We start from the raw sequence: 144,179 nt of genomic DNA on the forward strand, positions 1-144,179 counted from the left end.
GCTTTCCCTATTACTGTATATTCATATAAGAAATTTTACCACTGTTGAGTGGCAGCCTGCAAGGCAACTTTTACAGATACCCCACTTTGGTGGGGAAAACAACCCCCAGTATGAAAATGGATTCACCGAGCTTTGCATCTCTATTGTTCATGTTGGGATGGATGGGGGGGGGGCAGCGCTAATGATCATAAAGAAGTTCTCATTGTATTGGGTGGGGATACACAACTAGACACCTTTTGTGAAAAAGTCCTAGAATGTGGAGAATGAGGTTTACAGAGGAGAGGGACTTAGTAATGCCATCCAGTTCACCTTCCAAAGCAGGTATTTTCTCCATCAGAAGTGAAATAAACGTTTTAAATAGATACAGAGCTTTCCCCCTTTTCTTTTTTTTAAAAAAGCAGGAACGCACAGGAACACAGTTCCGGCTGACTTGGTGTCTAGGGGCGTGGCCTTATATGCAAATGAGTTCCTGTTGGGCTTTTCTACAAAAAAGACGTGTGTGAAACAATGGTGAGGGGGGGGGTGTTGTCCTAATATCCAAATGAGTTCGCTGGGCTTTTTCTACAAAAATAGCCCTGAATAGATACATAACAAATATAAATGTTGTCTGGAGATCCCTTGTAATTCTGGGAGATCTCCAGGCACCACTTGGAGGTTGACAACCCCCCTACAAGAACGGGTCTCTTCATCCCCGCCCCAACTAATCAGGGAGCAAACCCGAGCAGGGGGTCGAAGGGTTCCATCCGGTCTCCCCTCAATCCGCCTTTACATGGTCAGAGAGGTCCGAGATTTTCTTCACGTCCTTTTCCAGCCTCTGTGGGGAAGGCATCACCTTGTAGGTTCGAACCAGGCTTCCCCCACAAACAGCCTCATTCAGGTGGGCAGCAGGTTCCCGGGATCCGGAGCTTTTGGCAAGAATCAGTACATCCGCTCCCTTGAAGGATACAGAACTTCCTTCCAGCTCAGAACGCTGACATCTGTTCTCCCCCCCCCCCTTTTCTTTTTTTTGCATTTCTTGCGCACAACGCGAGGCACGTCTCATCCTCAGACTCATCCTGAATGAACCAGCTCCTTCCTGTTCTGTTGCTGCGCTTTACGGAAGACATGCTAGCGGAACTCAGAACAAAGTTTGAGTCCTGTGGCACCTTTTCAGACCAACAAAGTTTTATTCAAGGGAAATGCTTCCGCGTGCACACATACTTCCTCAAATACCTGAAGTAAGGCTGCAATCCTGTGCGCAGCAACTCTATTCTTCGTTGGCTTCAAGCATTCTTTTATTCTTCCAGGGCTTTTATCTCACCCTCCAAAAAATCCAGTGAAAAACGACAAGTAGTACGAGATCGATTTTTTAAAGGTAAAAATTTACAATAGTATTTACAAATCCGACTGAGCCCTTCCAATCAAACCACTGCTGCAAAAGTAAAGAGGTTCCAAGTAAAACCTTTTTATTATAGCAGACAGCCCGTTCACGGGCTCACACATCACGACCTTCCTTCCGAAACAGTCCGCCCACCCCCACCCGCCGATACAGGAAACTCGCAAACCACGCCCCCAATCAACCCTGACCCCGCCCCTCCGTCCTTCTTACAAAACATTGACACGTGCTCCGGTGTGCTGTGGTCACGTGAGGCGGGAGCGCTATAGCGTCACAGTGCCCCCAGCAGCCAATCGCAAGCCTCAATACGGGGTGGCAACAAGAGCGGCACAGACCGCCCAATCAGTGAAAAGCAAAGGGGTGGGCAAAGAGAAGCTCCTTGTTGCTTTGGTCAATAACAAAACTGGAAACGCCACCGCTGCAGCTGCTGGGCTAGAATAAACATCGGTGAGACTTTGCAAGGAAAAAACAAAAGGGGGAGGCATGGGGGGAGGGGAGAAAGAACCACAAGAAAGGGGGCACAGAAGGACGAGAGAGCTCAAGGGTAGAGGCTTTAGATTAAAAACAAGTCTTCAGAGGAGGAAGGAGCAGCCCTGGGGCAAGCGGGGGAGGGGGTGCAAACATTGCGGGAGGGCATGGTGGGGAATTCTCCTTTTTTTGTCCTTTCACTTTCCATGCAAAGTAACTCTCGTAATAGGCTTCTTTAAAGCAGGGCTTTTGTTGTTGTTGTCAGAGACCCCGAGTTACAGCACAGCCCTCTTTCCCCATCTCCTTGTCTTTATGGTGTGACTGAGTCTCCCAGTGCTAGGAAAGAGCATGCCTGCGTTGCATACCATAATGTTAAAACGCCTCTTCCCCTCGTTGTGTCAACAAGGGTAACTATCGGTGGTTAAAAAATACTTCTGTGCCACAGTATCTCTGCTCCTGGTTCTGCACTGGGTGGTTCGTAAAGTTTGTGCGTCACCCATAGGTGGGGTGGATCTGTACTTGGGAAATCTGTGCACTGTGGTCCTGCGGAGCCACTGATGGGAGCCCCTCCCCCACCTCTGTGCTCTGTTCCACTGTCCATTGGAATGTCCTTGAGGGAAGGGCATGGAACTTTTGCTTAGGAAAATCTATGGTGCCATGTAAACACTGTGGTACTGAGTATCAGAATTTATTTATATTCTGCTTTTCTCCCCACTGGGGGCTCAGCATGGCTTACAAAAAATGTAACTTAGGAAATAAATAAATGTATGTAGTACAGCTCCAACTCTTGAGCAGGTTCAGAATTCACTGGACCAGGCCAATTAGTGCTGCAGGCCTTGGGCTGAGAGTCAAAAGTCCTTTGGCGAGCTGGTTTGGTGTAGTGGTTAAGTGTGTGGACTCTTATATGGGAGAACCATGTTTGATTCCCCACTCCTCCACTTGCAGCTGCTGGAATGGCCTTGGGTTAGCCATAGCTATCGCACAGGTTGTCCTTGAAAGGGCAACTGCTGTGAGAGCCATCTCAGCCCCACCCACCTCACAGGGCGCCTGTTGTGGGGGGGAGAAGATATAAGAGATTGTAAACAGCTCTGAGTTTCTAATTCAGAGAGAAGGGCGGGGTATAAATCTGCAGTCGTCTTCGTTTACAAGAGGTTCACCTCTCCTAAACAAAATATTTAGAGCAGAGGTGCAAGACCAGCTCAGCCTGGATCTTATAAAAGTCTCTCAAAGGTGCTCCTGACCTTCCTTCTTTGACAGAAGAACATATTGAAACAGACCAAGTACTAGTGGGTTCACTTTAATAACATTCATATAAAAGCCAGCTGCAAGCATTTAGGGACAAGTAATGTGGTCCGTCTTAATAAGGCAGAAAAGGGAAGCTCCTGCCCTGTTTGGGGTGGTGGGAGGAGCACTGATATAGGTGGAGGTGGAAAGTGCTGTCAAGTCATGGGCAAATAGCAAGCTGTGTAGGGTTTTCAAGACAAGAGATGAACAGAGGTAGTTTGCAATTGCTTGCCTCTGCATAGCAACCTTGGACATCCTTGCTGGTTTTTCATCTAAGTACTAATCAGGGCCAACCCTGCTTAGCTTGCAAGATCTCATGAGCCTGGGACAGCTTTGGACTATTATATTCAGTTAAAATTCCCAAAGCATTTTGCCAATGGATTTTTCAGGGGAACCTGTAATATGCAAATACATTACTGTGTTCTCAGAAATAACAGTGGTTATTTAGTTGAAGTTATGCAAAAAAAAAAAAGCATTTGGATAAAATCAAATTACAGTTTGTACATCTTAATATTGACTAGGTGCAAAATTATTAAGCACAAGTTTTAAGAGTATATCTTTCCCTTGAAGTATTCTCCCTTTTGGAAGAATGTATCTTAAATTGGATGGGAATGGATTATGTCTATTTTTTTTTTAAATTGCATCCATGGAAGTGCTCTTTCAGTGGCAGAAAGCCCCCCAAGATTAGAACAGTACTCTCCTAATCATAGCAGCCTATTAGTATTTGCAGGCACAGGTGTCATTCCTTTGCAAATGCAAGTAGATGTCCTGGATAAATTAGTAATGCAAAGATGTAAACCCTAAATGGAAAAAAGACAGACAGCAGTCTTCTTGACCCCAAAGAGTTACCCATTGACACTGTGAGGATGCATGTTGCTGTGACAGGAGTGTAGACAGGCAATTTTGTGTAGTGCCTGGTGGAAAAGAGAAGTAGACCTTGTGTGCTCTAACAAAACAAAAGCAGCACTTATATCCAAGTGTAGAAGTCTACAATTTACATTCGAGAACTTTACATGCATTATTTGCAAATACTGTGTAACATTTGTACTAATCAAGGGATATGTGGGGAAAATATCCTTATTTATAGATCACATTTGTATTTGTTATTCTTCCAATGTAGTGATTTAATGAAATAAACTCAGACTGATTCATATTTCTTGCAACATTCTTTTTATTCAAACAGCAAAAGCTTAATCAAGTTATCATCTTCATCTGTGACCCTGTCTTGTATGTGGAAAGAATTATTTTTTATTCATAGCTTGTGTGAAGGTTTTCTTTCCCTGCTGTTATTGCTTGATACTATAGTTTGTGTTCAGATTAAGACATGCTGAGGACCTAAACTGTGTCAAATGTAAGAGGCCCCATAGCATTACTCCCAAACAGTCTAGTAATTTTTTTATATATTTGGAAGCCCCTCATACTCTGAGGCAATGAGCTGCATTTTATTTAATTTGTGCATAATTCTAGCTGTTTGTGGCAGGTCTATAGAATGTGTGGCTTTATGCTCTTGTTTGTTTGATGCAGAAGAGAAAAACGTGTAGAGTCACATGGTATAATCATGCAAATATGTGTATATGACATTACTTGAAAAAATTATCAACGATGCTGTTATTGTTGTGTTCTTAAGTCCAAGTTCTTGCAGTTGCCATCCCTGAAGCTGGATTGCAGTGTTTGGCTACTATAAATTTAGAAAATCTCTTGATTGGAAGCCAAGATTAGGAAATGGAGGAAGAGTTTGCTGTATTTAAAGGCAAAGAGGTAGAAGGAAAATGTCACAGTGATGGGTGTAGCTAGGGTTGACACCTATAGAACATAGCATCCTAGTGGTTGCCACCTATAGAACATAGCGATGTATAGCAACATAGCAGGACTAATTGTTTTCAGATGGATCCTTTCTTGTGCTCTATACTTGAATGTAAATTCCTGTTTAACCCATAAGCAGCTAGTGAAACACTGTTTTTTAAGATGTGGAGGGCTCTGGAGAGGCAGAAAATGTATTTTCTGAATGGCGAATTATGATATTATGCAAAAAAGTAACTAGTCCCGAAAAAATTTATCTTGAGTGTGCACTGATCATATTGGTTCACCCTGGATAGCCCAGGTTAGTTCTATGTTTTCAGGTCTTGGAAGCTAAGTGGGGTTGACCCTGGTCAGAGTTTGGATGGAAAATGACCAAGGAATACCAGAGATGTTAAATAGAGACAGGTGATGGCAAACCGCCTCTGACTGTTTCTTGACTTGAAAACCCCACACGTTTGGCTTTAACTTGACATTTTAAAAAATTCAAGCATGTTAACCATGCCATATTATTTTAGAGCCAATGCAGGGAAAAGATGAAATAGCTACATCAGGCACTAATAGGTAAAAAATAAGGCCCACGTTAATGGTGCAAGTAAAGTCAAAATATATTTTATTAGTGCCCGGACTTGGATAGCCTGATCTTAGAAGCTAAGCAGGATCAACTCTGGCAAGTACTTGGATGACAGACCTCCTTGAAATATCGGGAGGCAGGCTTTATTCAGCCACCCCCCTGAATATCCTCCAGGCCCCCAGTAGGGGTCAGTCACCAGAGGTCGCCTTGACTTCCAGGTGCACACACACGCACACACATAAATACAAAATACCCCCAAAATTTTGTGTGTGTATATAGGTGGAGGTGGAAAGTGCTATCAAGTCATGGGCATATAGCAAGCTGTGTAGGGTTTTCAAGACAAGAGATGAACAGAGGTAGTTTGCAATTGCTTGCCTCTGCATAGCAACCTTGGACATCCTTGCTGGTTTTTCATCTAAGTACTAATCAGGGCCAACCCTGCTTAGCTTGCAAGATCTCATGAGCCTGGGACAGCTTTGGACTATTATATTCAGTTAAAATTCCCAAAGCATTTTGCCAATGGATTTTTCAGGGGAACCTGTAATATGCAAATACATTACTGTGTTCTCAGAAACAACCGTGGTTATTTAGTTGAAGTTATGCAAAAAAAAAAAGCATTTGGATAAAATCAAATTACAGTTTGTACATCTTAATATCGACTAGGTGCAAAATTATTAAGCATGATGGCTAATGCTTATTCTGTCATAGTGGTTAAAAAAGGTAAAGGTAGTCAGTCCCCTGTGCAAGCACTAGTCATTTCCGACTCTGGGGTGACGTTGCATCACAACATTTTCATGGCAGACTTTTTAATGGGGTGGTTTGCCATTGCCTTCCCCAGTCATCTGCACTTCCCCCCCAGCAAGCTGGGTACTCATTTTACCAACCTTGGAAGGATGGAAGGCTGAAAATATGCAATATGAACTATTTCATCAACCCTTTAGATAAAGAAAATATATACTAATTTTTTTTACATTATGTATCTCTACACAGGTGATATTTATCAGTAATAAACTTGATGCTAGAAAAACAAGGAACCTAAGAATGTGTATATCAGAATACATAAGAAATATTAAATTGGAAAAAACAAGTGCCTGATTGGCTGAACAGATTATTCATGGTCCCTCTGACTATAACTTTACATTGTACAAATGAGACACTGCTGTTGAAAAAAAGCTAGTTGAATTGTCACCTTCCAGATTCTGACACCTAAACAGTTAAAGTTGGCTCTAGAGTTACTCTGTTTATGTAAAACAGACAGCTATTGCATCAGCTAAACTCTGGTATATACTAAGGTCCTTTCTTTGGCAGTTGCTACTGATCTCATACTCCTGTTGAAGAAACACTGCAAGACTAACAGGTGTGTAACATTCATCTAGGCAAAAGAAAGATTCTTTTAAAATTGAGCCAAAACCTGTTGGGTGTTGGACAGTTTATCTTGTCTGTCTTATGAACAGCAAGTTTTTCTCTTCCTAATTTTTTCCATGCAATCACTAGGTCAAAATAAGTTCTAGCGGTCATACTTAATAGTTTGGTACCTGGTTGACAATACTGTACAAATTGCAATTTGTTCAACGCATTATTTGTATAGTTTCAATTAAATAACCACTGCTGTTAATGAGAACATTTGTGATGTGTTTGTATATTATATATTACAGATTTCCTTGAAAAAGCATTTTGGTGAAATGTGCAGAGAATTTTAACTGTGTAATTAGAAAAAACCTATATTTTAGTTGTACCACTGGCCTTAGCCTTACTTTTTTATCTCTAGAACTGATGCCACAAATAAGTGCAAATGACATTCCTGTATGGTTTTCCTCGTTTCTTCCTTCTTTGTTGCATTTGAACTGTTTAGAGACATAATGATCCCAAAGATGTATGCTTTCATCATCTAAGCTAATTGCCACTAAAACTTTCCTCTTCCATGGTGAGTCTATTATCCCTCCTCCCGGTCCCTTGCTGCAATGTGGCAGTGTTATGAAGAGCATCCTTCTTGCTTAACAATTAAATTGTACAACTATATTGGTCATGGTTTTGTACAACTGTGTTGGTCATTTGTTGCCTTTCAGAAAGTCATGCCTTTTTTGGGCCAGGACTGGCGGTCTCCAGGGTGGAGGTGGATTAAAACAGAAGATGGTTGGAAGAGATGTGAGCCTTGCAGTTCAGAACTTGAGGATGAGAACAATAAGCTTAATAACATCAGTCATACTGTGTAAGTTTCCTTGGGGAGGAGGAGAAAAGGCAGACGGGCCTTTTCATGGGCTGAATTTGTAATGTGTGGCTGAAACTATTTCTATTTATGTGCTTTGCTTGTATTTACTTGCTTTGTTCAGAGTGTTTAATATTGTACCTTTCCACTGAACAGGGAATATATTTAAAAAAGCAGTCTGTACAAAATTAAAAACAGATGCACATACTCAATTTCCAGGAGCACAGAACAGCATCACCTCTTAAGTATAATCACACAAAACATTTTTTTTGCCATATAAAAATTAAAAGATGTCAAAGTTCATTCCACAAGATCATTCCACAAGTAGTGAGTGAGCCACTACAGGCCTATCATAACTTGGCTGTCTAACCTTAAGGGATACTTGGAGTAGAACCTCTAAGGATTATCTGAGTGAATGGGAAGGTCCAGATAGGAGGAAGAGATCTTTTAGGTACCTTTGAGCTATTTCATTCAGGGCTTAATGAATCTATTGAAACTGTATGGTGAGTTGAAGTAGATGTTGCAGCTTCATCAGGGAGTTGGAGCCAATGCCAAAGCCATTTCCAGTACTGACAACATACTATGCATACTATATAGACACTAAGAACTACAGAAATGCTGTCACTCAGACACAGAAAACAATTAAGCTTTAAAAACTCTAGTTTGAGGAGGAGAGTGTAGTCGTGAATTGCTAAGGTGCCATTACTTTGTGCCAAGAAGCTGAAAATTGAATACATAAGACTGTGGATTTAGATATGAAATGGAAAATGTGGACTTCAATTTCAGGGTTATAGGCACAATAACTTTTTCTGGAATAACAAATTTTTCAGGCTTCAGTACATTATTTAAAATTTTCTGAATAGGTACAAATGTAGAATACTCAGTTTGACTTGGTTAAATTAGTGGCATGTTGTGGCTGAATTACTTAATAACATGCTCTTAGGATTGTAGAATAATATCTGACTAGTTTATACAAGTGATTTTTAAATATTAGTGCAATGATGAAAGTGCTTATTTGGTAGGGAAAAGGACGCCTGTTTTGTGAATGCAGCTGAAAGCTGCTTGTATATTAGACAACCAATAGCGTGGCATTTAGGATTAAGGTAGCAGCCTAATTATCTGATAGAGTGTTGCCATGGGGACTGTTTTAAATATAAGGTGAGCTTTTATACCCGTGTTGTTAAAATCTAGGTTAATGCTGTTAAAAGCTTGAAATTGCAGGTTGGCAGGACTCAATACATGATCTCCACCAAATGGCCATGGAAGATGCAGAAAATTTCAGCCTATAATTAGAAGCTGAAGTGGCAGAGATGACATCTGAATATTCACACAGATAAATTCAGACATTCTTTCCATCTCATAAATCTGGGCTTATAAGTGCTTCTTGCAAGCACAAAAAGTACAGGGATAAAAGTTCCACACAGTTCTGTTGTTGTTGGTGTTTTCTCAGCAATAAAATATGTTTCAGTCATGGCTTCTGTTTGGCCCCTAGGTTGTCCGTGAAGGATCCTAGAATGGTAGCTGAGCCTTCAGTATACTGCTTAGTCTTGGAAGTGTCATACGTGCTTGTAGAATCCTACAGGAACTGAGTTCCTGCTTAGGTAGATGGGTGGCTAAGGTAGATCAAAATGGTTGGGGGAGGAGGTGGTTCAAGAAAGGTAAAAGGAATGTTTCAAAGGAAGAGAGGGAGAATAGTAGGCAGAGTGAGTAGTACCAATTCCTAGGCTTTCTTCCAGTTGCTGCAGTTGGAGCTAGACAATGACTGCCTAGATGTTGCTTTCCTTCTTGCTCAGGTATTATGACTTGTTTACATCGAGCTGTACAGAAAGGCATTATGATTAGTTGGACTGGGCAATGCTAGCTTTTTCTGCCAGGTCTTTCTTGTCAGTTTTGGCCATACTATATGGTGCGCTGTTGCCCTACAGGGTGGCTGGCAGTTTTAACTAAAGCTCCACCCGCATCCCTAGATTGCCGGATGATTTGTTGGGGTGGCTTAGAGGTGCTGCATGGATCTTTTCTGTTTAGGCTTTCTGCAGTATATTTCCAAGATGTTCTTTGGACCCTCTGGCCTAAGTCCTTCACAGCCTCACATGAACAGATGAAGTGCCCTTATACTGTCAGAATATAACAGTATTGGAGTATTTCGCATCTGAGGTGCTTGAACTAGAGATGGGTCTTGGAACATTACAATTACAAGGTGTCTACACTCCCAGCGACCTTTGATTCCTTGGCAGGCCGTAGTTGCTGTGAACTTTGCCTCCTATTAAGCCATGTTAGGAGTATTGTCACTGAAATTTGAAATGCAATAAGATACTGAGATATAAAGGCTTGCTTTGTATTTCTAATGAACAGGAAATTGTTGTTATGTCTTGTTTTGCTTTATATACATCTTTTATGTCTCATGACTTCCTACATAATTTTGTGTCTCTAGCAAACTGTACATTTTAAATAGGAATGTTAGATAGTTTGTTTGAAAGGTAAATTAGACACAATTTAGAAAAGTACAGGAATGTCATTCCATCAGGAAACAGTTGTTCACACCAAAAAAAGGGAAGGGAGAAGCAGCTTCACAACATCCACTGAAGCACAGTAGAAACATTCACAGTATTCTCTGCCTATGGCTGGAGAGACCAGTTAACACCATCACTAGTCCTAAAGCTACACTAGGGAGCCTACCATCTTCCTCTGGCCCCTAGTATGTAAGATATGTAACCTTTCTTTTTTTTAGTCTCTTGCAGGGCTTTTTTTGTAGCAGGAACACCTTTGTATATTAGGCCACACACCCCTGTTGGAGCCAATCCTCCAAGAGCTTACAGGGCTCTTCTTACAGGGCCTACTGTAAGCTCTGGGAGGATTGGCTACATCAGGGGAGTGTGGCCTAATATGCATAAGAGTTCCTGCTACAAAAAAAGCAGTGGTCTTGTACTTTGAACAAACAAGGTTGATGGGAGGTTTAATTTTTCAGACAAAGGCAACCCTTCCTCAGTTTCTGTTCTACTAAATTAAATCTTCTTTCTATTTTGTGTTAATTAGGTCTTCAGGGTGTGCTTTTTGTTTTGATAATCAAGTCCTTTCAGTTCTTGTAATAAGATGAATTTATAGGACTAGAGAACCTACAAGAAGAATAAACTTAGATAAGATGTATACTAAAAACTTGACAATATACCATAAATAAGTAGCTTGTATTAGACCATTAATATTCCCTTAACATTTGTATTTATATAATGCACCTGAGAGCTATTTGCATTCTTTTCAGCTAGATCGTATTGTTTGCCTGTGAGGCAGTCATCAACAAAAAAATGTTCTTTTTTGGTCACTTCTAGCTAGTCTCCAATAATAGCAAAAAAATTTGATGCATTTCTACATTATACTATTTGATATTGTCCCATTTCCTATTGTCATCTGCTTCCTTCTCTTTAACTTACTGTATTTCTATATGTAACCCCAGTTTCTCCCACCAACCTCAGTTGAGGGCAGAATTAATGGGACCTGGGTTTGTTAATGGGTGTGTGTTACAAAAAAGAAGAAAGTAGTGTAGTGGTGCCTCCAGCCCATTGGCTCTACTTCTTAATTGGAAGGATTGCCAATGGGCAAAAAAATAAATAAATAAAACACAAATCTCTCTCACAATTCTTTCCCCTCAGGACACTTCTACAAGCTCCCCCTAAGGGACAAAATACCTCTCCCCCAAACTCCAATAGTGGGCCAAACCACAGGGTTACATATATGTTAAAAATTCTCTTAGCTTGGTATAATCTACAAACTAGTTATTTACAGATTCCTTCTTTCCTTTTCAAAGTCATTCCAAGTGTCTTGATCACAAAAATGATTTTGCAGAAGTGGGGTTTCAGTTCTAAGTGCACTTACTTGCTAATGAGACTTGTGGAACTTTACATGTCTTGGGTCAAGTAACAGCAAGCTAATAACCATGCTCAAGAGCTCAGGGTGGCAGTAGGTGCTGCATTCTCATTTGACCACATCAATCCTGTCTGGTAGCTTCCGGTGGGATGGAGGCTAGACCAAGCGTGCCAGAGTAGAGCTTTGATACAGGATCTCTCCAATCACAGATCCATGTGGTGTTCCTCATCCCACAGCACAGTGGCTATCAATGTAGGACTGAAAGTTGGTCTAAAGGAGAACTGAGGTAGAGATGTTGTAAATCAACTTAAAAGTTACTCAGGCACAATCTGTCTTTTCTGAATCTGTGGGGTCATGCATTTTGATTGCCTCCATATCCTTTTTACTGTTAGGTATGCTGCTCTTGAGATTAGTTGTAATTTAGCAAGAAGCTAAAGACCTAGAACTAAATTTTGAATAGCCATATGGTTTGCTTCCATTTCAACTTCCTGTGTTTCGATCACTGTCATGGTCCATTTGCCTTAAAAAGCCTGTGAAAATCCCATGGCTATAATTCTTTGCCAGTGCCAAAGTTCCAGTGTACTGTTTAGGAGCTGTAGGGTCCTTTCTATGGGCTTTAGGATGAGGCCCATGTCATGGCAGCTCTTCTCCTCTTAGGAGTGGAACAAGAACTCTAGCAGGAGAAACCCTGCCCCCCACAGAAGATACCAGCTGTACATAGTATTTGGGTGTTGGTTGGGTTGCCAACTACAGCTTGGGAAATTTCTGGAAATTTGGGGGGGGGTGGAGCTTGAGTAGGGTGGGATTTGAGGCAGGACCTCAGCAGGGTATAGTGTCAGAAAGTCTACCCTTCAAAGCAGCCATTTTCTCCAGGGGAACGGATGTCGATTGCCCTGAGATTAGTTGTAATTTCAGATATCTCCAGGTCTTACCTGGAGAATGGCAAGTCTAATTATAAAAGATGTCACTATGTTGTGGCTTAAGTACTTGAAAGGCTACTCTGAAAACCAGATTTAGAACAAAAAAATACAATTTCTTCCGGCACCTAAGATTGCCAGCCTTCCCTTTCCCAAACTGTGCCCCTCTCCACCTTCACCTTGCAAAAGTCCAAGAAATTTCCAGCCCAGAGCTGGCAACCTGATGAATCATAACAATTACATGGAATTCAGTCTTGCTTCTAGCTGTTTCTTTCTGCTGTTATTCCCATGGAAGACAGCCAGGTTCTTAATTTGGAGCAAAAGGATTCTTCCATGGTCAGCTCAAGTTAAGAAATTTCAGAACTTGAGCTGCAGGCACTCCATCTGGAGTGAATTCTATCTAGATCAGAACTCTGGCTTTCAGTGATGTCTTTGGAACTTGTTCCAGTATTTGATTTCACTGACTGTATGGGCTTTGCAGATTATGGGTATTAAAGCATTTTATTCCTTATGTCTTTGGTTTAGGGTTCTGTCCAGCCAGTCGCTTCCCAACTGAATACAGCTTTGTGTGTAGAACTATTGAAGTCCTCAAACCTTTGGGTACCATTTTAGACCACTGTAGCTTTAAGAAAAACAAACACACACATTGAGATAAAGTAGTGTTAAATGCCTGATTTCTTGCCCCTTTTTAATATTTGAGGTTTTGTCCATACAAGTGTGTGTGGGTTTCTTCCTCACCATATGCTTCTTATTCTTATTCTTCTTGTCCTAGTGATTTACAACATCTGGGCTATATTTTGGGTGCTTTTAAAACTTGAACTGACAGTGATAAATACTTTCATTTGACAAACTCAGCTGTTTTATTAAAAGTGAATGCTGGTGAGTAGGGAAAATGCCTGTGTACAATTTTCCTGTCAGAAAACGACGATGGGAAGATAAAGTAATTTGACTTTCTTATTGTTCTATGCTTTGTGCTATAGAACTTCAGCAATTTGGCTTATCTCTGTTTGCTGCCTTTTCTTTGCAAAGCAGTTAGTCTATATCAAGTTATCAGTATTTTGGAAAAGTAGATATTTTGTCTTTTTTATTTCTTTTGTTTCCTCTAGGTTTTTTGTTGTTCAAGATGCAAAAGTTTAATTTAGCATCTCTAACAAATCTTATGGTAATTTTTGTTTCAAACTGATTTTTAAAACAAAACTTTTAAAAGAATGTGTGACAGAGGGATATTGAGTAATGAAAAAAGGTATACAAAAATACCAGCATCCATATATAAACAATATTAGTGGTTCATAACTGCTTTCAAATGAGTCTGCACAGTCCAGTGAACATACTCTTTTGTGTAGACCCATGAAACCTTTGACAGCCAATTTTTGGTAACTTGTAAAAAAAATTCCCAACAAATTTTGAGGTGATTTAATGTTTTTAAAGTGATGATCACAGGAAGTATAGTATGCTCAGTTATTGAATACATGACTATGGAGTATGAAATATTTTTACATTCCTCCCCCCCCCACAAGTGTTCTTTGTGTTTAACAAGACTGGATGATAGAAGACACCTTAGACCTTGGTGACTTGATTTGTGAGACAGTCCTGAAGTTTTGCTTATGCCTGTTTGTATCATGTGCTAGTTTTGAAATGTTCATGCCCTCCATGATATAACAATGAAAATACTAAAACAGTAATACAGAAACTGCTAGACCAGCAGTAATGTCAGCAGTACAAAAAACATGCTGCTTAAAAGCTTATCATTACCTGTCATCTGCTTAAGGGAGAACTTTACAAACTATGAAAGATCTTTCTCTGCTGGCAGAAACTGTCCAGGCTGGGAGCAAGGCAAGACTTATAAATAAGCCATGCTTGGGAATATTAATATTTTTTTAAAAAAATATGTCAAGCTTGTAAGTAGCCCCTACTTAGTATGTCTTCTGGCAGCTTGTAGTAAAATGTATGTTGCGAAGTTGTCTTATACACCACCAGTTCCTCTGTTCTGGAACTGACTGTTCTGGCACTAGTGTGCCAAGATTTTAGGCAAGAAACTTTTCCTAAACTGCCAGTTAGCTTCTTTAATGGGAGATTCCAGGGACTAGTCTGAGCCTCAGAACTTCAGAGTGCAAAGCCACATTGCTAGAGTTGCCATTCTGCCTTCCTTTTGTTCTGGAAAATGAGGGAAGTCACAGCTTTGATTGACAGGCATGGAAAGCCAGAAGAATGTTTCGCTTCCCTGTCTTCATGAGCTGCTGCTTCTGAGCTTGCCTTAGTTGTAGGCCTGCATCTGCAATTAGTATTTTTGTCACCTTGTTAGAAGCCACTTGTTACATTTATGAAACAACATCCTGTTCTGCCTCGTGAATTTCCAGACTGTTTCAGAAAACAGTTATTGTAAAATATAAAAGGGCAGTGTCCATTAATCTCCCCTCTCTCTCTGGCAATTTAGAAGGTGCTTGGATCCCTAATTGCAGGCTTGTGGGGGGCACGCATACTTGGAGCTCCATTTCTTTTATTACTGATTTGCATTTCAAATCTGGTAATTGGTTGGCCATCATTTACTTTTTACACAGTCTCGTTTCAAACATTGTCCTTTTTTTTTTTAAAGATCCTGTCTGATGTTTCTGTGCACACTCTTGACCTTGTTATATATTAAATACTTTAAAAATATTATTTGGAATACTTGATAATCTTCAGCATACGGTATACCATAAAATATATTCAGGTTCTGCAAATCTGTGGTTGGCTTACAGTATTGCCTGCTGAGGACAAGGAATCTGTGAAAATACTTGTTAAGTTATGGATTAATCTTGTTATTTGTAATCTGTTTCTTAAATGTTTGTGTGGAGAAACTCAGAGTTAATATTACCAAGTATTGTCTTTAAAAAGTAAATTTTGAATTAATGCATTTAAGTTTTTTATTCTTGTATTGATTTCAGATCCCCCAAAGTAGCATATGGGCAATGTATAGGGGACTGAATTAAAATTGATTTTCCTCCTTCACCACTGTCTCTTATTTTTTCGTTGGTGTGGCCCTCCTTTTCTTGCTACTTCACTGGATAACCTTGGGCTAATCACACATACTCAGCATAACTTTCCTCACAGGAGTTGTTAGGATGAAATGGAGGAGAGGAGAACAGTGTAAGTCCCCACTGGAGTGAAAGGTGGGTTTCAGTGAAGTAAATAAATAAATATGGCAGCTCTATGTAAGGCTGAGGTATGAAGCTTAGTTGTTTCAGGGCAGAACCACATAGGAAAAATGGGCAACGCTGGCAAGCAATATGACCACTTTTATGCTGCTTCACAAGGTTGCGTTATATTTCTATATGATGGAATAAATATGTGTCAGTCCATCAATATATCAAATGCATCCTCTGCATTGATATGACTTTTTATGACTTTTTCTTTCAGCATCTTGAATGACAACGGAGAGATATACAGTGCCGAAGACTGTGAATTTGCAAGCAAGAAAAGGAAAAAGGACCATTTTAGGAATAATGCAAAATCTCAGTGTAAGACTGAATTGTTTTTTTAATTTTAGAAACGTTTCCAATTGGACAGTTTTAAAATATGGGTAAATCTCCACTAACAAAAGACATTTCAATAGAGATTTTGTTGTTCCTCCCTAAATCCTGCTCCTGGGGGGTTGGGGAGTCCCAGGATTAACATGAGAGGTAAACTGGAGATGTAGTGCAGGTTTATTTTTATTTGATTCATTCTGCCTGTTCTCCTAAAATGCTGTAGTATATAAGAAGCGCAAGAGTGGGTTGGACATCTTTTATGAAACTGTAAATGGATGATGACTTGCATGCTGAGGTTTTACACAGAAGCAGTTCAGGCAGGAATGGTAAAAGCAGGTTTTTTCAAAAGAAGGAATTGTCTCTTGCTTCAGAATGATTGATTTTTGAAAATCTCTTGTTATCCTTGTATTCATGTGTAAGGTTATTTTTATATCAGTATCTCATTCTATTAAAGTCCATACTTGGTTTCAGTTGCTGGAGAAATACTTCATTAGAAATAAGTAAAATTTCTGTACAGATGCCCCAGGCACATAGATATAAATTTGGAAGCTTGATTTCTTGAGATAGGTTCATTTCTGCCATAATTCTCTGCACTCACATAATGAGTTTGGAGAATATTCTCCTGGGCATCTTTTGTCCGGCTGTTTTCGGTCAGTATGTAAATCAGTACATCAATAGCCATGCTAGTCCTGCAGAAACAGACCCAGAATCGTTGAGAGGATTATTGGGCCAGCCTGTAGTTTACAGATGATTTAGTTGTACAGAATTTTTCTGTTTAGATAGTGAGTTTTTCTAAAAGAATGAACAACCTCTGGCTGCTTAATTTGATTGAGTTGTGGTTTAGGTGAGGGGTTCTAAATTAGGTTTAGAGCCAACTTATCAGACTCTGCAAAAGTTCTTAGACTGGGACAAAACATATTGGAAGAAACCATTAAAGAACCAGCAACAACAAATCCTTGAGAGATGGAACTTCCAAAGCAAGGATTCTGCATCATGGTTTTTTAATCTCTAGGTAATAGGACAGAATTTAGTCTGGTGTATGTTACCTTATGTGCAGTGCTTGACATTTACCTGTATGTTACAGTGTTGGGCTTTGCATTTTCTTTGCCCGCCTTGCTACCTTTTGTGAAATTGGTTTCTTGATCCATGGTTTAGATAGGTTTACAAAGAAGATTAATGCATGTTACACTGCTGTTGTTTTTCCCCTGGAAATTTCTCAGTTCTGTAACCTGAGAACTAGCTAGAATTGTATCCTGCTGACCACAGTGTAGTTTAAATAATTAGCTGTACCTGTCTTTTGTCTGGAGATATTGTTAATTTTCTAGCCATGTGGAGATGGAGGGGTGAGACTGGAGCATATATTTCAGGCCCCTTTTTGGTTCATCTCTCGTGAATGCTTTTTTTTGGGGGGGGGGCAGCAGGGAGTAGGGAACCTGGTTGATTTCCTACAGTAAGGTTGTGTTGACAAGGTGGGGCAGCATTCCAGAAGATAAATTGAAACTAAGGCTTTCTCTACTTACAGGAAGTTCTGACCATAGAGTTCCTAGTGAACTCTAGAGCTACCCATAAATGACAAAGTATAGTTCTAGAAATCAACAGAAACTCTAGGGTCAGAATTTCCTGTAAGTAGAGAAAGTGTTAGTTTTATTTTTAAATTTTCTCCTTGAGACGATTCCCCTTCCCCCCACTTTGACCCTGGTTTCCACCCACGGAGCAGATGAACATTGGCAGGCAAGGGCCACAATTACCTGGGACTCTCCTGCTATAGAGGGGCGAATGAAACCAATAGATCAGAGGGGTGAAACTCTGTGTAGGATAGCATTGTGGAATTCTGGTGCAGAATCACAGAATCATAGAGTTGGAAGGGACCTCCAGAGTCATCTAGTCCGATCCCCTGCACAATGCAGGAAACTCACAAATACCTCCCCCTAAATTCACAGGATCTTCATTGCTGTCAGATAGCCATCTAGCATCTGTTTAAAAATCTCCAAGGAAGGAGAGCCTACCACCTCCTGAGGAAGCCTGTTCCACTAAGGAACCACTCTTAACGGTCAGGTTATTCTTCCTAATGTTGATCCAGAAACTCTTTTGATTTAATTTCAGTCCATTGGTTCTGGTCCTGCCCTCTGGGGCCACAGAAAACAATTCCACACCATCCTCCATATGACAGCCTTTCATGTACTTGAAGACTGTGATCATATCACCTCTCAGCCGCCTCCTCTCTAGGCTAAACATGCCCAGCTCCTTCAACCTGTCTTCATAGGACTTGGTCTCAAGACCCCTCACCATTTTCGTCGCCCTCCTCCAGACCTGTTCCAGCTTCTCTATCCTTCTTAAAATGTGGTGCCCAAAACTCAACACAATACTCCAGCAGGTCATACCAGAGCAGAGTAAAGTGATACCATCACTTCACATGATTTGGGCACTATACTTCTGTTGATACAGCCAAAAATTGCATTTGCCTTTTTTAGCCACCACATCACACTGTTCACTCATGTTCAGCATATGGCCCACTAAGACCCACTAAGACTCCTTTTCGCTCATGCTAAGACAAGTCTTTCCCATCCTATAACCATGCATTGGATTTTTCCTACCTAAATGCAGAACTTAACGTTTATTCCTGTTAAAATTCATTTTATTGGTTTTAGCCCAGTTTTCCAGCCTGTCAAGATCATCCTGTATCCTCTTACTGTCGTCTACTGTATTTGCAACCCCTTCCAACTTAGTATCACCTGCAAATTTAATAAGCTATTCCTTCATCCAAATCATTTATAAAGATGTTGAACCAAAAGCAGGTCCCTGGACAGATCCTTCAGGCACTTCACTTGTCACTCCTCTCCAAGAGGATGAGGAACCATTCACAAACACTCTTTGGGTGCGATCTGTCAACCAGTTCCACAGATCCACCTAATGGTAACAGGATCCAAACCACATTTTACCAACTTGCCAACAAGGATAGTATGTGGAACTTTATAAAAAGCCTTACTGAAATCAAGATAAACTACGTCTACAGCATTAGGGTTTGTACAACCCTAATGATGTTACCAGCCGTGAAAACCTGAAATCTTTGATATGTCTACAGCATTTCCGTACCTACAGCAAGGTAATAACTTTCTCTTTTGTAGTTCTTTTAAATTACGTAGCATCATAGGTGAGCACCACAAAGAATAAACTCTGCCGTTTTTGTTGCACATGCTGATTAAAGCAGAGGCCTTTGTAAAATTGTACTCACTGGCCCTCAGTAAACTATTTCCTACTTTTCAAGCTGATAGACACCATTTTTAAAAAATTTCTTAGAGCTAATAGATAGCAAAATCTGTTTTTAAAATCTGTAAATATTTAAATGCATTATAACAGATTGAACAGATTTAAAAAAAAAACAATGCTGGCTTTAAAATCAATATATAAGGTATAAATGTTCAAAAATGCATGTGTGGAACCCTTATGTGGTTAAAATCCTGGTACCAGCTTTTCAATAGTAGAGACAGAAAATAGAGACAGAACTGAATCCCATCTCTGCTTCCCCTCCCATATGGCTAAGTGACAGAATTTTAGCTCTCTTTAAAAGGGTTTTTTTTTTTTTGCACATTGGCCCAGGATGGGAAGGGAGATGGGATCTATTTCCAGCATTTGTTTCTATATGTGGTTCCTGTCCAGATGGGGAAACATGTGGAAGCCTGGTTTCAAATGTGTGATGAGGCTAACAGTTTGCCTTTTTAAAAGGCAGTGCAAAACACCCCTTTCCTTCCTTGTTGTATTTTGATTCTCATCAGTCGCACCTCTTCTGTATTATATAAAGCTTTCACAGTACTTTGGACCAAAAAGAGAGGGTATGTTTTCTTGACTTGTTAAAATTGCTGTTGGTATATGGTGATATACTTCTGGATTTTTTTTTAGAACTTTTCTATTTTTCCTCCATAAATAAGGCCATTGTGCAGCCAAAAAAAGTTAAAAACTAACCTCTTATTTTTTAGGCTTTTATCGTGAAAAATGGATCTATGTACATAAAGAGAGTACCAAAGAAGTAAGTGTTCTAGCTAGTGATCTTGGTTTGTGTCATCTTGGTAATTATCTGTTTAAATAATAATTCTATTGGTGAATTATTCTATTGGTGAATAATTCTATTGCTTTTTAACTTGTTCATAAATGATTTAGAGTTCGGAGTGAGCAGTGAAGTGGCCAAGTTTGCGGATGACACTAAATTGTTCAGGGTGGTGAGAACCAGAGAGGATTGTGAGGAACTCCAAAGGGATCTGTTGAGGCTGGGTGAGTGGGCGTCAACGTGGCAGATGCGGTTCAATGTGGCCAAGTGCAAAGTAATGCACATTGGGGCTAAGAATCCCAGCTACAAATACAAGTTGATGGGGTGTGAACTGGCAGAGACTGATCAAGAGAGAGATCTTGGGGTCATGATAGATAACTCACTGAAAGTGTCAAGACAGTGTGCGTTTGCAATAAAAAAGGCCAATGCCATGCTGGGAATTATTAGGAAGGGAATTGAAAACAAATCAGCCAGTATCATAATGCCCCTGTATAAATCGATGGTGCGGTCTCATTTGGAGTACTGTGTGCAGTTCTGGTCGCCGCACCTCAAAAAGGATATTATAGCTTTAGAGAAGGTGCAGAGAAGGGCAACTAGAATGATTAAAGGGCTGGAGCACTTTCCCTATGAAGAAAGGTTGAAACGCTTGGGACTCTTTAGCTTGGAGAAACGTCGACTGCGGGGTGACATGATAGAGGTTTACAAGATAATGCATGGAATGGAGAAAGTAGAGAAAGAAGTACTTTTCTCCCTTTCTCACAATACAAGAACTCGTGGGCATTCGATGAAATTGCTGAGCAGACAGGTTAAGACGGATAAAAGGAAGTACTTCTTCACCCAAAGGGTGATTAACATGTGGAATTCACTGCCACAGGAGGTGGTGGCGGCCACAAGTATAGCCACCTTCAAGAGGGGTTTAGATAAAAATATGGAGCACAGGTCCATCAGTGGCTATTAGCCACAGTGTATGGAGCACAGGTCCACCAGTGGCTATTAGCCACAGTGTATGTGTGTATATAACATTTTTTGCCACTGTGTGACACAGAGTGTTGGACTTGATGGGCCGTTGGCCTGATCCAACATGGCTTCTCTTATGTTCTTATGTTCTTATTGTGTTTTGTTTGGGTGGGATTTTTTTTTTTGCTTTTTGTGACTCAGACTTGAACTGTTTGGAAAAAACCCTTAAATTTCTAGACTTCTAGCACCAGAGAACTTTTTTCAGGCCTTCTTACTAAATCTGTGTCTAAGATCATACTATGAATTCCTTCCCTAGCTGGACAGATGGAGAGCAGGTTGGGTTACCAGCCTGGCTCCTACAAATAGTGGAAGATTTCATGGAGTAGAATCCTTAAAGCTGTGACCTGGATAGCCCAGAGTAGCCCAATCTCAGAAACTAAGCAGGGTCAGCTCTGGCCAGTACTTTTAGGGGGTGGTCCTCCAAGGAATACCAGGGTTGTGATGCAGAGGCAGGCAATGGCAAACTAGCCCTGAAAGTCTCTTGCCTTGAAAACCCCAAGGGATCGCCATAAGTCACTTGACAGCAAAAAAACCCCAAACAAACAACGTGTTATGTGCATCATGAAGTCACTTCCTGCGAAAACTCATAAGCAATATCACGGCTACAGCACAATAATCTAAGAGATTTGAGGAATTCCCAGAGTCTTGCATTGTGTTTGTGATGTCAGTTCTGGGTTTTCACAGGAAGTAACATCAGGCATGTGATATTGCCCCCGCCCCCCCATTTTCTTCCTGCTGCTTGAATGAAAGCAGCAAGAGAATGCTTGACTAAACAGGTAAGTAGCAATCCTAAGAGTAGACATTGTATGCAGGATAAGCATTCTTGGGTGAATACAAGTAAAGAAGGCTTTAGCTGCACTTAAAATGGAAGCTTTCATAGAAGGAAAAGGAAAATACAGGGAACATGGGCAGGAAGGGCACACTGGAAGCTATGTGGTTGGATGACTGGGTGGGTGATCCTCTCCAGGGTCTTTTAGTCCACTGTAGAAAAATTTTCTGATGCACATCTTAACACAGGTTTTTGTTTTTTTTTCTCAAGAGACATGGCTATTGCACATTGGGAGAAGCTTTTAATCGGTTAGATTTTTCAAGTGCAATTCAGGATATCAGGAGATTCAACTATGTGGTTAAAGTAAGTCAATCTTCCCTTGTATAGGTGTTGTATTTTTATCTCTCCCTGCCTTCGCGTAACAAGAGCTGCACTCACTGTTCTCCTGCCTCCATTTTGTTCTTACAGCAACCCTGTGAGGTAGCTTAGGCTGACAGAGGGACTAGCTCAGGGTCACCAAGCAAGCTTCCTGAGGGATTTGAATCTAGGTCTCCTGGTACTAGTCTGACACTAACCACCACCACCACTCCAGAAGGATTCCGTTTGCTTTTAAAATAACCTTGCCATGCATTAGCAACTTTTTTGAGGCAGTTCATCTCATTTGGGAGAAACCAAACAGATTTAATGAAAACTAATATTGACTTATGTGCAAAGCAGCAACATTTAAACTTCAGGAAAGTCATTTTAGAGTAACCATGAGATTCCTTTGCACAGTACCTCTAAAAGTATCTCAACTTGATAGGAGATTTACTCTGGGTTTACAAATTATTGTCAGGGTTGGAATGTGTCATGTGTATGTTCAATGAGAAATGTAGACTTTGTTCTCCAAGAGTATCCCTGGCACAGTAAGGCTTGTGAAACAGAGGGTTTTCAAGAGTAGTTTAGGGGTCTTCTGTTCAAAGAGTCAAAAATCTTAGTGGGTGCAACAGCAATTTCAGCATTCCTTAAGTAGGTCTTTAGATCTTGGCCAATCCTTTCCTTATTTCCATTCAATTCTGCAAACTAGTATTGTTATGTAATTTGTAGTGGCATTCTGCGTTGTACTGCATGTTCTTTTTTATGGATTAAATAGTTAGGGTTGTTTGAATTTTGCTTGCATTTTGTTTCATGCTTGCATGAAAAATGAGGGATTGGGTCAGTCCTTAGCTAGAGTTTGTTCTTGTCAACAACTTAATTTTTGAAATGAGGTTGTAAAACTGTTGTCCAGTACACACTGCTGATTGCTTATCTACCATGTGCAGCTGAGATAAAAAGAGCAAATTCCATGCAAGGGATCACTAGGAAAACCGGCCAAGAATAAAACTGTGTATTAATTCCCTTATGTGGTCACTTTTAGAATATTCTGTTGCTACATCTCTAAAATGCTATTGAAAAGCTGGAGGGGGGGGGGGGAGAGAAAGCAAAAAAGGCAGCCAAAATGATTGGGGCCTAGAGTGCCTAACTATTAGTCGAGACTAAAGCATATTTTTTTTAGTTTAGGAAAAAGGTGACCAGAGGTGACATAATAGTGGTTCTCATAATGATGTATTGGGTGTAAAGAAAGTGGATAGGGAGATACTTTCCTACTTCCACAATACTAGAATTCAGGGTCACCCTATAAAACTGATGGAAAATTGATTCAAGACAGAAAAAAATAATTCACGTATCGGGTAGTTGGCTTTGCGGAGCCTATGGCAGGTGAGGATGGCCTCTGGCTTAGATGGAATTAAAAGTCTGTTCGATTTATGGAAGGTGTCCATCAAAGGCTAATAGCTGTCTGATGTTGGAGAGCAATCAGCAAGTGAAGACTGTTGTCTTTAGGGGCTGTTTTTGTAGACCTTCCATGAGACATCCAATTGGCCACTCTTGAAACAGAATGCTGGACTAGATGAGCAGTTGGTCTTGATGTTATTCTTATGTTCTAACCTTCCTGATGAAATCAGTAGCATGTAAAAGTGTTCTTATGTCTGGGTCACAACTGAGACATTGAAGAAAGCTCTGGAAACTTTCCAGTTTGAGTCTAATAGGGTTAGTTGATGGGCAAATTTGTGCGGTTTCTGTAGCAACTTAACAATGTTAATAGCAAGCACTGACATGTGGGTGGATGAGTAACTTGTGTTTCTGCTGTAGCATCAAAAGAGAAACTTGCATAAGTCAACCCCAAGATTCAGTTCAGCTTACACACCTCCCCATCATATGTTTCATCTTCATTCAGTAGATTAACAGTACAGTTAAGTAACTCAACCTAGGTATGATTCATGGTCCTATATGCTTCTCCAAATATGTCTTTGGTTTCTGTGGGGTTTTTTCCTTAGCTGTTCAGTCACTCAGGTTGTTGCTTCTCCTCCCCTTGTTGTATTTTGATCAGTTCTAAAAAGTATAAATAGCATAGTTAATCAAGTCTCACTTGTCTTTATGCATCTTTTAATGCAGAATGTTTTCACTTAGCTTTTACAGTTAATTGCAAAATCCCAGTTGACTTCATTAAGTGGTGCAGCTCAGAAGAACTATTTCAACATCTTGGATAAAATTGTCCGAAAGGGTAAGGCTTCACCTTTGCTGATCTGTGTATTGCGTATAGCAACTTTTTGGTATGTATTTCTCAGCTTGAACAGAGGGTGGTAGGCAGCAGCTGTTCCTGGATCTGGTTCTTTGAAGCTGGCGAAATTTGGATGGAGAGAACATAGTGGAAAGTTGAAAAGGAGAGAAATCTCCTTCCTGGCTCCTCCCTCTTCACTCCTGTCTGGACATTGTGCAGGTCCCCTTTTGTGCATACACATTAGGATAAGTGTCAAGCAGCACTTTTTGTCTTCATTACCTTCTGAACATAAAAGTTGGCTTTTAAAAAAGGAAACTTTTCTAAAAGTATTTCACTAGACTGCTTCTTGGTCTGATTTTTCTAGCGAGGCAGGGGTTCACAAATTGTAACTATTCTTATAGCTAGCTAAAATCATTGCTCATTGTGTCTTGGCAATAAAAAAAAAATTCTAAGCTGAATATCTGGGAAGTAACAAATGGATAAAATGCCACCCATATTGATAGGTCACTATTTTCCTGGCATACATGCACATGGAGATCTATAAAATTTCACAGAGGGATGGGTGGGAGAGATACAGAATGCCTTTGTGAGCTTGAGATCCAGAATGCCTTCCTTATTGGTCTGAGATGTGCGAAAGGGGCTCAAGCATTCAGAAGGCAATACAAAGTCTTTCTGCTTACCAGCTGGCTCTGCAGTTCAGTGCAACAGCATCGACAGACAAAGCATCTCTGAAGTCTAGAAGAGATTGAGTGGAAGGGCACTCTGCCTGATGCTGTGCTGCTTGTAGAAACACTTGGAATGCAGTGAGATGTCTTAACTGCTTAACCTTCGAATGCCATCTCAGGGGACGAAAAAGCATCTGCTCTTCTCTTGGCTGAGGAGAAAGGCTCTCCCTGACTGTGTGCTATTGCCAGTTGAAAGAAGTATTGACTAGAGATGAGTTCATTTGCAGAGCCTTTGACATCTTTATATCTAATTCTGAGCAGTGGCTCAGAGTGCAGATCAAAACCTTCGCACAATGGGGGCATGTACAGATACAGAGAAGACTTTGTATAATCTTGAGGAGTTCCCAAACTTACAGGGGAGGGATTTAAACTTGTCCAGAAATGAAGGATGCTTACTGGTATCTCATGAGTTCACAGATGGCATTGTGTTGTTGCCTAGCAACAAAGGCATTGGAACCTGAGCCTAAGCAAATCCCTCTGTCACTGCAGGTTAAGTGGTAAAGCAGCGGCAGAGCAGAGGAGAGTGGAAAATAACACTGGGGGGAGAGAATGGCAAAGGCTGGGAAGAGAAATGGTGCAGTATGTGGGGCTAGAAGTTCCCTCCCCTGTGAATCTTGCAAATCCCAGCTTGTATATTCTAATTACCCTATACACTGGTACTTACTTGTCTGTATCTGCTTGCAGTGCTGTTCTGTAACATTATATTAGTGCTCCAAATGCCTGTTCTTACATAAGCCTTATTTGTTTGTCTGATGAATAGTAGGATTTTATCACCTTAATCAGTTGAACAAAGGAAAAACTGATGAATTCCTGTAGAAATTTTAAAAATGCTCACGTGTGTGATTTCTTTTTTTTAATTCTTCCATCAAGTATTGGAAGACCAGTACAACCCACGTCTCATCAAAGACCTTCTTCAGGATCTGAGTTCTACACTCTGCAACTTAATAAGGAGCGTTGGGAAGTCAGTGTTGGTAGGGAACATTGATATTTGGATTTGTAGACTGGAAACTATCCTTTTGTGGCAACAGCAGCTCAGTAATCTTCAAATGACCAAGGTATGTGAAGTTTTTAATCTCATAAATTTGAAAGGATTGTATGAATGCCATTTTTTTTAAAAAAAACACAGAGATCAGTTTCTTTAAAGATCTCACTAAGATATTGGAGTTTTTTTGTCTAATTCCCCCCTCCCCATTTCAAAGCATATCCTTGAACAACAAATTAACCCCATTTCTGAGAGTGGCAGAGCATCATTAATTTAACTATCTCCAAATACTTTTAATAAATGGGAAAATTTAATTAATCCCCAAATGAGTACAACTGTTTAGCCTTGTGTGTGTGTTTTGTTAAGGGAGATAGATATTTTTTTCTTGGCTGGGGAGGGCGGGCAAAGCTAGGAGCTGAGCTCATGAATTAGTTTTCTTACTGGTCTGAAATAAGCAGCTGTTAATTTTCTTTCCAGCAAGTCAACAATGGACTTACACTCAGTGATCTTCCTTTACATATGCTGAATAACATCTTATATAGATTCTCAGATGGTTGGGACATTATTACCTTAGGCCAAGTGACACCCACATTGTATATGCTCAGTGAAGACCGGCAACTATGGAAAAAGCTTTGCCAGTATCATTTTACTGAAAAGCAGGTAAGAGTAATTTCTGAAACTTTGCTACTGTGTAAAGTAGGCAAAAGAGGGAGCCGCCTTCCACCTGAGTGGTCCATAAAGGGTGTACACACTAGTGAGAAAATAAGTTTTGCAAATACTCTGTAAAATGAGGAATGTCTTTTACTCTCACATGTTCATCTTAGGCCTATGTACTTAGAAATAGGTCCTGTTTTACCAGAACTGGCTGCCAACTAAGGGTATTTAGAAATGTAGCCTTGTAGTGTTATCTGAAATATGTTTACATGTAAGAAAGCCTGCCTAGATTCAGTCCTATGTGAAGTTACTCCAGTCTAGGCCTGTTAATATTAGTAGGCTTATGTTGGAGTAATTCTGCCCTATGGGTGCACTGTTTGTGTTACAGATAGTTTGGATCAGCTCAGATTAGTGGAGCACAACAGTGTACAAGTATTAACCATACAAACACTTTTTAGCATATCCACAGTCTCCTAAAATATTTTACAAATAAGCAGGGATGTTTGTGTTTTTTGGTAGACATATTCAGGCTTTGGTTCCATGGAGCTATTTGTCTGATGAGAATGTAGATTGAAGCAACATGCTACCTTCAAGTGTTACCTTTGTGTTCAGTTCTGTAGGCATCTTATTCTGTCAGAAAAAGGTCTTATTGATTGGAAGCTGATGTACTTTGCACTTCAGAAATACTATCCCATAAAGGAGCAATATGGAGATACTTTGCATTTCTGTCGTCACTGCAGTATTCTCTTCTGGAAGGTAAGGATGTTTTTTTAAAAATAAAAATAGAACTTCAAGTACAAAAGTATCCAGTTGTGGGAATTATACTAAGAGAGGACAGGTACTGTTGTAGATAGTAACACTCCCCCCCCCAAAAAAATAAAATAGAATGGTCGCTGGTTCAAAATATAACTGGCATATCAATCAAATTTAAAGGTTCAACCTTGGAAAATATTCAGTATTAAATGGTAGAAATATTTTTGGGAGCATAGGTATTCATGTCCAGTGGGTACCTATAGGAAATGACACAGAAAACATCTGTGGATGTGGAAGGATGTACCAGCCAGCAGGTGTTAGAGTGGCTACGCCTCCACCTCCTTGTGTGTGTGTGGGGAGACTCCACATAATCCAAAGGGAATTTGCACCCATACAATAAATTTTGCATGTACTCTGTAAAAAGCTACCATCCCATTTAAAAAAAAAAAATTTACTAACTTGCTTACCCAAGCATACCTGTCCTTAATCATTTGTGGCCTAAAAGGGAAAGAATCTGTAAAGCGTGCCTCTTGATTCTCAGCCTCTGAAAATGACCAGGCAAACGGCCATGTGCACATTTGGAGGAGATGTGCCCGACCCTTCCTACATCTGGAGGTTGAGGAGCTCCCTTATGTGCAATATACCTTTAGTAGAAGTGCTTTTTAATCCACTGGTTGGCACATGTAGGAACATCTAAAGCCACTCAAAGGGTGTCTGCACACACAATGTATAAGATTGCTAATGTGTCAGAGTTGTAATGATATGCAAATGCCTGTCTTGGGTATGAATAGTGATTCTAGTTAGTGAAACAGAAGCTTGGAGGTGATTAAGCATCACATGTGAAAATGGTAGAAGAATGCTGAAGAGATCAGAGGCAAAGAACACCTAACTTCTTTTGTTGACCGAGGCCAGTGATCACTGTCGAGACCATACTTCCCATAATAGTCTGCTAGTAACTTTTTAAAACAATTTATGACTACTCAATTCGAAGCAAGTTCTGTTGACTTGGTAGGGCTTGTTTCCAAAGAAACTGTTGAAGATGAGGTAACTTAATAGGGTTAATGAGAAACTGAAGTTGGCTAGGGGCCGTCACTAGATATTTTGTTAGGCCGAACAAGGCAAAGTAAATAATGGGGCTGAATCCAGCAATGCACAAATGGAGGAGAAAGAAGTCTACATAGCACAGTTCTATTTCTGGAAGGTATTGCACAGGATCTTGTGCAACATCTCCCACTTCCATTCTAGTTTATTCATATGCTCAATAGCATACACCTTTTCTGTTATAGCTTTCAGTTGCTTGGGTTCAGTGGTACTCATAAGGAAATATAAACAGAGTGTAGTTCCACTTGTACAACACCCAGCACATCATCTTCGTGGTCTCTGTGCTTCACACCCATGGGATAGTGTGCCTGCGCCGATCCCCGAATCAGTACCTGAAAAGCCCGGGATTTTTCCGCGCTCGGCGCCAATGGGCATGCGCAGGCGCCCCAGTGTGCATGCTCACCAGCGCCGGCGCGGGGATCCCGCCAGTTCCTTTCTGACCGCTGCGCTGAGAGGTTTACCTTTCCTGTTCTCCGGTCGGTGAGAGTCTTTTGGCTTTGCCTTTCTTCTCTCTTACTTAGCCCGTTTATTGTTTTTATAGCATAGTTAGATAGACAATTACTTAGTTAGTTGAAAAAAAAACCCAGTTTTTGTGTGCGTGTTGTGTGTCGGATTTCCCTTCGGGGTATTCCGTCCCTGTTTTTCCCCCAGTTTTTCCCTCACGATTCTGAGTGGTTTTTAGCGGCTACCGTCTATGGACAGTCGCTGGGGGGTTTTCAAGCGCTGCCGTGCTTGTGGGAAAAAGATCGCCCCCCCAGACGGCCATTCCTTGTGTCTGCTGTGTTTGGGAGAAGCGCATCGCGTTGAGGCCTGCCCGCACTGCCTTCGCTTCTCCAAACAGACGAGAAAGAATCGAGCGGCCCGACTATCGGCGGCTGTGACCGAATCGGCGCTTCGCCCACAGAAATCGATGGCAACCTCATCGACACCGAAGTCGGCAGACACCCCGGCACAGGAGCATGCATCGGCCGATGCACCTCCGACCCTGACTCTGGTTGGATTGCCGGAAGAGCGCGGCTCCACAAAGCGTTCCCATGAGGGTTCGGTGGATACGCCCGCTAAAAAACGCCGAGAGGACTCAGGGACCCGAGTTCCTAAGAAGGCAAAGTTGAAGGAAAAGCGGAAGCGACCCTGCACTCCTTCGCCTTCGGTCGACGCCTCGACACCAGTGACCTTAGCACCACCAAAGAAAATCATGGCCTCCCCACGCTGCAGCCCATCGACCCAGCCACGTCAGTCGACCTCGGAGCTCGACCGCGAGATCGACTTGACTCAGCGTTCTTCGTCGTCGGATTCACGTCGGCGCACCGCAAGCGAATCGGCGTCGGAGGTGGAGGCATCGGCACCGATCATCCAACCTGTTCGGATACGGTCCCGAGAGAGACGAGAGGTGGAATCCTTCCAAACACCTCGCCGCTTCCCGATACCACTGTGGGAACAGCGCAGGTGGCAACCTCCGTATTCCTGCTACCCGTCGTACCAGTGGTACCCAGAGGAGTTCCTGGAGTGGGAACGGGAGTCGGAGTTCTCCTCCATGTCCAGGGTCTCGCACCGATCCCGAAAGGCGTCTGCTTCAATATCGATTCCCCCGGAACGACGCATGGTCCCGCTCGAAACCCATCGAAGACCATCGCCGCCGGTCCGGTCGCCCCCGAGGGAGTTGACGTCGATGCTGTCGGAACACTCCGCCCACCAGGAGTCTTCGTCGTCAGAGTCAGATAGTGAAGCCCAGGACGTGGAGCCTTCACCGGTTTCCCAGACGGCCGAGGATCTTCCGATCTCACCGTCGGAAGATCTGAAGTCATACGGGGACCTTGTGCGACGGATTGCAGCCACCCTCAACTTGCCTGTGACTCAGCCAGAACCCGTCGTGGACGACAATGTGTTCGATATAATGCAGAAGAACACATCCACTGTGGTTGCCCTGCCAGTCACCAAGGTGATCCTCCAGGCTGTTAAGGAGCCTTGGAAGAGGCCATCATTAACGCTGGTCTCATCCAGGAGACGGGCTGAATTTCTTTTTACCCGCCCAAGACCAAATTCAGTGGTCGTCTCCTCCTCTTCGAAGGCTCGGAAGGTTCATTCCTCCCCACCGGATAAGGAAGGGAAGAAGATCGACGGAATGGGCCACAAGGTCTACTCAGCGGGGGCACTCGGTATCAAGGTATCTAACTATGCAGCCTGCATGGCTAGATATCAGTATGCTGTGTGGGAACAACTCTCCCCCTTCCTTTCCTCATTGAGTGAAGATAAGAAGGCAGCTGCAAAAAAATTGCAAAAAGAGGGTCTTGCTGTAGCCAGACAGCAACTGGCTGCAGCAAAACACATGGTAGTAGCTTCAGCCAAGGCCATCACCTCTGCCGTCTGCATTCGACGCCACTCCTGGCTTAGGCCGACGGCTTTACATCAGGACACTAGAACCTTTATAGAGGACTTGCCCTTTGAGGGTGATGGGCTCTTCAGCACCACGACAGACACGGCGCTGCAAGAGTTTGACAAGAGTGTCAAAACATCAAGAAACCTGGGTGTCCAGACTGCCCCCAAAGCTTCCAGGTCCAAACAGTGGCCTAAGCCTTGGACCAAGAAACTGTATCAAAAATTCTCCCCTGAGCAATGGCGTCCTCGTCCTTCACAGACTGAAAGACCCTCTTACCCTGGCAACAACAGAAGCCGTTACGGGTCCCAACCAACGGGCAAGTCCAAAAGTGCTCGCCCCCAGAAGCAGGGGCTTTGACTTTCCTCCAGCACGCGTTATCGCCCCCACTGGTGTTTCTTCCATACGCCTACGCCCTTTCCTGCCTGCCTGGGAGTTGATCTCCACAGACAGGTGGGCTTTGTCCATTGTAAAAGAGGGCTACAAAATAGAGTTTGTTCAGACCCCGAATCAGTCCGTGGTAGTTACCACTCTCTGCTGGCGGAGGTGAGCAACCTCCTACAGAAACAAGCCATAGAGGAAGTTCCATTGGAGGCCAGGACGGGCGGCTTCTACTCTCGCTACTTCCTGGTTCCCAAAAGGGACGGGGGTTTGAGGCCTATCATGGACCTTCGGAATCTGAACAAATTTATTCTGTACCAGAAGTTCAGAATGGCCACACTGCAAACAATCCTGCCCCTCATCAATCAGGGAGACTGGATGGCGACCCTGGACCTCAAGGATGCTTACTTCCACGTCAGCATTCATCCAGCGTTCAGGCGTCTCCTAAGGTTTGCAATGGGTTCTGGGCACTTCCAGTTCAGAGCCCTTCCGTTCGGCCTGTCTACTGGCCGAAGCTGATGAGCGTGGTGGCTGCCCACCTTCGTCTTCAGGGAGTAGTTGTCTTCCCATACATCGACGACTGGCTTCTTGTGCGGAGTCGAGGGAGAGTTTAACAACACATATTGCCATCGCTCTGCGTCTCCTCGACACCCTGGGGCTGCAGGTCAATCTGGAGAAATCCCATCTCACTCCGTCAAGGACAGTGCAGTTCATAGGGGCTCTGCTGGATACAGATCAACACCGAGCATTTCTTCCTTCACAGAGAGCGAAGGACATCATCAGTCTGGTGCAGCTCCTCCAAAGGCGGCAGTGGGGCACAGCCCAACAGCTCCAGCGGATGCTGGGGTTGATGGCGGCGGCGACAAGCGTGCTGCGTTTCGCAAGACTGCGAATGAGAGGTCTTCAATTATGGTTCTTGCGCCATTTTCATCCTCTCAGAGACTCACCTCAAAAGAGGTTCACCATCCCGCCTGCAGCTCTCCAATCACTGCAGTGGTGGGAGTCGGAGAGCAACATCTGCCAAGGGGCTCCCTTCCACCTTCCAACCCCTACTGTGACTATCACTACCGATGCTTCCCTGTGGGGGTGGGGGGCCCACCTGGAAGATCTCTGTGTGGGAGGTCAATGGCCTCCGAAGCTGAGTCGGTGCCATATAAATTACTTAGAACTGCTGGCAGTTCACTTTGCCCTTCGTTCCTTCCGTCCACTAGTAGCGGGGAGGACTGTGGCACTACTTACAGACAATACCACTGCCCTGTGTTATATCAACAGGCAGGGAGGGACAGTGTCTCACCGGCTGTGTGCGTTGGCGATAGATCTATGGATGGAGTGCCTCCAGTTAGACATTTTTGTGAAGGCGACACATCTGCCGGGGGTCCTCAACATACAGGCGGACTCTCTCAGCAGGGGTGGAGCCTCTCCACACGAATGGGAACTACACTGGCATTTTCTGGAGCCTGTGTTCCAACTCTGGGGGTACCCACAACTGGATGTTTTTGCGACAGCCGAGAACAAGAAGTGCCCTTTGTTCTGTGCCAGGGGGGGAGCGGATCCAGCCTCGTTGGGAGACGGACTCCTGCTGCCGTGGGGGGGCCAATTTCTTTACATGTTCCCGCCTCTACCTCTGCTGACGAGGGTGGTCCACAAGCTAGTGCAGGAGAGGCTGCGTTGCATCCTGGTGACTCCTTGGTGGCCCCGTCAGAGTTGGTTCTCGATCCTGCTCCAACAGTCGAGGGGGGTCTTTTACCAGTTTCCGGCAGAACCGGACCTGTTGTTGGCTCAGGGCGGGCACGTGCTCCATCACAACGTGCCGCATCTGAAGCTGACAGCGTGGTTCATCGACCACTAGGGTTTTTGACCAGGGTCCAGCAAGTCCTCCTAAGCAGTAGAAAGTCTTCCACCCGTGCCTCTTATGAGAGGAAGTGGAAGAAGTTTAGTAACTTTGTGGCTGACTCTCCTGTGCCACCTGACAGTGTCGGGCTTTCGGCAATTTTTGAATTTTTATTGGCGTTGGTGGATGAGGGGTTGGTATTCTCTTCCATCAAGGTCTACCTGGCAGCTATTTCTGCTTTCCATGGTTCAGTGCAGGGTTACTCTGTGTTTGCTCACCCTCATTCTAAAAGGTTCATGAAGGGGTTGTTCCGGCTTCATCCACCCTCTAGATCCCCCCCCCCACAGTTGTGGGACTTGACTCTGGTTCTGGACAAGTTGACTCGTCGTCCTTTTGAACCCATGGCAAAGTGCTCCCTACAACTTTTGTCATGGAAGACTGCATTTTTAGTTGCCATTACTTCAGCACGTCGTGTAGGGGAGCTCACGGCGATGTGTTGTGACTATCCTTACCTCGTTTTTCGAGAAGCTGGGGTTTCTCTAGCTCCAGACATCACTTTTCTTCCCAAGGTGGTTTCTCAATTCCATCTTAATTTAGAAGTTTGGTTACCTACGTTTTATCCTACTCCCTCCTCGGATGAGGAACGTAGATTGCATGCGCTGGACGTCAAGTGTGCTTTACTGTTTTATTTAAATCGTTCACGGGGTTTTCGTAAGGACAAGCAGCTTTTTGTCTCTTATTCTGCCCCCAAGTTAGGGTCCAAGATTTCGTCTCAAAGACTTTCAAAGTGGCTTATTGAGACGATCAAACTTTGCTATTTGTTGGCGAAGAAGCCTTTACCTGGACCTGTTCGTGGACACTCCACAAGGGCGATGGCCACGTCGGTGGCATTCCTGAAGGGTGTGTCCCTTTCCGATGTCTGCAAGGCGGCTACCTGGTCTTCTCCGCATGTCTTCATGAAGCATTAAGCGCTGGACGTGCATGCTCAACAGAGGACTCGGTTGGGAACTGTGGTGCTGCAAGCTGTTTCGTCAGGTTGACCGTCTTCCCGCCTCCAGGTATGCTTTGCTTGCTAATCTCCCATGGGTGTGAAGCACAGAGACCACGAAGAAGATAGACAGGTTGCTTACCTGTAACTGTAGATCTTCGAGTGGTCATCTGTGCATTCACACTACCCGCCCTCCTTCCCCACTGCTGACGGTCTCCCTCCAGTAGGAGCTTCCAGCGGTCAGGAAGGAACTGGCGGGATCCCCGCGCCGGCACCGGTGAGCATGCGCACTGGGACGCCTGCGCATGCCCATTGGCGCCGAGCGCGGAAAAAACCCGGGCTTTTCAGGTACCGATTCGGGGATCGGCGCAGGCGCACTATCCCATGGGTGTGAATGCACAGATGACCACTCGAAGATCTATACTTACAGGTAAGCAACCTGTCTTTTCCTCCCTGTATATTATAGTGCCCGGTAATTGAATGTCATAAGGTCTTGCACAAGCAAAAAGACAAGTAGGAATACAGTAAGTTTGACTTAGCACAAGCTAAGTAGCATGGTGTTTTTCTTGTGTTTCCACTTGTGCAGGGGCTCTAACGCAAGTTGAAGTTTTGTGCTGGATCCAACCCAGTGTTGCTATTCTTTTCTTCATTTCTTAATCATAGGCCTTCAGTACTTACCAGAAATTCAGCACAACAAAGAAACTGTTTCACAAGATGCCTATTAAATAATTTTAAAGGAGATTTTCTCCAACCAGTGAAACTTTTAGGCACAATCCTCAGAAATCTGTTATAAACCATGTTCTGTACTTTGTATTCTGTCATGTAGTTCAATAAAATCTTCCTCTCTTTTGCTTTACTGCCCTCCTTCCTGCCTCTTCCCTCCTGACCTCAAAAGGACTACCACCTTGCTTTGTTACTGAAGGTACTTTGTGTGCTTTTCATCCTGACTTTCTTCTGTATTCATGCTGTGTAGCTGAAATAAATAAGATGTTCCTTTGTAAATGTAGTGCCCACAACCTTGAGCATACTGCTGTCACAGTTGTTAGCTTTACAGGATGAAACAGTGTTCTTTGACCACAAGATTCTAATTTTTAAGTACTTGAATTTTTTTTAAAACAGCATATTTGTTTTCTGATGTAAGAAGAAACAGTTGCTAGTTAACTCTTGGGAAACTAAACAACTTTGCACCAGGTCTCTTATCACACTCTTAGGTAACAAACTTAGTGTTGTCATGAGACATTTTCTTCATTTTAGATCCTGTTATTTAGCGTATTTCTGTAGAGATACAGGGGTGGATCACACAGAGCATTTCCAAGCCTGCAAGATTTCCACCCACAGAGCATGACTTCCTCATCCCTATTGTAGCCCCAAATGGAATTCCTGGGCCACGGTCACAGTCACCATTAAATCCATCCCTAACCCATCGCTATTATACTCCGCAGCTTTTTTACAACGAATTTCCTGATCAGACATCCCTCCATCCTTCAGTTCTAAGCAGTGTTGGTCTCGTCGTTGGTTGATCAGAGGTCTCAACTGGACCTCATTTTTTGAGATGGCATTCCACACTCGTGCAAGCGCAGTTTTATCCCCCATTTAAACACCTGGAAAGGAAGGGGAAGCCCAGGAGTTCTCTTTGCTGTCTGTCCACCTGGCGGGGAGACAGCAAAGGTGGGTCATCTTCCTTCCGCCCAATTTAAACACCTCGCCGTGGTGTTTAAATGGGGGGGGGGGGAGCACGGCAACTCTTTGCTGTCTCTCCAACTGGCGGGGAGACAGCAAAGGTGGGTGATCTCCCCCCCCCCCAATTTAAACACCCCAACGTGGTGTTTAAATGGGGGAGGAGCACGGCAACTTTCTTTGCTGTCTCCGCCTGGCGGGGAGACAGCAAAGGTGGGGGATCTTCCTCCCCCCCCATTTAAACACCCCACCGTGGTGTTTAAATGGGGGGGGGTACGGCAACTCTCTTTGCTGTCTCTCCGCCTGGTGGGGAGATGGCAAAGGTGGGTCATCTTCCTCCCCTGGTAGGGAGACAGCAATGGTGGGCGATCTGCCTCCCGCCCCATTTAGGAAAAATCCCCTGTGCAAGCACCAGCCATTTTCGACTCTGGGGTGCTGCTGCTTTTACAAAGCTTTCACGGCAGACTTTTTACGGGGTGGTTTTCCATTGCCTTCCCCGGTCATTACACTTTCTCCCCCAGCAAGCTGGGTACATATTTTACCGACCTCGGACGGTTGGAAGGCTGAGTCAACAATTGCTGGCACAATGATATCATTTGGAGTGGGCTCTCGTAGGGAAGCGGATGTGCGCTTGCGATGAGTCGGCTACAATGGAGCGTTCAAAGATAGAAAGTACGCGTGGGAGTCGTCAGAAGCATTCTTATTCCGTATTTAGTGTACCATCAAAAAAGTCCGCGTCTTAGTTGTGGCAGTTCGGGACACGAACGAGCCAACGACCATTGCCAGATGCTGATATTTGGACAACCACTTAAAATCCGGCATGCATCTGGCTTTCATCCATGCCCATCTCATCAGTTTATGTGCGTCTGACCTCGGCCCTGGGGAGGGAAGTCCCTTGATTGTGTCCTCCTCAAGACTTTTCTGTCAGCAGCAAATGCTCCATGGATTCCACCCCATTTGAATTACTAGGAATACTTGTAATAATATGTAGCCTTGTAAATAATACCATTTATAGAATCTTAAACTTAATTGCAAAAGGCCAGTAATCTATGATAAATAACCAGGACCAATCTGCCAGCCTTATTGCTTTCCCATGGGGATGGACTCCATATATTCTGTTCTGCAAGAATCTATGTGTTTATTTTAATATATCCCACCTTTCCTTGTAGCTCAAAGTGGCTGCCAGGAAGTTGCCTGCAGAACAAATAACTCTCAGTGACTCCTGTTTCAGAGCTGAACCAGAAGGGGAAATCTAACCTAGGGGAGGATTACTTCCCAACCTCAGATATGATGATTGATTAGATGAGTGGTTGCCCAGCCAGCCATGTTGTCTGGCATGTATACCTACAGCCAGCCAAGGTCAGACTACAGTATCCCATATGGCCTTTTGCACCATGGTGTGGCTTTTCCTCTAGTAAGAGTATCCTTTATAACATCACGATGGCTGCCTCAAGTGGTAGACATGGTGGTACACAGTAGGCAAAACATGTAAACATTTTAATTAAGGTCTGATGTGGGATATCAGCAGCCATGGAAGGGTACAGTATAGATCTCATAAACAGTGCTGCAGAGGCCCCCTTTCCCTTTTCAGGTGTGCTAAAAACCACTGTTTGCCACCGTTCCATAGGTTGGCTAACCGTGAACTGAGCCTTCATATGGGCAAATCCATTAATTTCCCAAAGTATATGTTGTTGGAATATTTTTCTATGGCATCCATCATTCTGTTACCATGCATGCCAGACAACACAGCTTGCATGACATGGTAGTTAGAATTGCAGGCTACCCCCTGGGAGACGCAGGTTCTAACCTCCATTTTGCCATGGAAGCTACTGGGTGATCTCAGGCCAGTCACACAACTCTCGAAGCCTAAAATAGAGAAAGGGAGAATGTTGTAAGCCACTTTTGGTTTTTCCTTGGAGAGAGAGGCAGGGTATAAAGGACGTAAATAAAATACATGACTGTGTGAATGAAACCCATTTTTTTACTCTGGGAAAGCCAAACATAAGAGAAATAAGTTCTCTTCCTCTGCCTCTCAGTGTCATTCTAAAAGAGCTGCAGGTTCAGGTTTTAACACCCAGCATAAAGGGAATGACATGCATACTTTTCTCAGTGTACTTGCATTTGGGTGGGGTGGGGTTGGAGAAGTCAAGTGCAGACATAATTAGAGATTCAAGCAGCATAAAGCAGGACTAGGCAGAAAGCAGTGACTGTATTTGACACGTACATGGGCAGGAAGAGACCCCACTGGGTACACAGGTGCAACTTAAAAAGCCAGAACAGGATAGGAAGTGTAATAACAGTTGCAACTAGAGGACAAGAGAAGCAGAACACTTCAGATTTCCTGGACTTGGTGGAAAGAGAGAGAAGTAGGAAGACTTTGGGTGAAGTCAGAAGCAAGGTGCTGGATAGATTGAGAGAGGAAGGGGAGGCATTCCCAGCCATTGGTGATTTCTCCATACGAAAGGGAGGGGGGAGGCACTGAGACACAAAGAAGGTGCAGGGACTTCTACAACTGCAAGTTTTCCATATACAGTGAGCTGGAAACATGAGACAAGAGATGTGTCAGTTTTGGAAATGTATTCATTGTTATAGGCTGAGATTACCAGGACCTTTTTTCTTAGGAAATATTGAGGGAATAGAGCAGAGTGTTTTGCCTAATGGGGCCTATCCTTCTACGTGCTCTTCCTCTTCGTCAGGCTTGAACTTCAAGGCTTGCCCATGTTGCGTAAGCTAGCCATTGTATTTTCATGGCTAAAAATCACGCTTAGTGGCATGCTGGTGCCTTTTCTTCTGACCAATTTTGCCTCTGTCTTCCTGGGAGCACCCATATTGAGGCTCACAGGGCTTTCCAGCAATCTTGAGACAAAATCTCAATGGAATGGTTGAGCTTGGCAGAGGGGTGGTCACAGGCCAAGAGGTAGAGACTAGTGCCAATCAAATGGAGCCTAAAAGGTCACAGGAGAGAAACCCCAACAAAGTGGAGGGAAATAACTGGCTCACTCATTCTGGCAGGTCATAACTGCTAACACTAGAATAAAATGTGCATGTATTTATCCAAGTGTATCTTGAATTTTGCCTTAAATTGCTGAGTGCTCAGAAGTACAGTAGAGCCAGTTTGGTGTAAGTGCATGGACTCTTATCTGGGAGAACCTGGTTTGATTCCCCACTCCTCCACTTGCACCTGCTGGAGTGGCCTTGGGTTAGCCATAGCTATTACAGAGGTTGTCGTTGAAAGGGCAGCTGCTGCGAGAGCCCTCTCAGCCCCACCCACTTCACAGAGTGTCTGTTGTTGGGGGGAGAAGATAAAGGAGATTGTAAACCACTCTTGAGTCTCTGATTCAGAGAGAAGGACGGGGTATAAATCTTCAATTCTTCTTCTCCCTTGGATGACTGAGACATCAGTAAAGTAGCCAAGGTGCTTGAAATGTAGGATGAAAGCTAACAATGCAAATATGAATGGCATTTAAAACGCGGGACAGATTATAGAAGGCATAAAAGACAAAATATTGTGTGGTGATTTTATTATGGTGTTGGGGGAAATATGCCAAGAGAATTCTGTCTCATCACAACTTTGTATAACACAATGTAGAAATTTAATGGACTGGGAGATAAAGCACTTCACATCTATTTCTTTGCTAGACTGTCAAATCATCCTTTGCAGTCCTAAATGAAGAAGCTGCCGGTTGGAGGCTGTAATAGATACGCACAAAGCAGCTCATATTTTACGTGTTTTCAGCTCTCTGTTGTTATGGGGGAATAATATGTTTCCCAGTTTTAGTCTTCAGCAGCAAATTTGTAACTTAAGAGCCAGATTTGATATGCTGGTTTTAACTCTTGAAAACCCTGAAAGGCTGGGACCTGCGCACTTAAAAAAAAAATCCACTCCCTATTCTTATCTCTCTACCAGTTGTAGTTGGGTCAGCAGGTACTCTTCAGCTCTGCAGTAGTTGAGGGTAGTGGCAGTTACAAGCACTGAGCATTTATCACTGCAACCTTAGCCTTGCTCATGGAAGGTCATCTTTACTGAATAGTTACAAAGGCTTCAAAACCTTTCACAGAGCTCCATCAAGCCAGTGGGTGGTAAATTCAGGACAGACGTAAGGAAGTTGTGTTTTGTGAAGTGGATTATGGACCCCACTGTGTGATGAAGACCATTGAAGGAGTCTAGACAAATTAATGGAGGCTCAGTTTGTCAACAGCTATTAGCCATAGTGGCTAAATAAAACCTCCATTTTGCAGAAGAGACCAAAGAGCAAGGCAGAGGCACTGTTCTCTGTATGTTTATTTTAGCTCCTCCTAGAAGATCTGGGTGGATTCTGTTATAAACAGGCTGCTGGGCCAGATGAACTTGTGGTCTTCTACAGGAGGACTTTCCTTGTGTTTTCTGTTTCATCTCAACACCTGTTGAGTCTATGGCCAGCCTGTTTGTTTATTTTAAAGAATACAATTATTAACTTATATGGCTAGCTGCTTTGGGACATTAAGAAAAACAGCCTGGAAATGTTTCAAATAAATAAAATAATTGCAGTAGTGATTTGATTATCTTTGTAGAGAACACCGTCTTAAAAGTTCCAGTGGACTCAGACACTTTGCGCTGTTGTTTCAGACCAATACGGCTGAATCTTGTTTCCTGAATCTGCTTTCCACTTGTTTGTCTTGCTTTAAACAAGTGTCTGTTTTGCTTTTTAATGTCCTTAAACTTTACTGGTGTGGGATGGTGATTTAGGTAGAATTTATTAGGTTTTAAAACTTTCCAAAGGTGGAATGTTGCCGACTGAAGGACAGAGATGTTGCTCTCTTCTGAGATGCGAGCTCTGAATGGGCAGATCCTTTGAACCATAAATGAGATGGATTTTGTTCTTCTGTTCGCCCTCCAGCTGCTCCAGGATGTCAGCTTCAGGAAACGGGCAAGCACTATAAGGGTAGTCACTTGGGTACATTTTGGGACTCTAGGCCTGCCTCAGTTTTACTTTTTGAAACTAAAACCAGGAGATCTTGACCAATATGCTGCTTTAGGATTGGTAAGCAATTCTGTGCATATAGAGATGTGGTTTTAAGAGAAAATAACCATGCCAATAATTTCTTTTAGGATACGGGACATCCTTGCACGGCCAACGATCCAGACAGTTGCTTCATGCCAGTGTCTCCGCAGCACTTCATAGATCTCTTCAAATTTTAAGTGCAATCACATATTTCTCTCCTTTCTTGTATTTTCCTTTTCTGTCTTTTTTTTTGGGGGGGGGAGGGGGGCATAGTTGTGCAGTATAAGTATAATTCTTTTTGTGCAATATTTCTCTGAATGTTCTTTGTAGTTTAAAAGGGATGTAATTGAGTGAGAAGGAGAGAATATGGACCACAGCAGATCTTCTCTTTATAGAAGGACACTAAACCTTGCTAGGAAAGATGAACCATGGAATAGGATCCACAAAAGGCTACTTGAATTTACTGCAGATTTAGGAACATCATCAGTGATTTGACATTTCAGTAAGGCTACATTGACTTCTGGGTTGGGAAATGCAGGTGGTTTCAAGAGGTGACCAAAAGCAGCTTGCTTCCTTCCCACATCACATTTCAGATGTCCACAGTTTGCACATCCTAGGAATCTTTCAGCGGACACTCTCCAGGGCTTCTTTGTGCCTGTCGTGTCACCTGTCAGTGTTGCATGTCGGTGAAAACCTGGTTGTGCATCCCTGTTGTGGAGCCCTTTGTGAAAGAAGCCAGTCCTGTTATGTAAATACATTATGCAGAATATTTATTTTTCTTAAAAAATATTTTATTAATGATGTCTGTTGATGTGGGTTGCTTGATGTGGGTTGCTGATCGCTGGATTGTGATGGGAGTTTTTCCAGTGGTGGTCCCATTCCTTTTCCTTTAATCTTCCTTTTTCCTACTGCTAGTCTTACTGCCATTGGGATTTGGGGTGGGGTGGGGCCTTTAACTGAGCTTTAACCAAGTAAAGTGGCATGTTAGTAGGCTGTTCTGATGTGGTACTAATTAAGGTTCTGTTGCGAAAACTTCTGCTCAGCTTGCTGATGCAAAGCATCTCCTTCAAGCTGTTGTTATGGCAAGAATTCTCTTGGCTGCTGCTCTTGTGTCCTTAAGGTATCAAAGAGTCAATGTATGAAAAAATCTGAAGTTATTTACAGTGTCTTCTGGAAATCTTAAGCATTTCAACCTAATGTAATGTACCAATAGATACAGGCCTTATGTTATATGCCACACTGTGTTTTGATTCTAGTTTTGTACACCAATAAATCATGTTTTTGCCTTTTAACCAATTGTGGTGTTCTTTTGATCTTCTAACACACTGTGACCCTAATCTGAAGAATGGACAGAAATACTGTTTTCAATTCTGCATATTTGTGAGCATGAATGCTTATCCAGATGTGCGTGACTGCAGTTGTGGCAATTCCTTGTACAGTAAGGTTATCAAGTTGGTTTTCCAGTCACTAAATCTAATGGTGAGGGACCTGGTTTATGAGCCAGTCATGAAAACCAGGGCCCCTATGGATGAGGACAGGTTTTGTGAGCCATCGTACTGGCTAGCATGCTGGATTTGGGTGTGAGAGGCTGAGGTTTAAATCCATGCTCTGTCATTGAAGTGTACCTCACCTGCTGAACAAGTATTTGAGACACTAAGATAAGAGAATGATGAAGCAGGCTGCTTGGCTCTCCACTGGAGAGAAAAGCAGGGTATAAATATTTAAAATTCTATACAGGTATGCAAAAAGAGAGAGAATTCCCCCCATCCATCTTGATAGCCTTTGAGAGTCAGTTAAGGGGGAAAAGTGGGGTGGTTATATTAGCCTGTTCAGGCCCTTGAGAATCTATAGATAATCCTTATGAGGGGGTTTTGTCTGGTGAGGGTGGAAGCGATTTCCTGATTTCAGTCCCCCCACCCTTCCTGTGGATGCTTGCTAGCTCCTAGCTTGTAAAGTTAATTGCATATATAGTTACTTTGAATATTCCAGGAACTCTTTCACGCACTATACCTGTTAGCCTTACAGTGGACCTGGAAAGTAGGCCAAATAGTTATCCCAGCATTGCAGTTGTGTGCTGCGGTTCTGAGAGAGCGGCTTACCAAAGGAATTAACAAAACATTAACATGGGAAGGGTGTGATAACATATCTGGTTGCTGGCCATTCTTGGAAGAGAACTTCTTTGGAGCAGAGAGAGAGCAGGCGAGGAAAGGAGCTAAACAACTGGTACCATGTTTATGTTCCAAATAGCCCTCTTCTGAAATGTTAGGGCTTTATTGAGCTCCTTTTCAGGTAATGTTTAGTTGGCTGCAAAGGTCACCTGTTGAGTTTATTGTGGGTCAAGTGAGACTTTGGCCAGACTTCCTGACACTGCAAAGATGGCATAATCCCTTACGACACCTAAATTCTACCAGCTTTGCACAAAACACACATCTTCTCAGCAGGTTATCAGAAATGCAAGTCTCGAGTCCAACGTTCAGTTACTGTTTCACCGGAAAAGAATGCAAACCTCAGTGAGAAGCAACAACCACTTGAGTCATTGGCTGGAGCTGTTCCAGGACAAAGCACTCCACAGAGACAAAATTGTGACTTTTTATGGTCATCTGCATCTCTTCTCAGGGAGAATGCTGCTTACATTGCCAGAATTTTGCACACAAACAATACAAAGCGCTCTACATATTCTGCAGCCTCACTTGTCAGTTACCTTCATACTAGAAAAGATGTTTAGACTTCAGTTATTTGGGGTTCCTCAGGTCCCTTGCCTTTCTTCCAGTGTTTGAACAGAGATGCACCTAAATTGTACTTGATGCAAGTAAAAAAAAATGGGATTGGTGTTTATTATGGTGGGACTTGATGTCCTTTGTGAATGCCTCCATATGGCATGTGATTAGGGGTGCCAGGCTGCCATCTTTAAGGATCCAGAGGCAGAGGTGATCTTCCAAGACGTGACATTATGTCTGGCTGAAAACCTAGATATGATGTAAAAACATTGGGCAATACTCTGTCTCTCTCTCCCAGAATCTTGCCAGTGGAGTGAGGGCAGGAGGTGGGGGGGGCATCACCAAGAGACCTCTGTAAGTGATGCTTCCGGGAAGGCATTGATACAGATGTGCCATTGTAAATTGTTCCTGTGCCTCAACCATCCTCCTTTCCAGAGTCAGCAAAATAAAAATGGCCTATGATATAGTAACAGTTACATGATTTATGAGCTCGGCTTTATAGAGAAAGGGGGAGTCATAAGAGGTAAGCTTGACTATATAATTTCTGTTCGACTTTGTTGGTTTGCTGAATACATTGTCCTTATTTGATGACTAGATTATGGATAAACATGTATGACAGGTTTTTTTTTTAAAAAAATCGTATTTTTCTCCCACTCAAAGGAATTTGGGGCCATATGTATGTTTTCTCTTTCTCCCATTTCATCCTTCCAATGGCTCTGAGAATGACTAGCTTCATTAGGGATTTGTACCTGGGGCCTCCCCAGTTCTCCTGTGGTTGGCTGCTGTGTGAAACAGGATACTGGACTAGATAGCCCACTACTCTGATCCAGGAAGGATCTACTTACGTTCTTATTGCAAGGATATAGTTGCTGAACCACAGTAACTTCCTATTGCTTTCTTTTGATGTTAAAAACTGTTACAGACATTCAGTTGTGGCCTTTCGAGTGTACAACATGAAAGTAATGCACATAATCCTGATGGGCATGGTTGCCATATTATGTAAATGGGGTGTGCGTGTACTGGTATGTATGAACACATTGCCTCAAGACTTTGAGGTGCTGTTAGTGTGTATAGAAGATGTACGTGCATGGAAAATACATGTGTTGCCTCAATCCCACGTAAGGGTGGCTGCAAGTACGGAGAGAATCAGATGTAGCTTTTTGTGCCAGGGAGTCTGGTTTGAACACCAAACATGACCACATGGAAGACAAACCAAATGAGATTACTGTATCTCCATTCTAATGATGAAAGAGTCGCAAATCAGCCAATTCAGACTGGGGCTTGATATGGGGTAGGGTGTGCGTGATTTCTTTCCTACAGCATTTCCCCAGACTTCAGTGGGCCCTGGATTATCTATTTACCCAGTGAAGGCGGGGGGGGCTCATTTTGACCGCTACCCTATCCAGATGGGGGATCCCTTGTGGCCAATGTGTAAAAAGGGTTGCACTTCTGAGTTGGCAAATTCCTAGAGATTTGTGGGTGCAGTCTAGGGAAGGCAGGGTTTGGAGTGGAGACGGATCTCAGTAGGGTACAAGTCCATACAGTCCACTGTCCAAAGCAGCCATTTTCTTTAGGGGAACTTATCTCTGTCATCTGGAAGCCAGTTGTAATTCCAGGAAATCTCCAGGCCCCACCTGGATGTTGGCAGCCTTGTCTATACTTTGGAGGAAGTGATTTTGTGCGGAAGATCTACATGAAACGCCAAGGGTTTCATGACTGGAACTCTGCATTTTTCCCCTTTAACAATTGTGCAGGGAGGGAGAGGTCCTGGTTGGAATTAAGGCATGGGGCCTTTACTACAGTTCCATTTGGTTGATCTGAAATAGCCCTGGGAAGCCCCTATTTATCTCACTAGAGTAAATATACAAGTGCCTGCAGCTGCCTGGGTGTCTCCCCTATGAGACAAGACCTTTGTGGGGGCTATTTTCACTTGCAAAAGCAGCTCACTGGCCCCCTCTATTTTTTTGTGCCAGTGTCCTGATAGGAATCTCACCACCCTCGTATGTGGTTTTTAAAGAAAAGCAATGCCAGGAGCTCTGTTTGCAAAATCTCAAGCATTATGTGAAGAAAATGCTAAAGCAGGGAATACTTGAAGATTCCAAGTTGTTTCACTGGAGCTTAATCCTTTACTCTTCTCCCTAATGCCTGTATGCTTGGATGGATGTGAGGAAATGAACTCAGGTCAACTGTGTCTACAGCCTGCTCTGGTTTACCCTCTCCTGTGTGCCAGTGGCTTTCCCACACCTGGAAATGCAACCAGAGCCCTACAAGGAATGGCTAACTTCCTGCCCCAAGTTGAAGTTTCTTCTGTGTCATGGCAAAAACTGCAGTGGCAATTGCCTGAGCAAGGTCACTCTGCTTAGTATTCAAATAACCATTACGGTAAGTACATCAGTGTTAGAACCAATTCAAAAATAAGGCAATGTTGCTGTGTATTGCATATGGAGTGGTTTCCACGGCACATCTAGACATTGGTGCTGCACATGAAGTCAAAGCTGCAGGCCCTCTATTCTGGGCTGCAACTGACATTATTTATTTTATTTTTATTTTATTGGATTTATATCCCACCGAAGCAGGCTCGGGGCAGCTCACATCACTAAAACATTTACAATACTGAACTTTAACCATTAAAACATCGAACAATATAAACAATTAAAACATATTAAAACAGTGTGGTGCTAGTGTTAATTCCAGTATCTTCAGCCCTCTTGAGTATTCTCATATACTAGTATCAGTTGAAGGTGGGTTGAAACAAAGCTGTCTTACAGGCCCTGCAGAACTGGACAAGGTCCCACAAGGTGCTTGCTTCTTCCGGAAGTTGGTTCCACCAATAGGGGGCCGCTATAGAGAAGGCTCTCTCCCAGGTGGTCTTCAATCTTGATTACCAACTGCCTGGCGAAAACCATGTTCTATCCCTTTTAACAGCAGTTAATGTTATTTACCAGGTGATGTTATTTCTGTGCCATGAAAGCTTCAGCTGCACCTTTTCACACATTAAAGATTCAGCCTCCACTAAAGAGACAGGTGTGGGATCAGCTGGTGACTGGCAGAACAAAGAAGCCTGTTTCTATGCAAAGTTTCTGTTTGTGGTTTTGGCAATATGCTAGGAAATTGGTTTTGTGTTGTGGGGCGGTTGTAATTTATTTTGTGTTGTGGGGTGGTTGTAATTTCTTTTGTTGTGTCAAGTCTCAGTTGCCTCAGCTGAACTATCACTATCCAGTTCTTCTTGTGGCAGTGCTTGGGACAACTTTTTTGGCCTGGTTTAGCATGAGGTGCACAACAGAAGCCTAATCACAGCATCCTATTTGACTATTTATGACTTTGGAAGAATCCCAACTATTCTTTAAAGAGCCAAACTAGATGTGATCAGGAAGGTCTGTGATTAAAATCTCCTGTAGCTTTTTGTTTTAGATCAAAATAGCTGTGAGAAAGAGGAAATAGGGTCAGAGGACAGCAGAGGAAGAAGGCGATATTTAACCCATTCTCCTTTGGCATTTTACCAGTGGCTCTTTGTCCTGCAAGGGAAAATACACACTTGTCATTTCCCAACCTTCCTCTAGGATCTTTTAACTGGAGATGCTAAAGAGAGATTGAGCCTGAGATCTCTGTGGGTAAATGTATAAAGCTCTGCAACTGAGCCAAGTTTTCCCCACTTTTGTAGCCAGTGAGAGAAATCCTTGTCTGCTGCTGCTAGTTCAAGAGTAGAGAACGGAAGGCACAGAAACGGGAGCATAAAATAAAGAGGAAGAAAAGGTGGGAACTATGAAGTGGGGATGCAGGAAGATGGGAAAACAAAAAAAATAGGGGCTGTATGCAAACTTCATGAGGAAAACTTAAAGGGGAGTACCCAACTGAGGGGGGGGGAGGTTTGAGAGAGTGAGGTGTGCTGAAAAATGCAGAGAACAGAAAAAATTACGATAAAGAGACAACTGGTTTATCAGTTAATGGGTTAAAAAGAATAGAAAAAAGCCTCTGCATTTTTAACATAAAGATTTTCCACAATCAATGCAGTAATGCTTCAGTTAATCAAAAGTTAAACCAGCCTTCAGACCTTTTTTTGTAAATATATATATATATTATTCCTCTGAACCCATGAGGCAGAGGAATGTGCACATGTGCATGAGCAGAGGTCAGATGACTCTGGCACAATAGCTGGACAGTTCTTTAAAAAATGCCTTGTAATAGCCAGTGTACAATTAATAGTTCCAAAGGGTCTTGAGTTGCTGTGTGTTGGTTGGCAAGCCCACAGATTTGGAGCAGCCCCAACATTTTCAGTGGAAACTTTGTTCTAGAATTAATGGTGTGTCTTTTAGTACAATCAATGTACACTCTGGCTGAAGCAGACTGGGTATAAACTACGCAGCATTTTCTTATCTTGTTTTCCTCCCCTTTGTTGGCCCTAGAGGAAATTGCATTTTTTCTGGCATTGTATTAGGAAACTTAACCTCCTAATCTGAATTCATCTTCTCCTAGTGCTATTGGCCAAATAATGTGCAGAGTTGAGGTATCTAGTCTAACCAATCTGTTGGACTGTACAAGGACACTGGATCTGGTGTATAGAATTCAGAACAATACCAGGTTGCCTGCTTATGCAGCTCCTTCAGAATTCACTAATGAAGGATCCTTCCCACCTTCTGCTCCCTAGCAGCCGCCTGTGAACTCTCAAAAGGCAATGGTTGGGGAGTTGGGAGACATGTGCAGACTCAAAGCCATGCAAAACAGGAAGCTGCAGTGAGAAGGAGGAAGTGGTCCAAACTGTCCCCCCTGCCTTTTCCTTCCGTCATGGAAAGGAGACATAGGATCCATCCAAAGCCTACAAAAGTATCTTATAAGATGGAAGTTTTAAAATTGCAGTTAGGAAATCCTAGAAGAAGTCTGAGTAAAAGTGTTTCTCATAGCAATCTCCTTCCAGTTATGGTCAAGACTATTTTAGATCTGTAAATTTAAGAACCCTTGTCAAGATGATGAGTCACCAGCATGTAGGGAGAACTGATTGCTGAAAGAGAACCAATGGCTTATCTCCTATGAGCAGGTGTTAAGTTCTCTCCCTGTTTAGTTTAGAAAAAAGGAGGTAGCTGGTGGTGGTCTGTATGCTTGGACCCTACAAATTCAGAGAGAAACAGAGGCCTACTTTGTACTATGTTGAGTTGCACCATTCAGGATATATGCATGACTCTCACATGATTGAATGCTCTTCCATTCCAAAAGTTGCCTCCGCACAGCGGTATTAGAAAGATTGTAGTTCACCTACCCCAATTATGAGTTTGCTACTGTATAGGAAGGGAATACTTTTTAAAAACCATAATGCAGGAATATTGTATGATGGGGCCTGCCAGGTGTGAAGCAGTGCCGTACAAACACAGATTTGCCTTTTTAGGGAGGGTCCAACTAGATGTGGTGGGAGATCTGTGCAGGAATGAGTAGAGTTAAATGCATGTGGTAATCACAGAAGAGGGATACTGGAACCCTCTCATTCCTGTTCTCTTCCGCCCAGAATTATTTTTCATCTGGCAAAGGGTCCTTTGAGTCTTGCTTTTAATACCAGTTTGTGATGGGGAGGAGCATAGGCAAGCATGCCCTAATTGGTTATGGCTGAGGATGTTAAAAGACAGGTTGCTTACCTGTAACTGTGGATCTTCAAGTGGTCATCTGTGCATTCACACTCATGGGATAGAGCGCCTGCGCCGATCCCCGAATCTGTATCTGAAAAGCCCGGGATTTTTCCGCGCTCTGCGCCAATAGGCATGCGCAGGCGTCCAGTGGGAGAAGGAAACACACATGTACCATATAAATTGCTGACAACTGTTTGCATCATTATGCACCTCTCTTTACCTTGACACCAAGGTTAGAAAATACAGCTCCGATGAGAGCTATGAAACTAAGGAGGGACCTGCACTGCCCTCTTTAATTCCACCTCCCCTTCCAGTGGCTGCCTCGACTTGTGCTCTCTTTCCTTGCTCTAGGTCTCCAGGCGACCTCTGTGGTGGAAAAGAGCTTGCAAGCCTACCTATTTCCCCTTTCATCCCCACTTCACAGAGGGCAGAAATAGTCATCTACCAATGTGTCAGTGCTTAGAGGCTGAGATCCTGATACTAAGCATGCTTACGTTCCTTATTCACTTTTGGGAGCCACACAATGTGTGTGAGAAAGCCACATGTGGCTCCCAAGCTGCAGTTTGGCCAGTCCTGTTCTAAGGGGTATGTTTGGCACTGCTGATGTTCAATAGTTTTTATGTTTCATAGGCACTGTGTCATTTTTCCTTGGCACTGTCATTCATTTCTTACCATCAAAGATCAGTCGGACTAATTCTTAAAAATGTTAAATAGTTTTAAGAAAGTTAATTACTGTGGTGTAAAAATCTGCCATATGAACATACGAAGCTGCCTTACACTGAATCAGACCCTTGGTCCATCAAAGTCAGTATTATCTTCTCAGACTGGCAGCGGCTCTCCAGGGTCTCAAGCTGAGGTTTTTCACACCTATTTGCCTGGACCCTTTTTGGAGATGCCAGGGATTGAACCTGGGACCTTCTGCTTCCCAAGCAGATGCTCTACCACTGAGCCACCGTCCCTACATGTGCTTTTATAGTTCACTCTGACAGACACAAGTTTGTAGATTGTATCAAACAATAGTTTTACATCCGAATAGGAACTGAAGCCTTGATTTGTTTGTTTTTTAATTTGCCCTTGTATGCTGTACTGCCAAGTTATTGTCATGAGCCTGTTTACCCTTTAAACAGAATGCACAGCAGGGGGGGAAAGTGTTTGATCAACACTGGAAAAGATGGTAGATGGCCATTTTTAAACAATCTTCATTATTACTCATTTAAAATGGGATGCAGGGAGAAGTTATCTAAGCACTACTTTACTGGCATTTGTTTACAGGGTTCCTTTCAATTATTTTCCCCCCTTCGTGAACTGTTCCTGAGTGCATGGTCACATGCGGAGCTTCAGTATGAGACTGCGTCACACAGCTGCATGTTACTGTGGTTTCAGTTTGGAAGCTACCCGAAAATAGTGCTGCCAGAATGCTGTCAAGATCTTCAGGAGAGAGGAAGCAGCTCTAAGAAAATTTAAACATACCCTGCCCACAAGTAGAGCATTCCCTGTGCTCATCCCCTTCCCGCCCTGCTTCAAACATGTAGTAGTTTACTTTCCTCCTGAGACTGGCTTGAACCTTTGAGTCTTGGAAGAATTAATCTACCAGTTGTTTTTCATAGGCTGTCTCCAAAGCAGTGTGAGTAGATCAAAGCTTGCAGAGGGTGAGTTTCTCACCTCCCTGCTGAGGTCCACTGAGTCCCTGGAGAGTCTCTTCCCAGGGGTGAGGATGAGTCTCATGTTGGGCAGTGGGGAGATGCAGTGAGAGGGCAAAGATCACCTCCACCTACAGAAGTGATGTTCCACTGGTACTGCTACTGCGCCAGTAGAGGAGAATCTCTGGAGCATAACCAATTTTATTTGTTCAAGCTAACTCTGGAATATCAGTATCTATTTAAGTATTAAAATATTTGCATCTGAGCAGTGGCCAGCATTCCTCATTAAACAGGCAGTGATCTGATACCTATTTCTGGGTGGATGGCCATTCAGTTAAGAGACCATTAGCAATCCCCCTCAACCTTGGCAAGAAAGTCATGCTTGAGAAGATTAACTAACCAGATTGGTTCTGGTTGTGGTTTATTCGGTGTTTATAGACTATTCCCTGCAACAGTTAAGGGTAAAGTTTGTGGCTTGGGGAGAGGGAAGACTAATGATGAGGAAGAAACTGTAGGAAGGGGCAAGGGGCTGTGTGTGTGTGTCCATTAATATGCGTTTTGCTAACATCTGACTGAATATGGGATAATACCTGAGATATCTGACTGTTCAGCTTACAATATAGAGAAATGTCAGTTTGTCAATCAGCAATTACTCATAGATGATAAAGAATATTATTTATCTAAAAAATTCCACAAGAAGATTTAGGATTACAGCATGCATTGTCATTACCAGAGATGCTGGTTCATATACTTTCCCATGCTAAGAAATTCCAGCACAGCTCATAATTTCTGAAAAACTAACAGCATGGACTCAGCTTTTACACTGCAAGACTCACCAACCAGCTCAATGTTCCTGCTGGCAACTGCTGAGAAAGCATGGATGCTCATGACTCTGTCGTAACTGCTATTTTTCTTATACAGGAAAAAATGACTACCTTTTAAGGAACAACTTTTTGGTACATAAATACAGATTTCAGAAGGGTTGCCATATTAGAGAGCCGGTTTGGTGTAGTGGTTAAGTGTGCAGACTCTTATCTGGGAGAACGGGGTTTGATTCCCCACTCCTCCACTTGCACCTGCTAGCATGGCCTTGGGTCAGCCATAGCTCTGGCAGAGGTTGTCCTTGAAAGGGCAGCTGCTGTGAGAGCCCTCTACAGCCCCACCCACCTCACAGGGTGTCTGTTGTGGGGGAGGAAGGTAAAGGAGATTGTGAGCCGCTCTGAGACTCTTCGGAGTGGAGGGCAGGATATAAATCCAATATCATCATCATCATCATCATCATCATCATCATCATCTTCTTCTTCTTCTTCTTCTTCTTCTTCTTCTTTTGCAATAAAACAACAACAAAGTGTGACATTTTAAGACTAACAATTTAGTGTCACCTAAGATATTTGTTGATTAGCGTTCACTTCCTAGGCTGTATGAATTTATTGTCAGTTGGCAACACAGGCACATACATATAGAGAAAGGGCCAAATATGCAAGAGTTAAAGCATGTGACATTTTTATACAAAACTGAAATTTGTATGCAACTTGAATAGCATAGTGACTGCTTATAGCAGCAGATTTTCGCAGTATTCACCAACAAAACATCTTCCAGAAGGACACTCTGCTATTAATCTGAAAGTTATCATTATTCAGCAAAGGAACTTCAAAGGGAGACTCCAGCATGACATTGCTAGTCAGCAAGTTTGAGACTTAATCTAGAGCCTTTCTCCCTCTATAGATGTTAAATTAACATAATCAAACAAGGAAGATTATGTCCTCACCAATTATTACTATTGTGAATAATAGTCCTTGTATACATTTCAATTATGCACATAAATATAGGGAACTGCACCTTTTGAATTTTCTGGCTTTCAGCCCCACTGTTTCCATTTCTTCCTCTATGCCACCATGAGTCTAGTTCAAGGAGAAAATTTCCAGAAATGTGCAACTTTCCCCCCAGTAAAACTGGAAGGGGGGGGGATTTGAAACATATGCAATACTTTTTAACCTTAAACTTTATGTATTAACAACATAAAATGGATCACCAGTTAGTTAACATATGTTATACTGATTGCAATATCCATATATTTAAAAGTATATGCTTCAGTTTTTAACAAGGAAAATTACACATATATGCTATAATAGAACAGTAAACAGTTCTTTAGTTTTGCATTCTGAAAGGTAGAGAAAAACAGAGAACAGAAAAAAATAGAATTTATAGTAAACTTAAAGTGTATTATTTAGACAGACTCTGATGTAAACATACCAGCACTACCACCATGGGCTGGATTCAGTAATTTCCACTGATTGTGTATTTTTACTGATTCCTCTATCATGATGTTCACCAGTATGTCATGTAACTTTTCTATGAAAACATAGATTAACCTGGTTAAGTCTATATAACTCCCACAATTTATTTACCCCTAAAGACAACTATAAACCACGGTCTTTTCTTTTATGCTCAGAGACATCTTTCTTCTTCCCCCATCCATTTGTTTTCTGTACTAAACACTATTTACCTGAAGAAGCATTCAAGGGAACTTTATAGCTGGCTCACTTCATTTTGAACTAACTAGGCCCTAATAAGCAATATTACACTAGTATTGCTTTTTAATTTTTTTTCTTATTAGACCAGCAGATATCTGCATTTTTTTGCTGCTTTATTTTTGATGACTACATAAACAGTTGAAAGGAGACAACTCAATTGATGTAGCTAGCCAAATGAGAAGTTGTTCAGCAGCTGATGTGTTCTGTTGAAGAACAAAGAAGCTAGGGAAAAATAAAAAATCACTGATGATGGCCGTAATCTGCCCTTCTTAATCAGTGACCAGTTATTAGTTGACAGAGCATCTTTCAGTATGGAGAGATGTTTTGTATTTTCTTTAATACTTTTAAAATCCTAAAACCAGTGGGGAAATTGTTCAGCTATCCTGTTTACTTGCAAGAAAATGGGTTAGATCCAATTGATTTCCCATTGAAGAAAAGGGGAGGACGGAGTCGCTTTTGATCTTGCAAAAAGCTATAGGCAAAAGCCACATGGTACTGCGGCAGTAGTAAGGAGGCTGAGTGCGTAAGGTTGAGGGGACAAGCAGCTAGATTCAGCTCAACATGTGTTGTTGGTCAGTTTCTGGTTAAAATATCTGAGGTCACTAAACTTCTGATGCATTGATAAGATGTAATTGAAAAACCTTCTGTGTAAAATCACAGTTCTTTCTATTGTTCTTAAGCAGAATACTTCTAATCAAAGCCTAAGTCAATGACTGCAACACCTTGATGCACTCAGGTAATCTGATGTTGCAATGGATATTCCAGTCTAGGGCCAAGCAAGTGATTCTCTTTGAAGAGAATGCAGTTACACTACAGTGATATCCAACAAACTTAGCCAATGGCAGAGCTTTTTTTGTAGCAGGAACTCCTTTGCAAATTAGGCCATACACCCCTGATATAGCCAATCCTCCAAGAGCTTACAGTAGGCACTGTAATCTTTCATTGAAATCTGCCTCCGTTCCTGAGGACTGGAAGGTAGCAAATGTCACCCCCATCTTTAAAAAGGGTTCCAGAGGAGATCCGGGAAATTACAGGCCAGTCAGTCTGACTTCAATACCGGGAAAGTTGGTAGAAACCATTATCAAGGACAGAATGAGTAGGCACATTGATGAACACGGGTTATTGAGGAAGACTCAGCATGGGTTCTGCAAGGGAAGATCTTGCCTCACTAACCTGTTACATTTCTTTGAGGGGGTGAACAAACATGTGGACAAAGGAGACCCGATAGATGTTGTTTACCTTGACTTCCAGAAAGCTTTTGATAAAGTTCCTCATCAAAGGCTCCTTAGAAAGCTTGAGAGTCATGGAGTAAAAGGACAGGTCCTCTTGTGGATCAAAAACTGGCTGAGTAATAGGAAGCAGAGAGTGAGTATAAATGGGCAGTCTTCGCAGTGGAGGACGGTAAGCAGTGGGGTGCCGCAGGGCTCGGTACTGGGTCCCATCCTCTTTAACTTGTTCATAAATGATTTAGAGTTGGGAGTGAGCAGTGAAGTGGCCAAATTTGCGGATGACACTAAATTGTTCAGGGTGGTGAGAACCAGAGAGGATTGTGAGGAACTCCAAAGGGATCTGTTGAGGCTGGGTGAGTGGGCGTCAACGTGGCAGATGCGGTTCAATGTGGCCAAGTGCAAAGTAATGCACATTGGGGCCAAGAATCCCAGCTACAAATACAAGTTGATGGGGTGTGAACTGGCAGAGACAGACCAAGAGAGAGATCTTGGGGTCATGGTAGATAATTCACTGAAAATGTCAAGACAGTGTGCGTTTGCAATAAAAAAGGCCAACGCCATGCTGGGAATTATTAGGAAGGGAATTGAAAACAAATCAGCCAGTATCATAATGCCTCTGTATAAATCGATGGTGCGGTCTCATTTGGAGTACTGTGTGCAGTTCTGGTCGCCGCACCTCAAAAAGGATATTATAGCATTGGAGAAAGTTCAGAAAAGGGCAACTAAAATGATTAAAGGGCTGGAACACCTTCCCTATGAAGAAAGGTTGAAACGCTTAGGGCTCTTTAGCTTGGAGAAACGTCGACTGAGGGGTGACATGATAGAAGTTTACAAGATAATGCATGGGATGGAGAAAGTAGAGAAAGAAGTACTTTTCTCCCTTTCTCACAATACAAGAACTCGTGGGCATACGATGAAATTGCTGAGCAGACAGGTTAAAACGGATAAAAGGAAGTACTTCTTCACCCAAAGGGTGATTAACATGTGGAATTCACTGCCACAGGAGGTGGTGGCGTCCACAAGCATAGCCACCTTCAAGAAGGGGTTAGATAAAAATATGGAGCAGAGGTCCATCAGTGGCTATTAGCCACAGTGTGTGTGTGTGTGTATATATATATTTGGCCGCTGTGTGACACAGAATGTTGGACTGGATGGGCCATTGGCCTGATCTAACATGGCTTCTCTTATGTTCTTAAGATCCCTGTATACTCTTGGAGGATTGGCTATATCAGGGGTGTGTGGCCTAATGTACAAAGGAGTTCCTGCTACAAAAAAATGCCCTGGCCAATGGTATTTACAGGGATGTAGTAATCAGGAAATTCAGGGCCTTTAGGATATAGGCCCAATCAGGGCTTTTTTTTTTTTAGCAGGAATGCAGTTCTGGCTGGCTTGGTGTCAGGGGGTTTGACCTAATAGGCAAATGAGTTCCTGCTGGGCTTTTTCTACCAAAAAAAGGCCCTGAGCCCAACTACACTCACAGCCCAATGTATATACAAGACTTCAGCAAACAAGAACAAAATAAATTCAGCTCTTTGGTTTCAATTAATAATTTTTATTCCATTGTGAAAATACTATATTTTAAGTGATGATAACAAAATACCAGAGAAGAGGAACCAAGTGAGCATTGTGACTACTTATAGTCACTTAAAGCATTTCTCTGTCACTGAGTTCAAGCCAAAAATTGTGCATACACACAGAGAAAAAACATTGGATTCATCACATATGTGCAATCTTAGAATCTACTTTAAAACCAGTGGACATAAAAATCAAATAATTACAAAGTAAACAAGAAAAGGCATACACCATTTTTGGGAAGTCCCAAATATTTCTAGGTAGTGATATTTTAAACAAGTAGGTAGAATTTTTAAAAACAATTACCAACAAATAAAACACCACAAAAGAAAAGACTCTCATTTCAAACAAATTATTCTACCAAAGAACAATAAATTATTTCAAATATAATTACTGCCTTTAAAATTAAACAATTATGCTTTAGGAAAAACACGAGCTGTTCTAGCCAAAGTTAAGGGCATCTTAAGTCTATTAGTTTCAGTGGGAGAGTTCAACACATGCTTAGCTTTTTGTCACGGGAACCAATGCTGTGTGACAGTGTTTGCTTTCGGTTGGATTGCATCCCGTCTTAAAAAAATATATATCTTCCACAATGGAAGCAATAAAGCTTTTGCTTTTGGTTGGACTGAATTCCATCTTTTAAAAAAATCTCCCACAACAGAAGCAAAAAAGCAAACACCAGGTCTTTCTTTGCATATCTCATATTCATACTTGAGCTCTGAACCTATAGATGCGACCCACCTACAAAAATGCACAGGACTCAAAGTAAGAGGTATGATGTGAGGGGGCATCCACTCACACCAATGCTAGAGCAGAGGTCCTATGCAGAGCTTCTACCCAATTCACTGAGCCCTGTGCAGAACTATTTCCTGTTCAGGATCACCACATACTATGCCATGGCTGGAGAAAGGCTGGGGCCTAGCTCCACAGGGCTCATGGAGGCCATAAGTAAAGGTTTTCCTGCCATGTGACTGAAAGTAAAGCAAGGAATAGTTGTTTTCTGTGAAATCAGTTCTTATTTCTCAGGCATGAGGGCGCCATTCAGCAGTGCACATCATTTCCTAGACTATTGCAGATTAAGCTAATGCACAGAATTCAGATATGGATTCTGTCTTTGTCTTGCAATAAAATTTGGCTTGGTGACTATCCTTCACTGGACACCCAAACATAACACAAACGTGAACATTAATTTCATGTTGAATTAAGTTGTGCATAATAAATACATCATCAAGGTGGAACACAATACTCAGCGGTAAAATGTGCAAGGCATACCCTTTACTTGTCATAGCATTCACAAATTTCCACAAGCTCCTGATCCTGTTGTAACTCATAAGGTTTCCTTCTCTGTGAGGGCTCCAAGCCAACACTATTACTCCTCTTTTGTGAAGGCCTTCCAGACACCTTAAAGCAGAAGAATCTTTGCACAAGGAAAATGGCTATTTTCTGCTGTTACATCCACAACAACGCCAGCAGCAAAATCAGGCCATTATATAACCAAAGTTACGTATTGCTAATTTTTTCTGAAAGAGTTCCATGCAGGTATTTAACTCTTCTACTGAACTCCATTAAACTTAAATACAATTAACTTTGACTGGATTGCACTTTCAATTCATTTTTTAATTGCCTAATGCAAATTTATGCTTTTCATTACAGGTGCAATTATTGTTACTTCAAAGCCCCCATCAACCCAGCAAATGACTGAGCTTTGCCACACCAAGAAAGGCTGTTTGTATTGGAAGTGATCTGTTCTTTAGAACAGCAAGATGTCCCTGGATTCAAATGCATCTCTCTGAAGAAACGATAAGCAAGGAGAACTGGAACAAAACTCCAAGTCCAAGTGGCAGGCTATTTATGCACAAAGAGGGACAGGGTTCATTGTTGCACAAGTATACTCTGGCAGTGCTAGACCAGCACCAGAATCCAGTGATCTGCAAAATGTTTTTAACATCACTGTATCCTAAAATGGGCAGTGTCAGGAACCAAAGAACCAAGAGGAAGGATCATGCCATGTTCCAAGGCATGGGAGAATATGTACACTGTTGTAAATAGCCATGTGTGTGGCTATGTCTATGTCTGTCTACTGAGGAAAGGAGACAGGAACATATTTTAAGGATGTACTAATCCCTTGCACTTTCTTGCATTAGTATTGTAAAGTCTTCCTGTGAATTGGGCTATTAAATTGTCAAAACATCAACAAAATGGAAGCACTCTGCATAGTTACAAAATAGGTCATTTCATGTAAAAGCATCTAATTGCTGGAAGCAGATCTTGATTATTATTTTTTTGGTGTCCGTATTGCTGAATAAGATTATTACATGACCAGTGGTACATAAACTCAGCCTCAGTGTCAAATAAAAATTCCAGCTCTGTATCAGTTGAGAGGAAACAAACATTTTAACATCTTTGATTAAACATTCATTTTATGGGATCTTAAGACAGGAGGCTGACAAGAGTACATAGGAAATAGCATGAAAGTACTTGTAAAGTCTGGCTATGAGCATTTACAGGACAGATCAGTCTAAAACAAGGCACTCTTAGCATTTCCCCCCATATTTCAAATCAGCAACAGAAAGAGCCATCGGAGTCGGTGACTCATCTGTGGCTCCTGTCCCCCATACTCCCACTATTACTCTGGTGAAATTGTTCTAGCCAGTTAGCTCTCTGAACCTTGTGGGAAGTTAGCACATGCAGCCAAGTCATGAGAACTGAAAGTATGGATCCTCAGTTATTCTGTCCATGAAACATTTGACTTCTCATGTAACAAAGATTATATTGTGTTACATTTCAAACAGGTTGACTGTGACTGATGCAAAAACAACACTCATGTCTACAATACTGTTCTTCCTTAAGCCGGCTGAGAAAGACTTATTCAAATCATGTCATCAGGATGCTTTCTTTAATTGCTGTCACAGTGGTAGGCACATTGCATTATAGTGCCCTTCTGTCACTAATGTCTCATACACTGGATGATTTTAAATAAAATGTGCATATAAGACTGTTCAATTAGAACAAAATAAACCTTATGTTACAATATATTTCTAATCTCTCATATGCACTTCAATGCATAGCTCATTTTTAGTAAGAAAGTTAGCAGCAACCAGTAAGACTGAACCTCACAATGACAGCACTTAGACAAAAAAAAAAATAACCCTTGTGCACAGTACAGACTGAACATTAACCTTGGTAACCCTGAAAATGCACTACGAGAGCATTGTCAAATCTTAGGTAAGAACCTGGGATCAAGCAGTTGAAGAAGAATGAGGACAAAGGTTGACAAGCAACATGCCTCCAAACTGAGGAATAAGGTTTCTGCATAGACTATTTTCTGAAGCTCAGGTCTGATTCATACCATTACCCAAACAATACAGCAGCTGCTGAAAAGCCACCTCCCTGCTGTGATCAGGATCCACTGTGCAGTATTAACGCATGCAAAGACCCTGTGCAGAAAAGTACTGGCAAGAGAGGCATCCATGTGATCTATGTGATCCAAGTAACTGAGCCTTGTTTATGTTACTGCCGCAGTGTGAAGTCAAGCCATGTTGAAGCTATTTTTGCTGGGTTCTACATCTAGTGAATGGATGAACAGGACCTTTATTGCCACCTCATTTGTGTTGACAATCTATAATAGCAAACCTGTTTTAGTTGTATTACATATCAGTCAACATAATATGTGGATGCCTGGTTTTACTGATCTCTAAACACTTTGTAAGAGAACAAGAGAAGTATGTGAGTGTACATCTTTCACACTTCACCTATGATTCAGTACTTTGGAAAATCTTGTTTTCATGGCTAAGAAAAATACTGTATGAAGCTGAAATTTTGCTATGGTGAGATGCAAATTAGCACAGCATTTAAAGTACAAATTTATGATATCCAGACACTAGGAAATCCAGAACTTCAAACTAACGAAGTCCGTATGTAAGGCAGCTGAATATTCAACTGGTGAATACATTCACTATTTTTTTTAAAAAAAAGAACAAACCAAGATACTATCCAGTACAACTGAGTGAAACAGAGGCACAAATCAGGTGCTTTGTTCAATGTGGAAAACCAAAGTACAAGGACATTTATAGTAAGGTGGACAACAGCTCTGTAAAAAGGTGCAATATTAAGCAGATTTGATTTTGGTTTGAAGACATACATAAATCACATCACCCATCGCATATGTATGGAAAATTACACATTCTGTGTATCATTCTAGTTCTTCCCAGTTATCAGTCAGATTACCTTTGCTCTGTCGCCTAATACTAACCAATCGTCCTGCAGATTTGATACTCCACTTTGAACTATTAGACGAACTCGCCAGGTTTGTATATTTTGTGGAGCCTTTGGTTTCATCTTCCCAGCCTGACCAAGATGAATAGTCAGTTAAAGTATTTCCTGCATCACTAACGTGGCAGGAATCACTGGCAGGGATCTGTGGAGGCTCCCATCCTTCAATTTCGTCTGGTTTCCTTGACTGGATGTTCTGTTTGATCACCAAATTGTCCCAAAATCCAGGTTTCTTTTCTGACTTCATGTCCTCTTTTAATTTTAAACTTGTTCTAGAGAACAATTAAAAATGCTGTTATCTGAATGCCTGTTTCAACAGAAATGTTTAAAATATTTAGGTGAGACAGAAATGTCAGGAGACTAATATTTGATGCTGTTTTTGTGTAACTGTTTACATCCCACTACTATAAACCACCCATCTGAATAATCATTGAGAAATAAAAGAAGATGGGACCAGTTTTTGCATGTACATATTTTAGCTGACCATTGTTTCTTCAGTGTTTGGTTACCAAGGAGGAGAGCAGAGTTAAAACAGGTAAGAACCATACTGGGTAGTGTTAAGGTCCACTGAGAATGGATCCTCTTCTACTGAGACTGAGTGGTTTATTTTGTTGTTGAAATGTGCCTTAGATTCAAGGCCATACTGCTACCAGGATGCTCCACCATTTTGAAGTAATTTCAAAATCTTATGAGGATCCAATCCTGATCCGGCCTACAGTGTAGTGTTCTTCTTCTCCTTCACACTTTTTCAAGTGCTGAAACAGCTATTGGGAAGCACCCATTTTGCCACTTGATAGGGCATGAGGGGGAGGATGGACAACAGTGCCTCAGCCTTCATAGCATTTTTAAATTACTTCAAAATGATGGTGCGTGCCATCCTCAACATGAGGATGCTGTCATTTCTAGTTTGGCCCTTACAAATGTGGGAAAGGCAGATTCCTTCCAGTTTGACTTCCAACCTGGCCATAGGACTGGTCATCCTTACAATGACTTCCGGAGGCAGCTGGACTGAGGTGAGTTGGTGTTGCTGTTGCTCCTTGATCTGATGGGAGTGTTTGACATGGTCAATCATGATCTTCTGACTCACTGCTTCACTGATGCGGAGATATGCGGGTCTGCCTTGCAATGGCTTTCCTCCTTTCTCCATTGTCAGGGACATAGAGTGGTGCTGGGGGAGAAGGTTTCTCCACTGTTACTGTTGGACTGCAGCATCCCTCAGGAGGTGATCCTCTCCCTGATGCTTTTAAACATCTCTATGCATTCCATCCAGCTAATCCAGGGGTTTGGACTAGGGTGCCATTCATTTGTGGATAACATCCAGCTCTATCTGCTAATGGACTTATGGACTCGGCCCCAGATGAAGATCCTGTACCTGAGCCATGGGGAATTGGATGTGGAAATACAGCTCCCAGCTGTGGCTGGGGCCTTATTGACGCCAGTGCCTAGGGTCAGGAATCTTGGGGTGATACTGGATGCCTCACTATCTATGTAGTCCCAGGTCACCACGGTTGCCAAGTCAGCTTTTTCCCAACTGCAGCAGATGCGGCAACTGGTTCCATACCTCTCCACCTGTGACTTGGCTACAACGATCCATGCAATGGTCACTTCCAAATAAGACTATTGTAACTATGTGGGCCTACCCTAGTATCTGACCCAGACACTGCAGCTAGCGCAGTATGCAGCAGCATGTGTGCAGACAGTAATGTCTTTGTGGGTGCACATTCAGCCTGTGCTCCACAAATTGCACTGACTGACAATAGAATTCCAGGTCTGTTACAAGGTGCTGGCATTAACCTTTAAGGCAGGGGGTCAAACTCACTAGTTAGATCTGTCATAATTGAGACTTTGTTAGGCCAGGCCATGTGTGTCATAAAATGTAATGTCAGGCAGTGGAGATATAAACTTTATAAAGGACACAGACAAACACAATTCAAGCTTTTTTTTAAAAAAAAAAAATACCTTAAAACATGCTTAAAACATTAGCACTCTTGCAATACTTTATTTAACAGTCTCTGATAACTGACAATTCTTGTTCTGAAAAACTTCAGCCAATAGAAGGAAGAGAAGCTTGGCTCAGTAGCTCTGCTGGGCAATTGAGACAGCCTGGCAAAGCAAGTTCTCCCTCCCACCCTTCCTCCCTAAGGGAGAAACCTCAGCCAATGGAGGAAATGGAGGCTTTGCTCTGTAGCTCCTGTGTGATTAAGCAAGCCTGGCAAAGCAAGCTGTGATGCAGAAGGAAGCAAGAAGGAGAGAGAAGGAAGCGGATGACAGCCAGTTGCTTGGGGGCCTGATCTGGCCCTTGGGCTGCATGTTTGACACCCCTGCTTTAAGGCTTTGAGTGGCCAGGGACCAACATACCTATGGAACTGCCTCTCCCCATGTGTGCCCTGTTGAGCCTTGTGCTCATCAGACCAGCACTTACTGGTGATCCCTGGCCCCAAAGACATCTGTCTAGCCTCAAACAGGGCCAGGGCATTTTTGGCCCTGGCCTCAACCTGGTGGCATGAACTCCCACTAGAGATCAGGGCCCTGTGAGACCTTTTTGCCAACTTCTCGGCATGGAGCAGGAATCTCTGGGGATGTATGTGTGGGGGGGAGGTATTTGTGAATTTCCTGCATTGTGCAGGGGGTTGAACTAGATGAATTCTAATCCCTGTCATACATCACTGAGGCATTCATGGGTGAAAAGGCCAGGACAGAGCTCTCCCTCCAGGGGTCTTTGGTGAACCAACAGTGCTAACTCCCAAAGACCTATAGAATTCTGAAATGACTAATAGCTGTCACAATCACTCTTTCATGCTCACTATCATCATATAAAGAGCATTTTGCTCCTTTACTAAGCACCTTAGATCAGCCTAACGTCTGCTTGAGCATAAAAGGCGAAAACTGAGAATGAATGACACCAGACATGGCACATTTTTGTGTTTACTGTATGGTGGTGATGATGAAAGCAAACTATTTGGACTTTTCTATCTTTAATGCATCTATACAAAGTCATCTAACTGTTCTCAGTTTTGGGGGGCTTTATCAAGCTCCATAGATGTTAACTTAGAAGTTAGAGGCTCACTGTAATTTATTTGGACTTTTCTATCTTTAATGCATCTATACAAAGTCATCTGACTAAGCTGTTCTCAGTTTTGGGGGGCTTTATCAGCTCCTTAGATGTTAACTTAGAAGTTAGAGGCTCACTGTAATTTATTTGGTTCACATCTTAAAGACAAAATTTATCATGTTATGACTTTGGGACCACTATTTTTGCAGAGCAATCTCAGAATATAATCAGAGCCTAGATTAGCTGAGCTTGCTGTATGAAGTATGCACAACATGGGGAGTCAGAGCAGTCATTTGGAAGAGTACGACCACATCAATGCTTTATTCTTGCTTGTTGTGGCTTATTACAGCTAATTGGAAAAGCCCTGTCTACTTTGAAGGACAGAGTTGCCCTTCCTACAGAAGCCATCCTGGATCTGAATTATTTTAACAATTATTGGCCTGTAGCAAGTTTGTCCTTTTTGGACAAGGCACTTAAGTGAGTGATAGCTGTGCAAATTGTCTTTAGGGTTTGCTGCATCTGATCTGACATGACTCTGCTGTCAACAGTTCTCAAGATGTCATCCTAACCATTTGCACCTCATCCAACTCCTCAATACACCAGGGTACTAATGGGGTACCAGTTGGGTGACTGTGTTTACTGCCCCACATAATCTGTCATTCCAGGTAACAACATCAGCTTCATTGAAGACTCTATCACTACTTTCAAAATCCACCAGATCATTTCAGAAACCTAACGGATTCATATATTATCCAAAGGTGAATCATTCCATCTAGCCACCTGCCTGTGACAACATAACTATGCTGCTGCTTGTTTTGGTTGATACTGTTCTTCATTTTACTTTTATTATTTTAATAATTATGACTGAAAACTAGGTCCCTGTGTGCTGACAGTGCATGTTATAAATATTTTAAATTTAAGAATAAACACATGAATATTGATTTATTATCATATTTTGCTACAATTTAAAGGGGTCACACACTGAATGAACTAATTCAAAAGGAATCAAAATAGTATGCAAAGCTTTGGCACACTGCTAGTGAGATTACAGGTGATGGTACAGATATTGTTTTTGGGAACTGGAGTGATTTGCAGATGATGAATGTTTCCCTATAGGACAAGTGGTCTTCTAAACATGGAACCAAAACATGTAGTATTTTAAATCAGAAAGGTAGTGCAAGACTGTACTGTGTTGGCTAGAGATCTCTGTGTGTTGTCTTTTCAAAATTCTACTCTACTTTAGTTCAATCACAACCTGTAAATCTGAAAAATCTGAACAGCAATAAAATACACTGGTTACAAAGTGTTAAAATGCAAGAACTATTTCATTGTCTGGAATTATAATGGATTTCCCCCGTCTCCTGTGGCGATTTTGATTCTAGCTTTAACCTTTCTTCAACCTTTGTCATATGCAGTTTATTAAATTTCTCATTTCTCAACATAACATACCCTTTGGATTTTGGAGATTTACATCCTGTTAGCAACTGCTGTTCATCATCCTTATTGAATATAGAGGTTACTTCTTTCCAGCCCCGAAAACCTGCTCCTTGAACCTATAAAAATAAATTAATGTACACATGTAAGATAAATGCCTGTGCATTCCAAAATATGTAATGATCTTACATTTCAGCCAAGTAAAACAGGTAATAGTGAGCAGTTACCAGAGATCCCACATTATACTGTATTATAGGAGATATCTTACAATTACAATACATCTTCTCCACAGGTGCATTCATTCCACTTTCTGCAATCTGCTTTGGTGAAGGAGAATGAAGCAGAATGGAACTTGCTGGCCAAAGCCACTTTGTTCCACTCATTCTTAATTAGTTTACAAATGGAAAAACAGGGTTACACTTACCTGTGACTGTTTTTCAAGTGGTCTGCTTTGCAGGCGCACATGGGAACTGCCAATGTGCAGGCCAGCTGAGTAGATGAAACTTCTCAGCCTTCCAGCACTTTCTATAATACAAGTGCTCCCCTTTCCTTTCGTTCCCATTGGACATTCCTGCCTAAACCAACATGTGCTTGAGGAGCAGGAACACTCTTTCCTTTAGTCTACCTTTCACCTCTGCAGAGCCAAGGGTGGAAAGGAGGGAGGGATGTGTGCTTGCACAGAAAACCACTTGATGAACAATAGTTACAGGTAACTGCAATCCTGTTTTCATCTTTGTGGTTACTGTGCAGTCCCAAATGACAGAGCAGCAAGCTTACCTGATGTTGAGGAGGAGGGTGTGGGCCAAGCAGTGGAATAAACTCTGTAACACTGCTTTCCTCATAGCTGCCTCATTCCTGGAATCAATGTCTATTGAGTAAAGCTTCATAGAGATAGAGAACGTGGATCAACTCCCTGCCTTGCAAACTTCAAAGATGGAGACCATGCCTGAAACAACTACTGAAGAAACCTGTGCTCTGATGGAATGAGCCTTTCACAGGGAATAGACATGGGACCTGAGTCTTGTAGTATGCATTTTTAAATGCATACTACACCACCCAATGTAATTGAGTCTGGGATGAAGGCACTTGACCCTTATTGGGGCCAATGAAGCATAAAAAATAAATGCCTTTCATTATAGAAGTCTTGTGCTCATTGCAAATAGAGAAGGATCCTTGTAATATCAAGTGTATGAAGGCTCGTTTCCATTGTTGATGGAGAAGGAAACACATAGGTAGAGTGATGTCCTGTGAAAGGTGGAATGAAACTTTATGAAAGGAGGGTTGCACTACAGAGCATGTAGTTCTCCCATCCTGAAGGCAGATGTTATAGCAATGAGAAAATCTGTCTTGTATGAAAATAATGACTAGTCATGTGTAGTCATGGGTTCCAAAAGTTTATACAGCAATGACAACAGAACCAAGAATAAACTTGACTGAGATACTGGAGGGAAAACCAGTGAGTAGAAGTTGGATGAACTTTTTAGACAAACTGTTTGAAAACACAGTGGAAATTGCAGACATGGAATGCTGAAATCACAGCAAGGTGCACCTTAACAGATGATACTGTCAACCCTCAATCCATCAGGGATAACAGGTAAGAGAAGATATCAGCCAGTGTGCAAGATTCTGGTGATATCTCCTGTTCAGATGCTCAGAAGCTCAACTTCCTCCAGTTACATGACCTGTGAGTAGATAATTTGTGGAATGACACTAAGACTTGGGCTACTATGGATGGCCAGAACCCTGAAACCCTTCAGGCTGTTAGATCCAGTGACATGACATCAAGAAATTGGACAGGATCTAACTGAAGGAGTCCTCTATCTCTGGGAGTGGAATGCTGTTGGACAGGTCCCAGAGGACTAGGAGCCAGAGTTGGTGGGGCCAGAAAGGTACTATCAGAATGTACATGGAGTAGGCTGCTATGAATTTGTGATTTGCATCCTTGAGCACCAAGGAGCTATCTTCATTTAAAATCTTATTTTGCAACTTTTCACAGCTTACCGGTACTTTCTCCTAGTACTGTTCCTTGCAGTCTTCAATCGCCTTATTGAAAGAGAAAGTCTTTTTATCTAAATTCTTACTACATCTGAAATTAATAACTGAAACAAAGCAGGAGCTCTTACGGCTCAAAAAAAGGAAAACCAACATTTAATGACAGATTGATCAATAATAGTAGATAGATCTGGAAGCTTCTTGTGAGGTGGAAGAGAAGGTGCATCATGGAATACCCAACAGGTTTCTATCAATCATTTTGGCACACATATACTAAACTTGGAATGATACAGAGAAGATTAGCACCTTTTATTTCAAACCACATCACAGAAAACACAATGTAATACCATAAAGTGGATATCGTAAAGTGAGCACAAATCAATTTTATTCACTGCAGTGACCTATCTTGTAAGTGCTGTAACACATTTATAAAGTGTAAATACCACCATTCTTTCTCTCTGGCTCAACATGCATTTAACATGTTTCTCATTATATGGTAGGCAAGTTAGTATCAGTGCATACCTAATAGAAACATAGAGTTTGAAGGTACCTCTGAAGTCATCTGGTCCAACCCCGCGCAGTAGCAGGAAATTCCCAACTACCTCCCACTCCCCATTACCCCAGTTAGCCCTGCTCTATGCCCAGAGGAACACAAAAAATTAACTCCAGGAACCCTGGTCAATTTGGCCTGGAGGAAAATTCCTTTGGTGATTGGCATGACCTATGGAATGTAAGAAAGGGCCATGAGAACCAAGCACTGGCTCATCCCTTCCTACCCTCCCTCTCATGATCTGCCTAATTTCATAGTATCAGCATTGCAGTCAGATGGCCATCTAGCCTCTGCCTAAAAAGCTCCAAAGGAGAGCCCACCACCTCCCAAGGAAGTGTGTTCCACTGAGGAACCACTCTGCCAGGAAGTTCTTCCTACTGTTTAGTGGAAACCTTTTTTGAGTTAATTTCAATCCTTCTGTTCCTGTCCAACATTCTGGGGCAACAGAAAACAACTCCACTCCATCTTCTATGTGACAACATTTCAAATACTTGGCTATCATATTACTTATTTATTTCTCAGCTGTCTCCTCTCCAGGCTAAACATACCCAGCTCCTTCAACCTTTCTTCACATGACTTGGTCAGACCTCTCACCATCTTTGTGGCCCTCCTCTGGACATATTCCAGCTTGGCAACATCTCCCTTAAATCCCTCCTGTAGGAATAGCCCTTGTTCTAGTACTCCAGAATCAATATCTATGAAGAGATTCTGGAACCAATTGCTTAGCAACAGAGGTGCAGAATGTCTCCTGATTTTCCTGTTCCTATGGGTGACAGTCTTTCACATGTCCTCTTCCAGTGCTTGATGCTCCTCAATTTTCTGAGATACTTCCTCTTACTCCTGCTGTTGCTCTCTCAAGGTTTTATGCATACTGCCTGTGAACTCATCACCTTCCCTTATGATATGGAGTGTGGATAAGCGTGCCTAGGGCTACCGACTTACAATAGCTATGCGTAATTACCTCAGGTAATAAAACAAACATGACACAGATTTTGCAGGTTACTACCTCAGTTCCTTCACCAGCCATGTTGATTCAATTCATGTAGGAAGTACTCCAGTCTTTTCTGCATTCCCCTGCTGAACTGCCACACAAAACTCCCTGTTTGTTCACTCCAAATAAAGCTCTGTGGTTCTCATTATAAAGGTAAAGACTCGTTTCCGACTCTGGGATGACATTTTCATGGCAGACTTTTTACGGGGTGGTTTGCCATTGTCTTCCTCAGTCATCTACACTTTCTCCCAGCAAGCTGGGTACTCATTTTACCGACCTTGGAAGGATGGAAGGCTGAGTCAACCTGAGCTGGCTACCTGAAACCAGCTTCCGCCGGGATCGAACTCAGGTCGTGAGCAGAGAGTTCAGACTGCAGTACTGCAGCTTTACCACTCTGAGCCATGGGGCTCTTGGTTGAGGATGGCTCATTATATAGCTGTGTAAAAGCATACTCTACCTCAACCAACTTTTCAGGTGACCCGAATTAATCAGCAGACTCACCCAAGTCAGCAGACATGGGGAAAGGAGGAAAAACACATATTAGACAAAAATCAACCCTCAGGAAAAAGGAAAGAAAACACACACTAGACAAAACAACCCACAACTCATTCAAGGTAGAATCTAACACCAGAATCAAGCAGCCAAGCACAAATTTGCACCAGAATCAAACAGTTGAATCAGATTATGCACAAGTCATCACCTGCTTACTTCCAGACAAAACTGCTTGCTCCTCCTGTTTGCTCACTCCAGATCATCCATAAGGCTGAACCACACATCCACTGAACAAAAAAAGGAAGGAACACACAATTTCCTTTTTGCATGTGTGTGTGTTAGAGAGAGAGACAAAGGCTGAATAGACAGGGGGTTGAGTTTGAATGAGATTTACGTAGAAGATAAACCATGAAAACCATTGGCTGCGCTCTGACAACTCACTCTCTCAAATCCTAATTTACAGGGCTATTGAGATGATAAAAGAAGAATCTATTATAATACACACTCAGGATAGGACAGATATGAAATTCAAGTACCTGCTTATCAATCAGAACTTAGGCCTTTCCCACAAGCTTGAATTGCTACTGACTTTCTTGGAAGTCAATCCACAAGCACTGGAGTTGGTTCAGGCAGGGCTGTTCCACATGCCTGTCCTGCCTGTGCATTTTAGCAGTTGTGGAGTCAGTTTATTTTCTTCTGCACATGCCTTCAATATTAAGAATTTTCAAGGGAGGGTGCCATCATCCCTGGTGGTGTCCTTAGTGGCATCACAGCACCTCCTTTTTAAAAAACCAGCATTAAAGTATCAATATATTGTTCAAGCATTGTAAGAATAAGCTTAGGAGGTCATCTGAATTCCCATCTATCTTTTTTTTTTAAAGCAAGTCTCTGTCCTTCTCCCTTGGAGAGATGGCCTCTTCCTTACAGGAATACAATAGAAGGGGGTAGAGAGTTGCTTTTTAAAAATGAAAGCTGGGAATTCAAAGAACTTCTTATGACTACTGTTACAATGTTCCAGTGATATATTGATATTTTAGTGTCATTGCTTTAAAAAATAAAAAGAAAGCACTTGTCTGGGGAGGGGGAGTGGCTTGACCATGACAGTCCAATTATTGAACAGTGAATTGTAGATGGATAAGATGAACGAGACAGAGAAAACCTAGAGAAACATTACACAAAAGAAAAAAGCTAACTCAAAATCACCTTCCAGAAAAACATTGGGTTAAAAGTAGTCTCAAAAGAATTGGGGAGGTGGGAAGACAAAATCCCTGAAGTGAATACTAAAGGCACAAAAATGGCAGCGGAAATCAGAGGATAAACTGAAACAGTAAGGAGCCAGGACTCTTGTAATCAGTTTTAGAGCTGATATCAGCAATGCAGGAATAACATGTTAACAGTCATTCCTTTATTATACTAAGAGATATTAATATTTTAATGTTTCACCTCATAAAAACAGCCTCCGTGCATTTGGAAAATTAGTATGTCAGAGAGTTTTGGCATGACAGAATTGCTCACAGGTATAAATGGTCAAGTAGAAGATTGAGAATGAGTGAAAACAGTATGTTGCTTTAGGTGTATAATAAATTTCTACGGATCCTCTCTAGTGGATGGGGTGCGACAGATGTTTATTGGGTTGAATATCAGTAGCCCCTAGTGCTTTCTCCCACAGATCAGCTTTAAGCCTTGGAAGCCTTTTCATGATGGATCCTCATGGAAAATAAGCAGCAAGAGTCATGTCCTTTCTCTAAACAGAACATAACACCAGTTGTGCATCTTGTTCTGGACCATTTTTGTCCCTCACTCCTTAAATCTTGTGAAAAGAGCCATCATTAGGATTTTACCAAGTAGTTGTTCTAAAGAAAAACTGATCATGTGTCTTTCATCCACAGCAGCAAAGCAAGAGAACTCTCCCCACCTCCATTAAGACCGTTAGGGTGGGGAAACTCCTGCATGGAATAGAGGGTAGCACTCCTACTGCTAAGAATCCTCATCTCTTCACCTGGCCTGCACCCACACAGTCCCATGTGGAACTGCACAAAAGCCAGGAAGATGAACACAAACAACTATATGTCATGGTTAAAGGGAAATAGAACAGGATTACTGTACTGAATTGCTGGTAGCACTATGTTAGTGAAGTCAGAGCTCAGGAATTCTGCCAGGCTCTTAAACAGCAAAAAGGGCATCAGCTCTTTTTTTTTTTTTAAGTCAGCTAGGAAAAGATAATTATACAAACTACGATATGTACTACAACTAAAAGGAAAACATTTGTGTTTGTTGGAAAAGATCACACTATAAAGCAAGAATTGGGAATATAAGGCATGGGGTAGAGATTTGGGAAAATGAGAATGACAAATGGATGCCATGAATGTTTTAACAACAATGGATTCTTAAAGAAAATTGTATTTGTAACAAAAATGGGTTACAGTGGGGTTTTAACTGATACAAAATCATTGTCTTTATCATACCAGTGTAGGCTAACCAGAAAGTGGCATGGTTTTGCTCCACATATGAGACAAACTTTGCACACATAGCTCCAATGAACAAAATGAAAAACCAAAGAGAAAGCTCCGTTTGAATGTGTGATGTCAAATAACACTGGGAAACAATACAGTGTCACAATATGCGTCCAAGGGTGCTTACAAGACTGCTTATTTGGGAGGAAAAGATAGAATTTAATGCAAACAGTTTCTATGCTGCCTCAGTTACATACTATGGGAGGCTGTAAACACAATGAAAAATGTGTTTCTTTCTTTCAGTGTTACTTTCAGTATTTGTCATCCCTAATGCACAACAATCAAGTAACTTGAAGTATATATTAAAACATTATCATTTTACTAATGATATAGCACACACTAAACAGAGACACATATATAAATCAATATGAGGATCAGAAGAAATCATTCAAGAGCTGATGACAAATGCTCTGATGAACAGTCATGAGATACCTTACCACCATGCACTCCTGCAATTTCAATTGTGTAATCCCTGGCACCTCCAACTGAAAGTATCAGGTAATGGGTGATGTGTGACCAATCAATCAGCACCTTTTGCTTTATCTGCTTAATCTGCTAAACTCAAAACCACCTGACATGGATTACACTAGCAATTCTGTCATATTTACAATCAGAATAGAGAGAGTCTTAGAAATTTCTACACACTTCCCCCCTTTTAAAGCAGTCTGATAGTGTCTATTGTACTCTGTTAGTTACCAGGTGATATTTATGTCAGAATAATGAATATTAATAAAATGTTATGATACTGTTAATATACTGCTATAAAAATCATGGGACTTGATCTAATCAAGATTAGGCACTTTTAAGTCCTAATAATAACAAAGAGGGAATTAATGCTTCTTTTCTCTTCTGTTGAACCCAATATGTTTAACTGGATTGTCCTTACGATACAAAATCCTTGTCCACATACTAAATATACCCTTTACTTCTAAGTAATAATCAAAGGCTTCAGAAGAACCTCTCCCCGCCCCCCGCCCCCCAGCTTGGCCAATATCCAATGAAGGTTCAGGAAAACTCTACAGTCATAAACACCATTAATACCAAGGTTATCCAAGGGTGCAGAACGAACAATTTCTACCACAGAGCAGCCTTGCTAAAGTACATGTTGTTTAATGTTTGGCTAGCTTAGGCTCAGATACACTGAAAACAACAAAAGAAGTCCAAGTATTCTCTACTATAAACATTAAGTACAGGACTATCCCTCACAACTCATAATTATGTATATAATAGAAAACTTGCGTAGGCTTTTATAATATTGTATCCTAGAACTACATACATTAAGAATAAATAAATAATGAGAATGCTTATAGAAAGATGATCATATACATGGAGAAAGGGCTTTTCTGATGTTTCTGTTCTTAATAAGGTTGGTTCAGTGACAATACAGCTATTTTACTAATGAAATTTCCATTGATATTGAACTAAGATAACAGGAGATAGGAACTGTGAGGGAAAACAATACTTTTACAAGTGGAATAAAGAGCATTTCTAAGTATTACAATCACTGTGAGCATTTTAAATTTCTATCATTTAAAAGCTTATAATTACTGTATACTTGTTCTGTTTTAAATGGTTGTATTCCAGTGGTTTTAACTGTAAACTACCTGGAGAAGGTTTTCAGAGAGCCAACATATTTCATTTTCTAAACAAACAAATCATTGTTTCAGATGTTATTTGTCTGACCTTGAAACATGCAGATATTGATTGCTTAGGACAGGCATTGTACTCCTGCTTTTATTCAGGACTGTAGCTAACCAAACACTATTTGATTGGGTATCAACTCTGTAATCCCAGGACTATTACACACAGAGATGGTCTATTAAGGCAGCCCCCTGCCTCTGACTGAGTGAGCAGAGCAAGCAACTTCCACATGGTGCCTCTTGGTCACTGTCTTATCCTGACACCTATTACAGCTAGATGTACAAAACATTTACAGATTTTTTTTTCTGCCAAAAAGAAAAGAGTATTCCAATTGACTAATTCATGTCAGATCCATGTTTCTCAAGAATATGCCTTTTAGTAGAAATTAAGTAAAAGAAAACACATGCTATGGACAGTTCTTGAACATAAAGTTTTGAAGAACCTATGAGAAAGAAATACTATTTCTAAAATATATATATTTAGTCCACAATTCAAGTTTTGTTTCTAAATGTAAATGTCTTTTCCAGCAGGATTTGGGATTCACAGATGCCCAGATGCTGCAAAAACACCTATCTTTCTCCTGAACTCAGAACTATTATAATAATTGTTCCTTTTACTTGTTACTACATGCTATCATCAGTTTAGCATATCTACCCACAACAATCCCTACCCCAACAACATCTCTAGCAGTTGACCATATAAGTGCAGTATCATCTTTCCCTGGGGAGTGTTACACTGGAAACCAGATAGTTTCTAAGAAAATCCACATTGCTTTACAAAGTAGCAATTTAAAGGGAACAACTGTATGAAGAACATCAGCTTATGATCAATGGACTACTCCATGCTCTTTTGCTAGCAACCTCTGGACTACCAGAAAGTGATACCTTCTTGCAGTGTCAAAGGTTACATGAAGCAGAACAAAGGAAGGAGGAAGCGAGTATACGCTGATGCTGAAATACCATTCAGGCTGCTTCCAAGAAAATGGATTACATCCAGCTATGGTTGCCAGCCTCCAGGTGGGGCCTGGAGATCTCCCACTTTTACAACTGATCTCCAGATGGCAAAAATCAGTTTCCCTGGAGAAAATGGCTGCTTTGAAGGGTGGACTCTATGGCATTGTACCCTGCTGAGGCCCCTCCCCTCCCCAAACCCACCCTCTCCCAGATCCATTCCCAAAGTCTCCAGATATTTCCCAACACAGACCAGGCAACCCTATATTCACCATGATTTCTTTCAACACTTATTGACCACTCCCAGGTGCATCTCAGGAATAGCACTGACATCTGAATTGGGCAAATTATCAATGGAAGCTAAGGCTTGGATGAAGGCATTTCTTTTTAAAATAAAGATATTTCTTTTTAAAATAAAAACTCAACTTGATAGATGTTGAAAAACCAGTAAAGCTATTCTATAAAACATATGGAAGAAAAGTAGTGTCATGGTGGAAAAACAGGCTTGCATATTAATTCTCAATAAGAAAAACTGTGAGGAAACCTGTTACCAAGATCAGCACCCTGTTTCATAGACAAATAAGCATCAACTAGCCAGTGGGTGAAATGTGTCCCAATACCACCTACTTTTCCATGCTTACAGCACCTCAGATCACACTTTGATCCAATCTTCAGTAAGGTGTACCTGAAGGATGAATTCATAGATCACTGGGTTTCTGATACCTGTAGGTGCCCAGGTTAAGATTCAGAGTGACTGGTCTGCTCTTTTATTAAGGTTTCTAAGTTTATTATGCTGTCTTTTACATATAGAACACGTCTGATGCCTAGCTTTAAACTCTGTCTATATATTCCAGGGTTTTTGTCATGAAGCAGTTAACTCTAAGAGCCAGTTTGGTGTAGTGGTTAAGTGTGCAGACCCTTATCTGGGAAAACTGGGTTTCATTCCCCACTCCTCCACTTGCAGCTGCTGGAATGGCCTTGGGTCAGTCATAGCTCTGGTAGAGGTTGTCCTTGAAAGGGCAGCTGCTGTGAGAGTCCTCTCAGCCCCATCTACCTCATAGAGTGTCTATTGTGCGGGAGGAAGATAAAGGAGATTGTGAGCTGCTCTGAGACTCTGAGTGGAGGGCAGGATATAAATCCAACATCATCTTCTTCTTCTTCTAAGTCACACAGGCAGCACTTTGTCATGGTTGAAAAGCTTTCCAGTACAAGGGACAAAGTATATAGGCTAGAAAATATAGTACATTTTACCTAGGGTTGCCAGGTCTGACTCAAGAAATATCTGGGGACTGTGGGGGTGGAGCCAGGAGCAAAGGTGTGACAAATTTAATTGAACTCTGAAGAGAGTTCTGGCAATCTCATTTAAAGGAACCACACACCTTTTAAATGCCTTCCCTCCATTTGGAATAATGAAGGATAGGGGCACCTTCCTTTGAGGCTCATAAAATTGGACCTCCTAGTCCAATCTTTTTGAAACTTGGGATGGGCGGTTGAGAAGAGGCACCGGATGCTATGCTGAGAATTTGGTGCTTCTACCTCAGAAAATAGCCCCTCCAGAGTCCTAGATACTCACAAAACAATTTTCTATTATACCCTATGGAAATCGGTCTCCATAGGGAATAACGGAGTGCCCAGCAGACATTCCCCCCACCCCGCTTTCTGATGACCCCGAAGCAGGGGGAGGGCCTCCAAACAAGGGGATCCTCTGCCCTCAACTGGGGATTGGCAACCCTAGTTTCATCTAATACTGATACTATATATTACCTAATATGAATGATACTGCTACATATCCATGTGTCCTATGAAAGAAGATATACCTTGGTCATTGGGATTAGTACACTGAATGCAATTTCCACAGTGACATACATGCTCCTATCAGATTCATTCTTAAAACATGTCTGTGCAAGTTTCAAAGAAAGGAGAAAGAAGCTTCAATGGTGAAAAAGTGACGATTTGCCCCTTTATTTTGACTTTATTTTCTCATCAAGGGTACTTCCCAAAATAATCAAATAGTGAAATATTATTTTCCTTGTCTGGTCTTCATCCGGGGAAAAACTGGCAGCATTTCAGAATAACAACTGAATACAAACATCCTAAAAAGCCTAACTCATACCACTGAACAAAAGCAGAAGCCATACATTACAACAAAAATGCCTGGGAATAACACGGCTGATTCAGTTTTAAAAGAATCTGTGCAATGGTGACAGGAGGTGGGAAAGAATGGGAGACATTCCTTGACCTTTAGGGGGCTTTCAGGGTAAATTCCAAAACCTCCTTTTAAAAAGCTTAAACTTGCTTAAAACTTAAAAAGCAGTTGGGGGAGAGGAGGCTATGAAAATTGCTGCTGAAAGAAACTCTAAGAGAAATGCTGGTGGGTCTGCAAATAGTGTATGCTCAAGTCTACAGTGGAATTCAAAGTGGGCACTTGGCGTTCTATAGAAGGAAACACGAGAAAGGAGCCCTTAAAATAAGCAAAGAAAGGGTATCAGTCATGCTCATAAAATTAAACAATGCATAAAGTTATACCGTCATAAGTACCTTGTTATGAAATCCCAGTCTTGAGTGTTAATTATTTTGGTACACTAGGTAGCAGATATTATAATCAAGACTGTAAAAAGCCACCACCTGGTAGTTCATGAATGGGGAGCACAGGTATATTGTAATCTACCCATTTCTAATCTTGCAAATTTTGTATCAAGAGAAAATAAAACTTAAGAAATATTACTTGCACTATAAGGTTAAGCATCTATTTTTAGAAAAATCCCCAATTTCGACTTGCACATGCAAATGTGATTCAGTTTCATAATGTTAATTATTAAATGACACTGTTTGCTACACCCCTAAATATTTGCCTTAGTATGTCTACTTTCTACGGCTAAAACTATTTGTCTAACATTACCATAGTATCATGTTCTATACAGGATATATATATCCTTGATATATCTCTATCATTGTTTTCACTCCGAGACAGTAATATGTAGGAGCAAAAAGTTTTAAGAATCAACTTGTTAGCTACATAATTATACATAGGTTTGCCCACAGTAATCCTTTCTCTCAATACAAAGGTTGGCATTAGACTTAAAACATTTAGAGGCAAACTACATGTAATGCTGGAAATCCTGTCAGGAGATCCTTAGTATTATGCATACAAACTCTCAATTCATATGGGAATCTTAGTATGGGGGAAGAAGAACTCAACCTGTCCATCTTATATCTTTTTCCCACCTTGAAAAACCTTACTAGGGCAAATATTTATTCAATGTTTGTTTTCTGTAAGTTCTTCCTCATTGGGCAAATGACAGCTTTGTAGGCCATTTCAGGTCAGGAAAATATTCCAAGGTAAACACATTTCCCCCTGTTGAAGTCCTGTTCTCAACTGGTCCCATGTGCCTAAACTCTCAGGGCGTTTTCGCACTTACCTTTTACTGGCGCGAACACCCTCCTCACGCCGGCGGATCTGCAGGGATTTCCCACCAGAAGCGCCGGCGCAGCCAAAAGAGCCGGCAACTTCCGTCGCAGAGCCAGCTCAAACGGAAACCGCCAAGAAGCAGGAAAACGTTTGAGCTGGCTCCGCGACGGAAGCTGCCGGCTCTTTTGGCTGCGCCGGCGCTTCTGGTGGGAAATCCCTGCAGATCCGCCGGCGTGAGGAGGGTGTTCGCGCCAGTAAAAGGTAAGTGCGAAAACGCCCTCAGAGTCAAATGCAGTCTGGCTGTAAAGATAAACAGAAATCTAATCTACTCATATTTTATACATTTTCCTTATAAAGAATATTATAGAGAATATTACCATTTAAAACATTTTACGCTATGCGAATGCATGAAGTACAAAGCACAAAATCATGCAATTGCAACAGCAAGATAACTAAGTGGGGCCAATAAGAATAAAATCATGTTGTCTCCAGCCTCTAATAAACAAAAGTGTCATATAATGGAAATATCCAGAAAAGAAACACCTACACGAAACACCTAAAAAGCAATGTGTACCTTTGTTGCAAGTTGTGAAACAGAGGATGAAACTTCATCATGAAGAAATGGATCCTTGCTCTTCAACAAAAAAAAGAATATGTAGTCAGCGTGAGCACTTTCAGAAAGTTCAGAAAACCCATCATAGCTAAGCAGCAATAAGAATGCTAACTAGGTGTTACCAAATTATTTATCATTTATATTTATTTACTGAATGTATAGTATGTCTTTCTCACTGGGATTCAAAGTGGATTGGAGGTGGAAAGTCCCATCAAGTAACAGCTGACTTATGGCAACCCCACAGGGTTTTCAAGGCAACAGACATTCAGACGTAGTTTGCCATTGCCCACTTCTGCATAGCAACCCTAGACTTCCTTGGTGGTCTCCCAGCCAAGCACTATATAGGACTGACTCTGTTTAGCTTCTGAGATCAGGCAAGCCTGGACTATTGAGGTCTGGGCTCAAAGCAAATAATACAATGCAAATTGATAACACATTCCATATGAAGAGACAGCTAATAAACACACTGTAGGTGGGCACAATCAATACAAGAAAACATCTAATGAACAATGTACTACGCTTACCGAAATATAAATAAGTATAGCATATTAGACATGAGGCAGAGTGTGTATATAATAAAGAAAAATACCACTACCACAGTAGAAAACAGGGAAGCGACAACAGTGCAATATGTGCAGCAAACTGATATGCTCTCTGTTTGGTATAATGCACAGTCCCTTTCCCTTTACAGAGCACCTTCCTGAACTATTATTTTATAGTATAGCCCCCAAATAGCTCTCCCTTATAGAAAGCTCTCCTGAACAATTCCATTTACATAGTAAATAGACTGACAGAATTGTGTGAGCATTTTGGAATTCCTCAGGTAGGTCTTTCCACAAGGTGGGGGCTACATGTACAAAAGCACATGTATGGATGGTTGTTCATCTTGTATTCATGATAGCACCTACAGAAGGCTCTGGACAGATGAGTGAAGCTGATATGGCAGAACACAGATACGGTCCTGTAAATATGTATCTACGGCCATGCAGAGCTTTGTATGTGATAGTCAGTACCTTGAACCTGGTAGGTGATGGGCAGCCACTGGAGTGATTGCAAAATGGGTATAATGTGCACACTCCATTTAGTTCCTGATAATAACTGAGCTGTGGCATTCTGTACCAAATGGAGACTCCAAATTGACTTCAAGGGCAGACCCATCACAATAGTCTAGTCTTAATCTTACTGTGGCTTGAATCCAGAAGCCTAGATCAGCTGAGTCAAGGTAGAGAGTCATCTTCCAGTCCTGACAACATTGGAAGAAAGCATTATTTGTTTCTGCATTAACTTGTTGTTGTGGGCTTTATTTCCTTTACTTTTACTTTCTTTCATAAAGATTCTTATTCAAATCAGATGCATGATTGCAACTGAGACTGCAGCTCTTCTTCATTCTCCAACACACACACAGCAGAATGCTGCCTCTGATTCAGGCAACAGAAACCAGAAGTGTCTCAGAAAAAGAAAGGGGGTACTCTGCTCATGGAAATGTGGGAAGAAAATCACCAGAAGGGAACATGGTATCACTAAGTTTCCCAAAGTGTTTCTATTAAACCTTCTGACTCTATAGTAGCTCCTGAATCCTGTCTGGAAGAAGTGGATAGGGTAACTCAAAAGAAATAATGGCTTCATCAATAGTCCTCTGTTTTATACAACAAATATTCCCTATCTTAAGACACTGATGCAAATTGTGTCAGAACCTGTATATCTACAAAAAAGACAATGGGTCTTTGTGCAAAGAAATCTACCACTTCTCCTTCTCCCTGTGGGAGCCCTATCAGACCTAGCTTGTGAAAAGTGAAGAAAGCGGTACACATTTCAATAGATGGCCAGCATGACCAAGAAACATATTACAAATTGGTGGTTTTATATATCCTACACATATACATTTGTGAAATGCATGTTATTCTTAGCTCCCTTTATTCATGTAATGATTTTTTTTTTTAAAAGTTATGTTTATTGAAATATAGCATTATTATGGTTGAGACTGAAAGTATTAAACACCATTCAAAACAGGAAAATGTCAGAGAGATTCTAAAGAATGCTTCTTTGGAACAATGTGTTGCCTGAATCACCTGACCAGAAAATCTTTCCATGCACACACAGGTTCAGCACATTGATAGTATAGTCAAGTGTGAGTTCTGCACACAACCACCTTTCCCCCATATCTTGGCAGCCTCTTAACGCTGCATGTTGCAGAAACAGGTGACATCAGTCTTTTAAATATACACAACTGATTGTCTGTAGTGAGTCAGTGTGGCTTCCAGCATAGAACCTGCCACATAGAAAGCAATCAAGAATTGCAGAATAGAATTTTAGTTTATCAATCAGAAGAGCGATAACTCTTTTTTATTTTCAGACTAGCAGAAAACTACAATGACTAATACAGACATGCGTGGGTAGGTGAGATGTTAACTAAACTGTGTGGGCAAGATACATTTGTGAGTTTATTCTTTAAGTTTCCAATGACAATGGAATAAATGTTCTTATGTATTAAAAATGCACACTACACTGTGGAAAATGTAACACCCCCCCCCCCAAAAAAAACTTTCAGAAGCAGTTTATATTTTGGTTGCAATTCACATGCCTTCTATTTATTTTCATAATTTAAAATTAGGTATAATGATAAGAATCGACCCCAGTGCCAATTTGCTCTTTTTTTTGGGGGGGGGGGGGGATATGAAAGGAAAATAATTGTTCCTGATTTTGATAGATGCATAATAGGGAAAACAGAAAAAAAAATCTACCACCTCTAAATAATCTACTATCTACGCCTTAAATTGGTGGCCTGAGGGATGCAGTTCAGAATACAGCTATGGTGACTACCCTTAGATTCTTAACAGTTCAGTGAATACAATCAGTATGAAGATCAAATTTATAACGTGTTCAATATTCAGCAGGCAGGATATGATCAGTAGCAAATGGTGTAAAAGGTGCTTCTAATTAGTAGGCTTGCTCTTATGTTTCATCTTCTTCAACAGAGGATTAGCAGATTTTAAGAAAGCCCTTAATACCAGTGATTAGTTAAAGTGTGGAAACGGGGGGAAGAGAGAGATCCTAGATAAATCTGGGCACTTCCTTGATAATTAGCCTGAAGGCTGTTCTGCACTGTAAAATTCAACAGCGCTGCTCACCTATCAAGAAGGATAAGAGAAAGAAGTGGGATGAAAGAGGCTCCCTGAACTATGTCCAGTTATTTCTTAATCTTACGATTCACCCCTAGAATCACAGCATAGAAGAATCATATGATTAGCTGGGTCCCAAAGATTATCTGATCCAGTTCCTTACATTATAAATAAGATCTTACAAATCTTTAATCATGTCCACAAAAACAAATTAACCTATTTCATAACTTTTACATTGAGCTAGCAAAATCTAAAAAAAATAAAAAGCTCCCTGTCAGACACATATGTATAATTCAAAGACTAGTTTACTATAACAAACCAGGGAGTTCTAGTGAGCTAATCCCAGTTTAAGTTTTTAAAAGTAAGTTTTCTAGCCCAGTTGCAGAGGTGTGCCTTAACATGATATGGCAAATATTTCACAAATTACAATACAGAGCTCATAGATTTAACCAAATCTACAATAAAAAGGGTCAGAAGACCTGCTAAAAAGAAACCCACCTAGGGTTCCCAACCTCCTGCTGGGGATGGGTTTTCCCCTGATCTCAGGACCTCCAACATGCCGGCACAGGATTGGACGGTGGGGGGACCCCTGTCCCTGAAGAGTTCCAATGGCACCCAACATGCTCAGTGTGATGATGTCACCTGGAAGTGATATAATTGCGCAAGGACACACTAGCATTTTGATATAAAACTCCACGACACCATATATTTTTATACCAAATTGCTTGAGCATCCCTGCACAACATGCCCAGTGCAATTACATCACTTCTGGGTTTCATGACTGCACTGGGCGTGCTTTCTGCGCATGAGGGAAATCCCCCTGCTGGCAGCCAGGTAGGACCTGGTGACCTTAAACCCACCTAGGGTTGCCAGGTCTTATCTGGCTGCTGGCAGGGGGGACTGTTATCACCTGGAAGTGACATATTTGCACCAGGCACATTGCACGCGGGCGCTCTATCATTTTGGTTAAAACCCTATGGTGCCATAGAGTTTTTTTTAGCAAAATGCTAGAGCATCCTGTAAAACATGCCCAGCGCAATGATGTCACTTCCAGGTGACATTATTACACTGGGCACATCAGGTGCTGACAGAGCTCTTTGGGAGCTGGGGCTCCCCCATCAGTCAATCCTGTGCTGGCAGGTTGGAGGCCCCAAAATTGGGGGAAACCCCACCCTCAGCAGGAAGACGGGAACCCTAAACCCAAGAAACAACCAAGCAAAATCTGCAATAAAACACACTGGTTTCAGAAGACCAAGTATTGTGTGGCAGCAGCTAATAACCTCATGCCTTCTAAACATATCCAGTTTGGGAAGCCTGTCATGATAAGCCATGCAGTGAAGCTACACCTGTGTAACCCTGAAATGCATGGAGTGCAATCATATGTTCTGCTTGCATGATGAATTAACACAAATACTTCTGCATCTTACTATGATTGCCAACCTCTAAGTGGCACCTGGGGATATCCAGGGTTGCCAGGTCTGTGTTAGAAAATACCTGGAGACTTTGGAGGTGGATCTGGAAGAGGGCAGAGTTCAGGGAGGGGTCTTAGCATGGTAGAATGCCATAGAGTCCACCCTTCAAAGCAGCCATTTTCTCCAGGGGAGCTGATCTTTGCCAGCTGGATATCAGTTGTAAAAGCAGGAGATATCCAAGCCCCACCTGGAGGTTGGCAACCCTAGATTTCCCACTATAACACTTGATCTCCAGATAACCAAGATCAGTTCCCCTGGAGAGAATGACTGCTTTGAAGGGTGCACTTTATGGCATTACTAGGAATAAGGCCTGTTGTGGAGAAAAATATAATGGGTTCTAGAAAAGGCTATGAGTGAGTGCCCCGCAACTCTTGCTATCTTTCCACCCATCCAAGTGAAGGCGTTCACTCCCCGCCCCCCCCCCCCCCAGGGGAGCTGATCTCTGCCATCTGGAGAGCAGTTGTAATTCTGAGTGATCTCCAGTCCTCACCTGGAGATTGGCAACGTACCTTCTAAGGTCCCAACCCTCCTCAAACTCCACCCTCTCCAAACCCCACCCCTTAAATCTACAGGAAATTCCTAACCTGGAATAGGGGTGGGGCCTGGAGAGGGTGGAGTTTGAGGAGGGTTGGGACCTTAGACAGGTACAATGCTATTTCCTCACTGGGAGCTGCTGTTGCCAATCTCCAGGTGAGGGCTGGAGATCACTCCGAATTAATTCTTTTTCCACAGTGGGGGGGGGAACCAAAACAGTTACATCATTCTCCTCTCTCCCCTTTGATCAGAACAACAACCCTGTGATGCAGGTTAGGCTGGAAGTCTGTGACTGGTTCGAAATCACCTAGTCAGCTTCCACAACAAGAACCTGGGTCTGGCAGACCCCACTCTGAAGCCCTAACTCCTATGTCCTCCTCAAACTCCACCACAGAATCTCCAGGAATTTCCCACCAAACTGGAACTAGCAGCTGTAGTCAGAACCGGCTCCAATGAGTGCTGCCTCAGAGGCCTTTAGTGATACCTTTCAGACCAACAGCCTGCCTCTGATAATGTTGTTGGTCTTAAGCACAGGACTTCAGTCTCTCTCTGTGTCTTGCTTTCCTTCTGTATCTCTTTTTCTGTATCTGGTCTGTTGATACAGGATGCCATTTTTTCTCCTTTCCAGAGGAGGATAGGGAGTCCTAAGCCAATCAAGGAAAGCCTTTCTCTGGCTGTTTCCCTCCTCCTCCTCCCCTCAGTCAATCAAGGGAAGAGTTTCTCTCCTCTGTGAATCAGTATGACAGGTGACTCAGCCAATGGGAGAGTAGAGAGAGTCAGTAACTGCCAGAACTAAGGTTGGTTGCCTTTTACTGACAGCTTTGCTGGCTAGCAACAGCCATTTGGGTGGGAGAGAGAAGCGGACTCAACCAATGGCATGCAAGTACTCTTGATTGATAGTTTGATAGGCCAAAGGTTGATGCATCACAGTCCCATCCAGTTCCAACTAATCAGGTTGTTTGGTTTTGCCAAGATGAAAAAGCTTTTATTATAATACCCTGCTCAGGCCCTTCCCCTCCTCAAACCCTGCCCTCTCCAGGCTGCACCTCCAATTCTCCAAATATTTCCCAGCCCAGAGCAAACAACTCTAGCTGTTGTAGTCCTTTCCAAATGAATCAAAATGCTATGATGTATTTTATTACACCTTAACATGTCAGTGTAGCAACTCTGCTATAGTGTGGTGCCTGGGCTTCTGAAAGCCAGCTCTTCTGCAGCCTGAAATGCTTTACAGTCACCAAAAGTCTAACTTATGACAGCTCTTCTTCTGAGTCACCGAAATTTCTGAACATTCATCAGCAAGCAGTGCTCATGGAAAACTCCTGTACCCTATCTCTTCACTTCCAAGCGTGTACCAAAGCAAAGAAATATAAGGAAGGAATAGGTGCTCTCTCCTTTCCTTTCATTCCTACTTCAAAGCCTCTAACAGAGCCTAACTATGACTACAAACCAAAGCACAGAAGAGAGGAGTGGTAAGTTAGTCTCATTTTTTAAATTAAATTTCCCCCCCTTTTGCAACAACCTTTATACTGTCAAGAGATAGAAGATCAAACAGCAGCACTCTCCCCAGATGGCAACTAGGAAGAGTTATCGGTAACTGCAGAATTGTTCTTCCAAAATGGCATAAGAAAAGAATCAACGGAGAAAATGTTTTCCAAATATATGGATCTATGCCCAGGTAGCTGCTTTACAAAGGTTTATCGTAGGTATATTTTGCATGCAAGCCATAACTTTCACAGAATGTGTTCAGTCTTTCACAGCAAAGTGAAAATACCATAATAATGCCACCACCACCACTCCCGACATTTTCAGCCTACAAGCATCACTGAAATTCTGACGCAGGGGGGTGGGGACACAACCACAAAATGGCTGCCACAGGAGGCTGAGTCAGCCAGATGTCCGGGAGCAAGGCTACCGCAGATAGCAGCTCTTCAACAGATGCTCTTTGACGTTTCAGGCAGATGCCTTTCAGCATTAGCGTACTGTTGAAAATGATTTTCTTTTATACTTACAAAATAAGTATACATATAGAGCTAACTAAGAAACACTCATCAGGCAGTATCTGTCTTCATTTTGCAGGCATCAAATGCATTTATGCAAAAGAATGAGCCCTTCTCTCATGAGCCCAGCCATTTTTAACTGGCATTATTACTTTTAACAATTACATTTGGTGATAAAGGGCTGGTGATTGCTCCCTGGCAGCACTCTCTTCTGTGCTCTGTGAGGCCCCCAGTTCCTTGGTTTACCAAGGAGCTGGGCAATGTGAAGCAGGTTGGAAGATGAATAGAATGACATTGGAGGGAGACAGAGCACACCATAAAGCCCAACTGCAGGCCTATGAGGTGGCAGTGATGGCAGCAAAGACTTTCTTCTCCACCCCCACAGCATCAGCAGAATCCTGTCTAACTCAGCTCTTCAAAGAGCCGCATGACTTGATAACACCTAAGTCCAATCTTGTGAAAGATGAAAATTTCTATTCTGCTCTTTCCCGCAAATGGGCTCAGGGCAGAGTACAACATATCAACAGCAACAATAATAAATCGCAATGATTAATTCATAAAAGCAAGCCATCAAAACAATAAAATCAATTAACAATAGATCATACGATTCCAACAAGAGGCAGCTCTGGGGCAACAAAAGTAGAATCAGTGCTACAGCAGTAGAGCCAATAAGAGACAGAATGACACACCAAGGGAGGCCAAGTTAGATGTATTATGGATATCTGCTGCCTCACCCAAAGGCCTGGTGGAACAGCTGTTTTGTGATCTGGACCCATGCCCATCATGGCTTTTAAAATCTTACCAGGAAAAAGGTATTGGAGCTGTTAGTGAAAACCATCAACTCCTCCCTAGGCCTTTGAAAGAGAGTTATTAGACCTCAGCTCAAATAACCTTCATCGGCTAGGGATGAGGTAGCCTATTACAGGCCACTTGCCAATTTACACTTTCTAAGGAAAGTGGCAGAGCATATGGAAGCAGGGAAGTTCTAGGTTTCCTAAATGATGCATCTATTCTTCACCATTTCAATTTGGTTTCAGGGCTAGGCTTGGTAGGAAGACAGCTATAGTTGCACTGGTGGACAATCTTCATGGACAGGGGACAATCTTCCCTGTTGATTTTGTTGGCCCTCTCTGCAGCCCTTGATACAGTTGATCATTCTTATCCACTGATTTGAATATGGAGTTAGTATTAAGTAGGGTTGCCAAGTCCAATTCAAGAAATATCTGGGGACTTTGGGGGCGGAGCCAGGAGACTTTGGGGGTGGAGCCAGGAGACATTGGGGGTGGAGCCAGGAACAAGGGTGTGACAAGCATACTTGCACTCCAAGGGAGTTCTGGCCATCACATTTAAAGGGGCAGCACACCTTTTCAAATGCCTTTCTTCCATAGGAAATAATGAAGGATAGGGGTACCATATTTTGGGGCTCATAGAATTGGACCCCCTGGTCCAATCGTTTTGAAACTTGGGGGGTATTTTGGGGAGAGGAACTAGATGCTATACTAAAAATTTGGTGCCTCTGCCTCAAAAAATAGCCCCCCCAAAGCCCCCAATACCCGCAGATCAATTCCCCATTATTCCCTGTGGGAATCGTTCTCCATAGGGAATAATAGAGTGCCCAGTAGACATTTCCCTCCCCCCTTACACTTTCTAAAGCTGGGGAAGGGCCTCCAAACCAGGGAATCCCCTGCCCCCTCCCTGTCTCTCACACACAAATACTTACTGGGTCTTGTTCCTGCAGAATATTCCTGCTTGCTCTGAAAACGAAACCAAAAGAAAGGGAGGGGCCGTTCTCTGAAGAAACTGTTACTGATCCTTTCCCATGAAGCCCTTCCTGTTTCCTATTTCCTGCTCAGCCTTAAAGGCACACATTTTAAAAACTGTTTGCAGGTTTCTAAACCTGCAGGAGCTCTAAAACTACAGAATTACTCTGGGGGTGGGGCTTCCCCCGCCAGCCAGCTGGCTGGAGGCGGGGAGAAGCCTGTCAAAATGGGGGATCCCCCGCTGGGACCTGGGGATTGGGAAGCCTAGTATTAAGGATGTGGCCCTTTGCCAGTTTCACTCTTTTCTGTCTGAATGGGCAAAAAGAGTCTCCACTAAAGGCACAGAATCAACTGAGGTTAAGTGGCTGTGGTTAAGTAGCTAAGGCAGAACAAACTGAAGCTGAATCCAGACAAGACAGAGATAATGCTGGTCAGGAAGGCTGATATTCTAGAAGGACAGAATCCACTTTTCCAAGCTGAAGTAACTTTGGCTTTTTCAGAGCAGGTTGAGAGCTTGTGGATGCACATGGGCTGTTTGAAAAAGCATGGTGGTTGGTAGTGCCTTAGCTGATACACCAACTTTCTAACAACCTAGACTCAGGTGATCAAGGCCACATGGTTGGATTACTGCAACATGCTCTGTGTAGGCTGCCCTTGAAAACGACAATTATTTCAGAATACAGCAGCTGACTGTTGTCAAGAGGTAGCCACTGCAACATATGTTGCCCATTTTGAAACAGCTTCATTGTCTGCCAGTCTGTTTCCAGATTCAATCCAAGGTCCTAGTTATGACCTTAAAGCCCTCCATGACCTGGTACACCCAAATTTGAAGGACCATCTCCTTCCCTATGTCCTTATGTGCCAACTATGGAAATCAGGGAGACAACTGTTGGCTATCCCACCATTTAGAGTGGCCCTTCTGGCACTGACGAGGACATTGGTCTTTTGAATCATGGCTCTGGCTGTGTAGAAGGGGCTCCCTGAAAAGGTGAGAGAAGACCCCTCCTTGGGGATATTCAGGAGGCACTGCGAGACCTGCCTGTTTGCCAGGGCTTTGAGGAGGTTTGAATAGCAGGCATCTTTTAAGGGGGGAGGGATTAGGGGCTTGTAAATTCTCTTTGGTTTTAGCAGAAGATGTTTTAATTATTATCGTAAACTGCCTCAAACCAAGAGGAATGGGAGGACAGAAATGTTTTAATAAATAAATGAGAACTCTTTGCGCATATGTACAACAACATTCTGGCCAAATTTTGATAGCAGCATAAATAACATGTAGTGATTTAACTATCAACTTCCACCTAGATAATAAAAAAATACATTAAAACTGGGAAGATCAGATTACTTCAACAGAAGATGCATTTTAGCCATGTGGTCCAATAACGTTCTGCGAGAGTCAAGTACCGCTGTTTCTTCAGAACATCACTCCATAATTTGCACAGGTAAAGTACTTTACATAAAGCTTCTGTCTGCATTACAGCATAAATATCAAAAACTCAAAAAGGTTCACTTGGCCTCACTTTCTAAAAACAATCAGTAGATGCCAGGGAAGGTGGTGGTGAGTGCCATGGGAATCCTTGCCATAATATATTCTTTTACATTTCAGTCCTAAATATATCTGTTTAGAAGTATACTATACTGAAGGCATACTAGATGGAAGGCAGTGACTACCAGCTGTATATGTTTCAGATCACAATATGCCTTGTAAGCATTTTAAGAGAATTAATCGTTCTTTGAGCACTGTTTCTTCCCCTTCTACAGAGGGGGGGGAGGGAAATGCAGTGAGCGTTAGGTAAAATTGTGTCCTTCTCCTTCTGGTTTCTTCCACAAGCTCTTCTGCAGGATCAAACCCCCATATTCTTCTCTTGTAGGTAAAACAAAAACAAAAACCTGTGGGAGGATTTTTGAAAGGCGAAGGACTTCTCCCATCACAGTTCCACTCTGAACCAGAGCACCTCACACCTGTTTTTCATTCTTTTAAAAAGGCAGGAGACAGCTCATATCATAAGTATATATACTAGTCAACATGGTCCCATCCGCTGATACTTAAATCCATTTTTGCTCTGAACTTAGGAGACATCCCCCCTACCCAATGTACAGAAAAATCCCAAACCTCTAAAGTCAGGAGTGTTCAAAAACCCGAAACAGAGAGCTACTGTTGACACTTGCTCAGACAACTGTCTACTAACTACCCTAGTGGACAGCTGTGCCAGAAAGAATGAGACCCTCCACTGCTGATCCAACATCCCAATCTGCTGCCAATCCATACTTTCCCCCTGCTGAAGTAGCACTGCTGGAGATGGGTACATGAATAAACAGGAGCCCCAGCTCCCTACCATTCCCCATTGGCCCCGATCCATCTTTCTCCCCCACTGAGGTGGCAACACTGGAGGTGAGCAAGAGGGCAAAAAGGAGAGGGAGCCTCTGTGATCCTCCCACCACATCCCTGCATTGCCAACCTGCAATATTTTCTAGTGCAGAAAGAGTCAGACATCTGGTCAGCTAGATCAAATGGTGAGGAGGCATGCAGCTGGGTGGGCAGAGCAGTGTGGAGAGGGATTGCTGGGCAGGCAGAGGGTCAGGCAAGCTAAATGCTCCCCCTGCAAGTCTTTCAGGCCTCTCTTGTTAAAGCTAATTCTCAACACGGTCCCTGTTGCAGATCCCTAAATCTGGAGACTTGGGCCATGTACAGAGAAAGGTTTTTTTTAAAGAAAAGTGTGTTTTTTTTGTAGAAAATATGAAAAGTTTTTTTAAAAGTTGAGGGAGACCTTAAATCCCCTCAGACCGGAGTAAAGCTACTGTGATCAGGGTGGGGGAGGTGAAAGGTAGAGCAGTCGGCAGACGGTTAGAGCAGGGGAGAGACAGCGAGTGAGTGATTGAACAAATAAGTCACCAAGTGCCACCGGGATTTCCCCTCCCCTGCAAATTCCTCATGGGTTCCTGAGATGGTGCTGCTCGTGCAGTGGGAGGAGTAGGTGCCCAAGTTACCACATGAACCAGACCAGCAGAGGCGATAGCACTGCAGGTGGGAGTGGGGCAAGAGCTGCCCCCTGCCCCTGCTGGCCACCACATGAGCCAGGCAGGCAGAAGCTTTCAAAACCATTCTGGTGAGTGAGCTGGCAGGGAAGGATATGATTCCCCCTTCTCTTTCCAGGTCCCCTGCTTGTATTTCCTATGTGGCATCTAGTTTAGTCCTAAACATGAGAAAGGAACATTACAAGGAGGACACTTGCTTACCAATGTTCCAAAGGCATTCTAGCCACTTGCATACTCCCATATCTTATGGTTTTAAAGGAGAAAGCAGCGGTGTTGGAAGATTACTGGGAGCCAAGGAAGAGAGGAGGAGGGAGAGGAAGATTTCTCTTTTCATGCAAGTCCTCAAAGCTCTCCATCTTATATTTATAATCATCATAACTATAACACATATCTCATTTATAAATTTCTACAAATACAGAATCCGCATTAATTTAGGGATTTTACAGGAGTTTTGTCAAGATCAACATGTATCTGAAAAAGTATGCATGCACACTAAAGCTTATACTTTGAATAAAACTCTGTTGATCTTAAAGTTGCCACTGAACTCAAACTTTGTTCTGCCACTTCAGACAAACACGGCTACCTACATGAATTGATCAAAATATAAAATGTCAATGTTCGTCCCCAAAACAAAGCACATGACAGTAAAAGGTACTTGTAAGCTTTCTATAAATTGCTATAGATGCTTTTAAAAGTAGCCTGAAAAAAGTCCTATTCTGAGGGCCATATTTACCAGACTACCTTCCCATTTTATCACTATCTTTCCTCAGGATAAAATCTGTTGAGCTGTGAAAAATTTAGTTTCCTAGCCCAAGCCTGTTCAACAGGATATGCCAGCTTCATAGACAAAAGTGGAGATTCCCCATAAAAACTAACAAAAAAGTGTTACGATGAAAATTTAGCAGAGGCATTTTTAAACACTATCTGATTACTACAACTGATTTTTTTCCCTATAACAAATATACCAAATCACCAATCAAGAGACCCAAGACTGCTCAGATAAGCCTGCAAAGCTCCTGCACAAAAATTGTTCTATTTAGTCCAAAGGAGGGAACAGACTGGCAAAATGCTGGCATCCAGTCAACTAACTGGTCAAATATTAATTGACCACCTATTATTTGACAGTGATCAGCCAACTACTGTTAATATTACACGCTGCTAAAAATATCAGTGTGTCGGTGATGGCTTACATATTTAATTTAGCAAGGGTCTGTTTGCTTTCCAGGCCTGCTGCAGTCAGGATGAGCCCTAGCAAGCAGTACAGCAAAGCTTCTCCACAGGTTACCAGCCGTAACTGCAGAGAAAGAGAACTGGTCTGGTGTCTGTCTGGCATAACTACCTTTTAAAAAAGACTTCCCACCTCCTTTTTAACGGTTGTCCCTACTTAGTTTTATTTATGTCTGTTTTCTAATGTGCAGCTGCACGCCGACCCCTCGTGTCTCTGGAGAAAAGACAAAAGAAACACTGTTCTTATTTATATTTATTTACTTACTTAATATATTCATATACTGCACCTGTCCATAATGTGTCCAAGGCAGCTTTCAGCAAAATTAATCAGTAAAACGCCATCTATAAAATCACAATCACTAAGCAAAGTCAGCAGCAAACAGTCATTGTAGCACATGTAAACCCAAAGAGAAAATGAGACACTCAGCTGAATGCTTGGCCCAATAAATGTGTCTTTAGCTAATGCTAAATGGAGGCCAGAGAGACAAACATATGGACTTTTAATAGGTTGACAATTTCATAGACAAAGAGCAGTAACAGAGAAATCTCTCTCTCTCTCATCTGTCATAGCAATTCTCACTTCACTTAGGACATGGAGGTCAGCCTCCAATGATGATCTCAGTGTCTAGGCAGGACAATATGGGAGATGCTGATTTCCATTCTCCTTTTCCTAAAACTGTTAAAAGTTACAGTTACTTGTGACTTTTAAAAATTCATGTTTTCCCAATAATAATTTACTTTTGCAATTGGCTTAAGTATCAAGCTTGCATCGTCTTATTGTTCTAGTAACAGCCTTCTTCAATTTCTGTATCTAAGTTTAACATATGGCATTATCTTTGGTCATAGAGAAAATGTTAAATTCTGAATATTTTTAATATCCTCTTTTTGTCTAAGACAGGTCTCTTCCCCTTGCCCCCAACATTTTGAGCTACATTCTTCTCTTGATCAACAGGTAACTAATGGTTGTTTTCCATGAAATGAGAAAATCCTGATTAGCACCTTGGCAACAACCTTCCAGTTTTGGCAACATGGTGGCAGAGTACTCACTGTGCTTACACAGGAATGCACAAATGCTCTTTTCTTGACTATTCTGCAGACCATAAGGCATTCAAGAGATTAATTCAATAAACACACAAGTCTTTTTTTTTTGTATATGGATTGCACTCAAGTTCTACATTCCCTCCGTTTTTCTGTGGTTAAATAATAAATCAGCCATGTTTGAGCATTCAATTTTAATAGTTCTACTTGCACTACAACATTGTGAATCATACCACCAAGTCTGGATGTCCAAATTAACTGCACAACAATATAGTAGATTCACTCTATCACTCACTTGGTTGTACAATACTGAATAAAATTGGAACACATCATTTAGTAATTTCTTGAGTACTATGATCACAAATACATGGCTAGCTAGAATTTAAAGATACTTTCTATTGATATGAATAAGTTTCCAAATCCATGCTTGCCATGTAATGGTAATTTGTGGGTATCTGGAGGGGGGGGGGGAGAATCAGCCAATAGCAAGGTACTACTTAACTCTTCCAATGCCTGCTAATTCTCACCTGCATTCATTCCTGTTTCTTCTTCCCAGCTCCAAGATTAGAAATGTCAAGGTGGTGGGTAAAAACACTAGAAAGAGGGATAAAGGCAGGGCTTTTTTTTTTTTTTTTACCAGGAATGCACAGGAACGCAGTTCCAGCTAGCTTGGCCAGAGCTCCAGCTCAAATGTTAGACCTGGTCTTTGCGGCCGGAATATCAGTGACTGATATTGCAATGGAAGCAGTGCCATGGTCAGATCACTTTGCCCTTAAGGCCCGTATGGAGGTGTCACCCAAAACCTGTTTAGGCGGAGAGCGTATTTTAGCTCACCCGCGGAGCCTGATGGACCCGGAACGGTTCCTAACGGCTCTACGGGACACCTGGCCCTCTGGCGATTCCCTGGATGATCTGGTAGAGTCCTGGAACGATGGGCTCTCCAGGGCCATCGAGGAGATCGCACCCAGGCGCCCTCTGCGCCCCCGCCCGAAACTGTCGCCTTGGTTTAACCGGGAGCTGCGGCAACAAAAGCGGGGGCTCAGACGACTAGAGAGGCAATGGCGGCGTACTCGAGACGAAGCGACCCGAACATCTTATAGAGAGAGTTTGAAGGCCTATGAGATGGCAATCAAATCCGCAAAGAGAGTATTCTTTGCGGCTAAGATTGCGTCCGCAACTTCGCGCCCGGCACAATTATTCGACATAATTAGAGGACTTACAATGCTGCCGCAAGGCAGGTTAAATTCTATTGAATTGGAAATTGGCTGTGAGGCTTTTGCGAAATTTTTTGCGGATAAAATCGCGTCACTCCGCCCCGACCCCCCTGCCAGTTTGGAGACAGTTAGCGAACCTGAGGCCCCGAGCCTGTCTTCGGATTATATTCTGGATGGCTTTAGCCCCCTCAGCCTGGAGGAAGTTGACAGGATTCTCTTTTCGGCTCGCCCAACAACTTGTAAATTAGACCCATGCCCTTCCTGGCTTATTAAATCTTGCCAGAGGGATCTTAGATATCCTGTACGGGATATCATAAATAGATCCCTAACGGAAGGGCACTTTCCAACGCCACTCAAAGAGGCTGTGGTCCGTCCCCTCTTAAAAAAACCATCTTTAGATCCGGCCCAATTGGCCCACTATCGGCCGGTTTCAAATTTGCCCTTTTTGGGTAAACTTATTGAGAGGGCAGTGGCGATGCAGTTACAGACTTTCCTGGAGGACGCTTCCGTCCTTGACCCATTTCAGTCCGGCTTTCGCCCGGGACACGGGACGGAGACAGTGTTGGTTGCCCTAGTGGATGACCTTCAACGGCATCTGGATCGGGGTGGCTCGGCAGTGCTGATGTTGTTAGACCTGTCGGCTGCGTTCGACACGGTCGACCATCGGCTACTGACGGGCCGCCTCGCCGACGCGGGGATTCAGGGGTTGGCCTTACAGTGGCTTTCCTCTTTCCTGGAAGGTCGGGGACAAAGGGTCGCAATTGGGGGGGAGCTATCCCGGAGGCGCACACTCGATTGTGGTGTGCCCCAAGGGGCAGTTCTCTCCCCGATGTTATTTAACATCTACATGCGGCCTCTTGCCCAGATTGCCTGAAGGTATGGGCTGGGGTGTCACCAGTACGCTGATGACACCCAGCTCTATCTACTGATGGACGACCGGCCGGTCTGCGCCCCGGAAAATCTTGACCGGGCATTACGGGCTGTGGCTGAGTGGCTCAGACTGAGTGGGCTGAAGCTAAATCCTACGAAGACAGAGGTCCTTTGCTTGGGTCGCCGCGGCCCGGGGGGGGATCCCCCTGCCAGCTTTCGATGGTGCGCCGCTGACGGCGGCGGACAGGGTCAGGAGCTTGGGGGTGCTGTTGGAGCCTTCCTTAAAGATGGAGGCTCAGATAGCAGCCGCTGCCAAGTCCGCATTTTTTCATCTTAGGCGGGCAAGGCAGCTGGCCCCCTTCCTGGAGCGCGACGACCTAGCAACAGTGATCCATGCTACGGTCACCTCGAGGTTGGACTACTGCAATGCCCTCTACATGGGGCTGCCCCTGTCCCGGACTCGGAAACTGCAGCTGGTGCAGAATGCCGCGGCCCGGCTGTTATTGGGTCTCCCAAAGTGGGGACACATTCGGCCGGGTCTTCAGACTCTGCACTGGCTTCCAGTGATATACCGAGTCCGGTACAAGGTGCTGGTTATTAAAGCCCTATATGGCCTGGGACCTGCCTACCTGAAGGACCATCTCTCCCCACATGTTCCCCAGAGAGCACTGAGGTCAGGAACACAAAATCTCCTCACTATCCCCGGGCCAAAAGAAGCCCGCTTGAAATCCACCAGAGAAAGGGCTTTCTCCGTTATGGCCCCCACATGGTGGAATCAGCTGCCGGAGGAGGTGAGGGCCCTGCGGCACCTGGTTCAGTTCCGCGGGGCCTGTAAGACGACCCTCTTCCGGCTAGCTTACACCTAGCTAGGATGAAAACTTGATGTAACTTGGCCAGCCATCTGTTTATATGTAATTGAAATGTTCTTGGTTTTTAAGGTTTTAATTGCTTAAATATTTAATTGTTTTATACTTAAAATTGTTTAATTTTCATGTTTGATCAATTTTGGAAGCCGCCCTGAGCCACTTGTGGGAAGGGCGGGATATAAATCTCGAATAAATAAATAATTAAATAAAAATAAATCATAAAAAAAAGGCCTCCAGCCGAGGGAAGCCACGAGCTCCCAGACTATGTGTCACGGCTGGGGCCGGGTCAGGCAAAGTCCAGAGGCAGTCCGAGGTCTGTAGCCAGTAAGCAGGAGGGTCTGAGGCGCCAAATCCAAATCAGTGTACAAGTATCGCAGGTCCGGGGTCCAGAAGCCGAGGTCAGGGAGTCCAGAAGTCAAAAGCCAAAGTCAGGGAGTCAGGAACCAAAGTCAAGCCGGAGTGGATGCTAGGATGTCAGGGAGATGACTAGTTGCTTCCACAAAGCCTCCTCCCAAAGCCCACAGCTATATAGCCCTCTGCTGGCTGTTGCCCGTTTGGGCTAATTGCTGGCTCAGGGAGGCAGCCAGGATCCTGTCATAACTCAAGCATCCTTGCTCTTAGGAGGGCCAGAATCCTCTCAGAACTCAGGGCTCAGGGAGCGTCTTGCTTGTGAGCGTGCCGCCCTCCTCCGATCCCTGAGGTCCTGCCGGAGGCGGTCACGCACACGAGCCACCCGAGAGGGCGAGGCAGGGGGGCTGGGATCTTCTCCAGCAGGAGGCAGGGGCACTGGTGCAGGTGGCAGGGGCACAGTTTCCTCGTCAGACTCAACTTCCTCTGCAGGGTCCCCAGCACCCATGACACTATCCCCCCCCCCAGGGTCCCCCTCCGTCGAGGGACCTGGAAGGTCGGGGTGGTCGTTGTGGAACCGGTGCACCAAGTCCGGGGCATGAAGATTGTCCTCGGGCTCCCAAGACCGGTCTTCTGGGCCATATCCCTCCCAGTCCACCAGGTATTGGAGGCCTCCACGATGGTACCGGGAGTCCAGGATCTGGCGCACCTCATATTCTTCCTCGTCATCCACCAACACCGGTGGTGGCGGCGGTGGGCAAGGAGGCCGAGCTGGGTCAGGGGGTGCAGCTGGAACAAGGAGGGAGCGATGGAACACAGGGTGAATGCGGAGGTGGGGTGGCAACTGGAGCCTGAAGGCGACGGGGTTTATTTGGTCCGTGACGGGGTAGGGTCCAATGAACCGCGCATCCAGCTTGTGAGACCGACCAGGCCGGCGCAGGTAGCGAGTTGAGAGCCACACCTGATCCCCTGGCTGGATTGGGGGGCCTTCCTGCCTCTTCCGGTCCGCAGCCAGTTTATAGGCTTCCTTGGCCCGCTGTAGCTGCTCCCGGAGCAAGTCTTGGCTGGCGCGGAGTTCTTGCAGGTAGGCCTCGACGGCGGGGACATTCGTAGGTGGCAGGATCGCCGGGAAGAACCGAGGGTGGTACCCGTAGGTTGCAGCAAACGGGGTCATTTGGGTGGACGAGTGGACCGCGTTGTTGTATGCAAACTCCGCTAGCGGCAACAGACTGGTCCAGTCGTCCTGCTGGTAGCAGGTGTAACAGCGGAGATATTGCTCTAGCGTGGCATTGGTGCGCTCTGTCTGACCATCAGTCTGTGGGTGGTAGGCTGAGGACAGGTGCACTCGAGTACCCAGGCTGGAATGGAGGGCTTGCCAGAACCGAGAGGAGAACTGGGGGCCCCGGTCTGAGATCAGGTGGGCTGGGAGTCCGTGCAGACGAAAGATGTGTTGCAGGTAGAGCTGGGCTGTCTCCTGAGCTGTGGGAAGTTTCGGACACGGAATGAAGTGGGCCATCTTGGTAAATAGGTCGACGACCACCAAGATGCAAGTCTGACCTTTGGATCGTGGGAGTTCTGTAATGAAGTCCATCGAGATGGTGTCCCAGGGTCCTGAGGGTGTGGGCAAGGGCTGTAACAACCCCGAGGGTTTGGCCGGGACGTCTTTGGCCCGCCGACAGACATCACAGGAGCTGACATAGCGGGCAACATCGGAGCGCACTCGTGGCCACCAGAATTCTCGCGTCAGCAAGTGGGTGGTCTTATGCTGTCCAAAGTGCCCGGCGGGTAACGAGTCATGAGTCAGGCGTAGCACTTCTGCCCGCAAGGGCCCGGGCGGCACATAGAGGCGTTCGCGGTGTAGCAAGAGACCGCCTCGAGTCGTGAACTCGCCTGCTGAGTCGTCTTGGAGTGCCTGGAGGTGTTGCTGGACCCAGGGATCGTTGGCCTGGCTAGCACGAATGTCCTCCACGAGTGTGGGTGAAGTGGAGGTGGCTGCAAATACTGAGGGCGGCAGGATGGGAGCAGCGGGCGCGGCCTCAGTTGAAGCAGGGGCGTATTCCGGTTTCCGGGACAGCGCGTCTGCTTTCCGGTTCTGGGTATGGGGGATGTAGGAGATCCGGAAGTCAAAGCGAGAGAAGAATAGGGACCACCGGATCTGGCGCTGGTTGAGACGGCGGGTGGTCTGGAGGTGCTCTAGGTTCCGGTGGTCAGTGAGCACTTGAACAGGGTGGCGAGCCCCTTCGAGGTAGTGCCTCCAAACCTCAAAAGCCGCCTTGATCGCGAGCAACTCCCTCTCCCAGATGGTATAGTTCCTTTCCGCAGCCGTGAGCTGGCGCGAGTAATAGGCGCAGGGCTGGAGTGGCTGAGACGGCTCCTCGCGCTGGGACAGCACTGCTCCCAGGGCCACGTTGGAGGCATCAGCTTCCACCGTAAAGGGAAGCTGGGGGTCAGGGTATCTCAGGAGTGGCCCGGTGGCAAAACGGGTCTTCAGGGTGGAGAAGGCGTTATCGGCCTCTGGGGACCAGCAGAAGGGTTCTTTGGGGCGGAGTAGTTGAGTCAGGGGTGTTGTCAGGGAGGCATAGGCTGGGATGAATTGCCGATAGTAGTTGGCAAAACCAAGGAATCGCTGCAGGTCTTTGCGATTCTGAGGAGCCTGCCAGGTCAGGACCGCTTCTACTTTTTTCGGGTCCATGAGGATCCCTTGCGGGGACACAATGTGACCGAGGAACTCGACTGAGCGCAGGTCGAAGTCGCACTTCTCCAGCTTGGCGTAGAGGCCATGGGTTCGTAGGCGCTGCAGGACCTGGCGGACGTGCTCGGCGTGCTGGGCAGGATTGCGGGAGTAAATTAGGATGTCATCTAGATATATGATTGCGAAGCGGTCGAGCAGGTCCCGGAATATGTCGTTCATGAACCTCTGGAAGACAGCGGGGGCGTTGGTCAATCGAAGGGCATCACCAGGTGCTCGTACTGCCCGTACCGGGTCCCAAATGCGGTCTTCCATTCGTCTCCAGGTCGTATGCGCACCAAATTGTACGCTCCACGGAGGTCCAGCTTGGTATAGATTTGGGCCCCCTTTAAGCGATCCAAGAGTTCAGGGATCAGTGGTAGAGGGTACCGGTCGCGGATGGTGATCTTGTTCAGGGCCCGGTAATCATTGCACAGCCGGAGCTCCCCACTTTTCTTCTTCACGAAGAGGACTGGAGCAGACAGGGGAGAGGTTGAGGGTCGGATGAAGCCGCGTTTCAGGTTCTTATCTAGGAAGTCTCGCAGAGCGGCCAACTCAGGCTCCGACATTGGGTACAGACGCCCCACTGGGAGTGGTGCCCCAGGTACCAAGTCAATGGCACAGTCATAGGGCCGGTGAGGGGGAAGCTGATCCGCTCCCGTCTCTTCGAAGACATCGGCGAAATCCGCATACTTCTGAGGGAGCTGAGGACCACCACTCGGGATGCCAGCTGCCAGAGTGGTGGGAGGAGTCAGATGGGGGCATGGGTCTTGGAAACGTAGTTCCTGCTGGGCCCAGTCCACGATGGGGTTGTGCAGCTTCAGCCAGGAAAGGCCCAGAATCAGTGGGAAGCGAGGCATGCGGGCGACATTAAACTGCAGCTGTTCTTGGTGCTGCTGGACGTGGAAGGTGATGGGACAGGTCTCCTGGGTGACAGGCCCAGAACGGAGGAGGCGCCCGTCAATAGCCTCCACCAGCGACGGAGTCTCTTTTGTCTGCACCGGGATCTGGTGCTGTTTTACAAAGGCGGCATCTATAAAACAGTGGGCTGCTCCCGAGTCCAGCATGGCATACACGAACAGCCAGCGTTCGTCAGGCAGACGGAGTTTGACTGGTAGCAGGAACGGGCCCGGGGTATCAGCCCGCTGTTCGGAGGACCCAGCTAGTCGCCCCAGGCTGGGGGGTCCACTTACGCCTGGGGCTGCCCTTTTGGCGGCGGTGGCGGTGAAGGCCCGGGTATCTGATGCTTAGCAGGGCAGCCAGAGGCATAGTAGCCTGCCGTGCCGCAGTAGAGGCACAGATTCTGTGTGCGGCGTCTGGCCTTTTCCTCTGGGGTCAGGCAGGGTCGAGCAGCTCCAAGCCGCATAGGCTCGTCCTCGGCGCTGGTACGAGCTGAGGATGGGCGAGGAGCCAAGTGGCACGGCGCAGGGAGCTGGCGCCCTCTGGTCTTGGCTTGGCGGCGACTTTCCAGGCGGCCATCGATGCGGAGGCAGAGGGTGATAAGTTGTTGAAGCGTGGGTGGTGGCTCCACCCTGGCCAGTTCATCCAGGACCTCCTCTGCCAACCCCTCGGTAAACTGGTCCATCTGGGCAGCCTCATTCCACGCCAAGTCTTGGGCCAGGAGCTTGAATTCGGTGGCATACTGAGCCACCGAGGATTTGCCTTGTTTCAGTGCCCTGATCTTCCGGTTGGCTGTGGCTGCTTGGACTGGGCTAGAGAAAGCAGCAGACAGGTGGGCCTCAAACCCTTGGTAATTAGTTAGTAGGGGAGAGGATGCGACCAGCAAGGGTGTGGCCCATTTGGCCGCCTGCCCCTTTAACAGACTGATGATGAAACACACCTTTGTCTTGTCATTGAGGAAGTCCCGTGCTCTCAGTTCAAAGTACAGCCGACACTGTGCTAGGAAGGCAGGAAATTCTTCCACGGCACCCCCAAATCTGTCAGGTGGGGAAACTGGGCACTTGGCTGGAGCACTGGCCGCAGGTTGTTGCTGCAAGTGCACTACTGCCTGTGTTAGCTGCTGTACCTGGGCTTGGAGCGCAGCCAGTAGTTCTGTGGTTTCACTTGCTTCAGCATCCATCCTGTGGAGTGGGTGGTTGTCGGGTGGAAGCAATCTGTCACGGCTGGGGCCGGGTCAGGCAAAGTCCAGAGGCAGTCCGAGGTCTGTAGCCAGTAAGCAGGAGGGTCTGAGGCGCCAAATCCAAATCAGTGTACAAGTATCGCAGGTCCGGGGTCCAGAAGCCGAGGTCAGGGAGTCCAGAAGTCAAAAGCCAAAGTCAGGGAGTCAGGAACCAAAGTCAAGCCGGAGTGGATGCTAGGATGTCAGGGAGATGACTAGTTGCTTCCACAAAGCCTCCTCCCAAAGCCCACAGCTATATAGCCCTCTGCTGGCTGTTGCCCGTTTGGGCTAATTGCTGGCTCAGGGAGGCAGCCAGGATCCTGTCATAACTCAAGCATCCTTGCTCTTAGGAGGGCCAGAATCCTCTCAGAACTCAGGGCTCAGGGAGCGTCTTGCTTGTGAGCGTGCCGCCCTCCTCCGATCCCTGAGGTCCTGCCGGAGGCGGTCACGCACACGAGCCACCCGAGAGGGCGAGGCAGGGGGGCTGGGATCTTCTCCAGCAGGAGGCAGGGGCACTGGTGCAGGTGGCAGGGGCACAGTTTCCTCGTCAGACTCAACTTCCTCTGCAGGGTCCCCAGCACCCATGACACTATGCACTCTGTCCTCTCTGCCTCCTCCAACGGGCCTGTGAAGAGAGTGAGAGATGCAGAGCCATCCACAAGTGCTCGCCCGCCCAGGAGAAGCTGGGACTGCCACTGCCCGCTTTGCTGCACATGGCTCTCTCTCTCTCCGACCCTGTTTGGGGAAGGCAAAACAAGGTCTCTCATTGGGCTGTGTGGGAACATACATCCATGAAATGCAGTTGATGGCACTGTAGTGTCCTGCCTGTGTCAACATGCAGAAAGTAACCTACTGAACTGGTGATGCTAGGGGGTGTGCCCTAATATGCAAATGAGTTCCCCCTGGGCTTTTTCTAAAAAAAAAAGCCCTGAATAAAGGTAAGTGAAAACTTAAGTATGTTTCCCCCTGAATTAGGATTTGTGGCTGCCCTGGTTAATGACTAGGAGCTGCATTACTAAAGCTTTCTGCCAGTATTAACAGATAAGTCACTGACTTAAGCCAGGCACTTCTTGCATCTGATGTTACCTATCCACTCCATGTCTGCTTAGTTTTGAAATTAAATCAAAACTATGGTATAATGCCAAACAATGGTTTTGATATTATATCAAGGAACCTCAAACTTCTATGGCCCCTCTCCTCCTCTCTGCTCCCTTTATTTTAGTTCAAAAGGATGTACTAAGGATAGTCACTGATACACCATAAACAAAGCACCTCCTTCAGGTGCAGGATTTCTGAAAGTCTCAGCAATAGTGCTCACTACTACAGCGCAGTGCTAAGAAATCTCAATGCTGGTCACATAACCTCAAAGCCAGAGGTCAGTAAAAATTAGTTGAACTTTTAAAAAGAGAGAGAGAGATGAGTAAAACACAAGTTTCAGATTACATGTTTAAGAGAGAAAACGGATGGAGCCAACAATAATTTATACAATGATTCCACAGTTCCGAATTTAGGGCTAGGTAACTACAAATTTTGGCCAACGGGGCATGCACAAATCTGAAGCAAGCTCCATGAGGACAGCAGCTGATAAAGTTCTTCATACATGGATGATCACCAAACACCTGTAAAATGAGAAGGACGTGTGTGTGTGTATGTGTGTGTGTGTGTGAGAGAGAGATTTCAAACAAAAAGGTAATGGGGAGAGCTGGTGAACCTTCTTCAGCCTGCCACATTTCCCAGGAGACACTCCCCTCCCATAATTAATTACCCCTAGCTGGGGGCCATTTACAATATTGAGAGGGAAAAGGTTACAGTGGAAAAGTAATGAAAACATGAAATGGTCTGCTTTTCTACATCAAGTTCTTTCTTCAAACTTCTTCAGAGGTGCTTTAGGGTACTTTTGCCCTAAAAAAAATGTTGTTTCACAGGCAGATCACTAAGTGTCACAGCTCTGAAGGTAAAAGACAAAAAGAGCAATCCTAAGCAAGTCTACTCAGAATCCTACTCAAGTCTGTTCAATTGATCTTATTCCCAGGAATGTGTTCTTAGGGTCAAACTAAATGTGACAGTGTTCTCATGTCCGCCATGAGGACACCACCATAATTTTAAAGATGCTGTGAGGGCCAGGTCCACAATAGGGCAGGCCGAGGCACTCTTGTCCCTCACCCATGCCTTTTGCAGCTGCTAAAACACCCACGGGGGTGCAACTGTTTTGGCATAAAAACGTGCAGGGGTTGAACAACAGTATCTCAGTCTTCTGTGCTGCAGGATCAGGCCCTTTGCCGCATTTTTAAAATTTGGACCTTAAGAAGGTACCAAAAGTGTGCAAATCAGAAAGATTATATATGTAATATATAATTTTTTTTTTGGCCACTGTGTGACACAGAGTGTTGGACTGGATGGGCCATTGGTCTGATCTAACACAGCTTCTCTTATGTTCTTATAAGCCCTATCTAAGCACACTTTTAAGCATTCATGGATTGCAACAGAATTTAGGTACAGATAGGTTTTTCTGGGTTGTGTCCCAAATCTTCATTTTTCAGCTCAGACTACTCAAAGTCTTGCTTGTCTTCTGTTCTCTATAAAATATGGCATCCTGAACATCATTAGATGTATTTTGGTAATATACACCTGGAAGCTACTGATCCCCTCCCACTCCCTCAGGGTCTCTCTTGAGATTTCTTCATTTAACATAAAAGCTAGTGTCAAAACTGTACTAAACATTGTTGAACACATTAATTAATATACAGGAAAAGTTGCATGGCTGACTTATGAAACATTCGCTGAACAGACCTACACTGCTGTTAATCAGAAACATGTCTCTGCACTTCTGCTACTTAAATTTAACATAATATAAGATCAAAGGAAAACAGGCCAAAGAAACATCAATAAAATCTAGCTAGTTTTGTATTCTCCTTTAATTTAAGGCTAGGGGGATCAAGTTGGCAGCCCTTCCTCAAAGTACAAAATTAAAAGTTTGCTTTGAATACTGATCTTATTACATTTACTTAAAATCTTTTTAACACATGCATTACAATCTGGTGCATCATTGACAGCTTTAACAGATCACTGCACAGTAGTTAGGGCATTCTCAGCCTCCTGCCCCTTAATATTTAAAAAAACAGATTCTAGGGAGGAAACTAGGGAGGTTACACAGGAACTCACTAATACGACTAATAAGGAACTGGGATGATCTCTTTCTAAGGAAAATAAATATATAGGGATGTAATCCTGATGGCGGTAACACTGTTGTGGATGGATGGTTAGTTGTTATGATTACACTTATACTAAAAAGATAAAAATTAGGTCCTGCTGTCCTTGTACATGTAGTAGAGCAGTGCTTCCCATATGCAGGGTTGTGACCCGGTACCGGGCCACGGAAGCCTCACTACCGGGTCACAAGAAAAACCAAAACTAGCCCCACCTGCAGCAAAGCATGACCTTTGCTCTGCTTCCTTCCTGCCCCCACCTCTCTGTTGTACAGAGAAAAGCTAGCCTTGAAGACTGAAACAGGCTGCAAAGCCTGCGCTCTGTTTGGCTTCTTTCCTTCCCCCATCTCTGTGTTGTGCAGAGAGGAGCTGGGCTGCCTCTCCTTCCTTCTCCCCCTCCCAGTGTTTGAGAGAAAAGCTGGTGTCCACTGGCACTTTAGACCCATGAAGTGTTCTTCAAGGTATGAGCTTTCCTGTGCCTTGCAGTATGTTCTTTTGGGGAGATTTCCCCGGGAAGCCTGGGTGGCAAAGAAGGGTGTGTGTGTTTTTCAGCTGGGAGGGGTGGGGAGTGGGCATTCCAGTAGCTATTTTGTTTTTAACAAAACGACCCCTGGGCAAAATTGTTGCTGGCTGAGATCATCTGATGGTGAGGAAGGCTTTTTTCCCTTTTTTCCCTCTTTCTTTCTTTCTTTCTTTCTTTCTTTCTTTCTTTCTTTCTTTCTTTCTTTCTTTCTTTCTTTCTTTCTTTCTTTCTTTCTTTCTTTCTTTCTTTCCCTGCAAGTGATGCTCTGTCGGTATTCTTGGTGGTGGGAGGGGGGGAAGCAACAGTGGGAGGGCCTCTAGTGCCCTGGCCCCACTGATGGAAATTCTGGAAGTGTCATCACAGGAAAAGGTGGAGTTTTGGTTCAGTGTGCCCCAGAATTGACATCACTTGGCCCTTGACACCACAGGAAATGACATAATTCCTGTCTTCCGGCTCCACCCCCAAATTTTAGTGGGTCACGAAGGAGAAGTGTAAAAATAACTGAGCCATGGGAAAGAAAAGTTTGGGAAACCCTGTAGTAGAGGATGAAAAGGGACTCCACAAAAACTCCCCTTACCATATGTCTTCCATGAAGAGCTTTAGTGCCACAGTTCTCAAGCACAAAGCACTGTAGACAGCCTGCATACTTTTGGCACTTTCCTGGGAACATCAAACAACTTATTATTTCCCCAAGCTTCCTAAGTGGTACTACTAGTGCTTTTCTAGGAGTAGTCTGAATGCCACAGCCAGGGTCATAAGAAAAGCCAAAGCTAGCCCCACCTGAGCAAAGGAAAGACACTCCCTGGAGAGGCATGGAAGGACCTGCCATGAAGTAATGGACTGGTTGTGATGAGGCACATGCCTGCCACACAGCAGTGACCAATATATTCTGTGGCATAGTTTAACATGTGCAGGGCCCTTTAGTACCCTTTAGCATTTTCTAACATTTGTTTAATTAAAACAGTAAATTATACATACACAGCAAAGCATTAAAAGCTCTAGAGATAACTCCACCATCTACAGCAAAGGCCAAAAGTTCATGCCTTATGAACAACCGTAAGTGAATTTATCATATCTGCTTTGTGTAATGAATGTGGTTATGATACACTTTTGTACAGAGATCTGATATCATCCCTAGGCAAATCTTTGTGTTACATTAGGCAGTCTTCTCTCACATAATCTCATCCAATTTCCTTCCTCACTACATCTCCTATTCCACAGGGCTTTTGTACAGACAGGTCCCAGCATAGCATTTGTAGCAGTCAAGTGGAACCCCACCAATTTGACACCAACTCTCCCCCCCACACACACTCCATGTATTTGTTTTGGTAAGATAAATATTTTTTTTAAACACATCAGGATGAATTCCTGCAATTGTCATTACATTAAAATGATGTGATAAAATCACCTCAGAGTGACTTCCACTGCCCCAAAGTAGCAGAAGATTTGGCTCTTATCATAGACTTCAGTTGGAAAACTAGAAATAAAGTGCAGATGTGAAACTGCACAATCAGCATGACAAAGAAGACAGTTATGATGCTACTTTCTGCCCCAACATTCCAAATTTCGACAGGTGCATGAAAGATACTCCTTCAAACTGTTAGCCATTGTAGAGGATTTCCCACAAAGCAACAAAGAGAAGAAACTGAGCACATGATTTGTTAAAACTGCACTTGGTCAGAAATGAACTAAGATGCACAGCCCACAACACAGGTAGGCAGAAAGTTCTTCTTTCAGAACAACAGCTGGCTGTGTCTTATGCCTGACCTGGGGCATTAGCATCATGGATTGAGGTACTTAGCCTAATACTCCTCTAATACTTGGTACCCTCTATACAAGCTACACAGGAGGGATGCAATTTTGTGTTATGTACTCCATTAAAGAAATATAAAGTAAGCTTCACTCACTATACAACATAATGATCGACTATCAAGCTCAGCCAAAAACTGTAAACTCCTGATTAGGCAAATAACCCACAAATTTTGGCTGGGCTTTAAAATCAATTGCTGTTAAGAGCTGCCAGTGAGTTTCAGTTTTCTTGCTTTCTGCTTAAAAGAGGGAAATGTACCATTTTATAACTGCGTCTGGCAAGAGGTTTTTAGGAAAGCTAGTCCAGTTTTTAGGAAAGCTAGTCCAGTTCAAAGCAGTAGCTCTTTCCTGAAAACCATCTAGATACATCTTCCTCTTCTTATGAGGAAGAATGGATCCAACCATTTTTTTTCACTCAATCTTGTCCAATCTTATGCTCCCTATTACAGCTCTCATTCCGCATGGCTTTGTTTACATACATCCTATGATCCCTGGCACAACTCTTTTTTAATGGTCAAAAGGTCATTGTTATTGCATTTTATTACTGGCAAAAGTACAAATCTTAAATCTCATGCTATGTATCTACACACTGTCCACAAAAAAAAGCTTATTATAGAAACTACTGATGGAAAACTTTAACAGGAATGCCAAAGCATAAGTCTATTCAGACTTAAGCAAATAGTTTCTGAAGTGCTTACAACTTGTAATACATTTCCTACCTTACAAAGCAAATATACATTGTCATGCAAGACTGAAAAGCTTATTGAAACTTCTCTAGCAACAAAAAGACACGACAGAAAATATAATACACGTATTTTTAAGTTGCCGATTATATAAACTAATTTGTATTGTATTGTAGTCTTTAACACAGGAGCTAAATATGTTTTAAATAAAATAAAAAAAATATTTTTCTCATGACTTAGGAACATCATGCAGAAAACAGTACGTCAAATTTATGATCTCACTAATTTTCCAGGATCAGTGTCATATTTGAATTTTTTTAAAAAAAAAAAAAATCTAATGATGCCTAAATGACGTCTCACTATCAGCCCAAATGCCTTTATTCAGGGTCACAGGCAGAGCAATACTTATAGACTGGGGATCACATCACCAATTTCAAGCAGGTTGGTGGGCTGCATCCAAAAACACACATATGAATTTCTAGGTGAGATATGCAAACATGTGGCTGCCCTTTCTTTCGCAATGTTCACAATGAAAACTTGCTGAATTTAAAAGAATTTATTAGACAACAGGTTTTCTGTTCCTGTTGAGAGTAATTTTTCATAATACCTTTTGTATTGTAGATATTCAAGAACAATATACCCTAATCACATCAGCTGTGATGGAAGCCCATATAGGAAACTTGCTGTTTTTCTCCTTAAAAAGAAAAAAATCAGCAACAATAAGCACATAGTTCCATGTATTTTAAAGGGGGTAGGGGGAGACACAATTTATAAGCACATATTTTCCAGTCAGGTATTTGTATCCAAGTATATTATGTAGAGGATGAATCTCTTCAGAGGAGACGTGAAAAGGCAGGGGTGGAGAAATGTTTCTAGGCTAGGGCAGAACAAGGCAAACCTCATTCTAAAGTACTTTTACTTTTTTTTACTATGTAAACTATAGAATAGCATTGCTATATTTTTAACTTTTCTTTTTAAGCGATACTTATTCTTATGCTTTCCTCGTTAAAATCATTGCATCTTCTCTCTTCTCTACTTGCACTCCCTCTCAATCTTCCTGCTTTTTCTCTCCAGTTCAGTGTACACTCTCTTCCCTGTATGGATCCAACAGCATAGGCTTTCTTCTGTTTCTTTCTCTCTGCACCCAGAAGCTCTCTGTTCTCTTATCAGTTCAAAACTCTCTTTTCCTCACCACATGCCATTCTCCTTTCCCCCTTCTGCACAAACACATTCCTTCTTTGTACCCAAAATTCTGTTGTCATCTTCTTTTAATCTTTGTTCATATCATGAGTCTCTACCTCACTCACTTACTCTTTGCATCAGCAACTGTCAGAGCCTCTTTGGTTCAAACTCTTCCATTTTTGTTTTGTTTCTGACTCTACTTCTCCTGCCCAACCTTTTGAGATCAGCAGCAGCACACAGTGCTTTTACTCTGCCACTTTATTCATACATTGAGGGTTGGATCAAATGGCACAACCTCCATGCACCTATGGATCCAGCAAGAGGGGGGAACAGCAGAGAACAAAACAGGGGAAGATTTCTATTTTTTTCGCACTTCCACTACTAATTTGCCTTTGCAGATCACAGACATTCACATAAAGAGGCGTAAACAGGTCTCACATAATAGTTTTGGGTATATTCTGCAGAGGCTTTAAATTGCCAGCAAGAGAGGGAGGAAGAGAGTCAAACAGTTTGCAGGCTTTATGCTGTGACAACATGATTTCCGACCTAAAATCGGTCACTTTCAATCCACAACAACTATACTTTCAAGTCACTACAACTACCCTGATTCTTTTTGTCATTCTCGCTCACCCTCCCAGTAAAGGAGGGACAATAAACCTAGTTATGGGAGACTCACTTACTTTACAAACCTTTATTCAAGACAATATAGCAGTGGCTGATATGCTGTGACATGGAGAAAGACGGGTTAAGTAAGCAGAGACCTAGGGAAGTTGACAGATACCAAACAGAAAAAAGGATGCAGCCCAAGGCTGCCCATCTGCATTCCAGGGTTCTGATAATATCTATTAATTAAAAATATAATTCAGCAGATTAAGAGTTCACTCTTAAAATGTGCAGTCACATAGGTTAAGTCCTTAGCATGGAACAGACCACCGACAGGTCCTATGGAATATCACAAATCATGACATTATGACAGCGCTGCGGTACTTTTTTCATTGGGATGGCAAACAAACATTCTGACACAAATATTTAGAGGAACAAGCAATTGAACAATGTAGTCATCCTCTCAGCTAGCTCTCAGGATAGCACAATGCCATTAACTTAGCTCAACCACTGGGAATTCCTCCCAAATTCAACAGCCATTTATATCCCAAGCCAAAAACAGGTGGGATGTATTTGATACTATGGATTGTCTCAACAGAGCACACTACACTCTGCTCCAGTTTTCCTTTGCTGTTGCCAACAGTATACTATATATGTACATATCTATTTTAAGTAGAGGCAGAACCGTCCTCTTCCTTGCACAGAGTTCATGGGATCCCAAAAGACCAAGGACTGCTCAATCGATCTGGTACAATTTTATCCTGCTTTTACTCTAAGGAGGACAGAGCAACGTTCCCTTCTCCATTTTTAGGATCGTATTATTTATCTACCAGTGGGGTTCCAGGTAAAATAATTTAAAACAATTAAAATTAAAAGTTCACATAATACACAAATACAACAGGACAATTTATTATTTCTCAATAACCAGGCATTTTTACTTCTGAGAAAAGAAAGTCTATCTGATGAGCAGGGAGTACTTGCTGAGTGCATCATGAGACAGGCTTTCATTCCAGAGTATTCTGAGGAGACGACAAAATACAACCCTATATCTTGCCATGAGAGTCTTTGGGCTGCACCACACCAGCTGCTTAGTAAGGGAAGTTTGTCAGTTTTCAGTGATGATGTTCAGTTTCTTTCTTATTAATGCCACAAGATTTAACTATGCAACCCTCCATCTAGTTTTTATAGCATGTGCACTTTAGTTCTGGCTTAAAAATTAAAAAATACTGTTAAAATATCAATCACAAGTTCTAGTTCACTAATGTTATTTAGGAAGCAGGCAAGTTTCAATAAAGAATAAAATGTTAGCATTTTAAACTAAACGTAAAACACTTCCAGTAGCACCTCGAAATCTAACAAAATTTGTGGCAGGGCATGAGTTTTTGTGAGACACTGCTTACTTCTTCGGACTTATGTCCATTTATTCTTTGCATCCTCCTGAACCAACCTGACACCTAAGTTTCCAGTCTTATTACCAGTGATGATATCTCCACACCTACTATCCCTCTGCATATTACCCCTAACCAATTAAGCTTATTGCCATTTGGCATCTGAAATCATCTTTATAAAGTTTATATATGCCACAAACGGCACACATGCAACCAGTGCTGCACTAGCTACACTGGCTTCCAGTTGAGTACCAAGTCAGATTCAAGGTTTTGGTTTGATCTTAAAGGCCTTGAGTGGTCTGGAACCAACCTGCCTGAGGGACCATCTCCTCTACTATGTCCCTAGTAGAACATTAAGCTCTACTGGTAAGAATCTCCTGGTGATCCACAGCCCTAAAGAGGTCCAGTCGTCCTTGACAAGGGCCAGGGCTTTTTCAGTCCTGGCCCCAACCTGGTGGAACTCTCTGCCAGACAAAATCCAGGCCCTGTAGAACCTTTTGCAATTCCACAGGGCCTGCAAGGTAGAGATGTTTCACCAGACTTTTGATGGAGGACAGTGATGGCTGGCACCTTCCTTTCCTTCTCTGCCCTCCCCAGAGGGTCTTTCTTTTCCTCTCCCCCCTCCCATATACTCTGATGGTGTAGAAGAAGAACACAAGTAAAAGGAGGCCATGGGGGGAGTTTGAAATTTTTATTGTTTTAAACTGGATTGTTATGCTGTTTTTAACTTGGCTTGGAGCCAGGAGGTGTAGCCTAATATACAAATGAGTTTCTACTGAGCTTTTTATTTTAAAAGAAATTATTAATAATATCATCAACTCTGGTACCTCATATTACACTTTACGGCACACATAGTCTGGCCCAACAAAGTGACATTTATGTCAGATCCAGATCATGTAATAAATGTGTTCTACATCTTTGCCTTAGAAGATTATTTCTTTAACATTTTTCTAGCTTTCATCAATTAGTTTTCTCAAGGTAAAGACCTTTCAAAAAGAATCTCATTTAAGCAGGGCTTTTTTTGTAGCAGGAACTCCTTTGTATATTAGGCCACATACCCCTGATGTAGCCAATCCTCCAAGAGCTTACAGGGCTCTTAGTTCAGGGCCTACTGTAAGCTTCAGGAGGATTGGCTACATCAGGGGTGTGTGGCCTAATATGTAAAGCATTTCTTGCTACAAAAAAGCCCTGCATTTAAGAAAATTAACAGTACCTATAAATCTACAGTTAAGATAATGTTTTGAGCCAAATTTCGATCCAAGCTATTTTTCTTAAAATACTTTGTGAATTGGATCATAAAATTTGTAGCATCTTTAGCAAAATCTGTAGATCTGCAGCAAAATCAGTGTAGAATAACAGTCATAGAAGCACTGGGCAGACTTGGGCTCAAATCTCCATTCTGCCCTCAGCTCACTAAGTGTCCCTGGCCCAGTCACTTCTCTGTCAGCCTAACCTACCTTATAAAGTTGTGAGGGTGACACTCTGGAAAACTATGTATGCCTGCCTGAGCTCCTTGGAGGGTGATACTAAATAATTTGCTATGCTATCTTTATCAATAGATAAGAGCATGAGTCTAATAGCACCTTAAAGACTAACAAAATCTGTGACAAGGTTTGTGAGTCACCACCCACTTCTTTAGTGCTGTCTATAGTGAATAGGGGTTATATAGTCAAGAGGGGGTTAGATATAAATATGGAGCAGAGGTCCATCAGTGGCTATTAGCCAGTGTGTGTGTGTGTGTGTGTATATATATATATATTTGGCCACTGTGTGACACAGAGTGTTGGACTGGATGGGCCATTGGCCTGATCCAACATGGCTTCTCTTATGTTCTTATAGCCTAGAATAAGGAAGAGCAACTAAGTGAGTGAACGAACTCTGCTCAAGGTCTGTTCAAGTACTCAGAATACACCGGAACTAATGAGATACAGAGAAATTAGAAAATACAACTGAACCAGAGCACACACAACACTGATTTTTACAAATATTGATGTATTTTAGGCCTTCCAAGCCACTACTACAAGCAGTTTTCTTTACAAGGGATCTAGAGAAGAGAAAACTTCGATCAGCAGCGAAGAGGCACCCTGATCAAAATTTAATCACATTACTAATCACATGCAGTTAGATATGACTAGTTGTTTCAGAATGTGAATCGGGATGTCCATTGAATCCAGTAAAAATAATTCAGTACAGATAGATGGCATTCACTCTTTCCTGTGTTCCTCCATGCACAGGTCTACTTGTCTACATTAGGGGAAGTGTGTGCAGTATTCCCCATACGTCCCCTGCTGCCCAGCAGAGCCTTGTGCTCTGCAGAGCAAGATCTGCTGTTTTTTCAGGCCCACAGGACATCCACTTAGCCCTGACCAGAGCCAGGGCTTTTTCTGCCCTGGACCTGATGAAACTTGTTCTCTGTTAAGATCAAGGCCCTACAGGACATATTACCATTCCATGGGGCCTGTAAAAGAGAGCTGTTCTGCCAGGCCTGTGGCTGAGGCAGTGGGTGTCCAATAAAACATCCAACCTCCCCTGCTAAAGCTGAAGTTACTATCTCACATTGCCCAGACCAGAAGATTCTGGAGGCCTAGTGCACCAACTGGAAACCATGTATATAGATAACATTACAATTTGTTTTAAGTTATACTGTGTTTAATTGTTTTAACTGTCTGTAATTTATTTGATGTTTTTAGACTCTGCTGTAATCCACCCTGAGCCCACTTGTGGTGAGGGCAGTATATAAACTGAAATAATAAATAAATATCCCAGTTCTTTAAGGATATCGACCTCCAGGTGGGGCCTGGACTACTGCCAGAATTAGAACTGATCTCCAATCTATAATAATAATAAAATTTTATGTATACCCCGCCCTCCCCGCCGGGGTAGGCTCAGGGCGGCTTACAGGGTGTGGCAAAAGCCATGTTAAACAATAAAACAATTATACATTCTATACCATTTAAAAATTTACCATTAAGTTTACATAATATAAAAGTCTAAAATCAATCTAAAATAATCTCATCTTATTGCTATCTCAATTGTTGATGTTAGTGATGGCATGGTGTTCATTTCAGGCTCCATCTTGGAAGGCTAGCCGGAAGAGGGCAGTTTTGCACGCCCTATGGAATTGGCTAATGTCTCCCAGGAGGCAATATGAAGACATATGAAGCTGCCTTATACTGAATCAGACTCTCAGTCCATCAAAGTCAGTATTGTCTACTCACTGGCAGTGGCTCTCTAGGGTCTCAAGCTAAGATTTTTCAAGCCTATTTGCCTAGACCCTTTTTTAGTGGAGATGCCAGGGATTGAACCTGGGAACTTCTGCTTACCAAGCAGATGCTCTACCACTGAGCCACCTTCAGTTGTGTTAGTCTGTCTGTATCAGTAGAAAAAAGCAAAAGTCCTCAGAAGTGAACGGTGACTCATGCAACTCATAACCTGCCACAAATTTTGTTAGTCTTTAAGGTGCTACTGGACTCATGCTCTTTCCAGGAGGAAATGGCAGCTTTGGAGAGTGGGCTCTATTGAGTGTATGAGTAATGGAAGGCCTAGAGGATGGGTGTCCTAGGACCTCTGTGTGGCGGAATTTCTTTTTGGGTTGGGTCTCTTATGAAATTGGCTACAAGAGCTTTTATGAAATTGGCGACAAGGAGTTCAAGCCAGCACTATCAAGCACTTGAGCTTGGAGCTAACTACTAGAAAGTAGGTTAGAGGTAAAAGTGAAGTGAGGGCAATCTTAGCCTTAACTGTTTAGATTTGGCAGCATAATTGTTGATGTTAAGAGGTATGAGCTATTGATGCAGCTGGAGATTGATGACATATATGATAAGATAAGATGACGAAGAAATAGAGATAAGTTTTCCGAAGGAAACTCTTTAAAAACCCTAAGATTTAGAAAGAAGGGGCTGACTTGAATAGAGACAGAGGGTCTCTTTGCAGGTCAAGCTATGGAAGGGGGCTGAACTGCACTAGAGACAGGAGAATTCCCGCAACACTCTGTTTCTCCTGAGACTAGGAGAAACTGACTGTTGCCTGTAAAGTCACTAAAGGTCAGAGGCCAGTAGGAGATTGACAAAGGGATTGGACTGCTGTTGCTGAAATCCTCTGATGGGCCTTCAGAATGGATTTTCTCCTGAGAAAAACCTAAACAGGATGTTGAGATTTTTATTTTTGGTTAAACAGAACTTAATCAGATAGTAGCCAGTTATACCAGCGTAAGTATTCAGAAGGCTCAAAGGATCAGTACGGCATATACACATGCATACCAAAACCTACAAGTAATGTACAATGAGAGAAAAGTGTTATGAGGTTGGGCATTTGAATTTAGATAGAAGGAAGTGACCACAAAGGAAGGGGAAGAATTGGTGGAGGTGATCTTTGACTTGGAGATGCCCTCACAAGACATCACATCATGTGGAGCTCTTTCCTCTTTAAACTGTATTTATGTATTTATGTCAGATTCTTGTGTTGTGAGCCACCCTGAGCCACTTGTTGGGAAGGGCGGGATATAAGTCATAAAATAAATAAATAAATAAAATAAAAATAAACTCTCCTCTCCCCAGGCACTGTCCTGAGATCTCCAGGAATAAATTTAAAAATATGGAGTTGGCAACCCTATTTCTTCATCTTCTTCTATTGTCTGGTCATGTGTTTCACCCAAGTAAAAAAAATTATTCTTAATGGTTAAATCCAGATTTAGATTAATATTTCTTAGTTCAAAATAATCTTTATCATATTCAAAATAACCTTAATCTTTAATGCAAATTCTACCTTCAGTGATTATCAATTCTGTCTTTAAATTTTTAATATGGTGTCATCAATGTTCTTTTAAGTTTTATATTCAAGAAACGAGCAACTATAACTTTATTTTGATTTTCTTGCTTCTTTAATGTGACCATACTTTTAGCTTGGTCATATATTTATAATTAAGGAACAAAAGTTATGCTCCTGGCACTTATTTGACAGAAGTTCCACTTATTGATGAAGTTTCTCTGAAGTAAACATGTTTCTGTTCAGAATGTAACTTAAACAGTAAAACATTCATTGAAGTAATTTATTTTACTCCCCTTTCATACTCTTACTTCCAAAATATTGTGGACGAACAAGACAGTTCTTTAAGGGTAATATCCTTAAAGTATACAAAAAGTATATCACAGTGATAAGTTGTAGTAAGTTTAAATGGATAAGTACAGTGCCTAGATTTTACATTCACAATCATATCCAAGAATGCTCATACAGTTCCTTACGTATCTGGTGAAGTCCACTAAAAGACAATTGTGGAATATGTGGTATTTAAAAAGAGAAAGAAAACCAGACTCAAAATAATATGTACTTGAATATAAACAACAATTGTTGAAATATAAGAAAATTTCATTTCAAAAGTAGTTATTTGCTTTAATTATGAATGCTGAATTTCAACAATCCTCTCCTCTTTCTCCCACTTTGTTTACATGTTTCACTGAAGTTATTTCACTACTGTCGTTTCATTTGTTCAGCAGCTATGCCTGAGAACAGGAGAAAGGTAAAGAGACTCCCAGTATTCTGAAATAATAGCTACTGGACTAAGCAGTCCCTCCTAACACTGATGAATGAGGAGTCCCAGAGGGAAAAAATGGAAAACAGCTTCCTAGAGGCAATTTCAGCAAACAGCAGTAGTTCATACTAGTTTCTCCTTGCCACAGAACTCACTATGAAGGCATCCAAGGAGAATGGAAAGTGATTACTCATAATGCCAGATCAGAGATAGAAGCATTAAGATTCTGGCACGGGCAAAAGAGGAGAGGGACGCTGTCCTACAAAACAGAATTGGTTACAGGCAGCCTGGCTGCAAAGATACTAAAAATACTGCTATCCACAGAGTCAGCACTCTGGAGTCTTTTTACCTGAGTTGAGAAGGTGGCTGCTGGTGAAGGTGAAGGTGGTGAATTGTGCAAATGGCTCTCTTCCTCCTCCAGTGAATCGTCCAGGAGAACTTTGCCGCTCTTGTTGAGTTTCCACATTCTCAGGGGATGGCAAGGTGGAGAAAGGGAGGGGGGGGAGGAAAAGGGAGGAGAAGCGGGTTGTTGGTGCCCCTGTCCTATTTATTCCTGAGAGACAGATGGAGAAGAGAAAGAGGGTGAAATGGAAGAGGTAGGGGGGGGCCTGCTATCCAGACAAAATGGAGCATCAGCAGAGGAACAAGGCCAGGGAAAACCGGCAGGCTGATAAAAGTGTGAGGGGCTGAGCTGGTGGAGTCTGAGAAGGCACAACAAACGTGTAGGGAGGAGAAAGAGTTGACACATGAAAACCCCGCCCCCTTCACACAAAGCTTCCACACCTAAAAGGCTGGGGGCTCCAGGATCATCCTCCATGTGCTTCAATGAGCTAAACCAAGAAGTGCAAGAGGGCGTGATGCTCCGCCAGCCACCCGTTCTGGTCAGTGCAACGAGGTTGTGTGTCCACGGCGATTCGTTGGGGACGGCGCCGGCACGGAAGTAACACTCCGTACCTGCTCAGGGGCATTCTGGTCTCCAGCTGCAAGGCAGGGGAGGGAAATACCGCCAAGGGCTGCGGTCGCCCAGGAGCCCACTCGGGAGGCTGAGGAGCCTGCTGCTGCCGCCCACCGCCGAGCAACCCTGAACATCCCACCGCCCCACCAGCCACGCCTCCTCTTCCTCTTCGCCCCTCGGTCTGCAAAAGCGGGGCGAAGTTGGCTCCGCTGGCCGGCTAGGCGGCTCGGAAGAAGTACAGCTCGGCGCCGCCCCAAGAGCTGCCTTCGTGACGGGAGAGGGGATGGGGAGAGAAGAGGGCCCCGGCCCAGCCCGCCTCGTCCTCTCACCTGTGACCTTCCCTCACCGCCGTCAAAGCCATCCCCGCAGCGCGGAGCCCCCGAGCGGCCGCTGCCATGTTTGCGGCCGACTGGGCGGTGGGAGGGACAGGGCCAGGGGCAGCCGGCGGGAGGGGAAGGAAGGCGAGGCGGAGGGAACGGGCTTGCCTCGTCGTCACGGCAACCCGCGGCGCGCGCTGTCCCGGCCGCCGGGGCCTGGCGAGGGCGGGGGGAGGGAGGCCCAACCGCCTCGCCTCCTGTGCTGCGGGGCAAGCAGTCCCACCGACGCTCCCGAAGCCGGCGGGCTTGGCGTTCATACTTCCGCCTCTGCCCCCCCCCCCCCCAGCAGACCCGCGACTCGGCTAGGGGAGAGACTGCCTCGCACACACGTTCATGACTCCGGCCGCTGGGGGGAAAAAATTCACCTCACCTCACCAGACGCGCCTCTCCAACAGACGCAGACAGGGGAAGGACACCCATCCCTGCACCGAAGCAGATCCTTCCCAAGAGGGACTTCATGAAGCCTCCCAAGTCCTGAACGTCGTATTTGACAGTCTCCCCACCGCTGAACCTTTTTTCTTTGGAAGGGGGGAGATCACCAAGTAGTGGCGCCTCGGCAGGACTGAGCCTTCAGGCTACGCCCATCTCCGAGCGGGCTGTCTACAAATGGGGAGGGGGGTGTCTTGGGGTCCTGGACTTCAGGCATTCTTCGCTCTCCCCTTGCTGCGGCTTCTCATCTAGCAAGCGAGTTGTTTTATGCTGCTGGCTCAATGAAGATACCTGACAATACAATTTCCCCACTCCTTTAAAAAAAAAACTGCCACACAGCAAACAAATCAAACCTAAGATTAAGAATTTGGCTAATGGCTCATGTGAGGCACAAAGGTCTCTTTGAATGTACCGCCTGATAAGCATTTCTCATCACTTTATTGGAGTGCTGTTGGCTTTTTAAAAAAATCCTTTTATTTGTGGCTTGAGGGTATTTGATGATGATGTAGCATACTTAATGGCAATAGCAGATTAGAGAGCCGTAGGTCAACACACACATAGGTCAAGGAGACTGTCCAAAACTGTGATCCATCGGTGCTTGGTCTCATCTCATGTAAGCTAAAATCATGCCATAATCAGTTCCTCGTGTATTGCTTAGTTCTTTAAAAGCAACACACACACAAGCACACATACTCAGAGTGGCGTTATCAAAGATAAACTAAAAAGGATCCAACTAAAAAGGGTCCAGTCAAGTAGGCATGAAAAACCTCAGCTTGAGACACTGGAGAGCCGCTGCCAGTCTGAGTAGACAATACTGACTTTGATGGACCAAGTGTCTGATTCAGTATAAAGCAGCTTCATATGTTCATGTTCAAGATAAAAGGCTGAACTCTGCAAGTATTCAAAGGAGAGCCTAACCTTTTAAATGCCCTGATGACTTCACTTTCTTCTACTGAGATGCAGGGAATTGAAAAGTATTTAACTTTGTTGAGCTTAACTCTGTGCTGGGTCGCAACGCAACCACTTTGTCTACGTAATATAGTTCTTTTACATGGTTCCAGTTTGTGCAAATCTCAAAAAGGGTAACTGCATTTGAGTCAATTATTACTGCATGTTGGCCATCCCCTTTTTCGCCTCATTCAGATCTAACATTAAATTATTGGGAAAACCAAAAGGCAACATGCATTATTTTTAATGTACAACCAATTTTCAAATTAAATTTGTAGTGTTACTTTTTGGTTTCCTTGTTTTTAACGCTCTTGTAAACAAGTGCTCTGACAGTGCGGTCCTATACAGAGTTACTTCATTCTAATCCTAATAAAAGTAATGGTCATAGATTCAGGCAGCTATACATGGGATTGCATTGTGAGTTGAGTATGCAATCTCATGATGCCATCTCATTTCAACTTTTAATTTTTCTTCATCTCATGTTTAATATTTGCCTTGAAAACTTAATACACTTCAAACATTCCCTCCTAGAGATAGACTTGTTTAAGCTAAAATGATAGTGTTATATCTGGTTATACAGTGACATGTAAACTTAACAAATTCTTTTCCTTCCAAGTTCATAAATATTTTGCTTTGAGAGAGACATTTTGTTCTTTTGGGCCACGTTTTTCTTAGCTGTGAAATAATACAATTAACCAGGCCATATCTTCTCTAATTAATATCAGTGCCTCAGACTTCATGAGAAGTGGGCATTTGTGCCAGGCTTATTGCAGGTAGCATTACCTTTAGATAGCTGATAAATAGTGGGGTTTTTTCCTTTTCTGGAACAGGTGGCATTCCAAGCCCAGATACCGCCTCACTACTATGGGAAAAGGTTAATCTTGCTTCCTAGGCAACATATGGAAATGCAAGGAGAAGGCTACACTATGACTCAGTGGCTGAAGGTCATGGATGACTCTCCTGCCTTTCCCCCCTGGGCAAATAACTCCAGGGGTGATATAAATCAAGAAACAAGGGAAACAGTATCCCCTTCCCCAACAGCTGCTATCATCACATTTAAAAATTAAAGCAGAAGATTTGCTCATAGGCCCCCCAGTATTTTTAGTTCAGTACAATTTGAACCCAGGTCTCCATGGCTCAAATTGTCACCAGTTCAACTCAGTAGGTGTTTATGGCATGAGGGTTCTACCCAGGGATCATTTTGTAGAAAAATAGGTGGTGGAGCTCATCCATGGATTGTTATGGAGCTGCACGTACTATTCAATGGACAAGAAGGTGGAACTCATAGAAGGAGGAGGTGGAACTCTTAGAAAGGTTCAGGAGCTGCACTCCTGTGAGCTCCCACTGAATCAGGCCTGGTTCTACCAAAAAAACTACTTTAGATAGCTGCTATGCATTAGTAACAGCAGTAATTTTAAATACTGGATTTCATATAGAGTGCATATTATATGTATTCAGATGAAGTTTATTGAGAAAAATCTCAGAGCAGGAACCTGCAGGCCAGAATTCTCAGGAGGAAGGAGAGAAGTCAGCTGCTATACAGGAGGCATGCACTGGCTTACCTTTCTGTATATTAATCAGTAAGTATTCTATAATGTGAAGGTGCACCCCTAAGGGTATGCCAGAGAAGGAAAAGAATGAAATGGGTTCCATGGAGCCCTATGAAACATCCTGTTCATGGCGATAGAAGCACTGTAAATTTGTTTCATAATCATGCAGTCCAACTAGTTTAAACCCATTCAATAGCTAATCCCCATGGGATTTTTTTTAACAGCAAACTCTGAAGATCTATAAAGAGCTGCTTTTGAAAGTCGTCTCAGTTTCAAAAGAAATGATGTCTTACAGCATGAGGAAACTGTTGTCTGAGAAAGACTTGTCCATACACCCCTTGTTTGAAACTTGGGTGGGTTTTTGGATCTTGGTCCAGGTACTCTTGTTGACCTGAAGGCATGCATTGGCTCACCTCACATTAGAACATGGTAAAAGGAGGTTACCTGACATTTTTTTTCAAATGTCAATCTTTTTACCTTACTGTTATCTCAGAAACTATCAAGGTTAGAAGAAGGAAGAAAAGCGCTTTACAGAAAAGCTATTTGTCTCCTCTTTCTAACGAAAAAACGTTTTTCCCCTAGCAGTACAATAACTTACAGCAGGAAGATATCTGATTCCAAAGCCATAACATTTTTATATACAGTAAAATGGTTACTGGTTCAGGATTCAATCTCGTTTCTCCTAGGTCTCAAATCAATATACTTTTGAGAAGATATATGAAAAATATGTCAAGCTTTTATAACTTGATAGCTTCCCTGAAGTTACTAAAAGATTTGGAATGCTGGAACAAATGAGAGAGGATGTTGATTAGTAGTTTTAGGATAAAGCTCTTAATACATTTATATAATGGCCCCCATCAATGTATATATTTATAGTTAAGATTGCTTGCTCCAGTGTGCATTACTTTGCACTTTCCCACGTTGAACCTCATTTGCCATATTGACTCCCATTCACCCAGTCTCAACAGATCCCTCTGGAGCTCTTCACAGTCCTCCCTGATTCTCACTGCCCTGAACAACTTCGTGTCATCCACAAATGTAGCCACTTCACTGCTGGATCTCCTCTGGAACCTTTTTAAAAGATGGGGGTTACATTAGCTACCTTCCAGTCCTCGGTAATGGAGGCAGATTTTAGTGTTAGATTGCATATTTTGGTCAGGAGACTCACAGGTTTACATTTGAGTTCTTTCAGAACTCTAGGATGTATGCCATCTGGGTCTGGTGATCTGTCAGTTTTTAATTTGTTCTTCAGATTTAGGACCTTCTCTCTCATAACCTCAATCTGACTCAGGTCTTTTGACACCCCTCCTGAAACTGGTGCTTCTGGGGTGGGTAAGCACCTCCTATCTTCCACAGTGAAGAAAGATAGAGGCAAAAAATACAAACAGCTTCTCTGCCATTTCCCTAAAATCCTTTAGTAATCCTTTTACCCCTTGGTCATTTAAGGACCCCACTGCTTCCCTGGTTTTCTGCTTCTAGTGTATTTGAAGAAGTTTTTATTGTTGTTTTGTGTAGTGGTTAAGTGTGTGGACTCTTATCTGGGAGAACCGGGTTTGATTCCCCACTCCTCCACTTGCACCTGCTGGCAAGGCCTTGAGTCAGCCATAGCTCTGGCAGAGGTTGTCCTTGAAAGGGCAGCTGCTGTGAGAGTCCTCTCAGCCCCACCCACCTCACAGGGTGTCTTTTGTGGGGGAAGGAGATAAAGGAGACTGTGAGCCACTCTGCGACTCTAAGTGGAGGGCGGAATATAAATCCAATGTCGTCGTCTTCTTCCTCTGACACTAAGCATTCCAGACAGTGACTGACTATATTTTTAGGACCCTGAAGCTTGAAGTGTTATGGGGGAATCCTTTTCAACCAGCCACAATAGGGCAACATCCAACAGTGTCCAAAGAGCCTTGCTGCTTTTGCAAGGCCCAAGGCCCAAATGACAGAGAACAGGGTAGTTGGATGGAGCCCTTGAAAATGGGCCATACAGGCTGGGTCCAGATCGGCATTTTGAGCTGGCACAGGGACAGGTCATAGGTGGACCAAAAAAGTGCAACCAAACGAGCACGTTCACCTCCCGCTCCCAACCCGTCCGAGGGCAGTCCCAGTTGCACTGCCTGTTTAGATGGCCCTGAATGTGGAACAGGCAGCACTTCTGAGACGGCTACCTTGGAGTTCTTGGCTTTGAGTCTTCTGCCTAGTAGCCCAAATTTTTCATCCAGGACCACACAACTATATTTTCCCACATTGTTGGTGCCAGCATGTACCATAACAACTGGCTTTTCCCCAGCCTGTCTAGACCATTCATAATGTCTTCTACCTATGTACTAGGCAGGCAACTCGCCAAGTGTTCAGTATGGTGGTTTGCAATCCCCTCTGTCTACATGCCTAAGGATAAAATCACCAGCTACCAAGATTCCGCTCCCACCCCCCACCCAGGGATGGTTCCTTGGTGCAAAATAAACCTGTTCACCAACTATAGAATCCTTTCTTCAGCCTGGTGCCCTGTTTCCTCTTGACCCTCATGCTTTCTGCCATTCTAGGAGGGGGACACATCTAACAAGTCCCTAAGAGTCTTATCTGCGTGCCCAACTGAGTGTCTCGGCTTCTCCAGGTCAGCCACCTTGGCCTCAAGGGTGCAGACTCATCCCCTGAGAACCAGGAACTCCTCCTATCCAGTTGGCAGATAGTTCTACATGTTGCATTCAGTGCAATAATGTATAGCCTTCAACCCCCTGCAGGCATTCTATCTTTATAATTGCTTCTTTTTAAAATCCCTCTATTTATAAATGTCCTGTTTATGTAGATCTGTTGTGAAACGTATGCTTACTCTTTTAGGGAGGTGGATTCCTTGCTCTGCTGCTGAAGTCTCCCACGTGCTAAATCCACCTGCTTGTTCTCTTGTTCCAGACACCTGGCCACTAGAGCTGGGACTGAATTTTTTAAAACATGAATATTGTCCAGACCTCAATATAGGTGCCTTTTTGAGATCCTGTACAATCACAAAGTGTGACATGATTCACAATTTAATAAACAAGTTTCCATTTGTTTTTAGAAAGAAAGGTCCATTCTGAATAGTTTCATTTTCATTTCTTACTACCTTAATATGTCAGAACCAAAACAGGTTTTTTTTTTTAAAAAAAAAATGCCCTTAATGACTCTGCTGATTAAAAATGGCCCACGCTGATTAACCAAATATACTTTTAGCTGATTAATCTGATAAATCTATCAATTAATTCAATTATACCCTAGTTAATAGGCTTCCGGTGTTAATCTCATGAATATCACATTCCCATATGCCATCAGCAAGAAAGGTACAGTGACAAAAGTGGGTGGCGAAAAATGTCTAGCAGCATGAAATAAACCATTAAAGATCTCTAAAATTAGAGCTGAATAAAATGTCTCTAGGAAAGAGATAAATATTGAATTGTGGAATCAAGTGAGAATTATGCCTGTGAAAATATTGCATAAGATAAAACACTCAATGAATAGATATATGTGGTGTTTTTGATGACCTACGCTTGCAGAAAAAAATGTGATATTCTTTTATAAAACCTGAGCTGCTGCTAAGTAACGCATTTGAAATTGAGTTTCGGTTAAATATACTTCCTTGCTATGAAGCTTTACACTTATGTTCACTACTCATGTAAATTTGAACAGAAATATATGAAGACAAGCATGGGACCTGCAGGGGGTACCTCATTTTCCCCTCCCCCACTATTTCTTCTGTTCAACATAAAAAGACCCTCATAGCCCCTCTTTTCCTGCTTCCATATCTCCTTCCCATCTACCAATCAACCTTCCTTTATCTGTCTCCTTCAGTTTCCTGTGTTTCTATTATTTCAGGGTATGTGTGACAATCCCTTTCTCTAAAGTAAGGGACTTTAAAGCCTCGTATGATTTTGGGGAACCAGGTTTATTTAGAACCGTAAACCTCTACAAGATGTTATTAGGGTAGCAAATCTAAAGGCTTTGGGTTTGTCGTCACGAGATAAGTTTTGTAGTGAGCAAAACAAACATGGAGATTACTGAGGCAGGAGTTGTATGTAAATACCAAAGAAGATTTATTTATTTACAGGTTTCAAAGACCACATCAACAGCACAAGTCTCCAGACAATCAAAGGAGAAGCCTGACTGAGGTACATAAATTTAAGCTAGCTATGCCTTCCGAGTATGGTTTGAATTCTCTTGAATGCTGGCAGGTACAAACAGGCTTTCACTGACTAGCCTCTTGGGTAGATCATTTCTCACACACAGGACTGTACCCACTCCAGCCTGACTTTTCCCAAGAGCCAGACTGAATTGTATGAGGTCTGCTTATCACCAGAAACAGGACTCACAACCTTGTCCTCTCCCAGAGGTAGAGTTAAACCATTCTGCACTGCTACCAGGCAGAGCTCCTTGTCACACTGTCTGCTCTGTTGCTGAGGCAAACCCAAAATTATAAGTGCACTGTCTCTCTGAGCTAATTCCTGCTGTGCCTCCTTCCAACATTCCAGCCCCCCTCTGAAAGGTGATTAGATGCTAGAGCAGCACTCCCATAGGCTCAAGGATGAAATGTCTGTGGCCATTTTTTTCCTTCAGAGGCAGGGCATTCTCCTGTCTGTCACAGGAAAGTTGGATTAAAAAAAAAAGATGTAAGGTTTTTCTGCAAACCTGGGGCTTTTCTCAGATGTGTAGAATGATCTGTCTTGTTTGTCCATAGCCCATTTCTGGATTAACGTATCAGCAATTAGTTTTCTAAACAGAATGGAGTTCCATTTTTTGATTAAAATGCAAGCAGAAACTACTCCCAGTGTACTTTAAAGGTACAGTCACAGTATCAGTATGATCTGTGAACTGAATCAGCATATTGCATTCATCAACCATCATGTTAAAATTGTGACCAGAGACTAAAATAGTTACTCTAGCAGAATTGCACATATCCATCCACAACTCTTCTTTAAAAGGATTAGATAGTAGGTGATGTGAATGACACCTGTTTGGGACTCTGAAAAGCTATTGCCAATGCACTCAGTTCTGACCTTCATAGACCAGGGATCGGGTTCTGAGTAAAGAAGGTTCATGGGCATATGAGTTCAATTAGTAAGTGGGGTCAATACAAATTGGACAAACTCAGAACAAAATCATGCTGAGACAGACATCAAAGAGCAATATTGTTTATGTGGCAGTATTCTTGGTATTCAAGATTTGTTTCCATCTTACTTGAGCATATAGCCTAAATTGACAGGAAAAATAACCAGGAATGCTTTCAAAGTCATTTCCATATCTGAAAATATAATGTAGGCAATATGTTTGTCGGTATATGAATACTGATGTATACTCTTCTTTAAAATGATCAAATGTATTCATTCATACCCTTTTCATATACTTGGATGCAGCAGTGATTCATAAGAACATTCCCAAGATTTTAATAAATCATATTAATCCAGCCTTCAATGGTTACTGTATGTTGGTATGAGACAGTAGTCATATATGATAAGGTAAGGTGGTTAATCTAGAAGTAACAACTCATATACTTAACATACTAATGGCCTTGACAGTTTTTTTCAGCAACAAATGCTAGTATTGGTAACTATATCCAATAAAACCCTATGGGCGTTTTCGCACTGACCTTCAAGTGGTGCGACCACCCTCCTCACGCCGGCGGATCTGCAGGGATTTCGCACCAGAAGCGCCGGCGCACCCAAAAGAGCCGGCGACTTCCGTTGCGAAACCAGCTCAAACGGAAACCGCCAAGAAGCAGGAAAACGTTTGAGCTGGTTTCGCGACGGAAGTCGCCGGCTCTTTTGGGTGCGCCGGCGCTTCTGGTGCGAAATCCCTGCAGATCCGCCGGCGTGAGGAGGGTGGTCGCACCACTTGAAGGTGAGTGTGAAAACGCCCTTTGTGTCACAGTGCTGTCATCAGTCTCTAGAACTCCCTACTTATTATTGCATGCAATCATAGCAATGAGCGATAGATACAAATGCAAGCATCAAGATTTGGAAAAGGAATCGCTTTCTGGATGACATTTTCACTTTTTCTTCTAACCAAAGTTTGCTCATTAAGAATCTATCATTCAAAACAAGGAACAAAAGGGGATACTTTAGCAGTGTTCCTATAGTGTTCTCCTTACCAGAGAAGCTAAAGTCAGAGCTTGTGTTCTGTATAAGCATAAACAGCAACTCCTTAGCATTTACCAAGCCTAAGAAAAAGGGGAAAATCCATTTCTTGCATGGATTGTTCACCTAATGAATGTTTCGCTTAGTGAGCTTCTGTTATGAAACAATCCGTTAATAAAGTCCAAGTTTATTTCTGTTGCATGTTACCATAATGATCTTCATGTTCCTTTAGTTCCAAGCACTCTGACCTGCATAGTTCAGGCTAGCCAATCTCAAAAGCTAAGCAGGGTTGGCTGTGGTTCATATTAGGATGAGAGACCACCAAGGAAGTCCAGGGTCACAATGCAGAGGCAGATAATGGCAAACTATCTCTGAATGTCTCTTGCCTTGAAAATTCCATGAGGTTGCCATAAGTCAGTTATGATCTGATGGCAATAAATAAAGAAATAAATAATTCCGAGGAGCACCAAGCAGAAAGCATTCACATTTCTAGAAGCATCAAAAAAGCTGCTTGTACAGGGTTCCCATTCTCCTGGTGGTGGGGGGGTTTCACTGGATTTCAGGGCCTCCAACCTGCTGCCACAGAACTGGCCGGTGGGGAGAGCCTGTCCTCAAAATTGCCAGTGTGTCCAATGTGCCTGCCTGGCATGATGATGTCACCTGGAGATGATGTCACTGCATTGGGCATGTCGCTCAGGGGAGGCTTTATCATTTGGGGAAAAACTCTATGACGATAATAGATCCCCCCCCCACATGATGTGCCCAGTGTGATGACATCACTTCCAGGTGACATCATCATGCTGCACATGCTTTCCACATGTGAAAAACAACCAAAGGAAGAGGGCTGCAGTCCCCTGCTGGCAGTCAGGTACAGTAACTCCTGGCAACCCTATGCTTGTGACTCTCAGATAAATCATTTTAAGTAATTCCCATTGAACTCGATACAGTTGAAGTCACATATTTCATACATCATAAAAAACTTTTAGCATGTGTCTGTTAGACATATGTCTATTGTGAAGGAGCGCACTTTCCAAACTAGATTCAGAAAAATGCAGTTCTAAACAGAGTTTCCCCAGGTCTTTGTCCATCCCTGGGAATACTAGCCAGTCTTTCCCCAACACACTGTTTTATTTCCAGTTAATCCAATCAGAATATTGTTCTAGGGACAAGCACACCCGCAAGCCCTTAGGCAACGTTTTGCCGTATAGCTGGACACGCTATGTCCCATGTAGTTGTGTATGTGTGAATGTGTATGTCTTGGGCACCTATTGACAACTCACCCCGAAATTCATTTGAGCCCTTCCTGTGATATGCTGATTCATTTCATGATCTCTCCTTTGCGAACCTCTGTTCTTATCAGGGCTTTTTTTTGTAAAAAGAGCCCAGCAGGAACTCATTAGTATGTGAGGCCACACCTCTGACATTACATCATTTGCATACTAGGCCACACCTTTGACATCACCAAAAGTATGGTCATCTAGCCACATCCACCTCTAAGATGAGTTAGTGTGAGCTAACTCATCGTTTTTTAGCTTCTGGCTCACACATTTTTGTCTTAACTTGGAAAAATGGCCCCAGGGCACACTCATTTATGCAGTAGCTCACAACTTTAATGCCAGTAGCTCATAAAGCGCGGCTCGCCCCCCCCCCCCCCCCGACCTTGGCCGGTGAGCAGGGAGCCCAGAAGAGGCCGCGCAGATGCGGTTGGGCTCCCAGATCCCTGGGGCTGAGCCGGAACGCTAATGCAGGCAGCAGGAATGCTGCCTGTGCCAGCTGGAATGGCGTTCCAGTGTGTTCCAGCTTTAAAAAAACCCTGGTTCTTATGATTGGTAATTATAATCCCCCCACCCAAAAAATAACCTCCCTCCATGCCTGCTCTTACCTGCATTTCCATTGGCTTGTATGTGTTTCACCTTGTGTATTTATTTCTGTATGTGTTCTTTATTTTATTACTCCCTCTTTCAATAAAAGAACCTTTCTTGGCTAAACCATAACCTGATTTATTTCTGAGAGTTTCTCAAAGGGAAAAATCCACATAAAAGTTGGTGGAGATTTGGCTTGTTACCTCCTCCCACAAAGCAAAAAAGTCTCCTTAAGAGCTACATTTCCCCCAATTAATTGGGAGATCTCCCCTTTGGGTAACACAAGGCACACATATAACACATAAAATTGATTAAAGTAAATATTGCATCTTGTACTTGGCTTATGTTTTAGCCTCACTGTTTAAACTGTGTCTTCCACTTTATAAGGCTGCTAAATGTCTAGGTTTGTAAGGTTTGGGTGACAATAAATGTGTTGGTCTTTAATGCAACAATACTGTGTATTATTGCACAATAATGTGATAGATCATGCATAAAGGTGTAAAAAACAATAATCTGGATATGGTTGATAATGGAAAATAATGTACTTGTTTGCATATCTAATGTAACAAATTTTTAACTTATGACTGTTTAAAATTCTTTTTCTCTAAACATGTGTCAGAGTACATTACAGAAGCAAAAACTGTAGACAGTTCCCCAGAAATCACTTTCCTGGGGGGCACCTTCTTTGGGAAACTGTAACTCAGACCTCATAAATCCAATCCTTATCAAACTTGGAAGGCAGGTAGAAGAAAATTAGTTAGAAATCCTCTGCAAGTTTGGTATCTCTAGCAAACAGGGGGTGGGGAGTGTCTACCACCTCATGAACCTCACAAACCAAACTGGTTCATGAGGCAGCTAAGACTTCATGAGAGTTCATGGTTTGCAAATGGGGCATACCATGAACTGAACCACATTTTCCCAGTCCATGCCCACCCCTAGCTGAGATTCCAATACACACACACTGGTCTCCAGCTTACAAGGGCTTCCCTGTTTAATTCAGTGGATGTAGAAGACTTCAGGTTGCGAGGAAAGATGTGTGTTGATTAAACTGTTGATTAAACGCAGAAAGTGCTTCAAGTTGCTCAATTTACTCAGTTTCTTATTACAGTGAAGCACCTCTGTGACAATATTTATGCAAGGGGAACAGTATCTTAAGAACATGTACCATGAAACATTAGGTATGAGTGACATAGATCACTATGAATTTAACTATGCATGTTAAAAAACTCTTTTAAAATGTCCAATTTTCAAATAAGAAAGAACACCTTTCTTCTAATTAGACCTTACATTTGGCATAAAGCTCTTAAAGCAAGTTACGCATATTGACCATTCAAAACATTTTGCGGAAAGTTAGCATTATCTGGCAAAAGGATGAAAGAGATTGGCTATGGAATCTTAAACAGATTTGCCATCCTCCTAATCTGCTGATCAATGGGCATAGAAGGGCATGTTTGTGTGTTTAGGATTTCAATGCAGATTGCATGATTATATAGAAAGAAAATGGGGCATAACCCAGTAGCATTCTTCCTGAGCTCACAGCCATACATTTGCACTGTTTAAAGCAAGCAAGAATAGTATAGCTGTCATAAACCAGACCACCGGGATTCTATTTTGGAAGGGACCTAAAGACCACACAATCCAAACCTTTGTACCAGGTAGGATGATCTAAAGTATCCCTGACAGATAAATGTACAGTCTCTACTTAAACACATCCAAGAAAGGAGAACCCACAACATCCCTGGGCAACCAATTCCACCACTTAATTGCCCTTATTGTTAAAAATACTTTAGAAGGGTAATCATGTTCCCCCTCAACCTCCTCTTTTCCAGGCTTAACATTCTCAGCTCCTGCAGCCTTTTTTCATATAGCTTAGTCTCCAAACCTGTAATCATCCTTATTGCTTTCCTCTGCACCTGCTCTAAAATTGCTATGTCCTTCCTATAAAAAGGCCTTCAGAACTGGGCATGGTATTCCAGATGGAATCTGTCCAGTACAGTATTCAGTGGTTGTATCATATCTCATGTCCTAGACCAGGGGTGGCCAAACTGAGGCTCAGGAACCACATGTGGTTCTTTCGCACTTTTTGTGTGGCTCTTGAAGTCCCCACTGCCCATCGGCCCACTTGGAAAAGGCATGTCTGTCTTTAAATCACTTCTCCAAGCCAGCCAGTGGCTTGGAAAATGCATTTAAAGTTCCTTTCTTTCTACCTCTACCTCCCCCATCTTCCTTCCTTCTCTCAAAGGTCTGATGTTCATATTTTGTGGCTCTCAAATATCTGGTGTTTATTCTCGGCCAGGGGTGTCAAACATGTGACCCAGGGGCTGAATCAAGCCCACAGAGGGCTCCTATCAGGCCCCTGAGCAACTGGTTGTTGTCTGCTTCCTTCTCCCTCTCTCTTGCTTCCTTCTGCATCACAGCCTGCTTTGTCAGGCTTTCTCAATCGCACAGGAGCTACAGACCAAAGCCTCTATTTTCTCCATTAGCCGAGGCTCAGCAGTGCTACTGAGCCAAGCCTTTCTTCCTTCTATTGGCTGAAGCTCCTCCCTCTCCTGATCCCTCGGAGAGGGAAGGAAAGAACCAGAGCTTCCTTTGCCCAATTCCCTGAATCGCATGAGAGAGACCAAAGAAAGCATCTTTGAGAAAAATGAGTGCTAATGTTTTAATCATATTTTAAGTTTTAAAAAAATCTTTGTGTTTGTGTTCTTTATAAAGCTTATATCTCTGCTACCTAATTGTAAATAGATACACACATGGCCTGGCCTGACATGGCCTGGCCCGACAAGGTCTCATTTATGTCAGATCTGACCCTCATAACAACAAATTAATTTGTCACGCCTGTTCTAGGTGGCTCTTATGTTAAGCAAGTTTGGCCACCCCTTGTCCTAGACAGTATGCATCTGTTGATACACCTTAAGATCGAATTTGCCTTCTTTGCTACCACATCATACTGGCTAATCAGACTCCATTTGAAGTCTACCAAAGCCCCATTCACACATGGCAGTACTCTACATATAGTACATGTCCATAACATTTTTACTACTCAGATGCAAACCATAGCATTCTATCTATTAATTCACATTGAATATATTGGATACTGGATTTATATCCCGCCCTATACTCTGAATCTCAGAGTGGTCACAATCTACTTTGCCTCCCCCCACCCCACAACAGACACTCTGTAAGGTAGTTGGGTCTAAGAGAGCTCTTACAGCAGCTGCCCTTTCAAGAACAACTCCTACAAAAGCTATGGCTGACCGAAGGCCATTCCAGCAGGTGCTAGTGGAGGAGTGGGGAATCAAACCCGGTTCTCTCAGATAAGAGTCCGTGAACTTAACCGCTACACCAGACTGGCTCTCTTGTTCACATTTGCCCATTTTTCCAGTGGATCCAAATCGGATTGTATTTTATGTCTGTCTTCTGGAGTGCTAGCTATCCCACCAACGATGTTATCTGCAAATTTAAGAAATAGGCCCTTTGCATCCTCATCTAGATCATTGATAAAAATATTTTAAAGCACTGGGCCAGAAACCAAACCCTGTGGCACTCCACTAGGCACTACCCCACCCCACATCAGACAAGGTCAAGGAACCATTAACTACCACTTCGACAACACATTAACTACCACTCTTTGGGTGTGATTATCCAGTCAATTCCTTATCCACCTAAATGTAAAGGTAGTCCCCTGTGCAAGCACCAGTCGTTTCCTACTCTGGGGTGATGTTGCTTTCACAACGTTTTCACGGCAGACTTTGTACGGAGTGGTTTGCCATTGCCTTCCCCAGTCATCTACACTTTCCCCCCAGCAAGCTGGGTACTCATTTGACCAACCTCGGAAGGATGGAAGGCTGAGTCAACCTGAGCCGGCTACCTGAAACCAGCTTCTGCCAGGATTGAACTCAGGTCGTGAGCAGAGAGTTCAGACTGCAATACTGCAGCTTTACCACTCTGTGCCACGGGGCTCTATACCTTATCCACCTAAGCATCCTAAATCTAATCCATAACTCTCCAGTTTACAGATCATTACCACGCCAGAAATTCTAGGCCCTCCTCCCTCCATCAAGTGACCATTTATTTTAAAAATGTGTTTGGTAGGTCCAGATGTGACATCCTGCACTAAAGGAGATCAGATTTAGCATATTCTTGATGCCTAGTAAGTGAACATACTTGAAACTCACTTGTGCTGAATCAGACTTCTGGACTATCAAACTCAGTGTTACTCACTCCATAGCTGTATTTATCCACAAGTTAAGTAAACTGCAGTTTAGGGGCTCAGATTCTTGGTGTGGAAACTGCAGCCAAGTCATAATTCCACCTGGTTTTTAAGGCAAGAGACCTTCAGAGGTGGTTTGCCACTGCCTGCCTCTGCATAGAGACTATGGACTTCCTTGGTCTCTCATACAAATAGTAACCAATGGCAACCTTGTTTAGCTTCTGGGATTTAATGAGATCAGGGTAGTTGGGCCACCCCAGTCAGAGCCTTAGATTATTAGGGACCTCTAATTTTTTTTTAAAAAAAAAAACCTCTAAAAAGTTACAAAATTGCCATGGGGGTTAATGTCCTGTCCTCAGATTATGCACATCTTTCACCTTTGCATAAAAAGACCTTGTACTTTCTGAGTGGTCTTCCACCCAAGTACTAACCAAGACTGGCCTTGTTTACCTTCCAAGATCTGATGAGACTGGGCTATCCCAGTATAGAGTGTTCTATCCACAAATGAGGTGGGCTATGTAATAAAGTTTCTACTAGAGTACAGACTAAGATGACATTCCCCCCACTTTAACATTGGATGATAGGATTTAGACTATTAAATGCTTTCACATGCACTGAATAATGCACTTTCAATTCACTGTAGGGATCATTTGCAAGTGCATTTTGCCATGTCATGCACTAAAATCCAGTCCAAACGTGCAGAGAAAGTGGAGCAAAAGCACCCCAAACTGTCAAAATCCAATCATAGCACAACCTCAGAAGTATATAAACCCCGGAGCACTCCCTGGAGATTATCCTGATGCTGGGAAAGACAGAAGGCAAAAGAAGAAGGGGACGGCAAAAGATGAGATGGCTGGACAGTGTTACTGATGTAACAAACACAAATTTGAGCAGACTTCGGAGGATGGTGGAAGACAGGAGGGCCTGGCGTGACTTTGTCCATGGGGTCGCAAAGAGTTGTACTCAACTGTGCGACTGAAAAACAACGAATGGAAATTTAGCTCATACATCAAGATATATGGAGCTATATTAGGATTACCAGCTTCCAGGTATGGCCCAGAGTCCTCCCAAAATTTCTACTGCTTTCCAGACTACAAAGACCAATTCCCCTGGAAGAAATGGTAGTTTTTGAGGGCAGACTCTCTGACATCATATCCCAGCTGAACTCCCACTCCTCCCCAAAGTTTGGCCTCTCAAACTCAGTCCCAAAATCTCCAGGAACTTCCCAGGCCAGATTTGGCAACCCTAAAATACATCCCTCTGTGCACTTGTTTATTGAACTATTTAGGCACACATGTAGCAGCTTCAGTAAATGGACACTAAATCCCAGTAGATAAGGCATGGCTAACAAACAAACACAGGAGGGAAGTTTACTAACACTGGTCTTTCTGAATGCTTACAGATCAGATATCCTACCTCAGGCCTCCAGTTACAGACTTCCCCCCTCCCCCTCCCCAGGAATCCCAATTCCATTGTTGTTGCAAGCGGAGCTGCAAGATGAAGCATTTTTTAGCATTTTTCACCCTTCCCTAAAGACTCATTGTATTTCCCATGGCCATCCAATGCCGTGCTGGTGTGTGCTGGTTTAGCAATTTTCCCTTGCCAAACAAACTGAAAAAAATATTTTCTAGACAAGAATATGCCATGTCAGTCCATTGTTCATAGATTTCCAAACTTGGGAAAGTTCCATGAGAGAATGGAAAGTGTCTTAGTTGAGGCACCTACAACAACCTTCTCATGAACTTTTTTGGTGGTTGCTGCTTTGGTCTGGTGTTGCTCCATGGAGTTGGACATGGGTTCTAGTTCTCCTACCCCCCTCCTTCTCCATCAAAGATTTACTTTTGCCAGCAGGGTTCCCAAAAGGTGGACTTTTTCACAGGTAGGCCTCTTTTACATCTCCCAGCACCCCTAGTCTCATTCTCTCCACTCCTCACTGAGGTAGCAGTCAGGCCGTGTTTTGTCCAGTAGCCTTCGTTTTGTTTTGTTCAGTCTTCCTCATATGTATGCCCTCCATTGCTAGCAAAAAGCATATTTCCTACAGCTGGATCCTTGTACACAAACGTCATGTGCAATGTTCTGTCCTTGGAACTCTTGGCACTACAACAGGCTCTGCGCCCTTCTCTTGGAGGCTTGTCCTCTGTAGACTCTATGTATAAATTTCATCACTGCTTCATGGAAGACTCTGATAGGGAGTGGATGGAGACTGTTCTTGGTAGCCTACTTGTACGATGTATGTTAGAGGATGTGTTGGATGCATAGCAACCTAACATTCCCATTTTGAGTGTGCTGGCTGGTTGTTTTCTATGTCCAGGAACCATGAATGAACACCATAATTCTGGGTGGTGGTAGTAAAGTTACCAGGAGATCTGTAATAGAGGCTGCAGCTTCTGCTTCTCTTGCAATTATTGTGCATTTGACTTCGCTGTTGGCAATGCATAGGCATGCTGCTATGTTAACGGCAGTGAAAACATTGACATAGCAGCCTCTGGCATATTGGGACCTTTGATTCGGCTTGTTTGAGCATTTCTTCTTTCCGTGGTTCTGCTTCCTGCATCATTGGGTTTTGTTTGAGTGCCTCAAGAGATTCAGATTCAATACAGGGGAATTATTAAGCTAGTGAAAAAGAAAAAGGGACCGGTGGGTAAGAAACAATAATTTAATCTTATCTGGATGGATGCTCTCTTGCCCTGTCTAGTCATTTGGCTTCTGGCATTTCACAAACTCATATACTGCTCAGGCACATCTATGTTTGATGATGGTGAGTGAGTATAGTGAGAAAGAGACTGTGAAATACAGTGCAGCCTCATCATTCTCCCTAGCCTGGTTTGGTTTCCAATAGGATCATCTTTTTTTGCTCCTGCTGTAGAACACTTCTAGGAAAGATCTCTTTACCCAGGAATCACAAAGTCACTGTGCCATAGAGGAAACCCTTTTCACAAATGACACCCAGCCACTTATCCTAAGAGTTGCAATGGGACATGAAGGGACCAAGGGAAAGGAAACAAAATCATTCAGAATTGGAGCAGTAGGTTGCCAGTACAAATGTGCTTTGGAATCCAGGCATTAGGCAGCTGCAGCTGAAATATGGAACTCCTGGAAGGGGATATGGGGCTGGAGGGTACAACTTACTTCCTTGAGAAAATCTCATCAGTCTGTAGAGTGTCAGATCCACTTCCTGGGAAAGTAATGTGAAAGTGGAAATCTGTCTCAACAACACTGCCATGATTTGTTGTTCAAACCTTCCCAAAGCATAAGAAATGAAGCAATGGAAGACATTTATTTGATCATATTTTTAATTAAACAAAACTTCTGTTGGGAATTTTACAGGTTTATGAATCATTTTTAATGGCAGGGAAAATGATCCAGTAGGGTTCTTAAACTTCCCTATTTTTAAGTTGCATCCTTTTGTAAAAGTAATGGCCATTTCTTGTTTCAATAAATTCTGCAAAACTATGCTGAACAAAGAGCATTGCTCTGCAGTTTCCTTTTGCTTTGGTATGGTACTTTGACCTGGCAATCCTCAAAGCTTGGAGATCTTTCAAGCTTTCTTCCAGCTGTGCAGTTCCCTGACTACTTTAGGAAACCAGGCAGAAATGTACTTAATAACAGTGACAGGCTTTTGTTTTTACCCCAGCTATCTTGCATATGTTATTGAGAACATATAGTACTGTGTACAAAACATAACAATTACAGAGTTTTTCTAGCAGTTCTCAGAACTGAACAGTCACACATTCTTTGCACTCTAATACCTGAGTTCACCTCCCTGGATCTGAATGAAGGTTTGGGTTCCAAAATTTACTATAATTTACCAATTGATAGCTGAAGATGTGGAACTTTTACACAAGTAAAAGCAACTGAAATATGTTACTGTGCTGCCATTACCAATTTTCAACAGCAGTAAGACGGCTCAGAGATCTGAGGTAGCTTCAGCTCTTCAGTTTGGCAAAGTTCCAGGGACAGGGCTATGAGAGACCACTGAGGAATACCCTGCATATCACCTGAGTTCCTTGAGAGAGAGCAAAAAAAAAATACAGACGTCTGCAAGCCAGTGTATTGTAGTGTAGTAGTTTAGAGCATCAGTGTAGTGTCTGGGAGACGTGGGTTCAATCCCTACTCACACCATGGAAGCTCTCTAGGTGACTTTGGGCCTGTCACAGTCTCTCAGCCTAACCTACCTCACAGGGTTGCTGTGAGGATAAAATGGAGGTGAGGAAAATGATGTCATCTGCCTTGGGTCCCCACTGGGGACAAAGGCAGAGTATAAATGAATGAATAAATAAAATAAATATATGCTGAGTGTCAGTGAACGACATGTAGGAGGTCTGTCTCTTTAGAGTGATCCTGACATAACATCCTGTATCTGTTCAGAAAGCCATTGCTGAGGTTCAAAATCCAGCTCCTGCCGCTCTGTGGTAAGACTGCTGGAGGGTGGGGGTGGCTTTGGCACCCTGGAAGAATGGTGTGGCAGCATCGGCTGTGCAGCATGATATGCTGCGGGTGGCTGGGGGCAGAGCCATCTGAGTTTTTGACAGGGCTCTGTCCTCAGCCAGTCAGTTGCTGTTTGTTCCACACTTGCAAGTCCTTCCCCCTTTGCTGCATAGTTATAAAGTTAAATATAGTGGCCCTTGTTTGATTCCAAGCTGGTGCCTGTCTCGTCATTTCGACTGGAGGGGGGCAATCACAAACAGTCTGAGAAATAAACTCAGGATCAGGAGGCAAGAATATCCTCTCTTTTGCTCTATAGGCCAGGTTCTAGCAGTCTTGTCAGTTTAATTCCATTTGCCCAAGGGGAATTTGGATGTTTGTCAGAAAACACCTCTTTCCAGCACATGTTGGCATATGGCAGGGGTCAAATACACTTTGCCACATGGAATGGGGGCCTGTGGTTCAAAGGGGGGGGGAATCAAAATTCCCATTGGAAGCTGTTTTGTTTATTTCAAGCAACATTTTGATCCTGGCCTCTTGGTTTGTATCTGATGGGCTTCTTACGTTAAATGGTAACTTGCATTGGCATACAATGATAGTTCCCAGAATAATTGTAAGCATATATGTAAAAAAATATTTAAGTATATATTTAACACAAAGGGTTATTTTTACCCTGTTATTCTTCCTCAAGATCTACCATGATTTCATCTGCAGTGGTGAATATTACCCACTTCAATTTAAGTGTATTTTTTGTGCAATTCTCATGGCAGGGGGTGGGGTGTTAAATGGCCATAAGTGAAGTAAGTGTACTTTGGTCTCATCATCATAAGAATATTTCCTTTTTTCTGTCTGAAACTCTCTGGTAAGATTTTGTTAAAGCTGATGTGCAACATGCTGTTATTAAGGTAATAAAGGCCTTTTTTTTCTTTTAATGGCATACTTCTGTGAATCGCCAACTCTGAGTTCTTTCAGTATTTAACTTTTTTCTTTTGAAAATGCATTAATTTTGCAAGCAGCAAGATTAAATACTGAGTATAATTATTCTGCAATTTGTTAAAACAAACACACATGTGGCACACTCACATACAGAACACATCATGTTATTATCCAAACACTCAGAACATTTATAGTCAAACAGAAGCAATCTACACTCTTCACTTTTTTTTGTAAAAGCATTTTTATAACCATGACGCTCATTCTGTGACAGTGTTACTCTGTCATTAAAGAGTCAAGATTCTATGCATGGCCAATACTAGAATCGAAAGCAAACTAACAATAGGCACAAACAATAACATAGCAACACCAACAGATGTCCCCACATCCTCCCTAGCATCACTCACATCTCACAGCATGCCCATTAGCATTCCCATCATGCACTAAGGATGGGACCATCATGATGATGTAAAGGATGCTAGCTGAAACTTCTCCCCACACACAGAAGGAGAAGAGTAAACACATTTAAGGACCTGACTGTAAGAGCTGCTTCTGCCACTGGGAATTACATTATCATGCTTTGGGAAGTGTGTTAACAATTCCCAAGAACCTATCAGGTTTGGCCTGGAATCCATACAAAATTGGGTAAGTACAAAAGTAGCAAGTGCCTATAAAACTTTACTTATTTGTTTACTGTGAAGCCCTTCCTGGTCCAAAGCTGCTTATTGGGACTCCACTGTTCTGTCCCATGAGGAGCCTCCCCAGGGGAGGGGGATGAACTACCTGGTTCCTTCTTTTCCAGGTGACTCTCAGCACTTGAACTGGTAAACAACTTCTTTCATGGCCTGTTTCTGGGATCTTCCATTTAAACGTGATTAGTCTGCCTTATCTCCCTACGGCCTCCAATCCAGCCATGGTCCTTCTTCTCCCACCCCTTGTGGGTGTGTCTTAGCCCACCTAGCCAGGCAAGGCTCTGTTGCCCATCCTCCCATTCCCTCCCCGCACTGGCTACCCCATCTGGGGTTTGACATGTGCTAATATAATTATTTAACTTTCTACCCAATGGGGGCCCAAAGTGACTTACATTATTACCCTCTCCTCCATTTTATCCTCCCAACCACCCTGTGAGGTAAGTTAAGCTGAGAGTGTGTGACTGATCCAAGGTCACCCAGCAAGTTTCCAAGCCTAGACTGGGATTCAAACCTGGGTCTCTCACCTTTACACAGGCCTGTAGCTACGAAGGGGCCTGTGGGGACACAGCACCCTGACTGCTAGGCAGGGCCCCCTGACTTGGGACCCCTAACCAGCCTCCAGTACCTCGGCTGCATCCTTCTCCATTCTGCCGTTATCATACACTGTTGCTTCTGCTTGCTTAGGGGCCAGAAGAATTCTCTGACCCCTCAGCAAGCAGAAACAATGGGGCACTTTCGGAGCCCAGGACTGAAAGTTAAGCTCCCTGTTGCTTCTGCTTGCTTAGGAGCTGGAAGAAGTCTCTGACCCCTCAGGAAGCAGAAACAATGGAGCACTTTCAGCCCCTAGGACTGAAAGTAAAGCTCCAAGTTGCTTCTGCTTGCTTAGGGGCTGGAAGAAATCTCTGACCCCCTCAGCAAGCAGAAACAACACGGCACTTTCAGCGCTCAGGACTGAAAATTAAGTTCCACATTGGGCTGACATTGGGCTAGAGGGCACCTGCAAGAAGAGGCCGTTCTGGCTCTCAGGTGGGGCAGCTGGGGTACGGGGCGGATGGCTCCATTGCAGACAGGGCAGGGTAGGGTAGGCTGGTGCACACAAGTGGAGGTCCCGGCTGTAGTCCGGGGCTGGGTATCAGTGGAGAGGTGATGTTTGCCTGCAGGGGTTTTCTGGCCTGGTCTCACTGGCCACCCGAGCAAGGGTGGGAGCTGCACTTGGGCCGCCTCCGCTCGCCCTCCGACAGGAATAAATCCGAATTGGAGGTCTTGTAGCCCCAGAAGTCAGTTGTGACTTGGTGGCACCTTCCACCTCCCCCCTCCGTTGACCCGCAGGGCTTGCCTAGCTGGATCATGCTACAGGTAAGGGCAGGAGACGTGCAGCACGTATCTAAACCTCTGAGTGGCTCCCCACCAGAGCTGCTGGAAGAGGGGTGAAAGGGATCACCTTGGGGCAGCTGTGGGGAGGGGGGGCTATATCGCAGCGAGCTGGCAGCTTTCCTCCTCAGCGGTGGTAGGAGAGAAGGCCATGGAGGTTGGGGCCACTATGTGCCCCCTGAAAACAATCAGGGCCCCCCAATTCTTCAAATCCTGGCTACGGGGCTGAATCACACTCATGTTCTCAGCTTGTTGTTAGATGAACAAAAAGTTGTTAAAGTGCAATTTGTTTATAGTAGTGGTGGTGGTGGTGGTGGTGATGATGATGGCAGTAGCATCAGCTCAGTAATGTAGAGCTTGTTCTATGGTCATGAAGCACAAGTTGACTCAGCTCTATCTCACACTTCCACCAGATCCCAAGGATATTGTGGAAACCCTGAACCTGTGCTTGCAGGCAGTTTTGGAGTGGATGCAGGCTAACAAACTGAAGCTTAACCCCAGCAAGACAGAAGTGCTACTGATGGGTTGAAGGTCTGACCCAGCTTTCAAGGGGTCACCCATTCTGGATGGGGTCACACTTCCTTGAAGAAACAGGTCCATAGTTTGGGGTGCTCTTGGACCCAGGCCTACTGCTGGATAAGCAGGATGCAGCTGTGCCCAAGAGTGCCTTTCTCCAGCTTCCACTAGTTAGCCAGCTGCATCCTTTCCTGGACAGAAAAGATGTGGCTACTGTGGTGCCCTGGATGGTGACTGCAGTAGGTTATAGGGATCCTATCACTCCATTCTTGGCCTACCTATACTGAAAGGTTCCCAGTCTTTCACCAGTGGGAGGGTTCCCCCAATTTTTGGGCCTCCAAACCGCCACCATGGAACTGGCCAGCAAGGAAGCCCTGCCCCTGAAGAGCACCGGCATGCCACAACATGCTCAGCATGATGATGTCACACCGGGCACGTTGTGGGGGAATGCTCTAGCATTTGGGAAAAAACTCTGTGATAATCATAGAGTTCTTTCCAAAGCACTAGTGTTCCCCTGCACACAAAGTGCCCAGTGCAATAATGTCACTTTTGGATGATATAATCATGCCACACAAGGAAAGACCCCCCCTCCCCCCCAAGAGCCAAGTAAGACCTCGCAACCCTACAACACTGGCTTCCAGTTTGTTTCCAGATACAATTTAAGGTGTGGGTCTTGACCTTCAAAGCCCTATATAGTTTGCAATCAACGCACATAAAGGAAAGCTCAATCTCTTGTGAACTTGTCCAACCATTACAGATATCTTTGGAGGCCCTGTTTTGGGTGCCGAGACCTTCTGTGATTAGGTTGGTGGCAACCCAGGAGAGGGCCTCATTGGTCGTGGCACCAAAACTCTGGAACTCTCTCCCAAAGAAGATCATTATTTTCTAGGGTTGCCAAGTCCAATTTAAGAAATATCTGGGGACTTTGGGGGTGGAGCCAGGAGACTTTGGGGCGGAGCCAAGAGCAAGGGTGTGACAAGCATAATTGAACTCCAAAGAGAGTTCTAGCCATCACATTTAAAGGGACTGCACAAATTTTTAAATGCATTCCTTCCATAGGAAATAATGAAGGATAGGGGCACCTTCTTTTGGGACTCATAGAACTGGACCCCCTGGTCCAATCTTTTTGAAACTTGGTAGGTATTTTGGGGAGAGGCACTAGATGCTATACTGAAAATTTGGCGCCTCTATCTCAAATAACAGCCCCCCCCAGAGCCCCCGATACCCACGGTTCAATTCCCCATCATTCCCTATGGGAATCGTTCATGGAGGTGCATGATGGCTCTGGGGGCGGGGCTTCCCCCACCGGCCAGCTGGCTGGGGGAGGGGGGAAGCCTGTAAAACCGGGGGATCCCCCTCTGGGACCTGGGGATTGGGAAGCCTATTATTTTCCCTTCTGTTGCCATCTTCCACCAGCAAGTGAAGACCTTTTTATATTACTGTTTGCCATTCCTTCAATGATCCTTCCTTCCTAACAAGTGTTTTTATGGTTTATATGTATTTTAGTTGTTTTGTATGTATTTTAAATCTGTTTTTTAACTCTTTTCAAAGTGGTTTTAGTGACATAAACTTGGGAGGAAGTTTGATTTAAATTGTTTTATAATGTAATTTTATTCTGTGTTTTAAGTTGTTAGCCACCTTGATGGCCTTTTTAAAAACAGAAAGGTAGAATATACATTTTGTGAATAAATAAGTTATTTCTACCCTGGCTACCATTACTTTATGTTTTATATAAGCTATGTAGTTCATGAATAGGCAGTGTGGTTGAGTTGAACTTGGATCTGATAATACTGAGCGATTTCTGAGAGCCTAGAGACTCATGGTATGGCCTTGAGGGATTCTCTGTCTTCTGAGCTTTCATTGCCTATCAAGGAAATGAGAATAGGAATGGCCTAAGCCACAGAGCTTTTGTGAGGGAACTACAGTGGCAATTGACAAGCTATTATTTGGTGTCTGAATAGAAGTTCTTAGCAACATTAATGGCTGCTGAGCTCTTTGCCCTGGCAATGTTTTGATGTATGCACCGGTTTGAAAAACGGCAACGACAATGCAAACTTGCAATGTTTTATTAATGCAGGTTTACCTACATCCCAGTTCAAGGCTTCAGAATCGCAGACTAGGAAGGAAACTAAACAAACACCCAGCCCCACCTTGGTCTCAAGTTGCAGGCATCCATTGGCTAGCTCCTTCGTCAGAAGCAGCAAGCTCCTTGTGGAAGTCAGTGCAGAGCAAAGGATTTGAAGAGAGTCACACAGATAAACCATGCTGTAGGGAATTGCAGCATCCCTGGTCACTGCCAAATCTGTTCTTGAAAAATCCTGACCCAGCTTTATCTGTAGTACTTGTTGAGTTCTGAGCATAAGCAAAACTCACCCAACCCAAGTCTGCTAAGAAACCTTTAACCGGGCACATCACATTCTCTGAAATGATAAACTAACCAAACTGGAAGTTTTACTTGATGATTTATTTAAAGTGCATGGCTTGCTTTCTCTCAGTTGATTCCTTTCTCATGTAAACATACAGAACAAGAACCCCGTCTGTCTTTTTTTGACTGCAAATTTAAGACGTCACCACAAATACATAGTGTGATTTATAGCAAAACCTGTATGTTCATTGGAGAGCAAGTCTCTGAATAGCCTGGCTAGTACATGCACATTTTTTGTGCATTATGCCTAAATAGGACTATTTTTAAAATTATGCTCCAACCCTCCACACCGCAATGGATACAGATTCAGGACTGTTTATGAGATTAATTCACAGTACCAGATCTATGTGGGAAAGTTTAATAATAAGGTTACACCAGAAGCAGTTGAGCTTGTCCATACAGGAACTGCTATCGATACAGTCAGGAAAGCTGAAACTTGTAAGTGAAATCTGAGATTCACAGGAATCCAAGTTCTGTGACGGATGCCAAATTGGAATGGATTCCAACGTCCATAAAATTCTGGAAGATGAAAAACTTGGTTATTTAAGGGCCCTTTTTTGCGTAAGTTCCCGACTCTGATAAAACGTAGATTGCTTTGCATAACATAGTAAGAAAAACTCTGCTGAATCAGACCAGAAGTTCAGCTAATGAAACATCCTTTCCCCACAGTAGCCAACCAGATGCCCTGAAAGGAATACCTTCTCAATGTAGTTATTTAGGAACATAAAGGTACTCAGTCCTAATGTTGAGAGTGCCAAGCAAAAGTGCAGGTCAGCCTCCCAATGTCTTAATTAACTGATAGAATACTGGTGGTGGTGTTCTGTTATTTTTCTTTTCTGTGTACTGACCCAGTAACTTATTGGGCAGCGCTAAGGAAGAATTGGATTACTTTTGTCATGCAGAGGAAGCTGGGAGTAGCCTTAGTTATAGCTGCTTCTTCCAGCCTTCTACATAATTTATGGCACAGTTTTCCGGATGGTTTGGATGCCAGTTTAGGGTAGTGGCTAAACTGTTGAAATATTCTGGTGGAGAGGTGGCTTAAATTCCTTCTTGGAGGCCAGAAATGTGGGGTATAAATTTTGTTTTAAACAGAACAATTAATAAACTCCCAACTTTGCCATGGATTACTGGGTGTCTTTAGTTTAGTTGCTGTCTGTCTGCCTCACCTACCTCACAGTGGTTGTTGTGAGGATAACAGGAGACTGGAGACCATACAGGCTTCTTGGAATAAGTCCATAACAGAAATTTAAATAAATAAAGCTTGGTATTTATTTCATACATTTTCATCCCACCCTTCTTCTCAGGAGCTCTCGGCAGTGTACCTCATTCTTCCCACCCTCATTCTCGCAACAGCCCAGTGAGTGAGGTTTGACTGAGGAAGACTGACTGACCCAAGGTCACCCAGCCTGTTTCATGACAGAGCTAGCATTTGAACCCAGGTCTCTCAGATCCTAGTCTGGTACCCTAACCACAGTTCTGGCTTCCCTAGAGAGACTTAGAGCCTTTCCATAGCAGCACCGCTCTTTCTTGACTTTTGCTAGCTGCCTGGATTGTGTTTGACACATTTACAGTAACTGGTAGAACTACATGGGGAAACCTCAAGAACTGCCACATACGTGGATGCCAGTTCCAGGTTCTTCCAAGTGGTACTCTTAACATAGACTAGTCACAAAATTGTAAGAAATGTAGTGTTAATACAGGGTCTGCATAAAATACTGGAAATGTAGAGATTTGTAGGAGACTGATGATGATGAGGGGTGGAATTTTAGCAGGAGCTCTTTTGCATATTAGACCACACACCCCTGATGTAGCCAATCCTCCAAGAATTTACAGAGCTCTTTTTTTGCAAGCTCTTAGAGGATTGGTTACATCAGGGGTGTGTGGCCTAATATGCAAAGGAGGTCCTGCTGGAATTCCACCCCTGATGATGGTGATATATTTTTATGTGATAGGAAATTCTGTGTTTTGAAATGTAAATATAGGTGGAATAAATCATCCTTCAAAGACTGTGGGATTAAAACAGAAGAGCTGCCTGAGGCTATTTTTTTTTCTTGGCAGTTGCACGCACATACACCCCAATTATCTACACACTGTTTAAA

At 43.2% G+C, this 144,179-nt stretch overlaps 2 protein-coding genes across 5 annotated transcripts; one reads left to right on the forward strand and one right to left on the reverse strand.

Annotated features, from left to right (window-relative positions):
* The first annotated feature begins 1,615 nt into the window (after positions 1-1,615).
* FBXO25 (F-box protein 25) lies at positions 1,616-42,131 on the forward strand. Of its 3 annotated transcripts, none has more exons than XM_060234748.1 (11): positions 1,617-1,822; positions 7,565-7,707; positions 15,876-15,976; positions 19,960-20,009; positions 22,084-22,176; positions 24,301-24,394; positions 25,987-26,171; positions 26,576-26,758; positions 27,365-27,508; positions 35,076-35,102; positions 40,947-42,131. In XM_060234748.1, the coding sequence occupies exons 2-11, from the start codon at positions 7,571-7,573 to the stop codon at positions 41,034-41,036; spliced, it is 1,104 nt and encodes a 367-aa protein (XP_060090731.1). In that variant the 5' UTR covers positions 1,617-1,822; positions 7,565-7,570; the 3' UTR covers positions 41,037-42,131. The 3 variants fall into 3 exon arrangements, with proteins under 3 accessions (XP_060090750.1, XP_060090731.1, XP_060090740.1); XM_060234757.1 differs by lacking the exon at positions 1,617-1,822 and adding an exon at positions 4,334-4,354; XM_060234767.1 differs by lacking the exon at positions 35,076-35,102 and having other exon boundaries at positions 1,616-1,822.
* Positions 42,132-60,114: 17,983 nt separating this feature from the next.
* On the reverse strand, positions 60,115-116,669 carry TDRP (testis development related protein). Of its 2 annotated transcripts, none has more exons than XM_060234790.1 (4): positions 116,583-116,669; positions 115,648-115,851; positions 64,917-65,020; positions 60,115-60,687 (listed from the first exon to the last, which is right to left on the reverse strand). In XM_060234790.1, the coding sequence occupies exons 2-4, from the start codon at positions 115,762-115,764 to the stop codon at positions 60,336-60,338; spliced, it is 573 nt and encodes a 190-aa protein (XP_060090773.1). In that variant the 5' UTR covers positions 115,765-115,851; positions 116,583-116,669; the 3' UTR covers positions 60,115-60,335. The 2 variants fall into 2 exon arrangements, with proteins under 2 accessions (XP_060090773.1, XP_060090763.1); XM_060234780.1 differs by lacking the exon at positions 116,583-116,669 and adding an exon at positions 78,014-78,073.
* Between the last annotated feature and the right edge of the window lie 27,510 nt (positions 116,670-144,179).

The sequence above is a fragment of the Heteronotia binoei genome, chromosome 1 (genome assembly GCF_032191835.1).
Source record: "Heteronotia binoei isolate CCM8104 ecotype False Entrance Well chromosome 1, APGP_CSIRO_Hbin_v1, whole genome shotgun sequence".
Lineage (NCBI taxonomy): Eukaryota > Metazoa > Chordata > Lepidosauria > Squamata > Gekkonidae > Heteronotia > Heteronotia binoei.

What these genes read in the sequence shown, in the direction of transcription:
- TDRP (XM_060234780.1), bottom strand. Translation starts at nt 115,764, where the DNA reads ATGTGGAAACTCAACAAGAGCGGCAAAGTTCTCCTGGACGATTCACTG. An exon ending in TTTCACAACTTGCAACAAAG is followed by an intron (nt 65,021 to 78,013) that starts GTACACATTGCT and finishes TTATTTTTATAG; the next exon opens with GTTCAAGGAGCAGGTTTTCG. An exon ending in AAATCTCCAAAATCCAAAGG is followed by an intron (nt 60,688 to 64,916) that starts GTATGTTATGTT and finishes ATTGTTCTCTAG; the next exon opens with AACAAGTTTAAAATTAAAAG.
- FBXO25 (XM_060234748.1), top strand. Translation starts at nt 7,571, where the DNA reads ATGCCTTTTTTGGGCCAGGACTGGCGGTCTCCAGGGTGGAGGTGGATT. An exon ending in AATAACATCAGTCATACTGT is followed by an intron (nt 7,708 to 15,875) that starts GTAAGTTTCCTT and finishes TTTTTCTTTCAG; the next exon opens with CATCTTGAATGACAACGGAG. An exon ending in ATAAAGAGAGTACCAAAGAA is followed by an intron (nt 20,010 to 22,083) that starts GTAAGTGTTCTA and finishes TTTTTTCTCAAG; the next exon opens with AGACATGGCTATTGCACATT.